General features: G+C 41.4%; 1 protein-coding gene across 3 annotated transcripts; it reads left to right on the forward strand.

Annotated features, from left to right (window-relative positions):
• Nucleotides 1-12409: 12409 nt before the first annotated feature.
• On the forward strand, nucleotides 12410-112410 carry LOC117416548 (sulfhydryl oxidase 1-like). 3 transcript variants are annotated; one of them, XM_059034678.1, is made up of 12 exons: nucleotides 12410-12793; nucleotides 23544-23644; nucleotides 51584-51632; nucleotides 52153-52255; nucleotides 70709-70799; nucleotides 80275-80420; nucleotides 86929-87063; nucleotides 87958-88087; nucleotides 99903-100025; nucleotides 103546-103693; nucleotides 104448-104624; nucleotides 111091-112410. In XM_059034678.1, exons 1-12 carry the CDS (start codon nucleotides 12661-12663, stop codon nucleotides 111939-111941), a joined length of 2187 nt encoding a protein of 728 aa, XP_058890661.1. In that variant the 5' UTR covers nucleotides 12410-12660; the 3' UTR covers nucleotides 111942-112410. The 3 variants fall into 3 exon arrangements, with proteins under 3 accessions (XP_058890661.1, XP_033883580.1, XP_033883581.1); XM_034027689.3 differs by lacking the exon at nucleotides 12410-12793 and adding an exon at nucleotides 13106-13480; XM_034027690.3 differs by lacking the exons at nucleotides 12410-12793; nucleotides 99903-100025 and adding an exon at nucleotides 13106-13480.
• Nucleotides 112411-144179: the final 31769 nt, after the last annotated feature.

Here is a 144179-nt window from a genome sequence, read left to right on the forward strand (position 1 = left end):
ACCGTGAGTGTTTTGTTGGTTTTGTCTGTCTGTCTGTCTGTCTGTCTAAAAAAACGTACTGTTTGTCTTGTTTGTTAGACTAGATGGCTAACAAGAGCAGGAGCTGTCACCCACGGCCAGCACTAAACCTGGACAACACAGCACTAAATGTTCACAATTGTAATTGTACTTTCACTACCAGCACTACAGCACTCACTGGGAGAGGTGACCGTGTTTGTGTTTGGATTATTGTTTATTGCTACGGGACTGCAACCCTTCATCATTCCCTGTGTAATACACATCGTTGTGTACTGCCAGTCCTCATACTTGTTTTGTGTTTGGTCATCAGACCCCTGGATTAAAATAAACAGAATGCATTTCACCTGTACTTTACTGCACCTGCTCTACACCTGCGCACTAATTACCACTTTGCCACAGCACTGCTCTAATACATTTTTATATACAGGTCAAAACATAAATAACACTGTGTAACAATTTTTTTTTTTTTGGTTCCTGGGTAGTAAGTGTTTTTTCCTAATTGCTTATGCCTCAAAAGTATAGAAAATGGCTATTATTCCCCACAAACTTTGCTTTTGTGACCAGGACAGTGATATTTTGAAATTTACCTATTTTCCAGACCATTCCAGATAGATTCAGTGCTGAGTAAACTTGGAGTAACTTCTAGAACTTTCTAGTAATATAAATAGTAGTATAAATACAGGGGCCTTAAGCCCACCAGTTCAGTTTAGTTCCAGCTGCTTAAGTGGATACATATCTGCATTTTTCTGAGATGGCATCAAGGTCATAGGAGACTTCAAAATGGTGGCATTCCTGATGGGTCTCCAAGGCGGTTTTACCAAGTTTCCCTGCTATCTTTGCCTTTGGGACAGCAGGGACACCAAGGCGCACTACCACAGGCGGGACTGGCCACAGCGGACCGAGTTCTCTGTGGGGAGGAACAACGTCAAGTGGGAGCCACTGGTGGACCCCCGGAAGGTGCTGATGCCACCACTGCACATCAAATTGGGCCTTATGAAACAATTTGTCAGAGCTCTAGATAAGGAGTCGTCAGCCTTCAAGTACCTTCAAGACTTCTTCCCTAAGCTGTCTGAGGCAAAGGTCAAAGCCGGTGTCTTCGTCGGACTACAGATAAAGAAGATCCTGGAGTGCAATGAATTCCCCAAGAAGCTCACTAGTAAGGAGAAAGCAGCTTGGAACAGCTTTGTCGCAGTGGTTCGGGGCTTCCTGGGCAATCACAAGGCCGAAACCTATGTGGAGCTGGTTGAGACTCTGGTGAAGAACTAAGGCACAATGGGCTGTAGGATGTCCCTCAAAGTCCATATCCTTGATGCTCATCTTGATAAATTCAAGGAGAACATGGGAGCGTACTCGGAGGAGCAAGTCGAGCGCTTCCACCAGGATATACTGGACTTTGAACGCCACTACCAAGGACAGTATAACGAGAACATGATGGGAGACTACATTTGGGGGCTGATTCGTGAAAGTGATTTACAGTATAATCGTAAATCTCGAAAAACTACTCACTTCTAAATCTTTTGTAGTCATTTTTGTATTACTTTAGTATAAATACATGTTAATTTGGATTCATATGTTTTTTTCTGACTTTATGTGAACGAAAAGACACACATTCGCCCGTTTTCTCATTGGAAATAGGTAAATTTCAAAATATCACTGTCCTGGTCACAAAAGCAAAGTTTGTGGGGAATAATAGCCATTTTCTATACTTTTGAGGCATAAGCAATTAGGAAATAACACTTACTACCCAGGAACAATAATTGTGTTACATAGTGTAATCTGTGTGCTATAACAAATATTAACAACTGGTCTTGAAAATTTTATCTAACACGAGATACACATTTTTTAATTAAGTAGTATCATTGCCCTGTCGCCCTTTTATAACTGCTCCTTCTGGAGTTTGCCCGGAAAATCTTATTCATATTTCAGCTTTACCCTTAACTAGTTATGCACCTAGCTCCAAATGGACTTATCTGCATTTGGGCTTGCTTAATGTTAGGTCCTTAGCAAATAAATCTATAATTCTAAATGATGTTATAATGGAGTGAAATCTTGACGTTTTAGCCATGGTAGAAACCTGGCTTACACAGAATGACAGCGTCCCCTTGGTTGAGGATCTCCTTCAGGCTTCACTCTTACGTGACGATGAGCCAGAGCCTGGGCCTAGTACCACCTACCACGCGGACATAAACACGTTGGAATCTGACACTGCTCAATCAATAAACACGTTGGAATCTGACACTGCTCAATCAATAAACACGTTGGAATCTGACACTGCTCAATCAATGGCACCGCAAGAAAAAGAGAAAAGACCAGCAACAGACGATCCTCAGGATGCCATGAGTAGTAGTATCACCTGTGTGGACATAAACACTCAGTTGGAATCTGACACTGCTCAATCACCCGCAATGCAAGAAAAAGAAAAATACTCATCCCCAGACCATCCCCATAGAACAGCGACTGACCTGTTTTACACAGATGACCCAGGTATGTGGCCAGAGAGAATAACTGATATTGTTGAATTGCTTTGGCAAAACTCAATTCCATTTTGTCATGCCAATAAAGCATTTTTTGAATTTGAATTTGAATTTGAATTTGAATTTGAGAGGTAAAATATCGTCAGGTGTTGTCAAACAAGCCAGGCTGACCTTATGGAATTAGCTAAATATATGCCATTAGATTCTGATGGTCGGTCATTCCCCGAGTATCTTCTGTATTCAAAATCACCAAATGGCCGGGAGAAGGTAAAGAGAGATTGGTTAGGGTTGAGCAAGATTAAAGGAGCCATATTTTGCATCCCTTATTTGCTGTTTTCTAATGAGCTGGAAAGAAAATCGTCTACCGCACTGTGCAGAAAAGAAGGGTTCAATGCAGCAACTGGAAAGTGGCACAAATTATACGACAAACTTCTCGAGCATGAGAGGAGTGGGCAGCACCAGCATTGTTACTGGAAATGGAGAAACCTGCAGCAGGCTTTGCAAGGTAGAGGGATCGATAGCCAGCTTTAGAAGAAAATACAACCACAGGTAGAAAAGAACAGAGCTTTACTAGAGAGACTTTTGGATGTAACGTTGTTTCTAGCATCTAGAAATTTGTCATTTCGAGGAAGCAGTTCCACAATTAACGATGTTCACAATGGCAATTTCTTGGTTGTACTTGAACTAATATCGCACTATGACCCCGTTATGCATGATCACTTACAAAGGGTAAAACAAAGTCAAGAAAGGGGAGAGAAAATGCAAGCTCGTTGCAGTGTGGAGTAGTGGTTAGGGCACTGGACTCTTGACCGGAGGGTTGTGGGTTCAATCCCCAGTGGGGGACACTGCTGTTGTACCCTTGAGCAAGGTACTTTACCTAGATTGCTCCAGTAAAAACCCAACTGTATAAATGGGCAATTGTATGTAAAAATAATGTGATAACTGTATAATAATGTATAATGTGATATCTTGTAACAATTGTAAGTCGCCCTGGATAAGGGCGTCTGCTAAGGAATGAATAATAATAATAATAATAATAATAATAATAATCTATCCTGGGAAAGTCAGAACGAATTTATTGAATTATGTGGTCAGCATGTTTTGAACACGATTCTGACAGAGAGGAGTGAATCTATTTATTTTTCTGCGATATGTGACGCTACTCCAGACATCTCCCATACAGAACAAAATGTACTTATCCTAAGATATGTGCATAATGATAAAGAAGCCGCAGAATGGAAAATTAATGAACGTTTTATTGAGTTTATTGATTATGCAAAAAAGAGTGGGCAGGAAATTGCAGAAATGCTGCTACAAGTATTGCAAAAACATGACATTGACATGGCTGATTGCAGAGGACAAGGTTTTGACAACGGAGCCAATATGTCCGGAAAAGTAAGGGGTGTACAAGCTCGTATCAGTGAAAAAACCCCACTTGCTACATACTCTCCTTGTGCTTCTCATTCACTGAATCTGGCTGGCGTGCATGCTGTTGAAACGTGCCCTGAAATAGCTACTTTTTTGGCTGTATGAATCGTCTATACGTTCTTTTCAGTAGCAGTCCAGGAAGATGGGCTGTTTTAAAAGAAAAAACAAGTTGTTCTCTACATCGTTTGAGCGAAACCAGGTGGAGTGCTCGAAACGAAGCAATTCGCCCTGTTGCAAAACACCTTCCCAGCATTATTGCAAGTCTAGATAGCATCATTGAATCTAGCAAACTGTCTAATGAAGCTATGTCCGAAGCAAAATGTCTGAAAAGCTACTTCAAGTCTTTCACTGCAATTGTGCTTGCCACATTCTGGGTTAAAGTTCTACAGTTTTGAAGAGAGACACTTGCTTCTTCAATCTGCGGGGATTTCGTTAGACACAGAAACAGCCAACATAAACGATCTACAAAAGGAGATGATGTTTTTGAGAAACGAGTGGAATGCTATTCTTTCTGAGGCTAAAATAGTGGCAAGTCAAATGGACATAACCCCTGTATTTAATTACGAATTAAACCGGCAAAGAAAGCGCAAGCGATTTCATGACAAAACTGCAAACGATGTTACAAGTGAAAGTGCAGAGACTACGTCTCGCAATACAGTGTATTATGTGGCAATGGACAACATCATCAGTCAGTTAGGCAGTCGATTTCAGTGCGTTAGGGCTATCTGTGACGACTTTGCGGCAATTCTGAAGTTTAGGAGCGTGAGTGCTGAAGACATCAATAAGTCATGTGCAAAACTAGTCAGTAAGTATTCACAGGATCTGACAAACGGTTTGATTAGTGAAGTTCACCATCTGAATAAAATCTACTGCGCCACATTTGAAAACAATTTAAGGCCTTTGGACCTTCTGAATGCAATATACCAAATGAAACTGCAAAGTATTTTGGGGGAAATTTGAAATCGCCATAAGGATTTTCTGCACACTACCCGTGACGGTTGCTGAGGGAGAAAGAGCAATCAGCAAACTCAAAATTATCAAAAATTATCTCCGATCAACTATGTGTCAGGACCGATTAAACAACTTGGCCATTCTGTCAATCGAATGCAAACTTGTTGGCAAAATTTACTTCAAAGACATCATTCAGGACTTTGCGAATAAGAAGGCACGGCAGTGTGTTCTGTAATTGACAAGGCAGGAGACAGGATAAATATACAGGTAGGAATAGTTCATTATTGTTATTCATGCATGAGACTATTACTTTTTGTGCCATTGCAACATAGGTTATAAAATAAATGAAAATAAATGCTTCAGAAGTTAAATTACAATTAAATGAAATGAAATTAAATTAAATGATGTCCACGCGCGCACGGTGCACTAGCTGAATTGAGAGGGAGGTCCTCTCATAGGACTTGTCCCGGGTCCCATAATTCCTGACTGCGGCCCTGCGGACTGCACTTAAACAGAAAGGGAACCAATCTACTCGGAGGAAGGATCCTTGAGGAGGTCCAGAAGCATTTAAACTAGAAAGGAAGGGGGGAGAAAACAAAAAAACAGAAGGGAGACCACATCAAAACAAGGGCAACAACTCAGGTAAGACCACTATTAAATGTATTTATCTTAATGCTAGAAGTCTCAGAAACAAAATGTTAGAACTTGAAGCTACTGCACTAACAAGTAACTACGATGTGATAGGTGTCACAGAAACTTGGTTGTCTGAGAGTGATGGAGACGAATATAATATTAGTGGGTACACACTGTATAGGAAAGACAGGCAGGACAGAAGAGGCAGAGGGGTAGCGCTATACATAAGAAATAGTCTTGAAGCCCAGGTGTTAAATCTTGGAAAAAAAAACAACGCCGAATCAATATGGGTCAGAATAATGGACAAAACTTCAAAGGGCATAATAATAGGAGCATGCTATAGACCACCAAATTCAGATGCTGAGCAAAATAATGTCTTATACATGACATTAGAAATGCGTGTAGCAAAGGAGAAGCCATACTAATGGGGGATTTCAACTTCCCCCATATAAAATGGGAAAACCCGATGGGGAGCACGACGGCCGAAATTGAAATGGTGGAAATGACAAATGACTGCTTTGTAACGCAATTTGTCAAGGCACCGACTAGAGGGGAGGCATGCCTTGATTTAGTCTTTTCAAATAACGAAGACAGAACAACTAAAACAGAGGTCAGAGAGCCATTGGCAAACTCAGACCACAACATGGTCTCATTTGAAGTATTTTTTAAAACCCCAAAAGTAATGACTAAAGCTAAGGTTTACAATTTTAGAAAAGCAAACTATGAAACAGAGACTAACAGAAGTAGATTGGAGTAAAATAGAGAAAACATCCACAGAAAAAGGATGGCTGTTTTTTAAAAATGTAGTACTAGAGGCACAAAACAATTACATCCCAAAAGTAGACAAATCAAAATCTAAAACAAAATGGCCAAAATGGTTTAATAGATCAATTGAAAAAAAATATTCAGCGAAAAAAGGCACTTTACAAAGTGTTTAAAAGGGACCAAAAACAAAGCACACAGAAAGAGTACTTGGAACTGCAAACACAAGTCAAAAAAGAAGTTAGAAAGGCCAAGAGAGAGATAGAAATCAATATTGCTAAGGGGGCTAAAACCAATTCCAAAATGTTTTTCCAATATTATAACAGCAAGAGAACATTCAAAGAGGAGGTTAAATGTCTAAGAGATACAAATGGCAAAATCATAGATGAAGAAAAATAAATAGCAAATATATTAAATGATTACTTTTCAAAGGTTTTTACAAAGGAGGACACGGACAACATGCCCCACATGTCGACCTGTTCCTTTCCAATTTTAAATAACTTTAGCATAACAGAGGCAGAAGTGTTAAAGGGACTAGGAGCTCTTAAAATAAACAAATCCCCTGGGCCAGATGAGATCCTCCCAATAGTACTCAAAGAAATGAAAGATGTTATTTACAAACCGCTAACCAAGATCATGCAACAGTCTCTTGACACAGGGGTTGTACCAACAGACTGGAAAATTGCAAACGTAATACCGATCCACAGAAAGGGAGACAAAACCGAACCAGGTAACTACAGACCAATTAGCCTGACTTCTATTATATGTAAACTTATGGAAACTATAATAAGATCTAAAATGGAAAATTACCTATATGGTAACAATATCCTGGGAGATAGTCAGCATGGTTTTAGGAAAGGGAGATCGTGTCTAACTAACCTGCTTGACTTTTTTGAGGATGGAACATTGACAATGGATAATTGCAAAGCATACGACATGGTTTATTTAGATTTCCAGAAAGCTTTTGACAAAGTCCCGCATAAAAGATTAATTCTCAAACTGAACGCAGTAGGGATTCAAGGAAATGCATGCACATGGATTAGGGAATGGTTAACAGGTAGAAAACAGAAAGTACTGATTAGAGGAGAAACCTCAAAATGGAGCGAGGTAACCAGTGGTGTACCACAGGGATCAGTTTTAGGTCCTCTGCTATTCCTAATCTACATTAATGATTTAGATTCTGGTATAGTAAGCAAACTTGTTAAATTTGCAGACGACACAAAAATAGGAGGAGTGGCAAACACTGTTGCAGCAGCAAAGGTCATTCAAAATGATCTAGACAGCATTCAGAACTGGGCAGACACATGACAAATGACATTTAATAGAGAAAAGTGTAAAGTATTGCGTGCAGGCAATAAAAATGTGCATTATAAATATCATATGGGAGATACTGAAATTGAAGAAGGGAACTATGAAAAAGACCTAGGAGTTTATGTTGACTCAGAAATGTCTTCATCTAGACAATGTGGGGAAGCTATAAAAAAGGCCAACAAGATGGTCGGATATATTACTATTATTTATTTCTTAGCAGACACCCTTATCCAGGGCGACTTACAATTGTTACAAGATATCACATTATTTTTACATACAATTACATTCTTTTTTACATACAATTCCCCATTTTTACAGTTGGGTTTTTACTGGAGCAATCTAGGTAAAGTACCTTGCTCAAGGGTACAGCAGCAGTGTTACCCACCAGGGATTGAACCCACAACCCTCCGGTCAAGAGTCCAGAGCCCTAACCACTACTCCACACTACCCTATTGTGAGAAGTGTTGAATTTAAATCAAGGGAAGTAATGTTAAAACTTTACAATGCATTAGTAAGACCACCTAGAATATTGTGTTCAGTTCTGGTCACCCTTTTACAAAAAGGATATTGCTGCTGTAGAAAGAGTGCAAAGAAGAGGAACCAGAATTATCCCAGGTTTAAAAGGCATGTCGTATGCAGACAGGCTAAAAGAATTGAATCTATTCAGTCTTGAACAAAGAAGACTACGCGGCGATCTGATTCAAACATTCAAAATCCTAAAAGGTATAGACAATGTCGACCCAGGGGACTTTTTTGACCTGAAAAAAGAAACAAGGACCATGGGTCACAAATGGAGATTAGATAAAGGGGCATTCAGAACAGAAAATAGGAGGCACTTTTTTACATAGAGAATTGTGAGGGTCTGGAACCAACTCCCCAGTAATGTTGTTGAAGCTGACACCCTGGGATCCTTCAAGAAGCTGCTTGATGAGATTCTAGGATCAATAAGCTACAAACAACCAAACGAGCAAGCATCGGGTCTCACAGTACTGCCGACTGGGAGTTTTTGTGTGCTACATTGAACTTGTGGTTTGACCAGGACTATTACTTTTCCCGTAAATAATTGTATTTCTGTGTATTGCTGTACAGTGTGTGTGTGTGCTGTCCTGTCTTCCCAACCATTTGTGTGTGTCACCCTGTGTGAGTCACCCTGCGTGAGTCTGTAAGTGGAAGCGTGTTTCATGTCTCGGCAGTGCTGCCTAGGGTGTCACGTGCACAGTGCAGCTGTATGAGAGAGAGGTCTGTGTTGGCTGCACAGGCTGTGTGGTCCAGTGGTTAAAGAAAAGGGCTTATAACCAGAAGGTCCCTGGTTCAAATCCCCTCTCAACCACTCACTCATTGTGTGACCCTGAGCAAGTCACTTAACCCCCTTGTGCTCCGTCTTTCGGGTGAGATGTAGTTGTAAGTGACTCTGCAGCTAATGCATAGTTCACACACCCTAGTCTCTGTAAGTCGCCTTGGATGAAGGCGTCTAATAAATAAACAAATAATAATGTAAATGTGCCCTTGTGTGTGTTAGCCAATAGGGCTTGAGGGGAATCCCTATTTAGGAGCTGCTTGCGCACAGCTTTGGGTTGTGGCGTTGCCTATCTGAGCTTTATCCTTTTGCCTGCCGTTCAAGTTAAATAAAAATAGCTGTTTTAACTGCTTTGAACTACAACCTGTTGTCTTCATTTATTCCTGCTGCGGACCAGATATGCCTCTGCTACAGTATATTACTTTTATAGCGCTTTGAGATGACTCATCATGAAAGGCACTATATAAAAAATAAAGATTCATTGGTTGATTGATTTCTATGTATTATAGAAATAATTGAGATGGCTGTATTGCAACAATATCAGGGTCTGCTATAGATTATAAAATAATTTCAGATGGCTGTATTGCATACATTTCAGTGTCTATATACGAAATAAGATTAATACATTTCAGATGGTTGTATCTGCTATCAGGGTCGACTATACCAGCGGTTCTCAAACTGGGGGGTGCGGACTGTATCCTGGGGCGTTATAAGATTCCGTTTTTTTTTTTTTTAAATTACAGCGCACATCTTAACTTAGGCTATACCATATAATGGGCGGATTCTTTATTTGGGCTTGACTATTTTGATTGGATCACCAATAATACATCCATCTTCTCACCCTCTGTCACACTGGTATACAGAACAGATTAAAGAAACGCTGGACAAGAGAAATAATGTGTCAGATGTCAAAGTGGATATGAGAATGGCAGTGATGAAGCCAATTTGCTTGAAAACATTAAAAGTAGACTGGACATTTCCATCAATGGATTTAAAAAATCTGGAATTGATGATGCAATCAGAAACCCAGAGGCAGTGTCAACTGCCTGCTGCTGTAGTAAGGCTGTTCTTTTTATGTTAAGCATTTTTGTGTTGTTTTTTTAGAAGGGTTTAATTAACAGCCAAAATTGTTTGTGTTAGACTTGTTGAAAGTCTGTAAGAAAACGGTTGATTGTTGTTGTCGATACGTTGTAGATATGACTATTAATTCAGGCATCGTGCAGGTATCGAAACAAAACATTAAAATGTTTTCCACTGTATAAAACTGAGCTGATTTTGCCAGTCTATTATTATTATTTATTTCTAAGCAGACGCCCTTATCCAGGGCGACTTACAATTGTTACAAGATATCACATTATTTTTACAAACAATTACCCATTTATACAGTTGGTTTTTTTTTTACTGGAGCAATTTAGGTAAAGTACCTTGCTCAAGGGTACAGCAGCAGTGTTACCCACCAGGGATTGAACCCACAACCCTCTGGTCAAGAGTCCAGAGCCCTAACCACTATTCCACACTGCTGCCCAGTTTGAAATGATTTCGAAGCAAATAAAAGCATTTACGGCTTTATTGTTAAGGATTTCACACGTGGCAATACTGCCCTACAATTACTGCATGGTAGTACTGTGATTGTTCCACTGTGTTATATTGAGAACCATAAGACAGCAAATGCTTATAAAAGTTTACTGGTTCTTAAAATGAAGGGCCATATAAGAACGATAAATACTTCTTTGTTGTTCTCCAAGTTGCTGCAGTTACATTGTAGATGCTGTAAAGTGTTACTGTAAATGAGATACTGTTTTAGCAGACATATTTAATAAAGTAAACATTTATTTAAATGTTTCTAAAATTAAACGTACAGTGGCTCTCAAAAGTATTCACCCCCCTTGGACTTTTCCACATTTTATTGTGTTACAACATGGAATCAAAATGGATTTAATTAGGAGTTTTTGCCACTGATCAACACAAAAAAAGTCCATAATGTCAAAGTGAAAAATAAAATCTACAAATTGTTCTAAATTAATTACAAATACAAAACAGAAAATAATTGATTGCATAAGTATTCACCCCTTTGAGTCAATATTTGGTAGAGGCACCTTTGGCAGCAATTACAGCCATGAGTCTATTTGGATAAGTCTCTACCAGCTTTGCACATCTGGACACTGCAACTTTTGCCCATTCTTCTTTGCAAAATTGCTCAAGCTCTGTCAAGTTGGATGGAGACCTTTGGTGAACAGCAATTTTCAACTCTTTCCACATATTTTCAATTGGATGGAGGTCCGGGCTTTGACTGAGCCACTCCAGGACATTGACCTTTTTGTTTTTAAGCCTCTCCAGTGTGGCTTTGACTGTACGTTTGGGGTCATTGCCTGCTGGAAGATGAATCTTCTCCCAAGTCCCAGGTCTCTTGCAGACTTCAACAGGTTTTCCTCCAGGATTTCTCTGTACTTTGCTGCATCCATTTTGCCCTCTATCTTCACAAGCTTTTCAGGCCCTGACGTAGAGAAGCATCCCCATAGCATGATGCTGCCACCACCATGCTTCACGGTAGGGATGGTGTTCTCAGGATGATGTGCGGTGTTAGGCTTGCGCCAAACATAGCGCTTAGCGCTGAGGTCAAAAAGCTCTATTTTGGTCTCATCAGACCATAGAATCTTCTTTCACTTCGTCTCAGAGTCTCCCACATGCCTTCTGGCAAACTCTAGCCGAGATTTGATGTGAGTTTTTTTCAACAATGGCTTTCTTTTTGCCACTCTCCCATAAAGGCCAGCTTTGTGAAGCACCCGGGCTATTGTTGCCATATGCACAGTATCTCCCAGCTCAACCGTGGAAGACTGTAACTCCTTTAGAGTTGCCATAGGCCTCTTGGTGGCCTCCCTGACTAGTGCCCTTCTCGCCTGGATACTCAGTTTTTGAGGACAGCCTGTTCTAGACAGATTCACAGTTGTGCCATATTCTCTCCATTTTTTAATAATGGACTTTACTGTGCTCCGGGGGATATTCAATAGGATATATGTTCTTATATCCTACCCGATTGGTGCTTTTGAAGAACCTTATTCCGGATTTGCTTTGAATGTTTCTTCGTCTTCATGATGTAGTTTTTGTTAGGAAATCTACTAACCAACTGTGGGACCTCCCAGGAACAGGTGTATTTAACCTGAAATCATGTGAAACACCTTAATTGCACACAGGTGGACTCCATTCAACTAATTATGTGACTTCTAAAGACAATTGGTTGCACCAGAGCTTATTTAGGTGTGTCATAGCAAAGGGGGTGAATACTTATGCAATCAATTATTTTCTGTTTTATATTTTTAATTAATTTAGAACAATTTGTAGATTTTATTTTTCACTTTGACATTATGGACTTTTTTGTGTTGATCAGTGGCAAAAACTCCTAATTAAATCCATTTTGATTCCATGTTGTAACACAATAAAATGTGGAAAAGTCCAAGGGGGGTGAATACTTTTGAGAGCCACTGTATAAATGCAAAACTGTGACTTTTTTTGTGAACGTGCTGTGAAAAAAATCCCCCAAAGTATAAATCCGCTGAATTTAATACCTGCCAAAATTTCCAGTTATACAGTATATGTTAACTGAAAACAAATCTTATGCTGACACCTCCCGTCATGTCAAAGTTTGTAGATGGCGCTATGCATCTGACTGGTGACTTTTAAGCGTGCATATTTTTGGATGTTTGTTCTTATTACAATGGATCGGTGGTTGGTTAGTGCATAAATAAATAAATAAATAAATAAGCAGTGACATACCGAGTAGCCGCAGGCATGTTGGATTTTTTTTATTTTTATTTTTTTTTAACCAGTATATATATGTGTGTGTGTGTGTGTGTGTTGCAGAGGGGGAGCGTCGCCGTAGTTAAGTACCACAGACAAGAGGAATGGGGGCGCGGCTCTCAAGGTTTGAGAACCGCTGGACTGTACTAAACAGAATTGTTGCCATCTCACCACCGGTATAGCCTACGTGTTTCATGTCCTGTAGTCAAATGTTTGGCTCTGTCACGTGACTGCTGATTAAAATGTATGTTTAAAGATTAATCCGTTCCTCTTTCGTACCAGCACAGTGGCACAGAAACTAAACATGAGTCGTTGGCGCTGTAAACAGTGAAAGCAGTCTCCACTCCTCTGTAGGTCTGTGCTGTGTTTACACAGCACCTTGTGTGTGTACACTGGTGTAGCCCGTTGGTGGACCCCTCCTTCGTGGTGAGTTGAGTGGAAAAAAAAGTTTGTATCACTTTGAGAGCACTCGTTCCAATCTCTTGTTCGCAGTGAAGGAAACACACGAAAATGGCGCAGTACAATTGCTCTGCCACGTCTCTCGGTCTCAGCAACAAAAAAAGCTATGCACTCCTCACAGCACCCGGACTGTGTTTCTTGACTATAAGCAGTTTTTTGTTGCTCTCCTTCCCGGTCGCCGAAGCAAGTCTCTACTCGCAGACCGACCAGGTCGTGGTCTTGAGCTCTGACGGTATCGACTCCCAGCTCTTTAACTCTTCCAACGCCTGGCTGGTGGAGTTCTATGCGTCTTGGTGCGGGCACTGCCAGCGGTTCGCCCCTGTGTGGAAAGCTTTGGCTAGCGATATAACAGGTGTGTTGGTTTGTTGTTGTTAATATTATTATTATTAGTGGGGCTTGCTAAGCAAGAGTCCCCACTTCAAATCTTCGACATACTACTACTTCTTCTTTGGCACGCTACTTCGCTAAAAACGACGTTCAAACTTTAAAACGTGTAGACCGGTCTGGAATAGTGTGTTTTTTTGATATATTTGATACGTTTTTAAACCTTTAAGCTTTTGTCCTTTTTTGTCAATTCACTTTAATGGGACTTTTTTCAACATTCTGAAGCTCCCCATTGTTTAAAAACTCCCAGACTTACAACATTCTATTTACTGTAAACGATGTAACTTTTGACACAAATCAGCTACTTTGACCACTTTCCCAACAAGTAAGACAAAAAGTTAGAGAAATGAAATATTCCTCTACTTCTAAGCTATTAAAATATGAAATCAAAAGAGGAATGGCGTCTACCAATCAAGAGGTACAGCTGTTTAGTAACCGCATCAACTTCTTTCAGTAGGCTACTTCCCACTGTTGAATTAACTGTCATAGAACTTTGAGAAATGTCAAATTATAGCACATTCTAAGCATGAGACAATTAGTAAACAATGTGACTTTTGACACAAATCAGCTGCTTTGACCACTTTCCAATAAAGCAAGCCCCGCAATTTTACTTGTAAAGTTACCATCTAGTTGTTGTTGTTATTATTATTATTATTATTATTATTATTATTATTATTATTATTATTATTATATTCCAAGTTTTTAACATCGCCTTATTGAAACCGCTTGTGTTAAAAAAAAAAAAGAATCACATACTAATATGTCGCTTTATATTAGTATAAAACAAATAAGTGGCGTGAGTGACTCCTGTCGTTTTAATTCTGAAGTGTTCTTGCAGTAATGCTTGCATCACAGTTATTCTGCACAGTAACCATAGCATTGCTTGCTGCTGCTGCTGCATGTACTAATGCTGCAGCCGTAAAGTTACGCTGATAATCGTTTCAGTGCAGCCAGTTGTTACAAAACACGAGATGAGCTCATATTATCAACCCAGACATCCATGCAACAAAAGTTCAGCCGAGTTAAGTGTGGGCAGCGGTGTCACGTAAATGACGTTAACAAGTTAAGTTAACAAGCGGTTCGCAGTTCGCTATTCCAGCACACATTAATCCAGCTCGCTATGCCAGTTTGCTATTCGCTATTCGTTTGCTATTCGCTACTCCAGCTTGCTATTCATTTTTACAGCTTGCTATTTTTCTTACCACGAATGTGGAGTTTTACCGCGGTTTGATGTTTGTTTTTTTTCTTCAGTTTTCGAACTGTAGATGATAATAATTATTAGTAATAATAATAATTATTAATGGGGGGGGGGGATGTAATGAGCTGATATAAGAACATATGAAAGTTTACAAACGAGAGGAGGCCATTCAGCCCATCTTGTTGGTTTGGTTGTTAGTAGCTTATTGATCCCAGATTCTCATCAAGCAGCTTCTTGAAGGATCCCAGGGTGTCGGCTTCAACAACATTACTGAGGAGTTGGTTCCAGACCCTCACAATTCTCTGTGTAAAAAAGTGCCTCCCATTTTCTGTTCTGAATGCCCCTTTATCTAATCTCCAATTTTTCAGGTCAAAAAAGTCCCCTGGGTTGACTTTGGCTATACCTTTTAGGATTTTGAATGTTTGAATCAGACCGCCGCGTAGTCTTCTTTGTCAAGACTGAATAGATTCAGTTCTTTTAGCCTGTCTGCATACGACATGCCTTTTAAACCCGGGATAATTCTGGTTGCTCTTCTTTGCACTCATTCTAGAGCAGCAATATCCTTTTTGTAACAAGGTGACCAGAACTGAACACAATATTCTAGGTGAGGTCTTACTAATGCATTGTAAAGTTTTAACATTACTTCCCTTGATTTAAATTCAACACCTCTCACAATATATCCGAGCATCTTGTTGGTCTTTTTTATAGCTTCCCCACATTGTCTAGATGAAGACATTGTGGAAATGATGAGTGGTTCACCTCTTACTAACTCCAGTCTATCTCATCTGGTAACTTGCCTGTCACCGAGGCTACAGACCGCGCAGCCCCCCTTGCAGCTTGTACCGCTGTTTCCATACCAGACAGCCAATCTGAAGGCTCCCTGTCTGCTTGCAGGAATCACAAGTTTTCCTATTGGCTGAATGCACAGTATTTGAGGGCACCAATAAACTACTCGCTATCTGCAGCACCCAATCACAAAAAAGTAGAGACACATCTAGGATAATAATATAAAAACACATGTCGGTGCTTTCAGAAAATTGGGACTTTTTGGCTTTTTTTTCATTTTTTTTTTCAATGCAGTGTCTAATGTTTGGTCCAAAAATGCTTTAATACCTCTAGAGTACATGGAACTGAAGTTGCGAAGCTCCCACCAAATTTGTGTTGCTATGGCAACAAGATAAACATTGTGGTCCCTCAAGAAATGTCAACTTGGTCACGCAAAAACATTAAAAAAAATGTAAATAGAAATTAGTATCAAACCATTTTTATAATGTTTGTGAAGACTTTACCATCTGATATTGTTAATGATGCAAAAAAATATTATATTTATATTTTCTGCCTAGAAATGTACACAGTTAAGTGGAGACAAGTACAATACATTGGTATTTTTTGCTTGATTTTACAAAAATAAGATATTTTTCAAGATATTTTTTTTAAACTATGCTACTGATGATCTTTAGTATAGTGGATAAACAACATTGAACAATTTTAAAAAATGTTGAGCAGTTTTATTTTTATTTTGCAATTTAATCTTGTGGAAATACCGTGACCAAGTTGACAAGAATATGAATTGACTAGTATTCTTTGAAATTGTTTAATGATTTTTAAATAAACAATATAGAATTAAAAAACATAAAAATATATATTTATCAAATAGAATATTTAAAATGTAACGGTATGAACAAGTGCAATATGTCAACATGAAAAATATAAAACAGTCTAATACATATAGATTTTTTATCAAACACAAAACTGTTAACAATAATTACACAATGCAAAAAAGAATTTAACTTTTCAAGTATTATTTAAAATTAACATTAAAATATTATTGGGTATAACTTTCATAATAAAACTGATTAATGTGGACTCCTGAGTGGCGCATCCAGTAAAGGCAATCTGTGTGGAGTGCAGGATGTGCCCTATAGTCTGTGATGTCGCGAGATTGAGTCCAGACTATTACTTTGCCGACCGAGGATGGGAGCTTCCAGGGGGCGGCGCTCAATTGGCCGAGCACCGCCTAGGGGGAGAGAGGGAGGGTTAGGTTGGCCCGGGTGTCCTCGGCTCACCGCGCACCAGCGATCCCTGTAGTCTGGCCGGAGGCTGCAGCTTCTTGAAGGATCCCAGGGTGTCCGCTTCAACAACATTACTGGGGAGTTGGTTCCAGACCCTCACAATTCTCTGTGTAAAAAAGTGCCTCCTATTTTCTGTTCTGAATGCCCCTTTATCTAATCTCCATTTGTGACCCCCGGTCTTTGTTTCTTTTTTCAGGTCAAAGAAGTCCCCTAGGTTGACATTGTCTATACCTTTTAGGATTCGGAATGTTTGAATCAGATTGCCGCGTAGTCTTCTTTGTTCAAGACTGAATAGATTCAATTATTTTAGCCTGTCTGCATATGACATGCCTTTTAAACCCAGGATAATTCTGGTTGCACTCTTTGCACTCTTTCTAGAGCAGCAATATCATTTTTGTAACGAGGTGACCAGAACTGAACACAATATTCTAGGTGAGGTCTTACTAATGCATTGTAGAGTTTTAACATTACTTCCCTTGATTTAAATTCAACACTTCTCACAATATATCCGAGCATCTTGTTGGCCTTTTTTATAGCTTCCCCACATTGTCTAGGTGAAAACATTTCTGAGTCAACATAAACTCCTAGGTCTTTTTCATAGTTCCCTTCTTCAATTTCGCTATCTCCCATATGATATTTATAATGCACATTTTTATTGCCTGCATGCAATACTTTACACTTTTCTCTATTAAATTTCATTTGCCATGTGTCTGCCCAATTCTGAATGCTGTCTAGATCATTTAGAATGACCTTTGCTGCTTCAACAGTGTCTGCCACTCCACTTATTTTTGTGTCGTCTGCAAATTTAACGATTTTGCTTACTATACCAGAATCTAATTAATGTAGATTAGGAATAGCAGAGGACCTAATACTGATCCCTGTGGTACACCACTGGTTACCGCACTCCATTTTGAGGTTTCTCCTCTAATCAGTACTTTCTGTTTTCTACCTGTTAACCACACCCTAATCCATTTGCATGCATTTCCTTGAATCCCTACTGCGTACAGTTTGAGAATTAATCTTTTATGCAGGACTTTGTCAAAAGCTTTCTGGAAATCTAAATAAACCATGTCGTATGCTTTGCAGTTATCCATTTTCAATGTTGCATCCTCAAAAAAGTCAAATAGGTTAGTCAGACACGATCTCCCTTTCCTAAAACCATGTTGGCTGTCTCCCAGGATATTGTTACCATATAGGTAATTTTCCATTTTAGATCTTATTATAGTTTCCATAAGTTTACATATAATAGAAGTCAGGCTTATTGGTCTGTAGTTACCTGGTTTGGTTTTGTCTCCCTTTTTGTGGATTGGTATTACGTTTGCTATTTTCCAGTCTGTTGGTACAACCCCTGTGTCAAGAGACTGTTGCATGATCTTGGTTAGCGGTTTGTAAATAACTTCTTTCATTTCTTTGAGAACTATTGGGAGGATCTCAACTGGCCCAGGGGATTTGTTATTTTAAGAGCTTCTAGTCACTTTAACACTTCTGCCTCTGTTATGCTAAAGTTATTTAAAATTGGAAAGGAACAGGTCGACATGTCGGGCATGTTGTCCTTGTCCTCCTTTGTAAAAACCTGTGAAAAGTAATCATTTAATATATTTGCTATTTTTTTTTCTTCATCTATGATTTTTCCATTTGTATCTCTTAGACATTTAACCTCCTCTTTGAATGTTCTCTTGCTGTTATAATATTGGAAAAACATTTTGGAATTGGTTTTAGCCCCTTAGCAATATTGATTTCTATCTCTCTCTTGGCCTTTCTAACTTCTTTTTTGACTTGTGTTTGCAGTTCCAAGTACTCTTTCTGTGTGCTTTGTTTTTGGTCCCTTTTAAATGCTCTGTAAAGTGCCTTTTTTCGCTGAATATTTTTTTTAATTGATCTATTAAACCATTTTGGACGTTTTGTTTTAGATTTAGATTTGTCTACTTTTAGGATGTAATTGTTTTGTGCCTCTAGTACTACATTTTTAAAAAACAGCCATCCTTTTTCTGTGGATGTTTTCTCTATTTTACTCCAATCTACTTCTGTTAGTCTCCGTTTCATACCTTCATAGTTTGCTTTTCTAAAATTGTAAACCTTAGCTTTAGTCATTACTTTTGTGGTTTTAAAAAATATTTCAAATGAGACCATGTTGTGGTCTGAGTTTGCCAATGGCTTTCTGACCTCTGTTTTAGTTATTCTGTCTTCATTATTTGAAAAGCCTAAATCAAGGCATGCCTCCTCTCTAGTCGGTGCCTTGACAAATTGCGTTAGGAAGCAGTCATTTGTCATTTCTACCATTTCAATTTTGTCTGTCGTGCCCCCCTTGGGTTTTCCCATTTTATATGGTGAAATTGAAATCCTCCTTAGCATGGCTTCTCCTTTTCTACACGCATTTCGAATGTCATTGTATAACAGATTATTTTGCTCAGCGTCTGAATTTGGCGGCCTATAGCATGCTCCTATTATTATGCCCTTTGAATTTGTGTCCATTATTCTGACCCATATTGATTCTGCATTGTTTTCTTTGTCCTGATTTAACACCTGGGCTTCAAGGCTATTTCTTATGTATAGCGCTACCCCTCTGCCTCTTCTGTCCTGCCTGTCTTTCCTATACAGTGTGTACCCACTAATATTATATTCGTCTCCATCACTCTCAGACAACCAAGTTTCTGTAACACCTATCACATCGTAGTTACTTGTTAGTGCAGTAGCTTCAAGTTCTAACATTTTGTTTCTGAGACTTGTAGCATTAAGATAAATACATTTAATAGTTGTCTTACCTGAGTTGTTGCCCTTGTTTTGATGTGGTCTCCCTTCTGTTTTTTTTTTGTTTTCTCCCCCCTTCCTTTCTAGTTTAATATATGAAGTGTAATGCAGGGTATTGTATGAAATGTAATGCAGGAGGGTTTTGTATGCAGTGTAATGCAGGAGGATATTGTATGAAGCGTAATGCTGGGTATTGTATGAAGTGTAATGCAGGGTATTGTGTGAATTGTAATGCAGAGTATTGTATGAAATGTCATGCAGGATAGTATTGTATGAAATGTAATGCAGGAGGGTATTGTATGCAGTGTAATGCAGGAGGGTAATATATGAAGTGTAATGCTGGGTATTGTATGAAGTGTAATGCAGGAGGGTATTTAATGCAGGAGGGTAATATATGAAGTGTAATGCTGGGTATTGTATGAAGTGTAATGCAGGAGGGTATTGTATGGAGTGTAATGCAGGGTATTGTATGAAGTGTAATGCAGGAGGGTAATATATGAAGTGTAATGCTGGGTATTGTATGAAGTGTAATGCAGGAGGGTATTGTATGCAGTGTAATGCAGGAGGGTAATATATGAAGTGTAATGCTGGGTATTGTATGAAGTGTAATGCAGGAGGGTATTGTATGGAGTGTAATGCAGGGTATTGTATGAAGTGTAATGCAGGAGGGTAATATATGAAGTGTAATGCTGGGTATTGTGTGAAGTGTAATGCAGGGTGTTGTGTGAAGTGTAATGTAGGAGGGTATTGTATGGAGTGTAATGCAGGGTGTTGTGTGAAGTGTAATGTAGGAGGGTATTGTATGGAGTGTAATGCAGGGTATTGTATGAAGTGTAATGCAGGAGGGTAATATATGAAGTGTAATGCTGGGTATTGTATGAAGTGTAATGTAGGAGGGTATTGTATGCAGTGTAATGCTGGGTATTGTATGAAGTGTAATGCAGGAGGGTATTTAATGCAGGAGGGTAATATATGAAGTGTAATGCTGGGTATTGTATGAAGTGTAATGCAGGAGGGTATTGTATGGAGTGTAATGCAGGGTATTGTATGAAGTGTAATGCAGGAGGGTAATATATGAAGTGTAATGCTGGGTATTGTATGAAGTGTAATGCAGGAGGGTATTGTATGCAGTGTAATGCAGGAGGGTAATATATGAAGTGTAATGCTGGGTATTGTATGAAGTGTAATGCAGGAGGGTATTGTATGGAGTGTAATGCAGGGTATTGTATGAAGTGTAATGCAGGAGGGTAATATATGAAGTGTAATGCTGGGTATTGTGTGAAGTGTAATGCAGGGTGTTGTGTGAAGTGTAATGTAGGAGGGTATTGTATGGAGTGTAATGCAGGGTGTTGTGTGAAGTGTAATGTAGGAGGGTATTGTATGGAGTGTAATGCAGGGTATTGTATGAAGTGTAATGCAGGAGGGTAATATATGAAGTGTAATGCTGGGTATTGTATGAAGTGTAATGTAGGAGGGTATTGTATGCAGTGTAATGCAGGGTATTGTATGAAGTGTAATGCAGGAGGGTACTGTGTGAAGTGTAATGCAGGGTATTGTATGAAGTATAATGCAGGAGGTTATTGTATGATATTCAGGCTGTGTGAAGGCAGGGAGCAGTAAGCAGGTAACACTCTGAAGTTCAGTCACTGAGCTAATGGTTGCTGGCTTTGTACCACCAATGCCAGTCTCAGAACATCAGAATCACAAGCTCATCGCCTGAAGAAAACTTTGCAATTTATAATTCTTTTTTAAATTCCACGTGTGTAAATCCTCCCTATCTAACTGCTAGCTTTAAATCTCACAAATGTTTAAATCCTCCCTGTTTGCAGAGTCTCCAGTAGAAATGTAGAATTTTCTGCCACTCAGTAGTTGTGGTTGGTTTAAAGTATTAAGAACCAATCAATGCGAGATACAAGTCACTTCAGTCAAACATAAACTCCTAGGTCTTTTTCATAGATTCCTTCTTCAATTTCAGTATCTCCCATATGATATTTATAATGCCCATTTTTATTCCCTGCATGCAGTATTTTACACTTTTCTGCATTAAATGTAATTTGCCATGTGTCTGCCCAGTTCTGAATGCTGTCTAGATCATTTTGAATGACCTTTGCTGCTGCAACAGTGTTTGCAACTCCTCCTATTTTTGTGTCGTCTGCAAATTTAACATTGCATAACTCGCTGCACTCGGAAAGGGGTCAAGTCCATGTGAATTGGGTAACCATTTCGAGTTTTTTTCCATTGTTTATTGTATGTACACTGATTTACATTTTCGTATCAGGAGTGTTTTATCTGTGTTTATTGGTTAAAACCGAAAATCAGAAGCCCTAGTTCTAGGTCATTATAGATATTAAAACAAAGAAAAAAATAAAAAATATTTTCTTATTCTAAAACATCCTAAACATATTTACCTAGAATTATTCAGGAACAAAAAATCATAAAAGGTACACAAATAGCAGCATCAAAAAAACAAGGTTATTGTTATTGTAAAACTTGGGTCAGTCTTTCTAATTCCTCAGCAGTACAGATGGACCACAATACTGTTCCCCTCTCAGTGGAATTAGAGTGGAATGCAGTTTATAAAGCACTGAGAAAATAGAAGGAAATACTTCAAAACACAAAGAACTGCAGTGTGAGTTGTTCACAAATGCAATCAAACTTTTACTATTGCACATGGCAGGATGTATTTAAAGCGTGGCTAGTAAAGCGTGTTACATAAGATCATACACCATGAACTTAGATCAAGCTGATCCGAGTCATCCATTCGCCTGGTCATTTCATCTCTGGATTTGAATGCAAGATTCAAAGTGAGATCTGGGAAACGAATTGTGCAAATTAATATGCACTCTAAAACATAAATACACATTATGACGCTGAAGACATTTAATAAATAAAGACTACTTACAATGGAAAAGTTGCACTTGATTAGCAGATTCCCTGATACTGTATACTCTTGTTTTTGTGTTCTTTACATGGAGAGATGCAGATATCTCAAACACAGCAATGAAGATGAAAGGGTGCTGCTGCATTCTGGTTCGAATCAGTTCTGCTCTTGCTGTTGCCATAGTAGAGGTTTTGCATTTCTGAGTGGAGCTGCCTATACTATTTGAACGGTCTGCAGTTTGTACAGAGGTCCGCAGTCTTGACGGAGTTAAATCCACAGGTAGCATTTCTTTAATCACAAACATGTGTGCTACATCTGACAGGTGTTTTCAATTTGTCATCCAACCAACAGACTTGCTACAGGGGCTCAAATCACAGAATCAGTCCTGGACTGACACTTGTTTCACACCATAAGAACATAAGAAGAACATAAGGAAGTTTACAAATGAGAGGAGGCCATTCAGTCCATTTTGCTTGTTTGGTTGTTAGTAGCTTATTGATCCCAGAATCTCATCAAGCAGCTTCTTGAAGGATCCCAGGGTGTCAGTTTCAACAACATTACTGGGGATTTGGTTCCAGTCCCTCACAATTCTCTGTGTAAAAAAGTGCCTCCTATTTTCTGTTCTGAATGCCCCTTTATCTAATCTCCATTTGTGACCCCTGGTCATTGTTTCTTTTTCAGGTCAAAAAAGTCCCCTGGGTCGACATTGTCTATACCTTTTAGGATTTTGAATGTTTGAATCAGATCGCCGCGTAGTCTTCTTTGTTCAAGACTGAATAGATTCAGTTCTTTTAGCCTGTCTGCATACGACATGCCTTTTAAACCTGGGATAATTCTGGTTGCTCTTCTTTGCACTCTTTCTAGAGCAGCAATATCCTTTTTGTAACAAGGTGACCAGAACTGAACACAATATTCTAGGTGAGGTCTTACTAATGCATTGTAAAGTTTTAACATTACTTCCCTTGATTTAAATTCAACACTTCTCACAATATATCCGAGTATCTTGTTGGCCTTTTTTATAGCTTCCCCACATTGTCTAGATGAAGACATTTCTGTGTCAAGTGCTGATGAGATGACAGCAGAGTGCTTAGTGGTCAATAGTAACTCGCATTCTTCTCATGTTTGCTTTCAGAATGGAAGCCAGCCATCAGTCTAGCAGCCATTGACTGTGCAGACAAGAAGAACCGGATATCCTGCGCCCACTTTGAAGTCAACAGATATCCCACTTTGAAGGTACAGTGTTGGCATTTCTGTCAATCTGGGTTTTAATGCTGATAACTACTGTAAAACAGACCTATGGAAAGGCAAACATCATGGTCTCTACTCCCCTTTAAGGTGTAATTATAGAGACAACTGGTTCCTAAAGTGATTGTAGCCAACAAACTAGCACTTCCATTAGCTATATAGGTCTCAATGTGCAGTTTTGAAAGAAACACATGTTATAGCAAACAGGTATTTTCATTTGATCTGGTACTACTTTAGCTAAAAATTCTTCAGTTTCTATGTATTATTTTCATGTTCCCTTTCAAGTAGGGAATATTAATCATTACAAAATAGGTGTTTCCCTTTGACACACGAACTGGAAAACTGTGTACCAAAGATTCTCGTTAGAGCAGAGTGGCGCTGCTGAGGCTCCGCCCCGCAGCCATAAACAGCAGTGCAATCTACCAGCATCACCATTTTCTTTTTTCCGTGCTGATTACTCCTGAAACAGATAAGTGTATCTTTCTTCTCTATATACCTATGTTAGCGCTCTTTAGCTTGCTTTTAAGTCTATATATATATATATATATATATATATATATATATATATATATATTTTTTTTTTTACAGAATCACTGAAGTTAAATATTATTTTGAGCTGTTTTTCTGTTATTAGTCTGTGCCGGTTATGTCCCTCCGCGGCCTTGTGTGCCATGGGAAGCCTGCGGCTCGATTAGCCGTTCCTTCCTGGGATCCTAGTACATTAGACTGACTTGCTCCAGTTGGAGTATATATAAAAAATAAAAAAAATTCTGTAAATATTATCGTGTATTTATTGTGTGATATTAAAAGAGTTTCGAAGGGGTTAGAAATAGCAGGTACAGGGAGTAACCCCGAAGAAGATGCAGCTTACGGTCCTCTGGGTAGTCAGGCTCAGGCAGGACGGAAGTAAAATACACAGACCAACCAGGAACTACATTTCCCAACAACAACGGGGAAAACCCACATTGCATGACGGGTAACAGCGGCAGCTTTAAAAAGCTGCTGGAATCAGATAGCGGGGAGGGAGAGTGAGATCAGGTACACAAACCCAGCAGTAGGACGGTGGAGATACCAATACTAGACGAGAGTGGACAGCTGCATTCGGCGCAAGTGTGTTACATTAACCAGTGGTAAAACAGAGGAATACAAATAAAGCCCTTGTTTCTAAAAGCAGTACAGTGTATTGTGGTACTACATTGAAGCAACACTGCGGACTACAATCTTCACAAGACGGATAAAGCCTTTGTTTCTAAAGCGGTATAGTGTATTGTGGTTCTACATTGAAGCAACACTGCAGACTACAATCTTCACAAGACGGGTCCACTGCATCGGCAACGCAGAGAACATGGATCCCTGTATAGTGAGTACTCTGTGTTTTTCCCTTTATTCTCTGAATTATTGAAGTACGGGGACGTGTGTGTTTTAAAAGTAGAACAAAGGAACTGGTTCTAGCCAGGGTGCTTAATGACTGTACAAAAGCCCACGGACAGGGCATTTTATTAAACCAGGTGAACTGTGTGCATCTGAAAGTAATCAACAGCGTAATAAAACGCAGGGACACCAATAGGGTTATTTAAAAAGAAACACAACTTTATTTTATGTCCAGGGAATAGTGGAACCGGCAAAAGAAGACAGGTGAGAGTTAGAGAAAGCCCATTGCTCACTGTTTGAACACCTTTACTAATTCTAATCTACACAGCAGTATTGTTGTTTACCTTCACGAAAGGTTGTCTGGGTGTTGGGGCCGTACACTTCCGCAACGGACCTCCGGGGGCAGTCGGGAGTACAAACCTGTTAGTAGAGGACGTAGACGAACCAGACCTCACAAAGCCATCTGGTGGAAGCTCGTGACAACCTAGATAAAGAGAAAGAAACCACAATACCAAGCCAACACCGAAGGAACTTGGATGCAACAATCAACTACTTACCTGAGGGACTCTATCCACAAAGGAAGTCCTGGACTGCGTTTATTTGATTCTGATTATTATTTGTCTTTATAACTGGAACTTCTCTGTGTTAGTTTTATTGAAGAAAAAGAGAAATAGGAAAACCATTAAAACAGAAATTGCTCTTGACCTGGGTCTCTGTCACGTCCTTCTGCACCAAAACAGACACTGCTTGCACATCTCATAATTACGTGGACTATACTGGTTCACAATTACATGTAAATAAATATAAGAATATTTTGTGGACTGTGTGGTTTTGCTTTCGTTTCCACCGGTGTGTGTATATGTTTTTCTGTTTTTCATTCTTACAGAGGGTAAGTATTGAAAAATTCAAAGCAGCTATTGTAAGCGTTCCTACCAACAGCTCGATGCTGTTTTAGTCCTGCTTCTGCAGTACTATTACAAAGGCTTTTTGAAGCAGGCTTTTTCTATTTTTGTGCGCGAATTTAGAATAGCGAGTGGTTGACTCGCAGGTGGGCACCCCTCTTGATTCACCACATACAGTAATATAGAATTCCATTGTGTGCTGGGCTGTGTTGAATTGGGAGGCTGATTAAAAACGTGTCTTAAGTATACGGCTCCAGGTCTACAGGATAGTATAAATTGTTCTTATGTTCTTATATAATAGAAGTCAGGCTTATTGGTCTGTAGTTACCTGGTTCGGTTTTGTCTCCCTTTTTGTGGATCGGTATTACGTTTGCAATTTTCCAGTCTGTCGGTACAACCCCTGTGTCAAGAGACTGTGTTTCATGATCTTGGTTAGCGGTTTGTAAATAACTTCTTTCATTTCTTTGAGTACTATTGGGAGGATCTCATCTGGCCCAGGGGATTTGTTTATTTTAAGAGCTCCTAGTCCCTTTAACACTTCTGTCTCTGTTATTTAAAACTGGATAGGAACAGGTCGACATGTGGGGCATGTTGTCTGTGTCCTCCTTTGTAAAAACCTGTGAAAAGTAATCATTTAACATATTTGCTATTGTTTTTTCTTCGTCTATGATTTTGCCATTTGTGTCTCTTAGACATTTAACCTCCTCTTTGAATGTTCTCTTGCTGTTATAATATTGGAAAAACATTTTGGAATTGGTTTTAGCCCCCTTAGCAATGCTCATTTCTATCTCTCTCTTGGCCTTTCTAACTTCCTTTTTGACTTGTGTTTGCAGTTCCAAGTACTCTTTCTGTGTACTTTGTTTTTGTTCCTGTGAGAGGGGAGAGATTTGGACTGACCATCAGGTGCATGCGGGAGCTTGTAGGGGGTTCATATTCTCAGTGTATTCCCACGCTGTCAGGCAATGTTTTGTTGACAGGACTCAGCTGTGAGGAAATCGGCTGACGTTCTGTCATTGGCTGGGGGGTGGGACTACTCGGGGTGAATTAATTAATAAAAAGGCGCTGTTTTGTATCCTCTCTGGCTCATACAGGAAACGTAGTGGAACGTGACTTCACGGACGAATCCTGAAAAGTCAGAGGCTCTGGAGCAGCGACTCTGAGAGACGGAGTGGCAATTAAGCGCGAGGCTTACAGACCCGGGGTGCAAGCAAGCCACATGGGTTATTTACTGTGACACTGTTTTTAGTTAGCGAGTTTAGCGGGACTGAGCCGTCCCAAAGAGTATGAGAGGGTCCAGAACAGTGCCTGTTGCTCGGGCCTCCCACCACTAGAGGGAGCAATGAGCCGCAGGAAAAATCTGCACACTTTATTTTGTAGTTTTTCCTTAAAGTACTTTGTTTTCCTTTTTTCTTTTGCCTTTTCACTTATTGTTACTTTGGATTACACATCTGCGTATGTTGTATGAAGACAGGGCACAATACCATTGTTGGTAGAGTGCCCCGAACTAACAAGGAAACACCTGCCAACTAAGCTCCCAATAGTAAATCTGGGCACCTGTGCCGACGTTTCATAGTTGAACTTGGTGTCTGTCTCGTGTCTTCCCACACTCTACCATAGTTCCCTTTTAAACGCTCTGTAAAGTGCCTTTTTTCGCTGTATATTTTTTTTGATTGATCTATTAAACCATTTTGGCCATTTTGTTTTAGATTTAGATTTGTCTACCTTTGGGATGTAATTGTTTTGTGCCTCTAGTACCACATTTTTAAAAAACAGTCATCCTTTTTCTGTGGATGTTTTAGAGGCCTCATTCTTAGAAGGCCTCATTCCTAGAGGCCTCAGTACTAGAGGCCTCATTTCTACTTTGACACCCAACGTCTGGCTACCCTGGACAAAGCGGGTCCACTTGTTCTGGTAAGTACCTGCTGCACATACTATTACTAACTCCTTCTCCCCTTACACTGCCCGCTAGAAACTTGAAAATCTCCCTTTTCAATTGTCGCTCTTTGACTAACAAATCTCTGCTTCTCAACGAACTTATAACCGATACCAATCTTTATCTTCTCTGTCTAGCTGAAACCTGGCACTCCGTAAACAAGATGCACGAGCTACATCTAGTGACCCCAAAGGGCTATTCCCTCTTTGACAAACCTTACCTCAGTGGCCGAGGCGGGGGCACTGCTGTTATTGAGAATTCTGTGCTCGCTTCCTCATTTCTTTCTTTGCCTGCCTTTTCTTGATATGAGCATCTCACCATCAAGCTCCCCTCTCCCATGTTCCTCACTCTTGCTGTTATCTACCGTCCACCTAAGAGCAACTCTGCTTTTAATGCCGAGTTTTCAGAATTCCTCTCCCTCGTCTGCACTTCTACTGACAAAATCCTACTCCTAGGTGGCTTCAAAATTTGTGTTGACTTGCCTTCTTCCCACCCAATGGCCGACTTCAACACGCTTCTGGACTGTCTTGGACTCTCTCAATCTATCACCCACACCTGAGGACACACCCTGGATCTACTCATCACCAGGGGCCTTGAGATCTCCAATCTCTGTCTCAGATATCTGTCTCTCTGACCATTTCTTAATCACTGCTAATATTAATCTCCCTGCACCCTCCTCCGCTACTGATACTGTTCTCTCCTTCTGTCCCAAGAATCTGCTGAATCCTCTGAATCTCTCGGAATGTGTCTCTGCATCCCCTCTAACTGGTACTCTCCCGTCCTCTGTTGATGACGCGGTGACCCTCTACAACGCCACTCTTACTCATATCATTGACACTGTTGCCCCTCTTACAACCAGAACCATCAAGAAGGATCGTAACTGCCCATGGTACACGCTCAATCTTCTAGTGCTTAAGTCTTCCTGCCGCAAGCTTGAGCGCAAGTGGAGGTCGTCTGGACTAACAGTTCACAGAGAGATCTGGACCAACCATCTCGCAAGCTACAGGCGTGCGCTCGCCGCGGCCAGGATAAAGTACTTCTCTGAAATGATAACTATGGAACACGGTAAACCCAATGTTCTCTTTATTATTTGTTTATTTAGCAGACGCCTTTATCCAAGGCGACTTACAGAGACTGTGGTGTGTGAACTATACATCAGTTGCAGAGTCACTTACAACTACGTCTCACCCAAAAGACGGAGCACAAGGAGGTTAAGTGACTTGCTCAGGGTCACAAAATGAGTCAGTGGCTGAGGTGGGATTTGAACCAGGGACTCCTGGTTACAAGTCCTTTTCTTTAACCACTGGACCACACAGCATCCTCTCTTTAAGACCATTGACCAAATCCTACATCCAGCAACCGACAGATCCATCTCCCATTCATCCTCCTCTCTTATCTGTCATGATTTATCTTCTTTCGGAACAAAAGTGACATCTATTCTGCGCTCTCCCACCACAAACGCAGTCTACTACTTGAACACCTTGACGCTCCTCCGGTTGCTCCTCCTGCCCCCTCCTCCTGCCCCCTCCTCCTTCTCTCCTCTCTCCATTACTGATGTCTGTGGCTTACTGTTGAAATCAACTACTGCACGTGCCCACTGGATCCCTGGCAGACTAACCTTATCCGTCTCTGTGATTTTGATCTTGTCCTTCCATTATGCACTCTCAACCTGTCCCTGGCTCGGTTCCTGCTGCCCTGAAGCTTGCCCGAGTTACACCGGTACTCAAAAAACCCTCCTCAACCTTGCTGACTTACCTAATTTCCGTCCCATCTCCAATATCCCTTTTTTCTCCAAAACTCTTGAAGGGGCTGTAGCCAGTCAGCTGATGAAACATCTCACGGATAACAATCTCATTACTGAAACTGCTCTGCTCCGGATTGTGAATGATCGCCTGCTTAATGTTGATGCTGGTGCTCCCTCTTTGCTTGTCCTTCTTGACCTAAGAGCCACTTTTGACACTATAGATCATGGCACTATACTGGGACCTCTGGAATCTGTCTTCCTGGATGTCCTCTTACCTATCCGGACGCATGCAGCCTGTTTTCTATGCTGGATGCAATAGTGTCGCAAACCCAGTCACTTGTGGTGTCCCCCAAAGATCTGTTCTTGGGCCCCTTCTCTTCAACATCTACATGCTTCCCTAGGGTCACCTCATCCGACAACACAGCCTCATGTTTCACTGCTATGCTAATGGCACCCAGCTCTACTCAAAACTCGACCCTGGAAGTCCTTCTGCCATGGTCCGGCTCTCAGCTTGCATTCAAGGTCTGGATGCTGCCAATTTTCTTCAGCTGAACACTAGCAAATCTGATCGCCGCCTTGTAGGATCTAAAACTCAAATTAAGAATCTCAATATAGCTGCCCTGAACCTCGGAAACTGTCTGCTGCTCCCCCGCAGTACAAAGCCTTGGTGTACTTCTTGACGCACAGAGAATTGTGAGGGTCTGGAACCAACATCCTTCAAGAAGCTGCTTGATGAGATTCTGGGATCAATAAGCTATAACAACCAAACAAGCAAGATGGGCTGAATGGCCTTGTCTCGTTTGTAAACTTTCTTATGTTCTTAACCTCTCCTTTTGATGCCCACATCTCCTCTGTGGTCAAATCTTCCTTCTACCATCTTCGGAACATCTCCAAAGTCCGTCCCTACCTTTCCCTCCTGGATGCGGAGATACTTTGTCATGCAGTTGTCTTCTCTCGACTCGACTACTGCAACTCTCTATATGGTGGTCTCCCGGCACGCACCATAAACCGACTGCAGCTAGTTCAGAATGCCGCTGCCAGGATCCTTACCAGATGTAAAAAATGTGATCACATCAGCCCCTGTCTTGCCCAGCTGCACTAGCTACCTTTAAAGTTCAGGATTACTTTCAAAACTCTCCTGCTCACCTACAATGCGCTTCATCACACGGGTCCTGAGTACCTCCTCAACTTGCTGACCTGCTATGTCCCTGCCCGCAAGCTGAGGTCCTCCGACTCTGCTTGTTATCCCCAAGCAATAGTGCACCACACTTGGAGAACGCTCGTTTAGCTTCATAGCTCCGACTCTTTGGAACTTTCTCCCAGCTTTGGTGCGTGATGCTCCCATCGTCGCTCGCTTCAAATCAACTCTCAAGACCCACCTGTTCTCTCTTGCTTCCCATGCTCTTTAAGCTGCTGTGTTGCTGCTACTATTTCATGTGTTATGCTACTATCATGTATTATGCACTTTTTTTTTTATCTGTATAGCATGTATTATGCATTTCTCTGTATTTAAAGTATTATGGATTTTCTTGTTACTGCATCTTGTAAAGCACTTTATGATGGTGGTCCACTATGAAAGGCGCTATATAAAATAAAAAAAAAATGATTGATTGATTGAGTAACTGCGACTCGTCGCCCCCGATCCTTAGGGACCGAGGTTACTGTTTCGGTGCATTCTACTGCTGGTCTTGTGTTCGCATTGACTACGCAGTTTAGCCAGTGGCTGACTTGCCGAGTGCACTGCGTCGGTACCTAGCGCCGGTATGGAGTGCACCTGTGACAGTGTCATTGCAGCTATACTATCAGCCTGCATTGATAGCTGCGGGTACCCTATTAAAATAGGTTAAACAGTACCATCCCTGGTCCAGTACCAGCTGTAACATACTGGTTACAAGTACTGTATACCGCGCCAGCCCTGTTAAAGTAAATACTGCATACAGGAGCAGCAGCTCCCACCTGTTTTACACAGTGGTGTTGCTGCTTGAACAGACACGGTCAGCTTCGGCTGGGTCATGGTCTAGAATGGCAAGGGGAGCGTAGGGGAGGTGTAACCCCCATTGCGCACTAATGTTCCTACAGTACTGTCTTTAACTAAGCAGGCCTTGTTGATAGTCCACTTGCTGTTTTAACAAGCTGAGGCAGCATTGGTACATTTCTTCTGTACATTGCTTGCTGTTTGCAGGAATCCTGGATTTAACCCTGTGATACATGCAAGGCCAGCCTGTCTAACAACAAGCAGGCCTTATTGACAGTCTAGTTACTGTCTAGCACGCTGAGGCAGCAACTTACATGCTACTATAACACTGCTTGCTATTGCACTCTACCTGGATTTTTATCCCAGTGACACCTGCAAAGCCTGTCTATTTCCAAGCAAACCGCTTTCTTCGCTTCTCCAAGGCGCCCTGCGTTGCTAGGAGCTATAGTTCGCGTCTGAGGACATGGAGCCAGATAGCGCATCCCCTGTGGTTAAGCTTTCCCTGTACAGCAGAGCTTATACCGTTGATGAAAAGGGTCACTGTGGTCTTGGAGGGTCTGCCCTGTTGCATTACTGTACAGTGGCATTACTGCTTGGGGAGACGCCCCCTTGTGGGCAATGATACGCACAAAACCGTCTCCGACAGTCCCGGTTCTGACCTGCTACAGGGTTTTATAATGCCCAATCTGGGATGCCTGTCTAGCCTACCTATTTAGTACCAAGCAGGCCTTGTGACTGTTTGTTTGTTTTGCCCAGTTACTGTTTTTAGTAAGCTGAGGCAGCAGCTGTACGTTTTTACTGTACATTACTTGATATTTGCATAATCCTGGGTTTTATCCCTGTGACACATACAAGGTCAGTCTGTGGACAAGCAGATGCTCTTCCTCCCTGAGGCAACAGCACCCAAGTAAGCACTGGTAAACCGCTTCTGCGAGTTTGTGTGCATTCTCCAAGTGTATGTTGGAGAAACGTTCTCCTGCAGCTCTCCTGAGCGCTCTGCTTCTCTCCCTTGTACAGTGCTTTTCCTCATCATCCTCTTAGAGAGACGTGGCTCATCCTCATCCCATGGCTTTGTGCCAAGTGAGACCCATGCACCTGGGAAAAGAAAAGCTCTGGGCAGCAGTTTTTCCCACAGGCACGCGTGCCTTATGGTGACAAAGTTGATTCGTTACTTTTGGTTCCGGCCCGCTACCGACCGGTGTTCCTTTCCCAGTATGGTACAAAGCAGGCCTTATTGACAGTCCTGTTACCGTCTTTAGCATCTGAGATAGCAACTGTACATTCTTCTGTGCTTTGCTTGCTATTGCATATGCCTGGGTTTTATCCCTGTGCCAGCAGCTTCAGGGACCAGCACAGCCAACTGCGCCTCCAGCCAGACCGCCTCCCGGTGCAGAGACAAGAGCCTCAAGCCAAGCCACAGGGTGATCAGCAACCCTAGGGGTTTGCTACCACAGGTCCAGGGCCCCTTCTCAGGGAGCCATCTGGAGTACTGGCGTCACTGCACCACAGACATCTTCACGGTCACGGACCCACAGGACAACCACTGTGGTGTCTGAGGAGGTAGCAGCTCTGCTGCAAAATGGGCTATTCATATTGTACACCCACTGTAATAGGAGGATGGGTTCTACTCCTTGCCGAAGTGGGATGGTGGCCTCAGACTAATCCTCGACCTCAGGCAGGTCAACCTGTTCTGAGCCGAAGGAGGTTAGGCCAGGCAATTGGTCCACAAAGTAGACCACTAAGATGCCTACTGCCATATCCCCATAGAAACCGGCGCACGAGTACCTGCGGTTCGCTTTTATTGAACAGCGTACAAGTTCAAGTTTTGCCGTTTGGCCTCTCTCTTGCTCCCCATGCCTTTCGAGGCACAGTGTAGCTATGCTGGCCCCTTTGAGACTCAATGGTATCACGGTTCGGGAGAGCAGAGATAGATATTGCTTCCCAGGAACTGATCCATTGTCCCCACTGGTTCTCCATAACAGGAAACAGGGACCCACTGGCGATAGATGCCTTAGCACACCAGTGGCCGAGGCAGCTGCTGTATGCATTCCCATCGCTCGCCATGCTCCCGCTGTGTCTGGAGAAATCTCACAGGACCGGGCAAGGGTGCTATTAGTAGCTCCTTACTGGCCAGAAGTGTGGTTTTCCAGTTCTGATGTAGCTACTGAGCCGCCAGCCATGGAGCCTGCCCAAATGTGGCGATTTGCTCAGTCAGGCGCAGGGCACCTTGTGGCACCCCAACCCATCGAGCCTGCAGCTCTGGGTCTGGCCCCTGAACGGCTGCATTTGAGCCGTCTGGGGTTATTAAACAGGGTAATTGACACCCTACAAAAAGCCAGGGCAGCCTCTACTCGTTGCCAGTATGGTTACAAGTGGGGTGTGTTTCAGACGTGGTGTTTGACTTGTGGGTTCAAACCCACGACATGCCCTATGGTAGTTATACTGCAATTTTTACAGGACCTTTTTGATGAGGAGAAATCCCCCTCCACTCTAAAGGTCTATTTGGCAGCCATTTCGGTATACCATGTAAAAATCAATTGTCTCCCCAGGAGCTCATTTCCTGGAGGGGCATTTTTTAAAAAAGGCACCCGATGGCATAGAACATAAGAAAGTTTACAAACGAGAGGAGGCCATTCAGCCCATCTTGCTCGTTTGGTTGTTAGTGGCTTATTGATCCCAGAATCTCATCAGCAGCTTCTTGAAGGATTCCAGGGTGTTAGTTTCAACAACATTACTGAGGAGTTGGTTCCAGACCCTCACAATTCTCTGTGTAAAAAAGTGCCTCCTATTTTCTGTTCTGAATGTCCCTTTATCTAATCTCCATTTGTGACCCCTGGTCCTTGTTTCTTTTTTCAGGTCAAAAAAGTCCCCTGGGTCGACATTGTCTATACCTTTTAGGATTTTGAATGTTTGAATCAGATCGCCACGTAGTCTTTGTTCAAGACTGAATAGATTCAATTCTTTTAGCCTGTCTGCATACGACATGCCTTTTAATCCCGGGATAATTCTGGTTGCTCTTCTTTGCACTCTTTCTAGAGCAGCAATATCCTTTTTGTAACGAGGTGACCAGAACTGAACACAATATTCTAGGTGAGGTCTTACTAATGCATTGTAGAGTTTTAACATTACTTTCTTTTGATTTAAATTCAACACTTCTCACAATATATCCGAGCATCTTGTTGACCTTTTTTATAGCTTCCCCACATTGTCTAGATGAAGACATTTCTGAGTCAACATAAACTCCTAGGTCTTTTTCATAGTTCCCTTCTTCAATTTCAGTATCTCCCATATGATATTTATAATGCACATTTTTATTGCCTGCATGCAATACTTTACACATTTCTCTATTAAATGTCATTTGCCATGTGTTTGCCCAGTTCTGAATGCTGTCTAGATCATTTTGAATGACCTTTGCTGCTTCAACAGTGTTTGCCACTTCTCCTATTTTTGTGTCATCTGCAAATTTACGAGTTTGCTTACTATACCAGAATCTAAATCATTAATGTAGATTAGGAATAGCAGGGGACCTAATACTGATCCCTGTGGTACTCCACTGGTTACCTCGCTCCATTTTGAGGTTTCTCCTCTAATTAGTACTTTCTGTTTTCTACATGTTAACCTAATCCATGTGCATGCATTTCCTTGAATCCCTACTGCGTTCAGTTTGAGAATTAATCTTTTATGCGGGACTTTGTCAAAAGCTTTTTGGAAATCTAAATAAACCATGCTGTATGCTTTGCAATTATCCATTTTCAATGTTGCATCCTCAAAAAAGTCAAGTAGGTTAGTTAGACACGATCTCCCTTTCCTAAAACCATGCTGACTGTCTCCCAGGATATTATTACCACATAGGTAATTTTCCATTTTAGATGTTATTATAGTTTCCATAAGTTTACATATACTAGAAGTCAGGCTTATTGGTCTGTAGTTACCTGGTTCGGTTTTGTCTCCCTTTTTGTGGATCGGTATTACGTTTGCAATTTTCCAGTCTGTCGGTACAACCCCTGTGTCAAGAGACTGTTGCATGATCTTGGTTAGCGGTTTGTAAATAACTTCTTTCATTTCTTTGAGCATGTGACAGGTTGGCTGAGTGTGTGATGGGAAACAAAACAACTAACAGTCCGTTCCTCCTTAATCCCGGAAGGGAAAACAGGGCGTAACCGGTCCAGCACTTCCGGGTTCGCGCTCCTCCCTCGTAACTCCGGAGCGTCCCGTTAGTGCTCTAACAACAGATAACACAAAAATACAAAGGGTTAGCAAGTTTTATCCGCGCCACACAACCTCCTCTTATTCCCCTTCCCCTGAATATGGTTTGTCTTTCTCTCTCTCTCTCTCTCACTCGCCGTCTCTCTCACTGTACCTTGCCAGAAGGAACAGAACCCTGGGCCACGCCCCCTTTTGTACGCTCCATCCTGTCCCCATTTGTCAGCGAGGGCAACCGCCGTCGACCAATGCGCGATTGCCACAGCGCTTCCCATCTGGGTTGATGACGTTGCGCACCATGGTCCCGCCCCCCTTTCCAGGTGGCCGACTTCCACCTTTCCTGGGGGTGTCTGCTCCTCCTCCCTAGCGCCCTCACCGGTCGGGAGGGAGATCTAAAACAAGAGTTAATTCTCTCTTTGTCACAGAGTACTATTGGGAGGATCTCATCCGACCCAGGGGATTTGTTTATTTTAAGATCTCCTAGTCCCTTTAACACTTCTGCCTCTGTTATGCTAAAGTTATTTAAAATTGGATAAACAGGTCGACATGTGGGGCATGTTGTCTGTGTCCCCCTTTGTAAAAACCTGTGAAAAGTAATCATTTAATATATTTGCTATTTTTTTTTTCTTCATCTATGATTTTGCCATTTGTGTCTCTTAGACATTTAACCTCCTCTTTGAATGTTCTCTTGCTGTTATAATATTGGAAAAACATTTTGGAATTGGTTTTAGCCCCCTTAGCAATATTGATTTCTATCTCTCTCTAGGCCTTTCTAACTTCCTTTTTGACTTGTGTTTACAGTTCCAAGTACTCTTTCTGTGTACTTTGTTTTTGGTCCCTTTTTAAACGCTCTGAAAAGTGCCTTTTTTCACGGAGAATTTTTTCAATTGATCTATTAAACCATTTTGGCCATTTTGTTTTAGATTTAAAATTGTCTACTTTTGTGATGTAATTGTTTTGTGCCTCTAGTACTACATTTTCAAAAAACAGCCATCCTTTTTCTGTGGATGTTTTCTCTATTTTACTCCAATCTACTTCTGTCAGTCTCTGTTTCATACCTTCATGGTTTGCTTTTCTAAAATTGTAAACCTTAGCTTTAGTCATTACTTTTGGGGTTTTAAAAACCACTTCAAATGAGACCATGTTGTGGTCTGAGTTTGCCAATGGCTCTCTGACCTCTGTTTTAGTTATTCTGTCTTCATTATTTGAAAAGACTAAATCAAGGCATGCCTCCCCTCTAGTCGGTGCCTTGACAAATTGCGGTAGGAAGCAGTCATTTGTCATTTCAATTTCGTCTGTCGTACTCCCCACCGGGTTCTCCCATTTTATACGGGGGAAGTTGAAATCCCCCATTAGTACAGTGCCTTGCGAAAGTATTCGGCCCCCTTGAACTTTGCGACCTTTTGCCACATTTCAGGCTTCAAACATAAAGATATGAAACTGTATTTTTTTGTAAAGAATCAACAACAAGTGGGACACAATCATGAAGTGGAACGAAATTTATTGGATATTTCAAACTTTTTTAACAAATAAAAAACTGAAAAATTGGGCGTGCAAAATTATTCAGCCCCCTTAAGTTAATACTTTGTAGCGCCACCTTTTGCTGCGATTACAGCTGTAAGTCGCTTGGGGTATGTCTCTATCAGTTTTGCACATCGAGAGACTGAAATTTTTGCCCATTCCTCCTTGCAAAACAGCTCGAGCTCAGTGAGGTTGGATGGAGAGCATTTGTGAACAGCAGTTTTCAGTTCTTTCCACAGATTCTCGATTGGATTCAGGTCTGGACTTTGACTTGGCCATTCTAACACCTGGATAAGTTTATTTGTGAACCATTCCATTGTAGATTTTGCTTTATGTTTTGGATCATTGTCTTGTTGGAAGACAAATCTCCGTCCCAGTCTCAGGTCTTTTGCAGACTCCATCAGGTTTTCTTCCAGAATGGTCCTGTATTTGGCTCCATCCATCTTCCCATCAATTTTAACCATCTTCCCTGTCCCTGCTGAAGAAAAGCAGGCCCAAACCATGATGCTGCCACCACCATGTTTGACAGTGGGGATGGTGTGTTCAGGGTGATGAGCTGTGTTGCTTTTACGCCAAACATAACGTTTTGCATTGTTGCCAAAAAGTTCGATTTTGGTTTCATCTGACCAGAGCACCTTCTTCCACATGTTTGGTGTGTCTCCCAGGTGGCTTGTGGCAAACTGTAAACAACACTTTTTATGGATATCTTTAAGAAATGGCTTTCTTCTTGCCACTCTTCCATAAAGGCCAGATTTGTGCAGTATACGACTGATTGTTGTCGTATGGACAGTCTCCTACCTCAGCTGTAGATCTCTGCAGTTCATCCAGAGTGATCATGGGCCTCTTGGCTGCATCTCTGATCAGTCTTCTCCTTGTATGAGCTGAAAGTTTAGAAGGACGGCCAGGTCTTGGTAGATTTGCAGTGGTCTGATACTCCTTCCATTTCAATATTATCGCTTGCACAGTGCTCCTTGGGATGTTTAAAGCTTGGGAAATCTTTTTGTATCCAAATCCGGCTTTAAACTTCTCCACAACAGTATCTCGGACCTGCCTGGTGTGTTCCTTGTTCTTCATGATGCTCTCTGCGCTTTAAACGGACCTCTGAGACTATCACAGTGCAGGTGCATTTATACGGAGACTTGATTACACACAGGTGGATTCTATTTATCATCATTAGTCATTTAGGTCAACATTGGATCATTCAGAGATCCTCACTGAACTTCTGGAGAGAGTTTGCTGCACTGAAAGTAAAGGGGCTGAATAATTTTGCATGCCCAATTTTTCAGTTTTTTATTTGTTAAAGTTTGAAATATCCAATAAATTTCGTTACACTTCATGATTGTGTCCCACTTGTTGTTGATTCTTCACAAAAAATTACAGTTTCATATCTTTATGTTTGAAGCCCGAAATGTGGCAAAAGGTCGCAAAGTTCAAGGGGGCCGAATACTTTCGCAAGGCACTGTATGGCTTCTCCTTTTCTACACACATTTCGAATGTCATTGTATAACAGATTATTTTGCTCTGCGTCTGAATTTGGCGGTCTATAGCATGCTCCTATTACTATATCTTTTGAATTTTTGTCCATTATTCTGACCCATATTGATTCAACATTGTTTTCTTTGTCCAGATTTAACACCTGGGCTTCAAGACTATTTCTTATGTATAGTGCTACCCCTCCGCCTCTTCTGTCCTGCCTGTCTTTCCTATATATTAGTCTTATCGAACTGCGTAACTGTTAATTTGCTAAACAAAAAGATTATTATTATTATTTTTTTTTTATTTATTTCTTAGCAGACGCCCTTATCCAGGGCGACTTACAATTGTTACAAGATATCACATTATACATTATTTCACATTATACAGTTATCACATTATTATTATGCGTTCAATAATCACAAATATGCGTTAATGTATCAGTTAAGCAGTGGAACAAATATATTAAAAACAACTCATGATGTGTTGGTTTCAAACCCAGGTACTTAGGTGTTGAAATATTAAAATTAATTATGCAGAAAATGTGGAAACTTACACAAACGCTGTTAATATAATAAATACATAATTTGTGTGTATTTGCTAATTAGGGGTATTGCTCTGTACAAACTTGCGTCGGCCGCAGAGTACAGAGTTGACGGGAATGTATTTGGAGTCCACAAATCCAGTGTCCATCGCTACCTGAACATTTTCTGCCGTTCTCTTGTTCGCAGACATATGTCTACCTATATTGTCATGCCTGACGAGAGAGAGAGTCAGGTGATAGCTCGCCGTGTGTATGATACATACGGTCTGCCTCAGGTAATGGGGGCGATAGATACTACCCATATTCCAATTACTGCCCCACACCGCCACCGCCGCGATTACATTAATCGTAAATTCTGGGCATCCTTAATTCTCCAGGCTGTAGTGGATGACCATGGATGGTGAGATAACAATCACTTTGATCTATATGATTATATAGGCTACATATCATGCATTTATATTACATCCCTTTTTTTCCAAACATATTTCTTTAATATAGCTTCCGGGAAATATCTTTTGGTCATCCATGACGCCTATGTCCTGAAGAGTTCTGCACTCTATTTATTGCCACACATTTACAGTAAGAAACCATAGTTCGAGGTATGCATCATTTTGTATCACTTATAGCCTATTCCTTGGCTTGTTTTTAAGGGGACACAGACAGTCGAAGACAGTGAAGTTCCATTCTATATAGTTGGAGTCTCTGCCTACCCGCTCCTCTGCTGGCACATGAAACCCTACCCTGCAAATAACATCACGCCTGAAAAGGAGGCCTTTAATTACACCATGGGTAGGGTAAGGGTTGTCGTTGAGCAGTCTTTTGGAAGGTTGAAGGGGAGATGGCGCATCCTCCTTAAAAGAACGGAACAAAATCCACAGAATACCACCAACATTGCCGGAGCTTGCTGTATCCTCCATAACATCTGCGAGGCAAGAAATGTAGCATACGACAAGCAATGGACAGCCGATGTGGAACGAAGTGAGCTGGCGTTACCACAACCACCGACTTCCATCTGTAGGCAGGGAGATCGTGAGTCATCCAAGATGCCCTCTATACTTTATTCTGATCACCACATCATCAACCCCCCTTAAAAAAAATACTAATGGTAAAAAAGCATAATACAAACAATGCGACTTTGTGCTTTTTTATTGTTGTTATTTTTTATTTAACTGAAATGTTATAGTCTTCCTCCTCTTGTGCGTGCATGGCAGGCACGTGACCCGACTCGACCTCGCCCTTTAGCTGAACTGGCGTGTCCCCTCGAAGAACTCCCTCTGCTCGATGGTCCTGTGATTCGCCCCAGCTGCTCAACTTCTCGGATCACTGATTCCTCAGCAGGAGCTGGGGTAGGCACCTGCAGTTCTCTTGTTATTGTGCGCAGAAATTCGGCGTGCAACGCAACCACCTCTTGGTGCTGTTGATCAGCGTGGTCCAGCCTTTCCAAAAGGTGGCTGTATTGCCAATCCTGCCTGGCAGCGGTGTGTGCAATCAGACGGTACATCCTTCTGTACTCCAGGCGCATCAGGCGATGCTCCTGGATCAGATGCTGTCTGAATTGTCGCTCTGTCAAGCCTCCCCTTTGACGTCAAGTAGCTTGAGCAGCCCCTGAAACAACATATAAAACTTAAATTGCCACCAGAATTGACCATTTGTTTAATACCATCTACCCACTTTAAAATAAGAGAATTTATACATTAATTTTATTAATAACATTTATAAAGTGCATTTCACATAGGCTACTCAAAGCACTGTACAAAACAGTAAAATAACTACAAATGGAAAGTATATACATACTCTATCACAAACGGCAAAAGCCATCTCGAGTGAGTTTTTAAGCTACATTACAAACAAAAAAAATAACACACACACACTCATAAACTCGTATGTGTGGGGAACATCTTTCATAATCTGTTTTAACCTACGGATACGCTACAGGTAAAGTTATTCAATTGTGCACAATACAATATTTCACTTTCCGAACATTATGAGCTGGTAGTTCGGGAGGAGGAGGAACAGGCAGCGGAGCTTGACCCCTCTGGCTATCACCTTCCTCCTCTTCCTCCCGCTACCCCACATGTTGTTGATTGTCAGTCACCGGAACCTGCTCGTCAACCAAGTTGTCTTGTATGGACCTAGGTGACACAGCTGGTCCCGGACATGAGGCAGCAGTAGAACTACCTGGCTGGTCTTCACCTGTAGAGTTAACATGCATAATTAAAATATCAGTAACTAACAGCTGGTCTGTTTTTAAGCTGTGTAAACATATTCTTAGAATGCCCCCCCCATAGATATTTTACCATTGCAGCATATTTTAGCTTAGAAAAGTAAATGATGGCTGGCGCAATTACCATATTATATTGATGGGGCTGGTATTTCACAGGACGTCTAGGAGGATGAGGATTCCAGCAAATGGTCCGATGCCACTGGCCGGTCACCCATTAGCCAGTGCATTTCCTCCCAGAACCAAAATTGGGACCTCGAGCTTTGACCGGAGGACTGCAGGCGTTGTCTCTCCTGCAGGTACAGATATTTCAGTTTCTTGAATTTATATCGTACCTGCAGGAGCATTCTATTCATACCAAGTTCAGCCAGAGCACTGGTAATACTGGTGAAAATGATGGCATTTCTTTGGCAAGGTCGATCCAGTTCATCCATAACCCCCAGGTCCGCAATAATGTGGAGGAGGGAACGAGTTTCCTCATCCGTCCAGCGGACCTGGTGTTCCGTGCTGTCAGAAGGGGTGGAAGCTTGAAACATCCTGCGGGAAAAGAGCTACATTATTCGTAGTATTATTATTATGATAATAATGCTGGTAATAATGATCTAGTAGTTCCCATGCATCGTTCATAATACACTGAAATGAAAAAATAATGTTATAAACTGCTGACATCATTGTAGTGGTATAAATCAACATCTTTATATACAATTTATATATCATTTAGCCGCGACCCTCACCAGGAGAAGCGGATTGATAATAATGGATGGATGGATGGATATTTAACTGATTTGTATTAGTAAGATTGGGATAAGGAAAATCTTACTTACGCTACAGAGGAGGGCAACAGGGTGGAAAGAGAAGAGCGTTCTTTTATATAGGGGAAGTGGAGGAGGTATAGTGTTATATCATGAAAGTTTATTGTGAAGTATTTTGTACGGCTGTCGAGTTTGTTGCTATGGGACTAATTAGGTCAATTAGCACGCACTTTACCGTGCTTTACCAAAGTGTAATGACACTTAAGTCGCACCTTTTTTACAGTGCACTTTTGGAATGAGCACAATCATACGTCATTTGTGTGTGACACGTCATGAATGCACGATAGTAGCGCGATTAAAACTTGCATGTAAACCCCACCAATGACCCATCATATTGATTCACTATGCGATTGATACATTCAAGCAGGCTGAGCATCTCATTGAACACAGCTGCAGTATTCGTAGACAGTCCGCTTCTACAAATCCCTGAAACTTTGTACAATTGCATTCACAACTGTGTGCAAAATGGTTGTGAATGTCTCTGCAAAGCTGTTCAATCAGTTTTGAAATGTCTTGCATGCATCAGCAGTACACAGAGCAGCAACCAATAGTACTCAAAGAAATGAAAAGTTATTTACAAACCGCTAACCAAGATCATGCAGCAGTCTCTTGACACAGGGGTTGTATCGACAGACTGGAGAATTGCAACATCGACAATTATTAGGCTTCCAAGCCGTAGGCTGGGGAAACCTATTGTTTTTGTTAGGATTATTATATATATATATATATATATATATATATATAAAAAATTCCGCCAAAACATGCTCAAAAACTCACGAAATTTGGTACACTGGTAGATGCCTGTGGATGATAGTCAGTGATATTCAGCAAAATTTGTGCAAGTCACATGGTTCGGCAGCCATATTGGATTTTGCTGAATTTGTTAAAACGCCTATGTATCGGAAACCGCTTACTGCAGAGTTCTGAAAATTGCTATACATGTTGAGGGATAGTCCATGATTAACTGTTGTTAATATGAAGCTGATTGGTTCTGTGGTTTGGCAACCACATTGATTAATGACATAAAATTACCATAAAAATATAAAATCATCAAAATTCAAACATCATCTTCTCTGAAACCGCTTATCCGATTGAAACAAAAATTGGAATAAAACATCTCAGTATGGTAATCTGTTACGCTTGTTCAAGGGAAGTTGCTACTGTGAAAATCATGGCGTCCACACTGCATGACATCATCAACATACGCAACTGGCTATAAAACTGCGTATAACTTCTTATCGGCTGCACCAAAATGCACAAAATTTGACACGGATGTTGAGGACTATGTGATGTTGTATCGTGGTCAATATGGCGGCCTTTGGTCACATGGTGTGGCAGCCATCTTGAATTTAATTAAAAGTTTGGACAATATTCAAAAGTCTTCTTCTCATGAACAGTAAATAGTACGGCTATGAAAAATTTTGTACATAGTGCACTCATGTCCACAGTTGATTCTACTTAAGGAAAAATGGATCAGTCACATGGTTTGGCAGCTTTTTTGGATTTTGCATAAATCGCTTAAACAACTCCTCCTCATGAACCCTTTGGCCGATTGATGTGAATCTTGGTTATACGTAATCTTTGTACTGTCCTCTAAAAAAATTAGTCAGGAAAAGTTCCTACATCAACAAACATGACCACCATGAGCCAATCAATATGGGTGACATGCCAGTTTTACAAATTTCTTTACCCTGAAATGACACATTCCCACCACTAGGGGCAGCTGTTAACATGGAAACGTGAGTACAGTCTTGGAAAAAATATTTTTCAAAGCAGCCATTTTTCCCTGGTGTCTAGCCGATCATTTTCGCTAACTGGTGTAACTTAAAACACAGTAATTACAGTGGAAATGATTATATTAATTTAGACGTACACACAGTACATTATACAAAGATACATACTGTAAACTAAGAAAACATTTTTTTAAATCTGTTGCAGCTGCATGCACGCGAAAAAAAAACAAAAAAAACTGCACTAATCTTTTTAAACCAACACTATCGAAACAATCAAATGCATAATATACATCAGCTTTACAAGTCACACGAATATAGTTTGCTTCAAAATCGTTATATCAGTATTTTCACGACTGAACTGTGGTCAAACACAGTCACAAATACTGAATCTGTTGAAACGAAACCGCGTGTGTAATCCAAAGAGGTATGTGAGTTTTGGGGCCGTATCTTTCATTGAAATAGTTTATCTTTGGTAATGAAATGTATACACAGAACTGTTCAGAATCGCTTGCTCTATGAAATAGCATTGTAACTGTAAAGATCGCATAGTTATTCATGGAGAATAAAAAGCGGACATGTATTTTTTATTTTTTTTAAAGGGAGGTAGGCTGACAGTCTTCACATATCAATATATAAATTATGGTTAATAGTAATACGGTTATTTTTTTAAAGCAGCCATTTTTTCCAGGTGTCTAGCAGGTTACAGTAATTACAGTGGAAAGGATTATGTTAATTTAGACGTACACACAGTACATTATACAAAGATACATACTGTAAACTAAGAAAACATTTTTTTTTTAAACTGAATCAATCGTGGACATGAGCGCACTATGTACAAAACTTTTCACAGCTGTGCTATTTACCGACCACAGTTAAGTCGTAAAAATAATTATATAACGATTTTAAGCAAACTATACTGTGTATAATTATTTAATCGCTGTTTAGCAGCTCAACGTGAACCGCAGATGAAAACATACACATTTCACATCCACATTTTCCACCTGTACGCTTGAGCGATTTCAATTGACTGACTTTTATAATTCATAATATAGGTCAATATATGGCAGATGTCAGTTACGTTCTACCGTTTATTGTAATTATATTAAGTTGTATTTTGGGCTGTGTTTAGAGAAATCAGGTCCGATTCAGTTACAATTCAAAAGTACCCACTGGAAAAAAAAAAAAAAAAATCTGCGTAATGTTGTTTGTTTAATTAAAATATCCTCGTGGATATGCTGGCTTCACACAACTGCACACATGCTCACACACAGTAAGTAATCGCTTGCTCTATCAAATTGAATTGTATAGAAGACCGCACGGCTATTCACAGCGAATCCTCCCAAAAACGGACATTTTACTATAAATATTCTCTAAAACACTTTGTATAATTATTTAATCGCTGTTTAGCAGCTCAACGTGAATCGCAGATGAAAACATACACAACATGCCTGTGGCAGGCTGGCTCGCAGTGGTGAGGTTGATGACGTCACGGACCAGGAAGTAACTCAAACCAAAACAGTGGATGGACGGATGATTTAATAAACAAACAAATGATTTTAACAAAACACAAAACAAAAGGGCACGAGGGCCAAACGAATAAACAAACAAACAAGTAAGTGTCATTCTGGATAATCCAGCATGTTTTAGCAATTGTTTTTAAATGTTGTTCTTTCTCTCTGCTCCCCGTACTCTCCTCTCTACACTCAACCACGAGTGCAGAGAGCGGTTTATATACTCTGGCCGAGGGATTAACTAGTTGTTAATTATCTTATTATCCCTCGGCCAGAGTCTGCACGCGTTTGGTAAGGATGTTTTTAAATATATAATAAAAGACGCAGCGCTTTTATCCGCGCCGCAAACAAAAATACAAATAATAATAAATAGGGGCGGGACACTCCGCCACAATGCCCCACATGTCAACCTGTTCCTATCCAGTTTTAAATAACTTTTGCATAACAGAGGCAGAAGTGTTATTATTATTATTATTATTTATTTCTTAGCAGACGCCCTTATCCAGGGCGACTTACAATCGTAGGCAAAAACATTTCAAGCGTTACAATACAAGTAATACAATAAGAGCAAGAAATACAATAACATTAGGATATGATTAAATAGTGATAGTTAATTCAGAATGTGATTAAATACAAAGTACTACAGGTTAAAAACTTGGCAGATTACAGTATTCTGAAGTACAGGATTAAATGCAGTAAAATAGGGGCTGATAAGAGCAAAATAAAGCACATTTACATGAAGGGTGATAGTGTCCCAGGATACAAACAGAGGAGTTCTACAGGTGCTCTTTGAAGAGGTGAGTCTTAAGGAGGCGCCGGAATGTGGTCAGGGACTGGGCAGTCCTGACATCTGTAGGAAGGTCATTCCACCACTGCGGAGCAAGGGTGGAGAAGGAGCGGGCTCGGGAGGCAGGGGAGCGTCGCGGAGGTAGAGCCAGTCTTCTAGTGCAGGCGGAGCGGAGAGGTCGAGTGGGGGTGTAGGGAGAGATGAGGGTCTGGAGGTAGCTGGGTGCAGACTGGTCAAGGCATCTGTAGGCTAGTACAAGAGTCTTGAACTGGATGCGAGCGGTGATCGGGAGCCAGTGGAGCGAGCGGAGTAGTGGAGTAGCGTGGGCGAAGCGAGGCAGAGAGAACACCAGGCGGGCAGCAGAGTTCTGGATGAGCTGGAGCGGACGGGTGGCGGACACAGGGAGGCCAGCCAGGAGGGAGTTGCAGTAGTCTAGGCGGGAGAGTACCAGGGCCTGGACCAGGAGCTGGGTAGCATAGTTGGTGAGGAAGGGTCGGATTCTTCGGATGTTGCTCAGGAAGAATCGGCAAGTGCGTGCCAGAGTGGAGATGTGCTGGGAATAAGAGAGGCAGGGGTCCAGGGTGACTCCAAGGTTCTTAGCTGAGGAAGAGGGAGAGAGTGTGGTAGATTCCAGAGGAACAGAGATGGAGAGATCAGAGGAGGGGGAGGAGGAGGGAAAGAAAAGGAGGTCGGAGTTAGAGAGGTTGAGTTTGAGGTGATGCGAGTGCATCCAGGAGGAAATAGCAGACAGACAGGTAGAGATACGGGAGGAGAGGAAAATCTGAGCATCATCAGCATAGAAATGGTATGAGAAACCATAGGATGCGATGAGGGGGCCCAGGGAGCGGGTGTAGAGAGAGAACAGGAGAGGACCCAAGACTGACCCTTGGGGGACTCCAGTTAAGAGAGGGTGAGGTGTGGAGGTTGCTCCACGCCAGGTTACCTGGTAAGTGCGGTTGGAGAGGTAGGAGGAGAACCAGGCCAGAGCAGTGCCAGAGATCCCCAGGTCAGCAAGATATGATAGTAGAATAGAGTGATCAACAGTGTCAAAGGCAGCAGAGAGGTCGAGGAGAATTAGGACAGAGGAGAGAGAGGCAGCTCGGGCACATTTAAGTGAGTTGGTGACAGACAGGAGGGCGGTTTCAGTAGAGTGAGCAGAGCGGAAGCCAGATTGGAGAGGGTCAAGCAGAGAGTGGTTGGACAGGAAAGCAGAGAGCTGGCGGTGCACAGTCCGCTCGAGGGTTTTGGAGAGGAAGGGTAGGAGGGAGACAGGACGGTAGCTCTGGAGGGAGGTTTTTTGAGGAGGGGAGTGATAGAAGGCAGAGGGGAAGATACCAGAAAGTAGAGAGGTGTTGAGGAGGGAGGAGATGAAGGGGAGTAGAGCAGGAGCAGCAGCTTAAAAGAGGTGAGTGGGGAGGGGGTCCAAGGCACACGTGGTGGGTTTGTGACCCTGGAGCAGGGAGGAGAGGTCAGAGTCTGAGAGGGGCAAGAAGGTGGAGAAGGAGGGTGAGTTAGTAGGGGTTGCAGTGGGTGTAGGAGTTGGAGCGGGAGGGGGTGCGGGGGAGGGAGAGGTGTTAAAGGGACTAGGAGCTCTTAAAATAAACAAATCCCCTGGGCCGGATGAGATCCTCCAATAGTACTCAAAGAAATGAAAGAAGTTATTTACAAACCGCTAACCAAGATCATGCAACAGTCTCTCGACACAGGGGTTGTACCAACAGACTGGAAAATAGCAAATGTAATACCAATCCACAAAAAGGGAGACAAAACCGAACCAGGTAACTACAGACCAATAAGCCTGACTTCTAGTATATGTAAACTTATGGAAACTATAATAAAATGGAAAATTACCTATATGGTAATAATATCCTGGGAGACAGTCAGCATGGTTTTAGGAAAGGGAGATCGTGTCTAACTAACCTGCTTGACTTTTTTGAAGATGCAACATTGAAAATGGATAATTGCAAAGCATACAGCATGGTTTGACAAAGTCCCGCATAAAAGATTAATTCTCAAACTGAATGCAGTAGGGATTCAAGGAAATGCATGCACATGGATTAGGGAGTGGTTAACATGTAGAAAACAGAAAGTACTGATTAGAGGAGAAACCTCAAAATGGAGCGAGGTAACCAGTGGTGTACCACAGGGATCAGTATCAGGTTCTCTGCTATTCCTAATCTACATTAATGATTTAGATTCTGGTATAGTAAGCAAACTCGTTAAATTTGCAGACGACACAAAAATAGGAGGAGTGGCTGTTAGGGAAGTTTCATCAGCCTTCCTTGAACCCAAGTAATGGTAGAAAGCTTATCTTCCGATTGTTGTAGAAGTTTTCAAAGTACTTCAACGTGACCCAGAAGAGACTTCAATGAGGAGACGATGTAAAATAATCCGAGTTTTCTTTAATAAGTTTGCAAACTGGAGCGTTCAACAGAGCGACACAGACTGTTAGCAATCTCAGAATCGCACACCCAGCTATTTTTTTATGCAGCTTATATAGTTTTCTGAATCAGCATACAAAAGAGGAAATTAAACCGTGTAACCATATAAGGATTGGTTATCTAGCTTAAAGAGAAGTGGGGACCATATAGGGTCACAGTCAGGTTATAGAACAGGAAAATATCTCCATGTTTGGAGAATCATAAAACAGTCACAAGACAGCTGTCTATCAAAACATGTTTATGCTAACATGACAGCTACAACTAGTTTAAACTGGTTGCTCCTTGTTACCCACAAAGTTGTTTACTTTTAGAACCTCATTGGTTCGTCCGGATGGGGCGATTAATGGTAAGTCCCTGATTGGTTGTTGCTACCCCTGTCGGTGGGGGATGGTCCCCCCCCCCCCGCGAGTTCCAAGGAACAGCCAGTTCAGTATAATGCAAATTATACTTTTTATACTTATTACACATAAAGTTATTATTTCTCTTATTACATGTCCTGCTAGTCCTATTGACTTGGGACAGGCTTCAACTTAAACTTAACGTTATAACCTATATTGTTATCTTAAAACCTATTTGTTTGCTATTGAGCAAGCTAAGCAAGTGTGATGTTATAAAAATTCCATTACAGTGGCAAACACTGTTGCAGCAGCAAAGGTCATTCAAAATGATCTAGACAGCATTCAGAACTGGGCAGATACATGGCAAATGACATTTAATAGAGAAAAGTGTAAAGTACTGCACGCAGGCAATAAAAATGTGCACTATAAATATCATATGGGAGATACTGAAATTGAAGAGGGAATCTATGAAAGACCTAGGAGTTTATGTTGACTCAGAAATGTCTTCATCTAGACAATGTGGGGAAGCTATAAAAAAGGCCAACAAGATGCTCGGATATATTGTGAGAAGTGTTGAATTTAAATCAAGGGAAGTAATGTTAAAACTTTACAATGCATTAGTAAGACCTCACCTAGAATATTGTGTTCAGTTCTGGTCACCTCGTTACAAAAAGGATATTGCTGCTGTAGAAAGAGTGCAAAGAAGAGCAACCAGAATTATCCCGGGTTTAAAAGGCATGTCGTATGCAGACAGGCTAAAATAATTGAATCTATTCAGTCTTGAACAAAGAAGACTACGCTGTGATGTGATTCAAGCATTCAAAATCCTAAAAGGTACAGACAATGTTGACCCAGGGGAGGCACTTTTTTACACAGAGAATTGTGAGGGTCTGGAACCAACTCCCCAGTAATGTTGTTGAAGATGACACCCTGGGATCCTTCAAGAAGCTGCTTGATGAGATTCTGGGATCATTAATCTACTAACAACCAAACGAGCAAGATGGGCTGAATGGCCTCTTCTCGTTTGTAAACTTTCTTATGTTCTTATGTTCTAATATCTAATACTGGGCCCTTCTCTTATCAAACAAAATACGATATTGCCTTTAAAACAGTGTGCTGATTCACTATACAGGTGTGCATCATACAGTCCTGAGTTGGTTTACTTTCAATTTCTGATGTCAAAAATGATCTTGTGGATATCAAGAATTCTGTTTTTGATATCAAGAATTCTATTTGTGTGCAACTCAAGATCTGCAACAAGGTGTGTTACTCCAGGGTTGTAGCTGTGGCTGGACCAAGGGGACAATGGTCAGGGGTCTGAAGAATCATCAAGGGAGAGAGAGGCTTCTATTTGAAATCATGCTGTCAGATTGTTAGTGATTGGTACTTAATAATTGTGTAGGCAAGGGCAACCGAGGGAAAGTGTTTTGTGTTAGATTTACACATTTGTATTCCATTTTAACAATTACCTAACAAATTAAAACATGTCAAAAGGAAATGACTCAGATCTACACAGCCCTAGTAAACATTTACCCTTGAATGGGATGGCAGTGCCGAGTTGAACAGGATTCTGAGACGGTATCTCTTGTGCTGTGTGGAGGGATGCTAAGCCGAAGAGACTGCGCTCCAGTAATCACCTTGATGCACTGGCCAGTGTGCAGGGGCTGCATGCTTAATTGCAGATTAGTTGGAGGATTCCAGAGTCAAGGTATTTGTGTAAGCAGGTTAAATATGGCATTAGGAGTAATCAGGGAGAGCTGTATCCTCCACTGCATACTGCTTAGGCTGGCAAAGCATTTTCACCACCACAATCGGTTCAGTAAACATGTTGTAGTTTTATATCCATGATATTTGCACTTCCAATGCTGCATTTCTTTAAATTTTATTGCACCTGTCACTTATAGTGGCTTTTTAAAATTTTCCCTATACATGTACTTAGTGCAGTTTCATTGGTGATCCAATGTAATGATTTCCTACACTGGGACTGTATTTGTCTGTCATGTATGTTGAGTGGTGTATCATCCATAACTTTTAAGCTTTCAGTTGTGCTGAATTTAGAAATACTAAAATAAACTAAAATTAACTTTTAGTCTTTTTCAATGTCTTCAGAAAATACTATTATATAATCACATAGCAGTTAAAAGCCACGGTTAATCCAGCTTGTATTAATCCAGCCCCCAATTGTATTAATTTATAATAATGTGAAGTTACACATTATTATACTAGTGACAATCCTGCGGTCTCAGGGAGTTCCGTTAGTATCTTGTAATGTGCCACAGCATTGCGGTTATCCCTTAAATTAAAAAGCACAGTATCGGAGTCATTTCAATAAGTACTGTACCGCTCAAAATGAACTACTAAGGATGAACTAAGAAGATGACATTTGAATGTGTTTGTTTTTCTTCTCCTCTCTTCCAGTTCTTCCAGGCTTACTCAGAGAGCGGGTCTAAAGGAGAGGTGCTTCAAGGTAAAACCCCTGTTCAGAAATTCAATCTCTTCAGACTAGGGAGTTTATAAAATACTGAATAGTTTAGCTAAAGGTTACTGTGTCAAACTTAATAGATAGTCATTTCCATTCCAGATGCATGCAAAAAACACAAGTGCAATAGTAACCCAAATATCCATTTACTGCAAATGCACACAGGGTATTTGTTGCCCAGTTTTGCCCACAACTCAGACCCCTTACTTCCTTGCTCACAAAATGTTGTTATATTAAACAATTTTAAGTTTAAAAGGCAGATTTATAAATTGCATGTGTTTATAAAATGCAGCTTTTCTAAGTGTAGTGCAACATCTGACTTAGGTTTTAAGGCAGGAATCCTATGAAACCAGTTTAATGAAACTGAAATAGCTTCTTTGTAAATCACATGTCTCCAATAACTCTTGTACATCCCTGTAGACCATGTAGTGTCATGTACTGTAGTGATGGAGCATTGTGATGGTTACTAGGCACTGTGTTCTAACCCCTCCCCACCTCCCGTCTGCAGACACGTCCAGCAGTGCTCCAAAGCTGCGTCAACTAATCATTGATCTGCTGGAGAGCCATGTGGAGGCGTGGCCCCCAGCGTGCCCACCCCTCGAACCGGCCAGGTGAGACACACTGTCTAGACTAGAGAGAGAGCTGAGGGGTTTAGTTACACAACATACCCTAAGTCACTCCCATTTGAGAGGAATAGATTGGTTTTGAACCGACTCCAATCCTGAACCCTGTTAAATACACAGCAAGGTGCAGAGGCTTTGCTACTTAGGTGTGATTTCTGTCCAGGTTCACTTTTAAAAACGTGTAGCTCTAACAGATGTCATAATGTTTCAATGGACAACAAAATATATATACAAGTTCAACCTCTAAGTTTATAATAGTATCAGGAGACAAGTATGTTAATATTCAGACTAATGACTACATTAATATTCGAGAAATGTAATGTATACTGTGACAGGCTGGCTTTAGTGGTGACGTCAGACCAGGAAGGAGTACAAGACAGGCAGTAGTGATGAGTGAAACTGAAAACGCAATGGCTGCACTCAGTAGGTTTAATGAAACAAATCAAAGTTTTAAACAGAAAACAGGACATGGCACTTGAGGCCAAATAAAACCAGACCATCAAAACGGATTAACACTAAACAAACAGTGGACGGACAGACAAACAAACACGCTGAGTCTATACACTTATTATTATTTTAGTTTATTTTACCTCCTCTCCACACCCGTTCTCCACTCATCGAACACACAACCCTGAGTGAGTAAAACGTGCATCTATATATACTGTTGTGCCGGGATTCAATTACTAATTAATTATTCACTTGAATCCCAGCACGTGAATTAATTATGTGCAACCCCGTGCTCACATATTAAATACTTTAAATGCACGTGAAATGATCCCTGTGCCTAAATACAATTATACATTTTAAACAGTCGTGCTCATTACCACATTATATCCCGTGTACCAACTACAATACACCAACATTTACACACTACATGCAACATATAAGAACATAAGAACATAAGAAAGTTTACAAACGAGAGGAGGCCATTCAGCCCATCTTGCTTGTTTGGTTGTAGTAGCTTATTGATCCCAGAATCTCATCAAGCAGCTTCTTGAAGGATCCCAGGGTGTCAGCTTCAACAACATTACTTGGGAGTTGGTTCCAGACCCTCACAATTCTCTGTGTAAAAAAGTGCCTCCTATTTTCTGTTCTGAATGCCCCTTTATCTAATCTCCATTTGTGACCCCTGGTCATTGTTTCTTTTTTCAGGTCAAAAAAGTCCCCTGGGTCGACATTGTCTATACCTTTTAGGATTTTGAATGTTTGAATCAGATCACAGCGTAGTCTTCTTTGTTGAAGACTGAATAGATTCAATTATTTTAGCCTGTCTGCATACGACATGCCTTTTAAACCCGGGATAATTCTTGTTGCTCTTTGCACTCTTTCTAGAGCAGCAATATCCTTTTTGTAACAAGGTGACCAGAACTGAACACAATATTCTAGGTGAGGTCTTACTAATGCATTGTAAAGTTTTAACATTACTTCCCTTGATTTAAATTCAACATTTCTCACAATATATCCAAGCATCTTGTTGACCTTTTTTATAGCTTCCCCACATTGTCTAGATGAAGACATTTCTGAGTCAACATAAACTCCTAGGTCTTTTTCATAGTTCCCTTCTACAATTCCAGTATCTCCCTGTCACAAAGACGGCCGGAGTGGGTGGTGTCAGACCAGATGCAGGAAATAAACAGACAGAGATTTGGGGTTTGGTGAAGCTGAGCGAATGCTTTCGCTCAGCATTTAATAACAGAACAGAAAATAAAAGGTTTGAACAGACAAAAACACAGGGCACGGCACTTTCGCCAAAATAAACAGACAAACAAAACGGACTACACAGACAAACAAACACGGTGAGCAGATACTCTAACTATTTACTTTTACAATTTACAATTACCTCCGTCTCCAATCCCGTTCTCCACTCACCGAACACCCAACCCCGAGTGACAGAAATGTGCATCTATATATACTGTTGTGCTGGGATTCAATTACTAATTAATTATTCACTTGAATCCCAGCACGTGAATTAATTCTGTGCAACCCCGTGCTCACATATTACATTTAACCAGCACGTGAAGTGATTTGTGCCCTCCTCGTGCCTAAATATAAATCTACATTTTTAAATACACGTGAAACACAGACTCGTTTATATCCCGTGTACCAATCTCTATACACCAACATTAACCCTTTGCGGTCCATTTATTAATCGCGCGTCAGGCACGCCAGGAATAATTAATTTTCACACGCGCAGTTAATTTTATACGCGCTGTTTAAAAGTATTTTTTTTCACAGTCAAACGGGTTTAAATGGCCCTGCATATCAACAAAGCACACACTAGGCATCTCCAGCCCCTCCCCAGCCTTTTGTTTGCTATAGCGTTCAGCTGTGTAAGAAATAAATAATAATAATAATAATAATAGTCGTACATACCGATCGATCATCTCCAGATCACTCGTTTTATCACCAAACTCCTCAATAATGCGATCAAAGTCATTATTTTATTACTATAACATCTGAAAAAAGCTCTGCAAATGTCCATGATAGTCTCAGTGCGCTGACGCACTTAGCCAGCTTGTTTATTATGGACGCCCATTATCTGATACCTGATACCATGTATGACTATTCATGAAATACGCCTTTTTTTTTTTTTTTTTTTTTTTTCCGACTTGTCTCGGCTCCTGTCGCTACCACTCGGCAATTGAATGGTTTTCTCGGCTTTTTCCGGAGAAAAAACGACTAAACACCCGTTTATTGCGTTGCTATAATGATGTCGGACCCAGTCCGACAAAGGACCTGTGAGGAATAATTGCAATGTCGGACCCAGTCCGACAATGGACCGCAAAGGGTTAACACACGCAACATACAACACACAAATGCACACAGGGGCGGGGCACATTGCCACATATACCCCCCCTTGTGCGCAGCACACATGGCTTCAACGGCCACCTCCCCCCTTAAAAATCCAGCAGTCCAGGACAATGTCTCGGGCTGGGAAGGGAGGCTTCAGTGGGCCCATGGCTGGCCATGCTGTCAGCACCCCTGCCGGTAGTGGCACGGCTGACAGCATGCTGGTCCATTCCTGCAACGAAACTGCTGCTGGGGAAAGTGGTCTCCTGACCTCTCCCCCTGTCTTTGTAGCCGGTAGCTCCCTTTGGTGGGGCTCCGACCACAGTACTTCCGGCAGCGAAGAAGCTGCAGTGGGAGCAGGTCTCCGGACCTCCCCCACGATCTCCGGCAGCGAAACTGCTGCTGGGGTTGGTGGTCTCCAGACCTCCTCCCCCTTCTTCGTGGCCGACAGCTCCCCTTTCTGGGGCTCCGGCCACCGTACTCCCTGTGGTGGAGGTACGGAACGCAGAGACAGCTCCTGCTGTTCTGCTTCTGGCGGTGGTGGAGGCAGAGGCAGCTCCTGCTCCTCTGCTCCTGGAAGTGGCGGAGGCAGAGGCAGCTCCTGCTCCTCTGCTCCTAGTGGAGGAAGCGGTGGAGGTGGCAGAGGCAGAGGCAGCTCCTGCTGCTCTGCTCCCTGCGGTGGTGGAGGCAGAGGCAGCTCCTGCTCCTCTGCTCCTAGTGGAGTAAGCGGAGGCAGAGGCAGCTCCTGCTGCTCTGCTCCTTGCGGTGGAGGCAGAGGCCATGGGGCTGATGCCGGCCACTCAGAGGGAGGCTGTGGCGGTGCTGGCTCCCTCTGCTGTGGCGGCTGGGCTGGTGTGCGCCGTGCTCCCTTCAGCAGCATAAATAGAGGCTGCTGGGGGACACCAGCATCCTGCCCTTCTCCCCCCCAGAAAAATTCAGGGGGTTGAGCCTGTAATTCCTCCCCTTCTGGCTCTTGGGACGGCAGCGATGGGGACAGCAGGCATTGTTCTTCTGCTGGTGGAGGTGGAACCAGCAGGTATTCTCCCTCTGCTGGCAGCTTGGGTCCTAGGGCTGTGGAAGCCCCGACTTCCCTCTCTTCGGGCTGTGGACGCCCCGACTCCTCCCTTTTGGGCTGTGGACGCCCCGACTCCTCCCTGTTGGGCTGTGGACGCACCGACTCCTCCCTTTTGGGCTGTGGACGCACCGACTCCTCCCTTTTGAGCTGTGGACGCACCGACTCCTCCCTTTTGGGCTGTGGACGTTCGGGCTCCCCCCACTCAGGCGTAGGATGTTCGGGCTCCTCCCACTCAGGCGTAGGACGTTCGGGCTCCTCCCACTCAGGCGTAGGACGTTCGGGCTCCTCCCGTTTGGGCTGTGGACGCTCGGGCTCCTCCTGCTTGGGCTGTGGATGCTCAGGCTCCTCCCGCTTGGGCTGTGGAGGCAAAACCAGCAGGCATTCTTCCTCTGCTGGTGGAGACGGGGACAGCAGACATTCTTCCTCTGCTGGTGGAGACGGGGACAGCAGACATTCTTCCTCTGCTGGTGGACCTGCTACCTGGGCTGCTGTTCCACATATAACTGCCTCCAGGTAGCTGAGGACCAACCCCACACCTTCCTCCCAGGTGCTTAGGGTCTGTTATCCCTCGCATATGCCTCCCATCGCTCTCTGTCCATAAACCGCAGGAACCGGACGGCTACTGGGATAGACTGGGCCTCCAGCCCAGCATTCTCCAGAATCCAGTCCCGCAGTTTGATGGTGTCTTCTGCCATTTTTTTTTTTTTTTGTTTGTTTTGTGTTTTTTTTTTTTTTTTTTTTTTTTTTTTAATCCAAATATGCGGTTCCTGCTCTGGCCTGAGTCCTGGAGGCGCTGTAGATCCCACGCAGGGCACCACGTGTCACAAAGACGGCCGGAGTGGGTGGTGTCAGACCAGATGCAGGAAATAAACAGACAGAGATTTGGGGTTTGGTGAAGCTGAGCGAATGCTTTCGCTCAGCATTTAATAACAGAACAGAAAATAAAAGGTTTGAACAGACAAAAACACAGGGCACGGCACTTTCGCCAAAATAAACAGACAAACAAAACGGACTACACAGACAAACAAACACGGTGAGCAGATACTCTAACTATTTACTTTTACAATTTACAATTACCTCCGTCTCCAATCCCGTTCTCCACTCACCGAACACCCAACCCTGAGTGACAGAAATGTGCATCTATATATACTGTTGTGCTGGGATTCAATTACTAATTAATTATTCACTTGAATCCCAGCACGTGAATTAATTCTGTGCAACCCCGTGCTCACATATTACATTTAACCAGCACGTGAAGTGATTTGTGCCCTCCTCGTGCCTAAATATAAATCTACATTTTTAAATACACGTGAAACACAGACCCGTTTATATCCCGTGTACCAATCTCTATACACCAACATTAACACACGCAACATACAACACAGAAATGCACACAGGGGCGGGGCACATTGCCACACTCCCATATGATATTTATAGTGCACATTCTTTTTGCCTGCATGCAATGCTTTACACTTCTCTATTAAATGTCATTTGCCATGTATCTGCCCAGTTCTGAATGCTGTCTAGATCATTTTGAATGATTTTTTTTTTCTTTGCTTCTGCAACAGTGTTTGCCACTCCTCCTATTTTTGTGTCGTCTGCAAATTTAACAAGTTTGCTTACTATACCAGAATCTAAATCATTAATGTAGATTAGAAATAGCAGAGGACCTAATACTGATCCCTGTGGTACACCACTGGTTACCTCGCTCCATTTTGAGGTTTCTCCTCTAATCAGTACTTTCTGTTTTCTAAATGTTAACCACTCCCTATTCCATGTGCATGCATTTCCTTGAATCCCTACTGCGTTCAGTTTGAGAATTAATCTTTTATGCGGGACTAAGTAAACCATGTTGTATACTTTGCAATTATGCAGTCAATGTTGCATCCTCAAAAAAGTCAAGCAGGTTAGTTAGACACGATCTCCCTTTCCTAAAACCATGCTGACTGTCTCCCAGGATATTGTTACCATATAGGTAATTTTCCATTTTAGATCTTATTATAGTTTCCATAAGTTTTTACATATAATAGAAGTCAGGCTTATTGGTCTGTTACTGGTTCGGTTTTGTCTCCCTTTTTGTGGATCGGTATTACATTTGCTATTTTCCAGTCTGTCGGTACAACCCCTGTGTCAAGAGACTGTTGCATGATTTTGGTTAGCGGTTTGTAAATAACTTCTTTCATTTCGTTGAGTACTATTGGGAGGATCTCATCCGGCCCAGGGGATTTGTTTATTTTAAGAGCTCCTAGTCCCTTTAACACTTCTGCCCCTGTTATGCTAAAGTTATTTAAAACTGGATAGGAACAGGTCGACATGTGGGGCATATTGTCCGTATCCTCCTTTGTAAAAACTTAAAAGTAATCATTTAATATATTTGCTATTTTTTTTCTTCATCTATGATTTTTCCATTTGTATCTCTTAGACATTTAGCCTCCTCTTTGAATGTTCTCTTGCTGTTATAATATTGGAAAAACATTTTGGAATTGGTTTTAGCCCCCTTAGCAATATTGATTTCTATCTCTCTTGGCCTTTCTAACTTCCTTTTGACTTGTGTTTGCAGTTCCAAGTACTCTTTCTGTGTACTTTGTTTTTGGTCCCTTTTAAACGCTCTGTAAAGTGCCTTTTATCACTGAATATTTTTTTTTATTGATCTATTAAACCATTTTGGCCATTTTGTTTTAGATTTAGATTTGTCTACTTTAGGGATGTAATTGTTTTGCACCTCTAGTACTACATTTTTAAAATACAGCCATCCTTTTTCTGTGGATGTTTTCTCTATTTTACTCCAATCTACTTATGTTAGTTTCTGTTTCATAACTTCGTAGTTTGCTATTCTAAAATTGTAAACCTTAGCTTTATTCATTAATTTGGGGGGTTTAAAAAACACTTCAAATGAGACCATGTTGTGGTCTGAGTTTGCCAATGGCTCTTATTCTGTCTTCGTTATTTGAAAAGACTAAATCAAGGCATGCCTCCCCTCTAGTCGGTGCCTTGACAGATTGCGTTAGGAAGCAGTCATTTTTCATTTCCACCATTTCAATTTCGTCCCCACCGGGTTTTCCCATTTGATATGGGGGAATTTGAAATCCCCCTTTAGTATGTGGGATATCCAGGACACCCCTTAAATAGCCAGGCAAACTGTACTAACTCAGAACATGGGGTGGATTTAGTTTACAGAGCATGTTTAAAAGCTGTTAAAAGTTCAAACATGATTTCATTATGATTATTGTGGTAATTTTTATCCGATAATTAATTGAAAATCCCTCCAATATAAAATATACATTCCAGACAACGTGTGCGTGATATGCTTACAGTGCACAATGGGTCAAAAAAGTCCCCACAAGGTAGGGAAACCCGCCAGAACCACACAATCTAGAAGTGGTGAGTGAGGATAGAACCCTGGGGGTCCAAGAGAATGTGAGCCCCCTCCCTTCTCTTCTTCTTGAAGGGCAGCTACCTCCCTCTAGTCTGGCAGATCTGCTTGTGCAGCAGCAGGAACAGTAAACTGTCAGGAATGTATGAAGCGCTCTCAGCTTTGTGAAATATTCCAAAAATTTTCCTGGTGTCTCTCCCAACCTGGAACGCTGAACAGCTCACTCCTGTTGTATTTCAAAAGACCGATTTAAAACTGTCTTTCCGAGTGGCGCATCCAGTAAAGGTGCTCCGCGTGGAGAGCAGGATGTGCCCTATAGCCTAGAGATCTCAGGTTCGAATCCAGGCTATGTCATTGTCGAACGTGACAGGGGGTTCCTAGGGGGCGGTGCACAATTGGCCGAGTGCCACCCGGGTAGGGAGGGATTAGGTCAGCATGGTTCACCGCACACCAGCGACCCCTGTGGCTGATCGGGCGCCTGCGGGTCTGCAGTGGAGCCATTCAGATCTGTGTTGTCCTCCTGGTGGCTTTGCTGTGGATCCACAGTGTGAGAAATGACGGATTGACAGGAACACGTTTCGGAGGATGTGTGTTCCAGCCTCCATTTCCCGAGTCACTGGGGGGTTGCAGCGGTGAACCGGGATAAAAAAAATAATAATTGGGCATTCCAAATTGGGTAGAAACCCTGGGTAAAAACCATTGACGACGACTAAATGTCTGTGAGCCCCCCCCCCATTGATGTTTCAATATCTTATGTTACTTGCAAGTCAAACCTTTTTTTTTCTTATGCACAATTAAAATAATGAATTATTATTGTGTGTTTTGTTCAGTGTTTATTTGTGATAAAATAACGTGCGTTACCAAAATAGTTTTCTATTCAGTTATCTCTGTTATTCCCCCACTTCCACTTCATTTGCAGCTCACAGACACGTTTCCGGCAGCGTCCTTCATTTTAACATTATGACAGTGTTTCATTTTAACAATGCAATGAAATACCAAATGTATCTAAAAGTCTATTTAAATAACTGACTTATCTGAATGAAAGCAAGGAGTGAGTCCCCTCTCTTGTCTTCATAGTTTAGCTAGAATCCCACAGTTTTTTTTCAGTGAAATGTACTGACAAGTTGCATTACTTGAGAAAAAAGTAGACTGAACAGCAGATAGGTGACTCCCTAAGCTCATTCTATGTATCCCTGTTCTGGTCAGTTACCATATTTTAAATCTGTATTTATAGCCTATTTAAAATGAAACATTCACAGCATTTGATGGTATTGAGATCAAATGCGAAACCTGCAACTGAGGTTTGGCTGAGCTGTTGGACAAAGCGTTTCACTTTAGGAATTACAATACTGTATCCCTATAGTGTAGGCTGCCCAATTAGCGCCTACTCTCAGACAGACACTGTTATCTAAATAACTGCCCAGGTAAAGAGAAGATTGAGAAAATAATAAGCGCCTGGGCACAATATCAAGCAAATACAGTATCATAGAAAGGGAAGGGAAAGGAAGTCTATTTCTTACTGACTTTGTATTAAATTCAGTTTTGCCTTTGCAAAACATGGTGCAAATTGCATTTAAGACCTTGTGTGACAGGGGTGTTCTGTTACTGTGTGGGTATCCGCTGATAGACAAGAGACACAGAGGTTGAGGTTGAAAACACCACTGAGGTTACAGGCGTTGCAGTGGTACGTGGCCGTCACTAGGGTACCAGCAATGGTAGCCCTAGTGCAGGAAGACATGCACACAAGTGTACATAAAAATGATAAAAATACAAAAACAAAACACTAAACTTTTGCCTAACAATGGCTCAGTGCTGCTCTCACTATAAGGGAGATCCTGCTCCAGAAACATTCTCTCTGACACACTGAATAAACTGGGGTGGGATTACAATCCCCTAAATGAATCCCTTTTCTAAATACCAAGGAACCCGGTTAAACACTCGGTGGTCCTTGGTTGCGGTCTTGACCCCGGTTAAACAAATGCTTATTGTGTATTTGGTTCAGTCATGCTGGATCTACACAGTCATGAGGCTTTCAGCTGAAAGACAAAGCACAGAACAAGTGACTGGCTTTTCAGCCACTTTTGAAAGGCATGTGGCCAGTGTTAATTGATAATCTATTAGTCAATCACACCTGCCTGAGGTACATGGATTTCAATTAGGTACAGAGGGAATTCTAACCACCCAGCCCTGCCATATTTAACACAAACTTTATTTTCAAATCACACACATTGTATTTTACAAACCCAACAAAACATATTATTATTAAATGTGAAGGGCCTGAACCCTGCCACACCTTGATATTAAAAATAAGGCTTGGTTTAATATGAGTCCTGGTGCTTTCAGCTTTAATTTTAGCCATTGATTCCACTCTGCCACAAATTCTTTAGAAGATAGTTATGTCTGACCCACATTTTCTAACCTCTCTCATTATATCCAGATCCATTTTCTTTTTCCTTTTTACAAATTATGACCCGTAATGCCAGCAGTTATTTTACCTTACCAGCTAGATAGTCCTATGTAGCAGTGTCTCCAGTCTAATGCATGCTGTTTTCATCACTCCTGGATAGTGGCACAGTAACAGCCAGGGGTCATAAAAGTGATTGCGTCAAGCTCTTGGCTTTTGTTTGCAGACTCCAGCTTTCAGCAGCCTGAGGACCTGCTCGAACTGCATGTTCAGAAGGGACACCAGCGGGCCACGTGACAGTGCTCTGTGTGAATGCTTTAGTAGATTTGCAGTAAAGTACTACATAGATTTGAACCTGGTGGTATCCTTGTCACTTATTGTGTCAGTCTCACTGCCATGCAGCACAGTGCCTGACTGCATCCAGTGCTGCTGTTCCTCCGCTTTCATTGGCACTGAATTGAAGTGTAACCAGGGTGGAGGCAGATCCTTACTGTAGATAATGGCTCTCAGGTCTTTATCTGATAATTACAGGCTGTCACAGAGGTCAGTAACTATTATAAACTGTGTTGTTTCCATATTTAGTCAAAATGTTGTTTTAAAGGAAGCCCTACACTGTAATCCTCTGCACTTGAAAAGGCAGACAGAGTGTTAAGGTATATAGCGAAAAGTGTAGTGTACAGATCAAAGGAGGTTATGATGAGGTTGTATAATGCTCTGAGATTTATTCTGGTCACCACACCAAATGGACATTGTAGCCCTGAAGAGAGTCCAATGAAGAGCAACCAGACTAATCCCACGGCAAAAAAACAGGGAGTTTGGCTCGCTGTAGCCAAGGTGGCTACAAAGAAAGTGTCTCATCACGTAGCCAGGAGTTCTTTAAGCTCTTTGTTTATTGCATGATGAAACATGTAATGTTGTAATGTTGTTGAAGCTGATACCCTGGGATCCTTCAAGAAGTTGCTTGATGAGATTCTGGGATCAATAAACTACTAACAACCAAACGAGCAAGATGGGCTGAATGGCCTCCTCTCGTTTGTAAACTTTCTTATGTGGAACATGAGGACACAGATGGAAATGAAACAAAGATAGACATAGGACAGAGGGAAGGAGTCACTTCTTCACAGAGAGAGCGGTGTAGAATGGCCTACCTAGTCATGCTGTTGAGGCAGAATCGCTTGGATCCTTTAAGACCCAACTTGAAAAAGTTCTGAGATCAATTGGCTACTAAGAATTGGACGAGTGCTGACGAGCTGAATGGCCTCATAAATGTTCTTTTGTTCACATGAATGACATCACTTCAACTTTAAAAGCTGAATGAAGTTACAGATTGATTATTGCTATATAAATGTTTGACACAAATCATCACATTTGCTTTCACTTCTACATTATATATATATATATATATATATATATATATATATATATATATATATATATATATATATAGTACTGTGCAAAAGTTTTAGGCAGGTGTGAAAAAATGCTGTAAAGTAAGAATGCTTTCAAAAATAGACATGTTAATAGTTTATATTTATCAATTAACAAATTGCAAAGTGAGTGACAGAAGAAAAATCTAAATCAAATTTGGTGTGACCACCCTTTGCCTTCAAAACAGCATCAATTCTTCTAGGTACACTTGCACACAGTTTTTGAAGGAACTCAGCAGGTAGGTTGGCCCAAACATCTTGGAGAACTAACCACAGTTCTTCTGTGGATTTAGGCAGCCTCAGTTGCTTCTCTCTCTTCATGTAATCCCAGACAGACTCGATGATGTTGAGATCAGGGCTCTATGGGGGCCATACCATCACTTGCAGGACTCCTTGTTCTTCTTTACGCTGAAGATAGTTCTTAATGACTTTCGCTGTATGTTTGGGGTCGTTGTCATGCTGCAGAATAAATTTGGGGCCAATCAGATGCCTCCCTGATGGTATTGCATGATGGATAAGTATCTGCCTGTACTTCTCAGCATTGAGGAGACCATTAATTCTGACCAAATCCCCAACTCCATTTGCAGAAATGCAGCCCCAAACTTGCAAGGAACCTCCACCATGCTTCACTGTTGCCTGCAGACACTCATTCGTGTACCGCTCTCCAGCCCTTCGGCAAACAAACTGCCTTCTGCTACAGCCAAATGTTTCAAATTTTGACTCATCAGTCCAGAGCACCTGCTGCCATTTTTCTGCACCCCAGTTCCTGTGTTTTCGTGCATAGTTGAGTTGCTTGGCCTTGTTTCCACGTTGGAGGTATGGCTTTTTGGCCGCAAGTCTTCCATGAAGGCCACTTCTGACCAGACTTCTCCGGACAGTAGATGGGTGTACCAGGGTCCCACTGTTTTCTGCCAATTCTGAGCTGATGGCACTGCTGGACATCTTCCAATTGCAAAGGGAAGTAAGCATGATGTGTCTTTCATCTGCTGCAGTAAGTTTCCTTGGCCGACCACTGCGTCTATGGTCCTCAACGTTGCCCGTTTCTTTGTGCTTCTTCAAAAGAGCTTGGACAGCACATCTGGAAACCCCGTCTGCCTTGAAATTTCTGCCTGGGAGAGACCTTGCTGATGCAGTATAACTACAGTGCCTTGCGAAAGTATTCGGCCCCCTTGAACTTTGCGACCTTTTGCCACATTTCAGGCTTCAAACATAAAGATATGAAACTGTAATTTTTTGTGAAGAATCAACAACAAGTGGGACACAATCATGAAGTGGAACGAAATTTATTGGATATTTCAAACTTTTTTAACAAATAAAAAACTGAAAAATTGGGCGTGCAAAATTATTCAGCCCCCTTAAGTTAATACTTTGTAGCGCCACCTTTTGCTGCAATTACAGCTGTAAGTCGCTTGGGGTATGTCTCTATCAGTTTTGCACATCGAGAGACTGAAATTTTTGCCCATTCCTCCTTGCAAAACAGCTCGAGCTCAGTGAGGTTGGATGGAGAGCATTTGTGAACAGCAGTTTTCAGTTCTTTCCACAGATTCTCGATTGGATTCAGGTCTGGACTTTGACTTGGCCATTCTAACACCTGGATATGTTTATTTGTGAACCATTCCATTGTAGATTTTGCTTTATGTTTTGGATCATTGTCTTGTTGGAAGACAAATCTCTGTCCCAGTCTCAGGTCTTTTGCAGACTCCATCAGGTTTTCTTCCAGAATGGTCCTGTATTTGGCTCCATCCATCTTCCCATCAATTTTAACCATCTTCCCTGTCCCTGCTGAAGAAAAGCAGGCCCAAACCATGATGCTGCCACCACCATGTTTGACAGTGGGGATGGTGTGTTCAGGGTGATGAGCTGTGTTGCTTTTACGCCAAACATAACGTTTTGCATTGTTGCCAAAAAGTTTGATTTTGGTTTCATCTGACCAGAGCACCTTCTTCCACATGTTTGGTGTGTCTCCCAGGTGGCTTGTGGCAAACTGTAAACGACACTTTTTATGGATATCTTTAAGAAATGGCTTTCTTCTTGCCACTCTTCCATAAAGGCCAGATTTGTGCAGTATACGACTGATTGTTGTCCTATGGACAGAGTCTCCCACCTCAGCTGTAGATCTCTGCAGTTCATCCAGAGTGATCATGGGCCTCTTGGCTGCATCTCTGATCAGTCTTCTCCTTGTATGAGCTGAAAGTTTAGAGGGACGGCCAGGTCTTGGTAGATTTGCAGTGGTCTGATACTCCTTCCATTTCAATATTATCGCTTGCACAGTGCTCCTTGGGATGTTTAAAGCTTGGGAAATCTTTTTGTATCCAAATCCGGCTTTAAACTTCTCCACAACAGTATCTCGGACCTGCCTGGTGTGTTCCTTGTTCTTCATGATGCTCTCTGCGCTTTAAACGGACCTCTGAGACTATCACAGTGCAGGTGCATTTATACGGAGACTTGATTACACACAGGTGGATTCTATTTATCATCATTAGTCATTTAGGTCAACATTGGATCATTCAGAGATCCTCACTGAACTTCTGGAGAGAGTTTGCTGCACTGAAAGTAAAGGGGCTGAATAATTTTGCACGCCCAATTTTTCCGTTTTTTATTTGTTAAAAAAGTTTGAAATATCCAATAAATTTCGTTCCACTTCATGATTGTGTCCCACTTGTTGTTGATTCTTCACAAAAAATTACAGTTTCATATCTTTATGTTTGAAGCCTAAATGTGGCAAAAGGTCGCAAAGTTCAAGGGGGCCGAATACTTTCGCAAGGCACTGTACCTTGTGTCTTGTTGCTGTGCTCAGTCTTGCCATGGTGTATGACTTTTGACAGTAAACTGTCTTCAGCAACCTCACCTTGTTCGCTGAGTTTGGCTGTTCCTTACCCAGTTTTATTCCTCCTACACAGCTGTTTCTGTTTCAGTTAATGATTGTGTTTCAATCTACATATTGAATTGATGATCATTAGCACCTGTTTGGTATAATTGTTTAATCATACACCTGACTATATGCCTACAAAATCCCTGACTTTGTGCAAGTGTACCTAGAAGAATTGATGCTGTTTTGAAGGCAAATGGTGGTCACACCAAATATGGATTTGATTTAGATTTTTCTTCTGTTCACTCACTTTGCATTTAGTTAATTGATAAATATAGTCTATTAACATGTCTATTTTTGAAAGCATTCTTACTTTACAGCATTTTTTCACACCTGCCTAAAACTTTTGCACAGTACTATATATATATATATATATATATATATATATATGTATATGTATAGTATATACAGTGCCTTGCGAAAGTATTCAGCCCCCTTGAACTTTGCGACCTTTTGCCACATTTCAGGCTTCAAACATAAAGATATGAAACTGTAATTTTTTGTGAAGAATCAACAACAAGTGGGACACAATCATGAAGTGTAACGAAATTTATTGGATATTTCAAACTTTTTTAACAAATAAAAAACTGAAAAATTGGGCGTGCAAAATTATTCAGCCCCTTTACTTTCAGTGCAGCAAACTCTCTCCAGAAGTTCAGTGAGGATCTCTGAATGATCCAATGTTGACCTAAATGACTAATGATGATAAATAGAATCCACCTGTGTGTAATCAAGTCTCCGTATAAATGCACCTGCACTGTGATAGTCTCAGAGGTCCGTTTAAAGCGCAGAGAGTATCATGAAGAACAAGGAACACACCAGGCAGGTCCGAGATACTGTTGTGGTGAAGTTTAAAGCCGGATTTGGATACAAAAAGATTTCCCAAGCTTGAAACATCCCAAGGAGCACTGTGCAAGCGATAATATTGAAATGGAAGGAGTATCAGACCACTGCAAATCTACCAAGACCTGGCCGTCCCTCTAAACTTTCAGCTCATACAAGGAGAAGACTGATCAGAGATGCAGCCAAGAGGCCCATGATCACTCTGGATGAACTGCAGAGATCTACAGCTGAGGTGGGAGACTCTGTCCATAGGACAACAATCAGTCGTATACTGCACAAATCTGGCCTTTATGGAAGAGTGGCAAGAAGAAAGCCATTTCTTAAAGATATCCATAAAAAGTGTCGTTTACAGTTTGCCACAAGCCACCTGGGAGACACACCAAACATGTGGAAGAAGGTGCTCTGGTCAGATGAAACCAAAATCGAACTTTTTGGCAACAATGCAAAACGTTATGTTTGGCGTAAAAGCAACACAGCTCATCACCCTGAACACACCATCCCCACTGTCAAACATGGTGGTGGCAGCATCATGGTTTGGGCCTGCTTTTCTTCAGCAGGGACAGGGAAGATGGTTAAAATTGATGGGAAGATGGATGGAGCCAAATACAGGACCATTCTGGAAGAAAACCTGATGGAGTCTGCAAAAGACCTGAGACTGGGACAGAGATTTGTCTTCCAACAAGACAATGATCCAAAACATAAAGCAAAATCTACAATGGAATGGTTCACAAATAAACATATCCAGGTGTTAGAATGGCCAAGTCAAAGTCCAGACCTGAATCCAATCGAGAATCTGTGGAAAGAACTGAAAACTGCTGTTCACAAATGCTCTCCATCCAACCTCACTGAGCTCGAGCTGTTTTGCAAGGAGGAATGGGCAAAAATTTCAGTCTCTCGATGTGCAAAACTGATAGAGACATACCCCAAGCGACTTACAGCTGTAATTGCAGCAAAAGGTGGCGCTACAAAGTATTAACTTAAGGGGGCTGAATAATTTTGCACGCCCAATTTTTCAGTTTTTTATTTGTTAAAAAAGTTTGAAATATCCAATAAATTTCGTTCCACTTCATGATTGTGTCCCACTTGTTGTTGATTCTTCACAAAAAATTACAGTTTCATATCTTTATGTTTGAAGCCTGAAATGTGGCAAAAGGTCGCAAAGTTCAAGGGGTCTGAATACTTTCGCAAGGCACTGTATATATATATATATATATATATATATATATATAATATATATATATATATATATATATATAATATACACACACAGTGCCTTGCAAAAGTATTCAGACCCCTGACCAATTCTCTCATATTACTGAATTACAAATGGTACATTGAAATTTCGTTCTGTTTGATATTTTATTTTAAAACACTGAAACTCAAAATCAATTATTGTAAGGTGACATTGGTTTTATGTTAGGAAATATTTTTATTTGGTAGAGCCACCTTTTGCTGCAATAACAGCTTTAAGTCTTTTGGTGTAAGTATGTACCAGCTTTGCACACAGAGTCGGAGTGATTTTGGCCCATTCTTCTTGGCAGATTTGCTCCAGGTTGTTCAGGTTGGTTGGACGACGCTTGTGGACCGCAATTTTCAAATAGTGCCACAGATTCTCAATGGGATTGAGATCAGGACTTTGACTGGGCCACTGTAGGACATTCACCTTTTTTTTCTTGAGCCACTCCAATGTTGCTTTGGCCTTGTGCTTGGGATCATTGTCCTGCTGAAAGGTGAATTTCCTCCCAAGCTTCAGTTTTTTAGCAGACTGAAGCAGGTTCTCTTGCAGTATTTCCCTGTATTTTGCTCCATCCATTCTTCCTTCAATTTTAACAAGATGCACAGTCCCTGCTGATGAAAAGCATCCCCACAGCATGATGCTACCACCACCATACTTCACTGTAGGGATGGTGTGTCTTGAGGCATGGGCAGTGTTAGGTTTGCGCCACACATAGCGCTTTGAGTTTTGGCCAAAAAGCTCTATCTTGGTCTCATCTGACCACAAAACCTTTTCCCACATCGCAGCTGGGTAACTCTCATGCTTTCTGGCAAACTCCAGACGTGCTTTCAGATGGTACTTTTTGAGTAATGGCTTCTTTCTTGCCACCCTCCCATACAGGCCAGTGTTATGCAGAGCTCTTGATATGGTTGACTGGTGCACCATTACTCCACTCCCAGCCACTGAACTCTGTAGCTCCTTCAAAGTGATTGTTGGCCTCTCTGTGGCTTCTCTCACAATTCTTCTTGTTTGAAGTTTGGAGGGACGGCCTTTTCTAGGCAGTGCCTGGGTGGTGTGGTGCTGCTTCCACTTCCTGATTATTGATTCAACTGTGCTCACTGGGATATCCAAACACTAATATTATTTTGTACCCTTTCCCTAATCTATGCATTTGTATTACTTTATCTCTAACTTTTGTAGAATGCTCTTTAGTCTTCATTTTCCTTCAGATTCACAGCCTGATCAATGATCCTTCAACAGTGGGGTTTTTATCCAGAAAATGTGACAGCAACTTTAATGGTTCACAGGTGGAGGCCAATAGTAAGGTAATTGTGTCCTCGTTAGGGCAATTTCTTTCATCGGTGTAAACTGGGAACTTCCACAGCACAGGGGTTGAATACTTATGCAAGCAAGATATTTCAGTTTTTTTATTTTTCTTAAAAATATTTCCCAACATAAAACCAATGTCACCTTACAGTAATTGATTTTGAGTTTCAGTGTTTTAAAATAAAATATCAAACAGAACGAAATTTCAATTTACCATTTGTAATTCAGTAATATGAGAGAATTGGTCAGGGGTCTGAATACTTTTGCAAGGCACTGTGTATGTGTGTATATATATATATATATATACAAACCACAATACATTTGTGTAGCATGTCACACGTACAACTGCCACAGTCAGACCATTTAAATAACAGTATATACATAATACTACAAAACCAGTTATTTAAAGTTACATTAAAACTCACTAAGATAAGAAAGCCATTTTATAAAAGTGTGTTTTTAGTCTTGACTTGAAAACTGTAACAGTCCCAGCTTCCCTGACAAATGAAGGCAGAACATTCCATAATCTGTGATCTCAGAGTGTGGTTTGGAAGATACAGGGTCAGTAACTCCTACAAATAACTAGGTGCTAATCCATTCAGGGCCTTGCAGGTTAACAGCAAAATCTTAAAATCAATTCTATACTGCACATGGAGCCAATGGAAATAATTGGTCTAAGTTTGGCTATATTTCTCAAATGGTAAAAAGATACTTCAGTAACTTTCCTAAATTGAGTCTCAAATAGAAATGCCATTATCTATCGTATTATACCGGTAGATTTATTGTGATCGTCGACCCCTGTGTGGTCAACCAAGTTATCTTAGAAAGAATATTTCTTTGCCCATTTTGTAGTACTTTGCCATACTTCAACTTTCAGGAAGGAAAGGAGGGACGCATTGCATTGTGGCAAATCCTCTCTCTCTCTCTCTCTCCATTATTAACCCTAAGTGATGAGATTGTTTGACTACACGAGCAGGCCTTTACTGGTGGATTATGACCTGGAATTCTGTGGCAGTGTTCAATGGTGTCTTGGGTTTCTGATAATAATGAATAAACGCAGTACAATGTGTAATAAATTAATGAATGTGTGTCTTTGTGTTTGTGTGTTTCCTCTGCAGTGCAGCGGAGCTGAGTGACTTTTTCAAGACGAGCAGCGAGCAGTACCTGGCTCTTGTTTTTGAGGAAGCTTCCTCTTATGTCGGCCGAGAGGTCAGTTTAAATTAATTTCTACTGTAGATACCGTGGATCAAAGGTTCCTAACCTATGGCTTGGACCTAACTAAACTACGATACTGCCACACTGCGCACAAAAATGAAGCAGTGGGTGCTCTGTTCACAAAGCTAATTATATGCACAAATAAAGCAAGCTAAATGATAACATTTGCAAGTTGTCACATTGCGTGGAAAAGGCCACTTTTATATTATGGCGAGCATCTGTCTCTCCGGGATAATAGATCTACTTCCCGGTGCGTTTTCAACAGGGCATTCAATACCAGCTGTAAACACCAATATCCCACCAATTGCTGCACAGCTGTCTGATGCTAAATAATGTAGTGTGCACAATAATTTAATAAAAAACTAGCTCCATGGGCTATAAAGTTAAACAAATACTTTGTAGACAGCTGTTTAATATTCTTTATCAATATATTCTTTATCAATGTAAATGCTGTACATGGTCATTTTCTTTTTTTTGTTTGTTTTACAAAACAAACATTTAATTTATTTTGAAGTAAATTAAACGATGTTTGTGGGATACCACTCCCTACCCAACATTCAGATAACAAGCTCATTATTATTAGTAGTCGTAGTCATCGTAGTAGTGTAGCAGTATTGTTGTTGCAAACTTTAAATAACCAGTAGACTATAAATATATAACCTGCTTCAATATTTGACATAGTTGTTAAATTGGATTAATTTATTATTATTATTATTATTATTATTATTATTATTATTATTATTATTATTATTATTATTATTTATTTCTTAGCAGATGCCCTTATCCAGGGCGACTTACAATTGTTACAAGATATGACATTATTTCACATTATACATTCTTTCACATTATACAGATATCACATTATTATTTATCTATTGAAATACTTCATACCACCACCCCCGGATCATGGCCCACCCACTTTTAGAAAGAACATAAGAACATAAAAAATGTTTACAAACAAAAGGAGGCCATTCAGCCCATCTTGCTCGTTTGGTTGTTAGTAGCTTATTGATCCCAGAATCTCATCAAGCAGCTTCTTGAAGGATCCCAGGCTGTCAGCTTGAACAACATTACTGGGGAGTTGGTTCCAGACCCTCACAATTCTCTGTGTAAAAAAGTGTCTCCTATTTCTGTTCTGAATGCCCCTTTATCGAATCTCCATTTGTGACCCCTGGTCCTTGTTTCTTTTTTCAGGTCAAAAAAGTCCCCTGGATCGACATTGTCAATACCTTTTAGAATTTTGAATGCTTGAATCAGATCACCGCGTAGTCTTCTTTGTTCAAGACTGAACAGGTTCAATTATTTTAGCCTGTCTGCATACAACATGCCTTTTAAACCCGGGATAATTCTGGTTGCTCTTCTTTGCACTCTTTCTAGAGCAGCAATATCCTATTGTTTAGATGAAGACATTTCTGAGTCAACATAAACTCCTAGGTCTTTTTCATAGATTCCTTCTTCAATTTCAGTATCTCCCATATGATATTTATAATGCACATTTGTATTGCCTGCGTGCGGTACCTTACACTTTTCTCTATTAAATGTCATTTGCCATGTGTCTGCCCAGTTCTGAATGCTGTCTAGATCATTTTGAATGACCTTTGCTGCTGCAACAGTGTTTGCCGCGCCTCCTATTTTTGTGTCTGCAAATTTAACAAGTTTGCTTACTATACCAGAATCTAAATCATTAATGTAGATTAGGAATAGCAGAGGACCTAATACTGATCCCTGTGGTACACCACTGGTTACCTCACTCCATTTTGAGGTTTCTCCTCTAATCAGTACTTTCTGTTTTCTACCTGTTAACCACTCCCTAATCCATGTGCATGCATTTCCTTGAATCCCTACTGCGTTCAGTTTGAGAATTAATCTTTTATGCGGGACTAAGTAAACCATGTTGTATACTTTGCAATTATCCATTGTCAATGTTGCATCATCAAAAAGTCAAGCAGGTTAGTTAGACACGATCTCCTTTTCCTAAAACCATGCTGACTGTCTCCCAGGATATTGTTACCATATAGGTAATTTTCCATTTTAGATCTTATTATAGTTTCCATAAGTTTACATATAATAGAAGTCAGGCTTACTGGTCTGTAGTTACCTGGTTCGGTTTTGTCTCCCTTTTTGTGGATCGGTATTACATTTGCTATTTTCCAGTCTGTCGGTACAACCCCTGTGTCAAGAGACTGTTGCATGATCTTGGTTAGCGTTTTGTAAATAACTTCTTTCATTTCTTTGAGTACTATTGGGAGGATCTCATCTGGCCCAGGGGATTTGTTTATTTTAAGAGCTCCTAGTCCCTTTAACACTTCTGTCTCTGTTATTTAAAACTGGATAGGAACAGGTCGACATGTGGGGCATGTTGTCTGTGTCCTCCTTTGTAAAAACCTGTGAAAAGTAATCATTTAACATATTTGCTATTGTTTTTTCTTCGTCTATGATTTTGCCATTTGTGTCTTAGACATTTAACCTCCTCTTTGAATGTTCTCTTGCTCTTATAATATTGGAAAAACAATTTAGAATTGGTTTTAGCCCCCTTAGCAATGCTCATTTCTATCTCTCTCTTGGCCTTTCTAACTTCCTTTTTGACTTGTGTTTGCAGTTCCAAGTACTCTTTCTGTGTACTTTGTTTTTGGTCCCTTTTAAACGTTCTGTAAAGTGCATTTTTTTCGTTGAATATTTTTTTTAATTGATCTATTAAACCATTTTGGCCATTTTGTTTTAGATTTAGATTTGTCTACTTTTGGGATGTAATTGTTTTGCGCCTCTAGTACTACATTTTTGAAAAACAGCCATCCTTTTTCGGTGGATGTTTTCTCTATTTTACTCCAATCTACTTCTGTTAGTCTCTGTTTCATACCTTCATAGTTTGCTTTTCTAAAATTGTAAACCTTAGCTTTAGTCATTACTTTTTGGGTTTTAAAAATCACTTCAAATGAGACCATGTTGTGGTCTGAGTTTGCCAATGGCTCTCTGACCTCTGTTTTAGTTATTCTGTCTTCGTTATTTGAAAAGACTAAATCAAGGCATGCCTCCTCTCTAGTTGGTGCCTTGACAAATTGCGTTAGAAAGCAGTCATTGGTCATTTCCACCATTTCAATTTCGTCTGTCGTGCTCCCCACCGGGTTTTCCCATTTAATATGGGGGAAGTTGAAATTCCCCATTAGTATGGCTTCTCCTTTTCTACACGCATTTCTAATGTCATTTATAACAGATTATTTTGCTTGGCGTCTGAATTTGGCTGTCTATAGCATGCTCTTATTATTATGCCCAACAGGGCGGTAGAAAGCCCTACTGTGTAAATGTAATTATTTATTTTTAGAACGGGTTTTCCCCCTCCGCCCATGTGTTATTTTGTATTTGTTTTGTATTATTATTATTATCGTTATGGATCTATGTATTTATATGGCGGCGTAGCCGTGCATTTTCTTTTGTTTATTTTAAAACGTGTTCTGGCAGAGGCGAGGTTGGTGCTCGTCCTCTGCCTGGAATAATTGATAAACTCGTGCAGATTGTGCTGAGGCTGACCTATTTTAGTGTTGTTGATTTTGTTTTGTTACATGTTTTATTTTGCTCTACGTGTTTTCTTTTTGTAAAAACCTTTTATTTATTTTTTTGATTTAAGAAACGGCACACAGCGCCAGCAATAACAGCGCCAGCAATAACATCTGCCTGTGTGTTTTCCCTGCATCTCTGACCTGACGTCAGACGACTCAGCCAGCCTGCCACACGTGGTGTCCATAGTGGGATACAGCGCCTTCAGAAGACTCAGGCCATACAGGGTACCACAGTTTTTGTTTTTTTATTGTGATTGTTTTTGGAGGAGGAAGAAAATGGGAAGGAGGCAGCTGCAACAACAACAGCAGCAGCTGAGCAAGAGGTGGTGGTCCCGGGTGCCAACTCGGTTTGGGCTCCCGGACTGGGCAGCCGAACAGGAGCAGTGGAGGATGGAAGGGGCTCCCAAGTGTGGCGCCTGTGGCGAGGACTGCCCTTACGGGGACCCCCAGTATGAAGAGGCATGGAACCAGGGTCTGGTGGGGGACGCTGCAGAGTGGTTCTGGGTAGTGGACCAGACCCGGCCACGTCCTGTGCCTGAGAGGGAGGAGTCCGAACGTCCTGCGCCTGAGAGGGAGGAGCCCGAACGCCCTGCGCCTGAGAGGGAGGAGCCCGAACGCCCTGCGCCTGAGAGGGAGGAGCCCGAACGCCCTGCGCCTGAGTGGGAGGAGCCCGAACGTCCTGCGCCTGAGGGGGAGGAGCCCGAATGTCCTGCGCCTGAGAGGGAGGAGCCCGAACGTCCTGCGCCTGAGAGGGAGGAGCCCGAACGTCCTGCGCCTGAGAGGGAGGAGCCCGAACGTCCTGCGCCTGAGGGGGAGGAGCCCGAATGTCCTGCGCCTGAGAGGGAGGAGCCCGAACGTCCTGCGCCTGAGAGGGAGGAGCCCGAACGTCCTGCGCCTGAGAGGGAGGAGCCCGAACGTCCTGCGCCTGAGAGGGAGGAGCCCGAACGTCCTGCGCCTGAGAGGGAGGAGCCCGAACGTCCTGCGCCTGAGAGGGAGGAGCCCGAACGTCCTGCGCCTGAGAGGGAGGACTCCGAACGTCCTGCGCCTGAGAGGGAGGAGCTTGAACGTCCTGCGCCTGAGAGGGGGGAGTCGGTGCGTCCACAGCCCAAGAGGGGGGAGTCAGTGCGTCCACAGCCCAAGCTTTTGACAAAGTCCTGCATAAAAGATTAATCCTCAAACTGAACGCAGTAGGGATTCAAGGAAATGCATGCACATGGATTAGGGAGTGGTTAACAGGTAGAAAACAGAAAGTACTGATTAGAGGAGAAACCTCAAAATGGAGTGAGGTAACCAGTGGTGTACCACAGGGATCAGTATTAGGTCCTCTGCTATTCCTAATCTACATTAATGATTTAGATTCTGGTATAGTAAGCAAACTTGTTAAATTTGCAGATGACACAAAAATAGGAGGAGTGGCAAACACTGTTGCAGCAGCAAAGGTCATTCAAAATTATCTAGACAGTATTCAGAACTGGGCACACACATGGCAAATGACTGTGTGTCGTTCCCATCTCCACTCTCTGTAGGGGAGTTGCCAGCCACGAAGAAGGGGGGAGAGGTCAGGAGACCAGCTCCCCCAGCTGCACTTTTGCTGCCGGAGATCGAGTGGCCGGAGCCCCAAAAAGGACAAGAAGGACCTAGATTGTGGCTGAGGCTGACCTATTTTAGTGTTCGTGATTTTGTTTTGTTTACATGTTTTATTTTTAATAAACGGCGCACAGCGCCAGCAATAACATCTGCCTGCGTGTTTTCCCTGCATCTCTGGCCTGACGTCATACGACTCAGCCTGCCTGCCACATGCCCTTTGAATTTTTGTACATTATTCTGACCCATATTGATTCGGCATTGTTTTCTTTGTCCAGAATTAACACCTGGGCTTCAAGACTGTTTCTTATGTATAGCGCTACCCCTCCGCCTCTTCTGTCCTGCCTGTCTTTCCTATACAGTGTGTACCCACTAATATTATATTCGTCTCCATCAGACAACCAAGTTTCTGTAACATTGTAGTTCCTTGTTAGTGCAGTAGCTTCAAGTTCTAACATTTTGTTTCTGAGACTTCTAGCATTTAGATAAATACATTTAATAGCTGTCGTTCCTGAGTTGTTGCCTTTGTTTTTGATGTGGTCTCCCTTCTGTTTTTTTGTTTTCTCCCCCCTGTTTTTTGTTTTCTCCCCCCTTCCTTTCTAGTAGAAATGCTTCTGGACCGCCTCAAGGATCCTTTCTCCGAGTAGATTGGTTCCCTTTTTGTTTAAGTGCAGTCTGTCCCACCTATATAGATAGTCAATAAAATTACCTTTTTATCAACTTCAAACCAAACATCCATCTATCTATCTATCATGTTTTTTTCCAGGGGTTAATTTGTAAACAAAAAGGTTTCGGATCTTATCATTATGGAGGAGGGATAGCATTTTTGTTTCTAGATGTAATCACTGATGTTGATTTGCAGTAACTTCCATATGTGCTTCAAATTTTCATCTGCTTGAAGGTTTTGTGCTTTATTATTGGTTTTGGCAGCCACACACTCACTTTTTAATATAATTTTTAGGGTTGAGTGATACCAGTAGTGGGCCATCTTATCTGATTAACAGGAACAAGCAGCACTAGTTTTTTGACTGTTTTTGCCATTCTGGTTGTGAAAAACACATGTAATTGTCTTACTCTTGTAAAACTAGTAGTTTTTATATTGTATATATTCTTTTTTGCAACAAAAAACAAGTTTTATTGTGTTTTTTTTGTACAGTTCATTAGCAAACTATAATTGTAAACTGTCAGACAAGATAGTACGTAAAAAGATATTGTCCAGCACAAATTAACCTCTGCACTTATCTATCTATAATATGTTACTTTCTATCTAAAAGGGATGGAAAAAATTGTGTCAAAAGGGCAAGCAGCCAGGGGTGCTCTGATTTATATTGTCACGTGATGTGACATGTGATCCACTTGACCACTAAAGATCTGTGACAGTTGTCATTTAATCAGTATATGCTGTGTGAGTTGTGTAACTATTTGCGTGCTACTTATTAGCAACTACGATGGGGAAAGCAGTAGGATTTCAGTGACTTCACAAGGGGCTTGATAGTGGGTGCCACAGCAACTGGCTCACTCCTGATCGCAGTGCCTCACTCCTGATCTCAGTGGATCAATCCTGATCGATGTTCCTCACTTCTGATCGCATTGCCTCAGTCCTGATCGCTTTGCCTCAGTCCTGATCGCACTGGCTCACTCCTGATCTCAATGAATCAATCCTGATCAATGTGCCTCACTCCTGATCGACGTGCCTCACTCCTGATCGCATTGCCTCAGTCCTGATTGCACTGGCTCACTCCTGATCGCACTGCCTCCTCACTCCTGATTAGTGTGCCTCAATCGTACTGCAGGCTGCATGTGATACCATTGACACCAAGACCAGGGCTGTGGGGAATGCTGCCACTGTGAGGAGGTGCTTTCAAATCAAGGGATCTACGCTCACAGCAGACACACAATCCAAGTTGCTGGAGTTACCTTTTCAAGGTGATCTCCTCTTGGCTGGTCTGAAGGACTCCCCGTCCCATATAAAGGAGGCGAGCTGTTCGGCAGCTGGGAGAGGTGCACCCCTCAGTTGGGGGTTTTACAGCAGGCACATGGATATCTTTCTATCTAATTTCTTTTCATACCTCTGCAGAGGATATTAATGCTATGTGTGTGTAGCAGGTAATCCCCACTGTAGAGGATGTTAATGCTATACGTGTTGTGACAAGGTCACTGCTGTACCTTGCAATAACCAGACTAAAAAGTAGTGTTTTGTAAGCCACATGGCGTGTTTATTATTTACACAGTGCAAAAACCCAGCTTCCCCAATATGCACCCTGGATATTGAGCTGCTGTCTCTTTAAATGAATGTCCCAGGAAACTCAAGAACTTTAGTATTTGGGTTACCAGGCCCCCTTGTGGTAACGGATGATATAATGTTCCTAGTGACTGTATTTAACTTGCATGCCTCCCAGTGGGCCATCCAGGAACACTGACTTCTTTCAGTCCCTCCACGCAAGTAATTCACATTTATAGTCACTGGTTTAATGTTCCTCATAGTTTGTGATGGAGCAGATTCCATTGTCCATCACTACCGTGAAACACTGACTGTTTTAAACCTGCCACGCAGTTTACTATGTATACTGTCCCTTTAAAATGCGTATTCATAACATCGACAATTTGAAAAGGTTTGCTGTTGATTGCCAAAAAAAACAAAACAAAACAACATTCTGTATAAAATAAATGTGAATAATAATGTCTGTTATTTACTTACCTGGGCGTCCGGAAAGTCGGGATGCTGACGACCTGTGAAAAGAAATAAAACAATATTAGTAACACAACTGTTGTATTTATTTATTTATTTACTTGAAAGCTGTTCTAGACAAAAAGCAGCATTCGTGTGGCACTCAGCACTTCTCAAGTTTGCAAGTTTGCACTTTAACCTTGTCTCCTGATGCCTTTCTGCTCGAAACACCAGCCGCCCGATCACACAACCTTTTTGCAGAAGTTGCAGAAGTTAATTGTATCTTTCCTTCTTTCCACAGCTTCTTGTGCAATAAAACAGACCAATAAAACTCCTCTAAACAGTCTAATCCTTGTCCTGTGATTTTTTTAAATGTATTTTTCTTCTTGCGCACTGACACACAAACCAAACTTGCATTAAAAATACAAACTGTATAAATGTGAGGTTCAGCGTGGTACTCACACTGTGTTGATAACCTGACTGGTTCTGTGTCCCTTCTGTGGCGCTGCAGCTCCTGGTCGCCTCCAGGAGACTGGACAAGAGTCTTCACTTGTCCAGTCTCCTGGCTGAACACGATCCACATGCTGTCCTTTGGGCTTGTTTAAAACTGCCCCCGCAGTTAGAATTCTTATTTTTATTTTTCAGCTGCTACAAGAATTAATTTGCCCTTCTATTTCTTTAACAAACAAAACAATGTACTTTTGGTTTTGAATTTACTTTCTGTTTCCAATTCTCACGTCGGCTAAAGTAAAACAATAAAATGTTCTATTAAATTCTATATTCCTTTATGAAGATTTCTCACTGGTATGTTTTACTGTAACACATGCAATCATTCCAGCACTTCCTGGTTCGCCCCCATTGTGGCTTGTCCAGCTTTCTTATATTTCCCTAGGTGGCTGGACTTCCTGCCCCATAGCCCAATCGCTGTCTGGCTGTCACAAGAGCTCAATCACTCACCACTGCCTTTTTCCACACAGTGGCCATTAGTGGTGAAAACAAATATTGACAGACATAAAATAAAACAAAACAAACCTGACCTAGCATCCCATAAATTACACTAGATCTGAGGTTTCAAAACCTAACCTTATCATTTTGTAGTGTCCTTCAACGGCTTTGCCACAGTGTGTAGCAGGTAATCCCCACTGCAAAGGATATTAATGCTGTGTGTGTGTGTGTGTAGCAGGAAATCCCCACTGCAGAGGATATTAATGCTGTGTGTTTGTGTGTGATGTATTTTTAGGTTGTATTTTGTCTTGAATTGCTTAGGCTACTTGATATTTTAATGGATGTTCAAAGTGAGTTTCAGGACTTGAAAGCCCCATTCGATTTAGACGGCATCTAGCATAGGATTGAGTGCTGTACTTGTGGAGTACATAATTACATAGAAAACTGCGTACCCCACTTCTTCACAGTCTTTTTCAATGCAGATCGCATTGGTATTAAAGTGTCATTTTAGATAAGTAGTGGAAACACGTACATCAATTTTCTTACAAAATAAAAATCGATGAGGGTATACCATTATCCTTGATGGTTTTAAATACTAATTTGTAATGAATTTTAGCAAACAAAGAATTCTGTCACTACCGTTTACAAGAAATCCCATAAAGTTGTGGCTTCCTGTGTTTAGCTCTTGTTAATGTGTGGTATTCCTGTCTGTCTCCAGGTGACCATGGACCTGCTTCAGTATGAGAAGATCGCTGTGCGCAGGGTCCTGCGCTCTGAAGAGGCTCTGGTCTCCAAGCTGGGAGTCACACACTTTCCATCCTGCTACCTCCACTTCCCCAATGGGACTTTCTCCCGGCTCAGCGTGTAAGTGACGTAGCGGGGTAGAACATGAGGTAGAAACAGTTCCAAAGCACTGCTCCCTAGCAACACCACATTGGCACTATATCTTCTGCAAAGGCAAAGGCAAAGACAATCTGTCCAAAATTAATACTTAACTGTATTAAACCAGAAAAGGCAGCTTAGTTTCCTGCTAATTTTATACTGTTAATATATTCTCTCAGAAAATGTGCTTAACTAATAAAAAAAAAACATATACTCAATTTAACCCTGGCTGACAACAAATAAAAACTGGCTTGTGGTGCAGGAGGGCAGGGCTTTTCTTGCCTGTTTAACCCCAATGACTTCTCACTTTATATTAAAATGTACAGCTATCCGTTAATAGATAATGATTCCCTCTTAAAAGTATCTACCACTATAGAAAGACAGGTGGAATACTTGTTCAGCATTTTACCTCCAAAAATAAGGTTCTCTAACAGTAACTGTCGAGACTAATCTGATGGACATTAACCCTTTGCGGTCCATTTATTAATTGCGTGTCAGGCACGCCAGGTCTAATTAATTTTCACACGCGCAGTTAATTTTAGACGCGCTGTTTAAAAGTATTTTTTTTCACAGTCAAACGGGTTTAAATGGCCCTGCATACCAACAAAGCACTCACTAGGCATCTCCAGCCCCGCCCCACCCTTTCGTTTGCTATAGTGTTCACCTATGTAAGAAATAAATAATAATAATAATAATAGTCGTACATACCGATCGATCATCTCCGGATCACTCGTTTTATCAACAAACTCCTCAATAATACAATCCCAGTCATTATTTTATTACTATAACATCTCAAAAAAGCTCTGCAAATGTCTGTGTTTTCTGTGCGCTGATTCAGTCAGCCAACTTGTTTACTTCAGACCGCCCCCGTTATCTGATACCTGATACCATGTATGACTAATCATGAGATACGCCTTTTATTTAAAAAAAAAAAAAAAATTTCGACTTGTCTCGGCTCCTGTCGCTCCCACTCGGCAATTGAATGGTTTTCTCGGCGTTTTCCGGTGAAAAAACGACTAGACACCCGTTTATTGCGTTGCTATAATGATGTCGGACCCAGTCTGACAAAGGACCTGTGAGGAATAATTGCAATGTCGGACCCAGTCCGACAATGGACCGCAAAGGGTTAAGTGTGATACTAAGATATTAAAATAATTATAGTTAATGAAATAGCTGCATACCGCAATGCACATCCATGCATTATATAGATCTCAAATGTGCAGTTAAAAAAAAACAAAACATGTTTTACTAAACATGTATTTTCATTTTAAAACATGATACCTGGTATTACACTAGGTTAAAGAAATCTCTGTTTGCAAGACATGCTTTTAGACTGTCTTGCACTTCCTAGGTCATTTCACCTAGAAATTGAAATTGTCCCCACCCCTTCGCTAGCTTCTTTCCTGTCAATAACCAATCAACTTCTCCCCCTCTTTACTGACATGCTTTCAGACAGTATATTGCTTCGACCCAGAAGACACTGCTGGGGTTGTATGACCAAGGAAGTGAAGCAGTAACAACTTCCTGGAAGGCAAAGCAAGCAAACTAGGAACTTTAAAATATAAATACGTTTGCTATAACGTGTATAAAAATACATGTTTGCTATAACACATGTACAAAAATGTATGTTTGCTATAACACGTATACAAAAATACATGTCTGCTATAACACGTGTATAAAAATACATGTTTGCTATAACACGTGTATAAAAATACATGTTTGCTATAACACGTGTATAAAAATACATGTTTGCTATAACATGTATACAAAAATGCATGTTAGCTATAACACGTGTATAAAAATACATGTCCTATAACGTGTATAAAAATACATGCTTGCTATAACACGTGTTTCACATTTGAGACCCATGTAGCTAATGGAAGTGCAAAGTGGGTTTGATTAATGGAATTATTTTGCTAGCAACAATTAATAAAAAAGGCAGCAATGTCCCACCCCAGAGTACCACAACCCAGGTTTTCATTTTTTGTTATTCCTATATATATCCAGTTTTTTTTTTCTTCACATGTTGGCATCATTATGAGTAAAACAATTATTGTGCTAGCAACAATTAATAAAAAAGGCAGCAATGTTTTTCTATTTTCCATACTTCTATATCTTCTACAAAGGTAAAGGCAAAGACAATCTGTCCAAAAGGGGTAGCGGAGGGGTAGCGCTATACATAAGAAATAGTCTTGAAGCCCAGGTGTTAAATCTGGACAAAGAAAACAATGCCGAATCAATATGGGTCAGAATAATGGACAAAAATTCAAAGGGCATAATAACCGGAGCATGCTATAGACAGCCAAATTCAGCCGCCAAGCAAAATAATCTGTTATACAATGACATTAGAAATGCGTGTAGCAAAGGAGAAGCCATACTAATGGGGGATTTCAACTTCCCCCATATAAAATGGGAGAACCCGGTGGGGAGCACGACGGACAAAATTGAAATGGTGGAAATGACAAATGACTGCTTCCTAACGCAATTTGTAAAGGCACCGACTGAGGGGAGGCATGCCTTGATTTAGTTTTTTCAAATAACAAAGACAGAATAACTAAAACAGAGGTCAGAGAGCCATTGGCAAACTCAGAGCACAACATGGTCTCATTTGAAGTGTTTTTTTAAAACCCCAAAAGTAATGACTAAAGCTAAGGTTTACAATTTTAGAAAAGCAAACTATATATGAAACAGACTAAAAGAAGTAGATTGGAGTAAAATAGAGAAAACATCCACAGAAAAAGGATGGCTGAATTTTAAAAATGTAGTACTAGAGGCGCAAAACAATTACATCCCAAAAGTAGACAAATCTAAATCTAAAACAAAATAAGAACATAAAGTTTACAAACGAGAGGAGGCCATTCAGCCCATCTTGCTCGTTTGGTTGTTATTAGTTTATTGATCCCAGAATCTCATCAAGCAGCTTCTTGAAGGATCCCAGGGTGTCAGCTTCAACAACATTGGCCAAAATGGTTTAATAGATCAATTTAAAAAAATATTCAGCGAAAAAAAGCACTTTACAGAGCATTTAAAAGGGACCAAAAACAAAGTACACAGAAAGAGTACTTGCAAGAGAGAGATATAAATCAATACTGCTAAGGGGGCTAAAACCAATTCCAAAATGTTTTTCCAATATTATAACAGCAAGAGAACATTCAAAGAGGAGGTTAAATGTCTAAGACACAAATGGCAAAATCATAGACGAAGAGAAAACAATAGCAAATATGTTAAATGATTACTTTTCACAGGTTTTTACAAAGGAGGAAACAGACAACATGCCCCACATGTCGACCTGTTCCTATCCAGTTTTAAATAACAGAGGCAGAAGTGTTAAAGGGACTAGGAGCTCTTAAAATAAACAAATCCCCTGGGCCGGATAAGATCCTCCCAATAGTACTCAACGAAATGAAAGTTATTTACAAAACGCTAACCAAGATCATGCAACAGTCTCTTGACACAGGGGTTGTACCGACAGACTGGAAAATAGCAAATGTAATACCGATCCACAAAAAGGGAGACAAAACCGAACCAGGTAACTACAGACCAATAAGCCTGACTTCTATTATATGTAAACTTATGGAAACTATAATAAGATCTAAAATGGAAAATTACCTATATGGTAACAATATCCTGGGAGACAGTCAGCATGGTTTTAGGAAAAGGAGATCGTGTCTAACTAACCTGCTTGACTTTTTTGAAGATGCAACATTGAAAATGGATAATTGCAAAGCATACAGCATGGTTTATTTAGATTTCCAGAAAGCTTTTGACAAAGTCCCGCATAAAAGATTAATTCTCAAACTGAACGCAGTAGGGATTCAAGGAAATGCATGCACATGGATTAGGGAGTGGTTAACAGGTAGAAAACAGAAAGTACTGATTAGAGGAGAAACCTCAACATGGAGAGAGGTAACCAGTGGTGTACCACAGGGATCAGTATTAGGTCCTCTGCTATTCCTAATCTATATTAATGATTTAGATTCTAGTATAGTAAGCAAACTTGTTAAATTTGCAGACGACACAAAAATAGGAGGAGTGGCAAACACTGTTGCAGCAGCAGCAAAGGTCATTCAAAATGATCCAGACAGCATTCAGAACTGGGCAGACACATGGCAAATGACATTTAATAGAGAAAAGTGTAAAGTATTGCACGCAGGCAATAAAAATGTGCATTATAAATATCATATGGGAGATACTGAAATTGAAGAAGGGAACTATGAAAAAGACCTAGGATTTCATGTTGACTCAGAAATGTCTTCATCTAGACAATGTGGGGAAGCTATAAAAAAGGCCAATAAGATGCTCAGATATATTGTGAGAAGTGTTGTATTTAAATCAAGGGAAGTAATGTTAAAACTTTATAATGCATTAGTAAGACCTCACCTAGAATATTGTGTTCAGTTCTGGTCACCTCGTTACAAAAAGGATATTGCTGCTCTAGAAAGAGTGCAAAGAAGAGCAACCAGAATTATCCCGGGTTTAAAAGGCATGTCGTATGCAGACTGGCTAAAAGAATTGAATCTATTCGGTCTTGAACAAAGAAGACTACGCGGTGATCTGATTCAAGCATTCAAAATCCTAAAAGGTATAGACAGTGTCGACCCAGGGGACTTTTTTGACCTGAAAAAAGAAAGAAGGACCAGGGGTCACAAATGGAGATTAGATAAAGGGGCATTCAGAACTGAAAATAGGAGGCACTTTTTTACACAGAGAATTGTGAGGGTATGGAACCAACTCCCCAGTAATGTTGTTGAAGCTGACACCCTGGGATCCTTCATGAAGCTGCTTGATGAGATTCTGAGATGAATAAGCTACTAACAACCAAACGAGCAAGACTAACAAGCAACATGGAACCCGAGGGGAGGGGGAGTACCACCGACTTGTGGTCTGAAATTGGGTTAGAGCAGGTTTTTAACTTTAGAATGTCCAGAATTGAGTTTGAAAACCTCCTGAACATCGTGGGACAGAGAAATACTTGGTAACGGAAATCCATCGAGCATGAACAAAGGGTAGCAATGTGCCTAGGGTACAGGTATATGGCAATATAAATGATCCATTACAGAAAACTACTTTTTTATTGAGATGGTGCCAGTGGAATATAAAAAAATGTATGTACATTTGTATGGTTAATTTGTAAAATCTGTAAATTTCTAGACCGGTAAATGTACACATTTACTAAATTTATAAAATAACCACAGAACTGCGGTAAATGTATTTACCAGCACATTGATCAATATTTTACACAAGCTAAGAAATATTAGCATTTAGAGTGCAGCCATTTTTTTAGGTGGATTTATAAATAAAGTAACGTCAGGAATGGAAAAAATATGTTTATGCATGTGTGATTTCTATGACTGTTTATAGGGACATATTAACTAATTTATTTTTCTTAAGCATTAGCTGCCGCCGCCTTCTTTATAAAATATACCCTGCAACATTCAAACATCTTAATATGTGTGCTTTATTTCTTGTATTTCTTGTGCTGTTTATCATGCAGTACTGGGTGGTCTTGCACTGCTAGCATGAGACGCTCGCCCATCTTGCCTGTGATCACAGCAATTTATGGCATGATAATGGGCATGAAGATGGGGCTGCATAAGGAGATTGACGTTATAGTGTGAATACAAAAATCACTGCAAAAAACTGGGCAAAAACAATGCAACGAATAAACACTGGAGTGTGAATGTCTCTTTAAAGAGCTTCCATCTGAGTTCAGGAGCCTGCCAGAGCCATTTGTAATGTAGGCTAGCAGTACACATCAGTGGTGTAGATGGCACTGGCAGTGAAACATTGACTGATCTAACCTACATTACATACATCTGGAACTAGAACTGGAGAAAAGCGCCTGAATTCGTAGTCAAAGCACCTCAACCCAGAAAACAACTCTTAATTATTGTAAATAACATGAGAAGATAAGGGGACAGCAAAAAAAGGCAAAACACACAAACATTACATTGAATAAGTCCTTCATTGAATTCAATTGAAATGTGTTTGAAGCTATATAAAGTATCCCATTACCCATGATAAAAAAGTAAGTTATATTGTTCTGGTAAATCTTTGTTAAGTATTACAAGAAAAAACAAGCAACAGTGAAATGTTGATATAAGATTAAGCACAGTAAAATGTTTTCTATATTTCAGGAAGCTGCAGCAGTTTGGACTGTCTTTGTTGTATCTGTAATTTAATAAACAGTGCTGTCAAATCCTGATTGCTTCATAGGAGAAGATAACAAATGACATTATATGAATTCTATTGTAAACTGTATTGTGAGAGAGGGCAGTTATAAGGATTATACTCATCATTGCTTTCTGAAGCAGACCGTTGAATAAACATCCTGAGGTACTCACTGCAGTTCCCGTCTGTATCTGTATTTTAAACTAGGTTTGCTTTGAAATCTCACAAGCCAAACAAGATCAAAACAGGGCCCCACATTACCAGAAGTGTGTGTATTTGATTCTCATGATGTATTAATAGAAGTGTTTTCCTTTCCCAGACATGTGGAGGCACGCTCGTTTTACATATACTCTCTGCGGATGCTGCCGGGGGTGGAGCGGGGAGGATACAAGCCAGTCATGTCTCTGGCACCTGAGAGGAACACCACGGCTGATGAATGGAGACAGTTTGACAGGTACACCAGGATCCAGATTCATCATCTAAACCATTCATCCAGCTTGAGTTTTACCCCTTATTATCACCCAGGTAGAGATACAACAATTAATCAATTTGATTGGCTTTTATTTTGCAAGTCTCTATTAAACATTCAAAGATCAATTAATTGTTCTTTACATGATATATCACATAGTAATAAATGTATGTATTGTTTGTATAGTGATACAAGACCACAATATAGCTCATTGTAGTTCACCAAGTGGTCCTTGAATGAAGAATAAGTGTTCTTTATAGTTGGTATGAATACATACTCTCCCTAGCAAATTTTTGTGCCTTTTTTAACAAATAGTCCATTATCAAATGGTCATTGGATCTTATTATGCACCATTCAAGTAGCCTATCAGGACCATCACATCACATGCATACCATCACATGCATATCACGATACATATTGCATCATGACACTAGTGTATCATTGCACCCTGTACAATATATCATTATACAGATATGCATGTTTTCAATTGTATTGAAAGGCTCTTGTGAAGACTCTTTTGTTTCCTGCTGTTAAATATTGAAGTGTTCTTCCTGCACTGATTATTGCTCATGTTTACGTGCCCGCTATTCCATTAGAACAGGGGGTTTCTGATTGCACCTGTGACTTTCCTATTCAGGAAGTTGAGTGGGGAAAACAAATCTTCCAGCACAGGTATTGAGTGCTCTGATAGGGCAGAGTATATTTGACAGTGATAAATATGGAAATTGGCTTCAGCAATGTACTAATATAGCCTGCTTGTAACAGCATCAGTGCCCCTTGCTTGTACACCTGTTGTCCAATCTATTGGAATCTGATTCCATAGGGCAGAATTATATTGGTTTTGTTTCAAGACCCATGAGTTCCTGTTTGACACTGCAGGTCGCGAGTGTACATGGCAGATCTGGAGTCCTCTTTGTATTACTCCCTGCGTGTGGAGGTGGGGACTCACAGCACCATCTCAGGGGAGCCACTCAGCGCACTCAAAGCTTACATCACTGTGTTGGTCAAGGTGAGTCAATACTGGAACAACCACACTCATCCCAGGGCTTACACCAGTGAGCCATGATAGGCTGAGGCTAACTGGAATAAAGAACAATTAGGAGAATATGATTGAAGTCTTTAAAATCTTAAAAGGAGTTGACAAAGTTAACCCAAAGTGTAGCCCTGAAACTAGGACTGGAAGTTGGAAATGAAGTGGAGGTAGACTTAGACTTAGATACTTGTTTACACAGTGAGTGGTGAGAAGATGGAACGGGTAGCCATGCTGTTGGTGCTGAATTATTGGGATCCTTTAATACCTGACATAAGAACATAAGAAAGTTTACAAACGAGAGGAGGCCATTCGGCCCATCTTGCTCGTTTGGTTGTTAGTAGCTTATTGATCCCAGAATCTCGTCAAGCAGCTTCTTGAAGGATCCCAGGGTGTCAGCTTCAACAACATTACTGAAGAGTTGGTTCCAGACCCTCACAATTCTCTGTGTAAAAAGTGCCGCCTATTTTCTGTTCTGAATGCCCCTTTTATCTAATCTCCATTTGTGACCTCTGGTCCTTGTTTATTTTTTCAGGTCGAAAAAGTCCCCTGGATCGACATTGTCAATACCTTTTAGAATTTTGAATCCTTGAATCAGATCACCGCGTAGTCTTCTTTGTTCAAGACTGAACAGATTCAATTCTTTTAGCCTGTCTGCATACGACATGCTTTTTAAACCCGGGATGATTCTGGTTGCTCTTCTTTGCACTCTTTCTAGAGCAGCAATATCCTTTTTGTAATGAGGTGACCAGAACTGAACACAATATTCTAGATGAGGTCTTACTAATGCATTGTAAAGTTTTAACATTACTTCCCTTGATTTAAATTCAACACTTTTCACAATATATCCAAGCATCTTGTTGGCATTTTTGATAGCTTCCACACTTTGTCTAGATGAAGACATTTCTGAGTCAACATAAACTCTTAGGTCTTTTTCATAGATTCCTTCTTCAATTTCAGGATAGTGTCCCGCCCCTAATATAAGTGCGCTCTTTTATTACTATTTGTCTTAGTGTTTGCGGCACGGATGTAAAGCCATCGCCATTATTTATTATTGTTTTGTATTTTTTATTTTAAAACCTTAACTAGCTGACAGTCACGCATCCTTACTAAACTTGTGCAGACTATGGCCGAGGGGTAATAAGATAATTAACAGCTAATTAACCCCTCGGCCAGAATATAAAAGCCTGCAGCTGTCTTTGTTCAGGGAAGGGTGCAGAGTAGAGAATGTGTGTGGAGAGGAGGTAGTAAACACAGCGAAATAACAATTGCTAAACGTGCTGGTTAATAAACTAGCACGATACTTGTTATTGTTTATTGTTTGTTTGTTTGGCCAATGTGCCTTTTTGTTTGGTGTTTTGTGTTTGTTAAAATCTTTTATTTTCTATTATTTAATAAACAGGCTGAGCGCCGTTGCGCTTCATTTTTGCCCTGTCATTCCTTGTGCTGAGTCTATGTTTCTAGTCTGACGTCACCACTGCAAGCCATCCTGTTCGCAGTTCCCAACATATTTTTTCTTGTACTGTGTCTGCATGTGCTCTCTGGCTAAGCCTACGGAAATTGACAAGTGGCATCAGGAACTGAAATTGACGTGGCAACTGGTTTTTAAAGGGCGATTGCATTTTAATTTTTTAAAAGAATTTTATCACATAACCAGGGGGCTTAGCACACAGGCCTACCCAAATCTGCGCCTATGTGAATGCCAAGATTAAGTAAATGTATAATTTATTTATTCTTATTTTTATTTTTTTCAAACTGTGCACCCTGAAGGTGAGAGCTCAAGTTTAGGACAAATAATCTATAGAGGAAATGTCGCAGGCTTTAGCCAATCAAAGCAAAGTAGTCATTGTGATGCAATATTTGGGTGGGATCTTCGAATCATGTGCAAGCTGACTAACATCTTGTGAGATGTTTTCATATTCCAACTTTATTTAAAATATGCATGTGACGGGGTACTGCCCGTCTTTATGATCAATGTTGGGACTGGCAGGGAGGGGGTTAAAATTCCTCCCTGCCAGAAAAACATGTGAGAATGTGGCTGGAGCCCTAATTGACTAATCAGTAATTATTGAATAATTGGGCTCCAGCCACAGGGGATAAAAGCCAGGGGAGAGGCCCTGGCTAGGAGAGAGTTGGAGAGTTGTAGAGAGAGTTTTGGAAGGAGAAGGAGTGTTTTGTTTGTGCTGTGTTTTTTTTGTTCCAGTGAAGGCAACGCCCAGCCTGGAAACCTTTATTTTTGTAAGTTTTTGTTTTGTGTGTTTATTTTATGTTTAAATCTTTTTGTTTGGCCCTCGTGCTGATTTATTTTGTATTTTTGTTTATTAAAAACTTTATTTTTGAACTTAGAACTGTCTCTGAGTCTCAAACCTCGGTCCATCCTGTCACAATGCAGTATTTCTATTTTTTTTTAAAAGACAATGGACAGATAATGAAGCCACAAAAGCAACTCGCATATCATCCTCTTCCTCTTCCTCTGAATCTGCAAATTATTAATTTACATCTGCTTCAGCAGTGGAAAAAACATGTCAAAATAAATGTCTGAAGAGAAAATGACCAAATTGACTGGATGATTCATTTTTTGCTTCATATTTGGGAAAGTCAACCAGGGAGCACTTTAATGAAGATTTGAGAGCAATATGGAATCATATTTTACTAGATTGTCAACTTTGCAAATTGAACAGCCGCTTTCAAAATGACACATATAATATGATATGGCCTCATGAAAGCCACGTCTGCATGCTTGCCAACATCGGACACATTCAGCAATAGAGAAAGTCTACTGGCATGTACTTAATGTGGATGAAGCTGAAGTTTTTAGTTTTTGTTCAGCAAGTAAAGCGCAAATCAACTGGGGAAAAATGATCCAACCCTATTTAAGTTTGAGATGACTGGCATTTGATTATCTTTCCAAATATGCACACACTTGAAGGCACTATGAACAGGATTAAGACAGCTGTGCGAGCCTCAATGCTGACAAGTCGCTTGAACATGCTGTCTCTCTTGTCGTTTGAAAGAGACCTGTGCGATTCTCGGTAGTATGAATCTATATTTGCAATATTCAGCAGCAAGCCTCAACGTCTTACCCTGTTACTAACTAGGCAATGGTAAGTCATTTAATAGCTACTAGTTTTATTTAATAATTGCTTGATGTAACATGACTGTGTTCTCGCTGGTTTAGTGACACTGACTGTTTGGCTTTTTAAAGCACATTCACTGTCAATATATGTAATGTATTTTTGTGTCTACTTCAAATATTTTAAATGGATTTACAGTAGAAATATTTGATGTATTCAGGGTTTTAATGGATTTAATTCATTTTTGTAAACTATTTCCTCTGACGTCAGACCTTTGGTCATTGCCCGTCCACCCTAAGTTGGGGCCCATCCAAATTTCCAAGCCTAACTACGCCACTGCACATAACGTGTTGATTCAGTTATGACATTTCTAAAATAAACTAAGCAAAATGTTAGTACAATAGCTGACCTTGTTTTTTTCCCTTCCAAAACTGACAAACAACACACAACAGGCACTGCCTCCCTCATCGATCATGCTTTAGGCCCTGTGAAAATTGCCGTAATTTTCTTTAAAAGGATCGTATTTTGTAAAATGTGCACTGAACTATTTTATACATTGTGTACAGGTTATTTTTATTTTTTAAAACATCAAATATAGAGAGAAATGCACTGACATATTCAAAATTATCCAAATCAACATCAAAGTTATTCAAGCACTTAACAATAGCTTGTGAAACGGTGTTGTAATTAACGCCTTTCTCTTTCGGTGAATACTTGAATCTAAATGCCTGTCAACAGCCGATTATCGGTAGTGATCTACAGTAACGTTGCAGGACGTTCAGAAGAGCTTACCTGCATCGCTGTGTAAAACTGCTGGATACTGCTTTACGTGATCTGCTGCAGACACATTTTTAACCTTTTCTTGTTACAGTGTGTAGTATTTTAATTACCCACCTAGATTGCATATAGTTACCTGACATAATCACTGCACAGCACTATGTGCATGGCAAATAGTACACACAGGCACACAGCAGAGCTGTACAGTTTCGTTAATGTGATTTTTTTTTTTTTGTATTAAATACAAATAATTATGAAATGTATTTTTATAGTTAAGAATATTGTAAAAATCACAGTATTGGGCTAATTTCACGATTTCCACACAGCCCTTGAAATCACGATTTACACAGGGCCTTAATCATGTGTTCCTAGCAAGATCTCTCGATTTGCTGTAAATAATTGTGAAAGCTTATAATACAAAGTTGTTTAATATCATATCAATGTTTACAAATACACAACACACCTGTTTTTATTAGGCTATAATATAAAGCCTATGTTATTGCACACATTTTGTCGTGTTCATTTTTTATTTGTGACCTGCTATTTTGTCTGATTTTAATCTCGTTTTTTAAATGTATGCATTTTATTGCTTGTTTCTTATTTCTGTGATGTCTGTATGGTCTTTATATGTTTTATTGTAAAAGAGCTTTGGGATACTGTATTTTTACTTAAAAGGGCTCATATTGTCCGTTTTTTTATGCTTTCATTTTTATTTCTGCCCTGCAGTTTCATGGTGTTTTTATTACGGCTTAGCATGCAGCAATCATATGTATTCGATTGGACGTATGATATTAGTGTGTATGCTATATTGTGGTCACTTTGAGGACTTGTCTTATTTGAAAGAACTGAAAGAGCTCCTTTGCTAAGACTGCTGTGTCAAAAGATAGTGTGAGAGATGACCTGCAGTGTTCATACCAAGCTTTTTCTATTTTGTGGGCGGAATATCCTCCAGTTTTAAATAACACTGTGTAACAATTTTTTTTTTTTTTTTTTTTGGTTCCTGGGTAGTAAGTGTTATTTCCTAATTGCTTATGCCACAAAAATATAGCTTTTGTGACTATTTTCCAGACCATTCCAGATAGATTCAGTGCTGAATAAACTTGGAGTAACTTCTAGAACTTTCTAGAACTTTCCAGTAATATAAATAGTAGTATAAATACAGGGGCCTTAAGCCCACCAGTTCAGTTTAGTTCCAGCTGCCTAAGTGGATACATATCTGCATTTTTCTGAGATGGCATCAAGGTCATAGGAGACTTCAAAATGGTGGCATTGCTGATGGGTCTCCAAGGCGGTTTTACCAAGTTTCCCTGCTATCTTTGCCTTTGGGACAGCAGGGACACCAAGGCGCACTACCACAGGCGGGACTGGCCACAGCGGAATGAGCTCTGTGGGGGAGGAACAACGTCAAGTGGGAGCCACTGGTGGACCTCCGGAAGGTACTGATGCCACCACTGCACATCAAATTGGGCCTTATGAAACAATTTGTCAGCGCTCTAGATAAGGAATCAGCAGCCTTCCAGTACCTTCAAGACTTCTTCCCTAAGCTGTCTGAGGCAAAGGTCAAAGCCGGTGTCTTCGTCGGACCACCGATATAAAGAAGATCCTGGAGTGCAATGAATTCCCCAAGAAGCTCACTAGTAAGGAGAAAGCGGCTTGGAACAGCTTTGTCGCAGTGGTTCGGTGCTTCCTGGGCAATCACAAGGCCGAAAACTATGTGGAGCTGGTTGAGACTCTGGTGAAGAACTAAGGCACAATGGGCTGTAGGATGTCCCTCAAAGTCCATATCCTTGATGCTCATCTTGATAAATTCAAGGAGAACATGGGAGCGTACTCGGAGGAGCAAGGCGAGCGCTTCCACCAGGATATACTGGACTTTGAACGCCGCTACCAAGGACAGTATAACGAGAACATGATGGGAGACTACATTTGGGGGCTGATTCGTGAAAGTGATTTACAGTATAATCGTAAATCTCGAAAAACTACTCACTTCTAAATCTTTTGTAGTCATTTTTGTATTACTTTAGTATAAATACATGTTAATTTGGATTCATATGTTGTTTTTTTCTGACTTTATGTGAACGAAAAGACACAAATTCGTCCGTTTTCTCATTGGAAATAGGTAAATTTCAAAATATCACTGTCTGGTCACAAAAGCAAAATTTTTGGGGAATAATAGCCATTTTCTATACTTTTGAGGCATAAGCAATTATGAAATAACACTTACTACCCAGGAACAAAAATTGTGTTACATAGTGTAATCATTGTCTAATCCTAAACATTTTTAAACCAGACATTTAGTGTATGTAAAATAGTTTTTTTTTTTTTTTTTGGGGGGGGGGGGGGGGGGCGGGGGGGGACCAGTTAGGAGTGAATAGTCAGATTGTTTTCCACATGGTTTCATGTGGGTACATCCACATCCCACATTAACATTTTTGAAAATCCAGTATTGCATCGATAGCCTTGCAGCCAAATAATATTTCTCAAGAACAGACAAGGATAGTCCGTTGGATTTATATCTTGCACAGGGATAGAGCCCCGTATTTTTCGCAAATATGAAATAAAAAGAAATGTACTGTAACATATAAAACAAAATAAAACTAAATGCAAATTTAAAAATAAATAAAATGAAAAATCATTATAAAGCAAACATAGAAACATAGACATTTTTAAATTGGGAGGTTTATACAAAAAAATACTTTAAATAAATACTGGCAATCGTAGTTGTCAAGGCTTAGCCGTTACCACAGACACGGTCTGATGGGAAATAAAAGCTCTGATTTGCACTTGCGCAGATGTATAATTTGGAGCGAGTTGTTTGAGAATAAAAATTGTGATGGAAGAGAAGACACGTTTGTTTATAAAATGCCTAAACCGCGCATAACAATTAAACAACACTGCAATTAATTTGAGCATCAGTGGATGTATGCAGCTTACGGTGACAAAATGGTAGTTGAAAGATACAGTTGTTAAGCATCCCTTTTGGGAAAATATGGCTTGTTTGCTTGTACAGATGAACCCGCTTTATATCACGATAAGGATTTAAGGATATGATTTTGTCACGGAGGCCTAGGTCACGGAAATCGTGAAAATCGTTAAATTGAACAAAAGTCAGTGAAATCTTGGAAATGAATGTAAAAACAAATTTGGTTAGGCACTTACTGCATTTTTAAAGAAAATAAAGTATGTCACTGAAAATACAAATACGAGTATCTGTAAATTGGTTGTATATGCATGCAGCATTTACGTGTAGCTATGTAGCGTAGGTCAGCAAATGAGATTTGTATTTTGTAGCTGAGCAAGCATGTAAATGAACACAGATCGTATTGTTACTGTTAATGTATTTTTTTAACAAAAAAGTGGGCTTGCATCTTTAAAAAACATTAATTAATACTTACATTTTATTTCTTAACTTTTTTCACACAATGTAGTGTACCCAAGTAGTCTGTTAAAAATAAATACTCACTTTCTCTAAAACTAAACATTGCTAAACAAAATACTTTTTTTCTGCTTGGTGATATTAAAAATGTTTGTGAACGAGGTGAACCAAAAGACAGCGCAGGGTTTATATCATGTAGTACATAATAGTTCAAGAAGTGTGGAATTATTTTGGAATCATAGCGAATGAAAATAACAAACATGTGACTGGATTTGTTGCTTGTAAAATTATGTTTTTGTGAACATTATGTTTTAAGAAGACACAGCATTTGACAGGCTGCACAATTGTGGGGAAGCTATAAAAAAGGCCAACAAGATGCTCGGCTATATTGTGAGAAGTGTTTAATTTAAATCAAGGGAAGTAATGTTAAAACTTTACAATGCATTAGTAAGACCTCACCTAGAATATTGTGTTCAGTTCAGGTCACCTCGTTACAAAAAGGATATTGCTGCTCTAGAAAGAGTGCAAAGAAGAGCAACCAGAATTATCCCGGGTTTAAAAGGCATGTCATATGCATACAGGCTAAAAGAATTGAATCTATTCAGTCTTGAACAAAGAAGACTACGCGGCGATCTGATTCAAGCATTCAAAATCCTAAAAGGTATAGACAATGTCGACCCAGGGGACCTTTTTGACCTGAAAAAAGAAACAAGTACCAGGGGTCACAAATGGAGATTAGATAAAGGGACATTGTGACAGGGTAGCGTCGTGGGCCCAGATGGTATTGGGCAGGCAGAGAGACTCAGAGACAAGGAATTGCAGTTAACGCGCTTCTGCGCCGTTTAATAAACAAAAATAAATCAAAAGGTTGCACAAAACAATAAACAAGAACAAAATAACCAGCGCAAGGGCCAAAACAAAAGGTTTAAACAAAACACAAAAATGTAGGCTGGGCATTAGCCTTCACTACACCTTTTTCAAAAATCTACAGAGAGCACAAACAAACACTCACCCAACACCTCTCTCAAACAAAGGATTTTTCCCCTTTTTTATAGCATGTGGCTGGAGCCTAATTATCAATAATTCAGTTAGCTCCAGCCACATTCTCACATGTATTTTGGCAGGGACAGGAAATTAACCCCATCACTGCCAACCACCACCAAATCACCACACAACAATATTATTTACAGGCAGGGCGCTGCCCTGCTACATTTTCCCCCCCCTTGTGCGCTGCACACATGGCCCCACGCCCACCTCCCCCCCCCCTTTGAAAGCCATCCACCCTCCCTCAAGTCCCCTATTGTCCTTCCTCTCCCATCTTTGAGGGAGGGTTAGTCCATAGTCCGGCGCCTTCCTGGCGGGACCGAGACCCGGCGACAGGGGACCCAGGTGTAGTGGATGGGGCGTCAGGAGCGCAGGCAGGCGAGCAGTCGGCTGCAGCCCCAGGCAGAGGTGCGAGCCCAGGCGACTGTGGAGCGACGTCTGGGCAACCAGGGGGAGCGGAGCAGGAGACCAGGCGACCTCCTGTGCCTGGTGGTGCTGCGACCTGGGAGTCAGGCCCAGCGACCAGAGGTCCAGACATGCAGCCTGGGTGTCTGGGAGCCCAGGTTGAGGGAACCAACCCCCAGGTGCCGGGCTATGGCACAGGGGTGGTGGTCAGGGCTGTGGTGGAGGTGGTCTCCTCATCTCCCCCCCCTTCTTCGTAGCCGGTAGCTCCCCTTTGTGCGGCTCCGGCCACAGTATTTCCTGCTGCCATGAAGGGCTGGCAGCGACCCCAAGCAAAGCTAAGCCTGTAGTGACCACAGGCAACGGCGGCAGCGGACCCTCGGGAGGCGACGGCGGCAGCGGACCCTCGGGAGGCGACGGCGGCAGCAGCGGACCCTCGGGAGGCGACGGCGGCAGCAGCAGCGGACCCTCGGGAGGCGACGGCGGCAGCAGCAGCGGACCCTCGGGAGGCGACGGCGGCAGCAGCAGCGGACCCTCGGGAGGCGACGCAGGACCAGCAGCAACCCTAGGAGAAGCAAGGGAGACACAAGCAACCCCAGGCGATGCAGAGCAGCAGGCAGGCCCAGGCGATGGCGAACTGGCATCCCCAGGCGATGGCGACGGCGGGAGGGGAGCCCCTGGCCATGAAGGCAGCAGCAGGAGCTCCACTTCTCCCAATGGTGGTGTTTGTGGAGGTAGCTCCTGCTCCTCTCCTCTTGATGTCAAAGGCGGCAGGGGCTCCTCCCCTTCTGGCTGCGAAGGCGGCAGGGGCTCCTCCCCTTCTGGCTGCGAAGGCGGCAGGGGCTCCTCCCCTTCTGGCTGCAGCAGTGGGACCAGCAGGCATCCTCCCTCTGCTGGCGGAGGCGGGGCCAGCAGGCTCTCTCCCTCTGCTGGTGGCAGTGGTGGATGCAAAGGCAGCAGGCATTCTTCTGGTGGGAGGGGGCAGTTGAGTAGGGAATGCCCCCGCTCTCCGCAGATGGGGCACCAGCAGGACGCCTCTACAGTGCGGAGGATGGCCTCCCAGCTGATCTCCTCTGGTGATGGTGGTGGGATCAGCAGGCACTCTTCCTTTCCTGGTGCAGGCTTGAGCGGTGGGCGTTCGGGCTCCTCACTCCTGGGCATTGAGGACACCTGGGTATGGTCAACTGCCCAGAACCATTCGGCGGCGTCCCCAACCAGGCCCTGGTTCCAGACCTCCTCGTACTGGGGATCACCGTAGGGGCAGTCCTCCCGGTCATGCCCAAACTTGCCACAGGCCTCACACATGGGGGCCCCTTCAGCCCTCCATTGTTCCTGCTCAGCTGCCCAGTTTGGGGGTCCAAACTGAGTGGGCGCCCGGGACCACCATCTTTTCCTCTGCTGCGGTTGCTGCCGCTTCTGCTGTTTTTTGCAGCTCTTCCTTCCCATTTTTTTTTTTTTTTTTTTACTACAATCCCGCTCCAAGTCTCTAGGGGGCGCTATCCCACTTCTGACACCATATGTGACAGGGTAGCGTCGTGGGCCCAGATGGTATTGGGCAGGCAGAGAGACTCAGAGACAAGGAATTGCAGTTAACGCGCTTCTGCGCCGTTTAATAAACAAAAATAAATCAAAAGGTTGCACAAAACAATAAACAAGAACAAAATAACCAGCGCAAGGGCCAAAACAAAAGGTTTAAACAAAACACAAAAATGTAGGCTGGGCATTAGCCTTCACTACACCTTTTTCAAAAATCTACAGAGAGCACAATCAAACACTCACCCAACACCTCTCTCAAACAAAGGATTTTTCCCCTTTTTTATAGCATGTGGCTGGAGCCTAATTATCAATAATTCAATTAGCTCCAGCCACATTCTCACATGTATTTTGGCAGGGACAGGAAATTAACCCCATCCCTGCCAACCACCACCAAATCACCACACAACAATATTATTTACAGGCAGGGCGCTGCCCTGCTACAGACATTCTGAACAGAAAATAGGAGGCACTTTTTTACACAGAGAATTGTGAGGGTGTGGAACCAACTCCCCAGTAATATTGTTGAAGCAGACTCCATGGGATCCTTCAAGAAGCTGCTTGATGAGATCCTGGGATCAATAAACTACTAACAACCAAACGAGCAAGATGGGCCAAATGGCCTCCTCTCATTTGTAAACTTTCTTATGTTCTTATGGTCTTATGTTACTTAGTAAAGCCCGGCCAGGCAGCATTTGACTGGCTTCACAAAACGTGACAATAAGCAGGGTTGTGAGAATATTAAGAGAGGTGATTTCTCAAAGAACCTATGGTGCATAGCCAGTGGTTTTTCAAAAATCTTTTTAATAAATGGGGTATGTTATTAAGTGGTGCAAACTTTGCACTGAAGCAAATGCTGTTTTGAATGGATTTGAATGAATGAATCTGCTTTGCTTAGTGTTTAAATACTGAGAAACGCCAAACTTGTTGTATACTGCTTCAGTGCAATGGGATTGAAATACAAATTCTGTCGTTTTTTTTTTTTAATGAGTAGATTGCTGTATGTGCAATTATTATGACAGCCCCACAATAGTAGGGCAGTGTAAATATATATGCTTTTAATTGTATCTTGTTGTATTTTTATAGAGGGCATGGGCAGTATATACTATAAATAGGCATTTAATTAAAATGAGTGGGGGACTGTATGAGGTCTGTTTGTCAAAATGTTTTTTTTTTTTTAAAGCGGATCATGTTTAATTAAAAATATGTATGTAGTTAAAAGATAATGTATAATATAATTGTTTTATTAATGTGTATCTGTACTAATAAAACAACATTTGTGAAAAATACAAAGAAATAAAACGACATTTGTGAAAAATACAACAAAAAATAAAAATAGGAAGCATTGTAAAGACCAGAGAGGTATGGTAAAGCATTATAATAAACATAAGCTATGGTAAGTGCATATTATAACCCTAGGAAAAGCATGGTAAACTGCAAAAATACCATGGTAAACTTTTGTAAGGGTTACCTTGGTAGTTGACCTTGTCTGTATTATAGTAATGCCCTCTGGTCAGGGTTCTGTAGCTTAGGGAGGTCAGTGCTGGAGCTATGACAGGTCCCACCTGGTCTCCTCCTCTCCCTGCAGTACTTCCCTGGCCGGCCGGTGGTAATGAAGCTCCTGCACTCCCTGGAGTCCTGGCTGAAGAGCCGTGATGACCCTGAGCTCCAGTACACTGCTCTGGAGACAGTGCTGGACAATGAAGTGCAGGTCAGCCCCACCGCTTGCTTTACAGGGACGCCATGTACACAATATTTCATTTCGTACCTGTTCAGTATCCTGTGTGTGTGTGTTCACGTCACAGTATTTCATTTCTTACCTGTTCAGTATCCTGTGTGTGTGTGTTCACGTCACAGTATTTCATTTCTTACCTGTTCAGTATCCTGTGTGTGTGTGTGTGTGTGTGTGTGTGTGTGTGTTCACGTCACAGTATTTCATTTCACCTGTTCAGTATCCTCTGTGTGTGTGTGTGTTCACGTCACAGTATTTCATTTCACCTGTTCAGTATCCTCTGTGTGTGTGTGTGTGTTCACGTCACAGTATTTCATTTCACCTGTTCAGTATCCTCTGTGTGTGTGTGTGTTCACGTCACAGTATTTCATTTCACCTGTTCAGTATCCTCTGTGTGTGTTCACGTCACAGTATTTCATTTCACCTGTTCAGTATCCTGTGTGTGTGTGTGTGTGTGTGTGTGTGTTCACGTCACAGTATTTCATTTCACCTGTTCAGTATCCTGTGTGTGTGTGTGTGTGTGTGTGTGTTCACGTCACAGTATTTCATTTCACCTGTTCAGTATCCTGTGTGTGTGTGTGTGTGTGTGTGTGTGTGTGTGTTCACGTCACAGTATTTCATTTCACCTGTTCAGTATCCTGTGTGTGTGTGTGTGTGTGTTCACGTCACAGTATTTCATTTCACCTGTTCAGTATCCTGTGTGTGTGTGTGTGTGTGTGTGTGTTCACGTCACAGTATTTCATTTCACCTGTTCAGTATCCTGTGTGTGTGTGTGTGTGTGTGTGTGTTCACGTCACAGTATTTCATTTCACCTGTTCAGTATCCTGTGTGTGTGTGTGTGTGTGTGTTCACGTCACAGTATTTCATTTCACCTGTTCAGTATCCTGTGTGTGTGTGTGTGTGTGTGTGTGTGTGTGTGTTCACGTCACAATATTTCATTTCACCTGTTCAGTATACCTGTGTGTGTGTGTGTTGTAATAAGACTCGCACCACTCACGGTTCTTTGCCCCTTTAAGAATAGACCCAGACACAGGAAATTGATTTTTATCGCACTGACGAGCTATTTTTAATAAACACAAAATCAAATAAAACACAAAACACCTAGCTCTTAAATGAGCACTAACTAAACATACTGTGTTTTGTTGAATAGCCCACGACACCTCAGGAGGGCTCGACGGTGATTCTGGTGTCCCAACATCACCCCCCTCCGTCCCCCACTCAACTCAACCCAGCTTACTACTCGTACATCAGCGTTTCTTTCTTTCTATTGTGCTTGAGATCCCCAACCAGAATCTTTCCATCTCAACCACAGCCAGTTGCTGCTCCTCTCTGCTGCTTCAGACAAGTTCTTCACTGTGAGACGCAAGTCTTGGCCACTGAATCCGACGTCTCTGAGAAACTGCGTTGTAGAGTGTGCCACAAATCCTCGACAACCCACCTCCACTGGGTAAACCTGGAGTCTCCATCCTCGCTTTTCCGCTTCAGCGGCTAGTTGAGCATACCGCAGTTTCTTCCTCTCACATGCCTCATCTACACCATCCTCCCATGGCACTGTTAACTCTACCAGGTGAACAAGGCGTACTGATCCAGACCACAAGACAATATCAGGTCGAAGGTTAGTAGTAGCAATCTCAGGTGGAAAAATAAGCAGTTGAACAACATCTGCCAGCATTTTCCAGTATCTAGCAGTTTCCAGTTGTCCTGGGCGAGGCTTGGTTAACACCTTTTCTTGGCAGTTGCTCTCCTGGGTGGAATGTTGTCTTTTGTATGTAATGTTTTGATGGAACTGGTAGCTACTTATTGGTCATGTTACGCTTGTCTTCCAATGCTAAGGCTAAACATGCAGCACCTGGTCGTGGCGCCAAGTAAACCATCCTTGGCTAAGACCCACCTTACATCCTGTCAAAATGTGCCTTAATGTTGCAGGTGATGAACACAAAGGACATGAGGGATCCTCTCCTACCCAGAGGTTTAGGTTATGTGGTGATGGGAGAACATCATATGTTGACCTGATGAGGAAACTGATCCTGCTCTGTTCCATTGTCCATACGTCTTGCCAGCCGATCTTGCGTTGTTCCACATTGTCCCATCTCATCCATTCTCCCTGCTTGGCCTGGGAAACGGCCTTTACGCACCTCATCTTCTCCTCCTGCTTTTGCACCTCGTTGACTACCAGCTTCATCCATTGAGCTGGGGCTGCCTTGTGCTATGTAGGATGAGCTGAACTGAGATCAAGATCCCCTCTTCCATGCTGAACTTGCTCCATGATATCACCGATTCGAAGGGCAGCCTTTGCATATTCCACGGCTTTCTTTGCCGTCCACTTTCTTCCACAGGTGCTGCCTCCCTTACGCATTTGTCACTTGACTCTTCTAATGTCATTTCCAGTCGTACGTTAGCGCACTTAAACTCCTTGGTTAGAGCGAAGACTGGTAGCTGCAATATTCCTTTAGCATAAAGTCCCACTTTGCTGAGGGAGTGTGGAACTCCCAACCATTTCCTGACGTATGAACTGATTAAAGCTTCCAGCTTTTTTACTGTTGTCAAAAAAACCTTGTACACAGTCAGTGGCCACAGCAGCCTTGGCAGTAGACAAAACTGAAAGCACCAGAGTTTGTTTGCCAGGTAAAGTGCTGCTGTCTATGCTTTTCAACCCTTCCACTGCTTGTTGTCTAACTTCTCCCACACAAACTGTGTCCTTTAGATCCCGGTCGTACCATCTCCCAAGACTTATCAGTGGCTTCTCAATTTAAAAAGAAATCCATTAAAAAGAATCCATTAAGGCCACACTGTTGATTTTAGCACACTAACTTCGATCATTAACTGCGATGATAAACAATAACCTGCCTCCACTTAGCTCTCTGGCTCACTTCCAGTGGGCTTGACAAAAACATCCTTTACACACAGGGATGGAAAAGATGGGGTGAGGCTGCTTGAGTACTTACTAATAAGTTATATTCTCGGATTTTCAATATATATACTGAAACTAAATCTATTCATGAACATCACTGTTTGCAGTCTCACGTTTAACTTAAAAAATATAAATATGTATATCGCAGTGTACAGGGATTACTGTACCGATAACCATATCAAGAATAATATCACGTTTCACTGTGTGAATCGATGAATCGGCACACCCCTAATTGTACAGCTCTCGACCTACTATCACCTTCATTATGAAATCAACTTCAGTGCTATTACTAGTCGAAAGAATTGTGAACAACACCTTCTGTATGTCGCGATACAATTGAAAAACTGTTCCATCAGGATAAAAAACAATAAAAACCCTGAGCAACTGTTTGGTATCCCGTGGAGCATTGCATCAGGGAACTACTGTTATCTATCTAGAGAACCACTTCTCCTCAAGTGATGACATTCTCAGTGTAAAATCTGCAGGTATATGGGGGTGCCCTCTGTCTCTTTGTGTAGAGCGTATCCAAATCTGTGAGTGTATAAAAACTGTGTGTAATGCGTGTGCGGCTCTCCCTCCTTTCCGCAGACCCCGGATGCTGCTCTCCCTGATGCTTGGAGGTGGGTGTCCTGCCAGGGGAGCCAGCCTCAGTTCCGAGGATACCCCTGCTCGCTCTGGACCCTCTTCCACCTGCTCACAGTGCAGGCAGCCCACAGCACACACACCCCAGTCCCAGGTAGGTAAAATGGATGTCCATTGACTGTCTGTTTGCTCCCATCTTAATTCTTGAGTCTTGTCGTCGGGTCTACAGAATGACCAGGGCTCTCCTCAGCAGCATGGAACAGGTTAAACAATAAGATTACTTCTAGCTGCTCTGTGTTTGAGTGAAATCCTGTTTTTTTATACTGGAAAAGTAATTCATTTAGGGCAGGCAAAAGATTTGTTGCGATTAGTGAAATTTGAGCAGTTAATGAAGGGTGCAGCTCAGGTCCACATGGGGTTAATCTGAGGTTTAGGGGACCTCAAGTGACCCCCAGGTGGGCCCTGCCAAGGGTGTCCATCTGTCCACTAGAGGCCGGCAGCCTCTAGTGGACAGATTATCCTCTGGAAAACAACAATGATGACAACAGAACCACAACATCTAGGTGTGTGATTTGATTTGGATTATGCTACATCAGAGCTTCCTTCACCAGGCTTGTGTGTATGACTACCAGAAGAATACCAATATACTGTACTGCAAAGTACTGGTACTTTAGATACAGTTAAGACAACTATGATCAATACTGTCAGGGTGGTCAGGTCAGGGGGACCTGCAGTGAGCGTGGCTGCTGATTGCATGCCTCTGGTTCAGATCTTCCCTCTCCCCTCCTCGTTTTCCTCTCGCCTCCTCTCTCTCCTCTCCCCTCTCCCCCTCTTCTCTCCTCTCTCTCTCCTCTCGCCACTCCCCTCTGCCCTCCCCCTCTCCCCTCTTCTCTCTCATCTCCTCCCAGATCCCCTGGAGGTGCTGCAGGCCATGCATGGGTACATCCAGCACTTCTTCAGCTGCCGGGAGTGTGCTGCGCACTTCAAGAGCATGGCGGCCGAGACAATGAGCCGAGTGGACAGCCTGCCCAGATCAGTGCTGTGGCTCTGGTCCCGGCACAACATCGTCAACATCCGCCTTGCAGGTAAACCCACCTGCTGCACAGTGATTGCAGCTGACAAAATAATTCCAGGAATCTTACCTGTTGTGCACTTCCATTCGTTTTTTAGCTGTCCAGTTTTTTTTTATTATTATTTATTTATTTATTTATTTATTTATTTATTTATTTCTTAGCAGATGCCCTTGTCCAGGGCGACTTACAATTGTTACAGAATATGACAGTAAAAAATATCACATTACAAAATATCACATTGTAAAGTATCACATTTCAGAATATCACATTACAGATAAGAGTTGTAAAGTACAATAAAATCAGTAGCAAAAGATCAAATTCAAATAAGAGCACAAACAGAGAATACAGTAAATATTTACATGTAAGAGTGGGTTCGACTAAGAGCAGTTAACTTACAATAAAACTATTTGCTTGTATGACTAAAGTTCAGTATGAGTACGTAGTAAGTACGATGGATGGAGGATAATGATTTCAAATAAACATGATTATGGATAAGAACATAAGAACATAAGAAAGGTTACAAACGAGAGGAGGCCATTCAGCCCATCTTGCTCGTTTGGTTGTTAGTAACTTATTGATCCCAGAATCTCATCAAGCAGCTTCTTGAAGGACCCCAGGGTGTCAGCTTCAACAACATTACTGGGGAGTTGGTTCCAGACCCTCACAATTCTCTGTGTAAAAAAGTGCATTTATGACCCCTGGTCCTTGTTTCTTTTTTCAGGTCAAAAAAGTCCACTGGGTCGACATTGTCTATACCTTTAAAGATTTTGAATGCTTGAATCAGATCACCACGTAGTCTTCTTTGTTCAAGACTGAACAGATTCAATTATTTTGTCTGCATACGACATGCCTTTTAAACCCGGGATAATTCTGGTTGCTCTTCTTTGCACTCTTTCTAGAGCAGCGATATCCTTTTTGTAACGAGGTCACCAGAACTGAACACAATATTCTAGGTGAGGTCTTACTAATGCATTATAAAGTTTTAACATTACTTCCCTTGATTTAAACACTTCTCACAATATATCCGAGCATCTTGTTGGCCTTTTTTATAGCTTCCCCGCTTTGTCTAGATGAAGACATTTCTGAGTCAACATAAACTCCTAGGTCTTTTTCATAGTTCCCTTCTTCAATTTCAGTATCTCCCATATGATATTTATAATGCACATTTTTATTTCCTGCATGCAATACTTTACACTTTTCTCTATTAAATGTCATTTGTCATGTGTCTGCCCAGTTCTGAATGCTGTCCAGATCATTTTGAATGACCTTTGCTGCTGCAACAGTGTTTGCCACTCCTCCTATTTTTGTGTCGTCTGCAAATTTAACAAGTTTGCTTACTATACCAGAATCTAAATCATTAATGTAGATTAGGAATAGCAGAGGACCTAATACTGATCCCTGTGGTACACCACTGGTTACCTCGCTCCATTTTGGGGTTTCTCCTCTAATCAGTACTTTCTGTTTTCTACCTGTTAACCACTCCCTAATCCATGTGCATGCATTTCCTTGAATCCCTACTGCGTTCAGTTTGAGAATTAATCTTTTATGCGGGACTTTGTCAAAAGCTTTCTGGAAATCTAAATAAACCATGTTGTATGCTTTGCAGTTATCCATTTTCAATGTTGCATCCTCAAAAAAGTCAAGTAGGTTAGTTAGACACGATCTCCTTTTCCTAAAACCATGCTGACTGTCTCCCAGGATATTGTTACCATATAGGTAATTTTCCATTTTGGATCTTATTATAGTTTCCATAAGTTTACATATTATAGAAGTCAGGCTTATTGGTCTGTAGTTACCTGGTTCGGTTTTGTCTCCCTTTTTGTGGATCGGTATTACGTTTGCTATTTTCCAGTCTGTCGGTACAACCCCTGTGTCAAGAGACTGTTGCATGATCTTGGTTAGCGGTTTGTAAATAACTTCTTTCATTTCTTTGAGTAATATTGGGAGGATCTCATCCGGCCCAGGGGATTTGTTTATTTTAAGAGCTCCTAGTCCCTTTAACACTTCTGCCTCTGTTATGCTAAAGTTATTTAAAACTGGATAGGAACAGGTCGACATGTGGGGCATGTTGTCCCTGTCCTCCTTTGTAAAAACCTGTGAAAAGTAACACCGTGTAACAAATTATTATTTTTTTTTGGTTCCTGGGTAGTAAGTGTTATTTCCTAATTGCTTATGCCTCAAAAGTACAGAAAATGGCTATTATTCCCCACAAACTTTGCTTTTGTGACCAGGACAGTGATATTTTGAAATTTACCTATTTTCCAGACCATTCCAGATAGATTCAGTGCTGAGTAAACGTGGAGTAACTTCTAGAACTTTCTAGAACTTTCCAGTAATATAAATAGTAGTATAAATACAGGGGCCTTAAGCCCACCAGTTCAGTTTAGTTCCAGCTGCCTAAGTGGATACATATCTGCATTTTTCTGAGATGGCATCAAGGTCATAGGAGACTTCAAAATGGTGGCATTGCTGATGGGTCTCCAAGGCGGTTTTACCAAGTTTCCCTGCTATCTTTGCCTTTGGGAAAGCAGGGACACCAAGGCGCACTACCACAGGCGGGACTGGCCACAGCGGACGAGTTCTCTGTGGGGAGGAACAACGTCAAGTGGGAGCCACTGGTGGACCCCCGGAAGGTGCTGATGCCACCACTGCACATCAAATTGGGCCTTATGAAACAATTTGTCAGAGCTCTAGATAAGGAGTCGGCAGCCTTCAAGTACCTTCAAGACTTCTTCCCTAAGCTGTCTGAGGCAAAGGTCAAAGCCGGTGTCTTCGTCGGACCACAGATAAAGAAGATCCTGGAGTGCAATGAATTCCCCAAGAAGCTCACTAGTAAGGAGAAAGCAGCTTGGAACAGCTTTGTCACAGTGGTTCGGGGCTTCCTGGGCAATCACAAGGCCGAAACCTATGTGGAGCTGGTTGAGACTCTGGTGAAGAACTAAGGCACAATGGGCTGTAGGATGTCCCTCAAAGTCCATATCCTTGATGCTCATCTTGATAAATTCAAGGAGAACATGGGAGCGTACTCGGAGGAGCAAGTCGAGCGCTTCCACCAGGATATACTGGACTTTGAACGCCACTACCAAGGACAGTATAACGAGAACATGATGGGAGACTACATTTGGGGGCTGATTCGTGAAAGTGATTTACAGTATAATCGTAAATCTCGAAAAACTACTCACTTCTAAATCTTTTGTAGTCATTTTTGTATTACTTTAGTATAAATACATGTTAATTTGGATTCATATGTTTTTTTCTGACTTTATGTGAACGAAAAGACACACATTCGCCCGTTTTCTCATTGGAAATAGGTAAATTTCAAAATATCACTGTCCTGGTCACAAAAGCAAAGTTTGTGGGGAATAATAGCCATTTTCTATACTTTTGAGGCATAAGCAATTAGGAAATAACACTTACTACCCAGGAACAAAAATTGTGTTACATAGTGTAATCATTTAATATATTTGCTATTTATTTTTCTTCATCTATGATTTTGCCATTTGTGTCTCTTAGACATTTAACCTCCTCTTTGAATGTTCTCTTGCTGTTATAATATTGGAAAAACATTTTAGAATTGGTTTTAGCCCCCTAGCAATATTGATTTCTATCTCTCTCTTGGCCTTTCTAACTTCATTTTTGACTTGTGTTTGCAGTTCCAAGTACTCTTTCTGTGTACTTTGTTTTTGGTCCCTTTTAAACGCTCTGTAAAGTGCCTTTTTTCGCTGAATATTTTTTAAATTAATCTAGTAAACCATTTTGGCCATTTTGTTTTAGATTTAGATTTGTCTACTTTTGGGATGTAATTATTTTGCGCCTCTAGTACTACATTTTTAAAAAAACAGCCATCCTTTTTCTGTGGATGTTTTCTCTATTTTACTCCAATCTACTTCTGTTAGTCTCTGTTTCATACCTTCATAGTTTGCTTTTCTAAAATTGTAAACCTTAGCTTTAGTCATTACTTTTGGGGTTTTAAAAAATACTTCAAATGAGACCATGTTGTGGTCTGAGTTTGCCAATGGCTCTCTGACCTCTGTTTTAGTTATTCTGTCTTCATTATTTGAAAAGACTAAATCAAGGCATGCCTCCCCTCTAGTCGGTGCCTTGACAAATTGCGTTAGAAAGCAGTCATTTGTCATTTCCACCATTTCAATTTCGTCCGTCGTGCCCCCCATCGGGTTTTCCTATTTTATATGGGGGAAGTTGAAATCCCCCATTAGTATGGCTTCTCCTTTTCTACACTCATTTCGAATGTCATTGTATAACAGATTATTTTGCTCAGCGTCTGAATTTGGTGGTCTATAGCATGCTCCTATTATTATACCCTTTGTATTTGTGTCCATTATTCTGACCCATATTGATTCTGCATTGTTTTCTTTGTCCTGATTTAACACCTGGGCTTCAAGACTATTTCTTATGTATAGCACTACCCCTCCGCCTCTTCTGTCCTGCCTGTCTTTCCTATATAGTGTGTACCCACTAATATTATATTCATCTCCATCACTCTCAGACAACCAAGTTTCTGTAACACCTATCACATTGTAGTTACTTGTTAGTGCAGTAGCTTCGAGTTCTAACATTTTGTTTCTGAGACTTCTAGCATTAAGATAAATACATTTAATAGTTGTCTTACCTGAGTTGTTGCCCTTGTTTTGATGTGGTCTCCCTTATGTTTTTTTTTGTTTTCTCCCCCCTTCCTTTCTAGTTTAAATGCTTCTGTACCGCCTGAAGGATCCTTTCTCCGAGTAGATTGGTTCCCTTTCTGTTTAAGTGCAGTCCGTCCCACCTATATAGATAATCCTTGTTGTAGAATGTGCTCCAATGTTCAAGAAAGGCGAATCCTTCCTGTGTGCATCACAATTTCAGCCATGCATTTTGATATTGTATTTCCAGCTGTCAATATGGTCCTTTGCAAGGTGCCGGCAGTATCCCAGAAAATACCACAGTTTTGTCTTTTAATTTCCTTCCTAGCTCTCTGAATTTGTTTTGCAGGGATCTTGGTCTGTCTCTTCCAATGTTGTTTGTACCGATGTGGATGACTACTACCGGCTCGTCTCCTGTTCGTTCTAGGAGCCTGTCCACATTCTCAGTGATGTGCTTGACAGAGGCTGTTGTATGTTGTAGTAAGGGGGTCCAAACTGCGAACTGAACTTGCTGTGTTTCTCAATATGGAGTCCCCAACAATCATGACCTCCCTTCTTTTTGCTGCCTGGCCAGCACTGTTTATAGGGTCCTGGATGTAGTTTCTTTCATTCTCTTGATGTTGGTTTTGGATATCTAAATGTTGAAGTGAATCAAATTTGTTGGATGTCTGTATTTCTGGTGGTTGTGTTTGACGAAGTTTCTTTTTTTCCCTGCTTCTGCCTATCTGAACCCAGCTGTTTCGACTCTCTTCCATCTCCCTGGTGGCTTTCAATCTGCTAGGGGTGCAGACTTCCATGAATTGTGGGTGTGTCAGCTCCTCAAGCTCCTGTTGCTGTCTTATTTCCTCCAGCTCCTTTTCTAGCAGGCTTAATCGCTGAAGCAAATCCTGGATTGTGCAGCACTTTACACAAACTTGATTGAGCTCAGTTGGGTTTTCTCGGATTTCCCACATCATGCAGTTGTCACAGATTACTGGCTTGAAGACCAATAAGCCTAAACCGAAGTTTAGTTTAGCTTCTGCAGCTGTCAGTCTGCTTTCAACTGCTTCTAACTGCGTAGTCCACTCGTACTTCTCCCACGATGTCGCTTCCCTGTAAAGGTGGAAATGCAGTAAACATATTCTTTTTTGTCGAGTAGCCAAAAAAGTTTTTTGTCAGTGAAATCTGCTTTAGGCACAATGTGAAAGTACAGTTACCCATAAGAAAAGGGCAACCAATAAAATGTTAACAGAAGCTGACAAGAGGCGGTTTCCCTAGCAACCAGTAGCAGCACTCAGTTAGGGTCAGTTAAAATGTTTGCAGAATTGACACAAAGCTGGCAGTGGTTGGCCATTTAAAGTCTTGCGGCGGTTCCCGTATTTTATGACTTAACTTGGCCTTTACCAAATCCGGCTAACGACGACGGCTCCGGGGTCTATCCTTTGAATGCAAATAAATGTGTTGTTTTTATTGAAATACAAGGCTTGTTTTTTTAGCCATGCACAGGTTCCTCAGGCTAATCTTTTTCTTTCAATTTGGCCCATCTCTCCCTTAATCATTAAAATTTTCATTTCGATTTTTTGTATTATTCTTTTTTGTCATTTTTACTGTACTGCACAGAAACCCGTCCACTAACTCTGTCTGGTTGCAGGAATGAACCCGCAGTAAACAATGTAATGTACAACACAACCGTCAGTCAATGCACTTTGCAGAAGGCTTTACAGTAGAAAATCAACCAGCTTGTGTTATGGGAACAGTAACTGAATTTTCAGTAGCTAAAAAGACCTGGTTTGTCAATGGTTCAGTTAGTAACAAATGTTCATGACCACCTTTAATGACCACACTCTTTTTTTTTTTAGGTGCTCCAAGTGAGGACCCCAAATTCCCTAAAGTTCTGTGGCCGCCCCCTGAGCTGTGCCCTCAGTGTCATGGTGAGTTGAAAGGGGAGCATTTCTGGAAGATGGATCGCATCCTGGAATTCCTCGAAGATTATTTCTCCCCAGATCGCATACTACAAGACTATCTGGAGGGGGAAGAGGAGCTGCTAACTAGGCAGAGAGCGAAGCTAGCTGCCAGGAAGGAAGAGGCAGCCAGGGTGGTGGTGCGGAAAGCTAGAGGGGCACAAGAGGCGGCTGGAGGACAGGTGACAGACATGGGGAGAGGGGAACCAGAGGCCGATGAGGGAGAAGAGGAGGGTGAAGAGGAAGGAGGAGAGATGGGGAATCAGGAAGAGGGGGGAGTGCAAGAAGAGACAGCTAACCATGTACCATGGGAGAACCCTGAGCTCCCGAGGAATCACAAGCCCAGCATCATCAACATGAAGCAGAGAGAGATGGAGGAAGACATCGTGGATTTAGACTCTTTTGTTGACCAGCATTATAAAAGCAAAGCCCTCCGCGCTCACAAGAGATCCATCCAAAAAAGAGAAGACAAACGCAGGCCTCTGCAGATCCAGCCAGAGAATTCGGAGGCAGGGGATTATGGGGTGGTTCAAAGCCACCGGAAGAAACGCGGTCTGGGGTACGTGATGGCCAGGGAGGTGCCCCTCCAGAAGCAGCACTGGCTCTCCATGCTCAGTGTGGGCTTCTCCAGGTTGGACATCAGCTTGTGTGTCCTGCTGTACTTCCTGTCATCTATGTGCCTTCTGGGAATGTACCTGTTCTTGAAGATGAGGCTGCGTATGCCCAGAGGGAAGTTCACCCTACCATGAAAGCCACCCCTTTGATTGTCATTAATGGATTGTTCCAAGTGCCTTGGGGAGTGATGAGGGTCAAGTAAACTGCAAATGGGAAAGGGGTCCAATGGGCACAACGGACACCAAAATGTTTTGTTGATATTTGTTCTAAATAATACCCGATTTAATATCAAAATTATAATTGCCAAAATGTGAGACTACAATTAATTAAATAAAAAATACACGTCTTGATATAAAGATTGAGTAATTCAGTAAGTTGACTTTAAATGTAAAATACCAGTTAGGAAGGAATACATTTTTCACTGTCTTGGTATCAACAATTAAATTCCCCAACAATGTGATTTGTTATTATGAAAATTAAAATTGTTGACATCACTCTTGGATTCAAAGTTTGCCACCCAAGACGACGCTTTCCTGCAGATGGCTGCTAAAACTTGTTTCTTTCTCTAAGTTTAAGCAATAAAAGACATCTTGTTCAACCAAATGGCCAGATTAAGGATGGAAGCCTTTCCATTTTTTCAGACTTGCTTATTTTACACATTATGTTGTCGCCCTCGGTAGCGAAGCAGAGATCTGAATTCTCTCTTTTCATTTTAGAGCCCCAGGGTTAGATTCCCATAATGCCATGAACAACTGAAAATTGCCCGGCACTGTGCACTGTGACTTATACCTATTCTCCACTATCAAGTACAGACACGAGCCTGGATCAAGGTGCTATGAACAGCTGGGATTAAGGAGACGTCACATTCATTATCTAAGAGAAGCTCCAGGATAAAGTTGAACAGTTGCGGGTCTCCCAAGTGGCGCATCCGGCAAAGGCACTCTGCGTGGAGCACAGGATGTGCCTTATAGCCTGGAGATCGTCTTTTCAAGTCCAGGCTATTCCACTGCCAACTGTGGACGAGAGCTCCCAAGGGGCCGTGCACAATTGGCCTAGCATCGCCCGGGTGGGGAGGGCTTAGATTGGCCAGGGTGTCCTCGGCTCACCGTGCACCAGCGTTCGCTGTAGACTGGCCGGGCGCCTGCGGGCTTGCCTGTAAGCTGCCCAGAGCTGCGTTGTCCTCCGATGCTGTAGCTCTGAGATGGCTGCATGGTGGGTCTGCAGAGTGAAAAATTAACAGATTAATAACTCACTAAAATAAAAAAACAGTTCTGCCTTTTAAAGTCAGGCAAGCATATTGGACAGGAATTATAAATGAAGACCACCTAGACATTCCCTATGGGTGATTTGTCATAGTTTCAATACAACAAATATCCCCCGAGATCTATTGACAGTCAATAAAAGACAACTCTGTGGCCGGCTACCATGGACAGGCTTGTGTTGCTTGTTGCTTGTCGTGGTTCAATCTTTCTGATCCTCTGCTCTTTCTAGCTGACTTCTCTCAGGAACACCGCCAGTGGAGTCACAGTATTGAACCTGCTGTGTCTTGGAAGGTGTAACAATCACCCATGGGGAATTTGTTTTATTTTTATCTTGATTATAGTTGCCTGGCAGTCATTTTGCTTGGTTTCCTGTTGACACGATTACTTCAAAACTGCTGAATGAATGTCCTTGTAGTTTTAATGAGTGATTTCCCTTTATATAAAGGTGCGTTGAGTCGAGTTTGAAGAGGATCCTATATGGTTAACCATTTCTACAATACAACTCTGAATAACCATCTCTCAATCCAAGCCTATCAACAAGTGATCTTGCAGTACAGGCTGCATATTGATTAACTGAAATGTCCAGAGATGTACCCTACTTCGCTCAGTTCAGACGGTTGTCATGCTGATGCGCTGGGGATACTGCACTGTGGTTGATCCCTGGAGCCAGCATCGCAGCCGTTGTGTGTGCTGATGCACCAGGGAGGTAAATAAGCTGATCCCTGGAGCCAGCATTACACTTCAGCCATCAACACCAGACAGAAGGACATCTACATCATCATATGGAAGGAAGCGCAAATGGATGGAGACACAGATGGATCACATTAGTTTATTGTAAAGCTACATCTTGGTGCTTATCTTGGCGAGAGCCGAGTTCAAATCAGCATGAAGTTTTAACATCTACTCTCGTGTAATGGAAATCATAAATCCTACAGCTAAGCTTGAAGATGTTTAGTTCATGGGTTCATGTCACAATTTTACTGCTTCTCCAATTGTGATGCATCATGCTAGACATTCGTAGCACAAGTTAATGATAACATCATACAAATGTGCTTCATTTCACTTCTCACACATGTTCTTTCTTTCTTGATACTGACAGCTCTAGTGTTTTTACAGTTGCTGTGATTAGGGTATCTCGAGCTTATAGATTTGTAGTTTTGGTGTTGTGCTGCAGCCTTCACTTTGGCATTTTCCTTTGAAACCATTTCCTTCCTTCTCTTGAAATATGTTTATACTTTAATCCTGTAATGTCTCTTGTAGTGGAATGCTGTACTGTTCAGTCTTCCTGGATCTGTTTGCTACTGACTCATTTGATGGTCTTCAGCACAAAGGCAGTGGTAACCCCAAATATAATCCACCAGGCTAAACAGAGCCAGTCAGAGTTAGACTCCTAAACGTTTGTCATGTTTCCATCTGCATTTTGAACCTTGTGTTCGCATGTCCACAACTGTCTGTTTTTTTTGTTTGTTTGTTTTGTTTTGTTTCTCGTGGTAATGAAATCTCAAAACCTACGGAGAGGCATTTGAATCTGTATCTTGAAAAGCATTTGCCTAATTGTCATAAAATGGAACATTCTTTAGAAGTACTGAAGCATTAAATCACTGGTGTTTCTGTGCCCGTCAGTCAACACCATCACAAAATTAGTTGCGAATTTTAACTTTACAGGTACAATCCACTCCTTTGGGGGAGTGTCTCAAAGCCGATTTATTTTCAGAGGATAATCTTAGCTAGATCTCTTATATGTTGCAATTATAGCTGGGTTCCAGACAGAGAGCAGTGTAAAATATTGTATTACTGGGCAACAATTACTGAGTTTGACCCTGTACCTGAATTGGATGTTTACCATGAACCAACCGTTTCATATGTGTTTCATAGTGTCTCTTGCAATGTATTTTACAACATTTCCTGGGGCCAGGCACCCATCCTTTCTGTGCTATCAGACACTCATTAGATCACTTCCTCAATCCTAACGGGGGCTGACCGAGTCCCAGTTCAAACTGGTTCAATCTCGGGACTGTTTTGAGTTTGGATGGCAGATGGTAAACGTGGCATAGCATGTGGGATTGAGCGCCTTCTTTGTGCATGCCCCGACACGATAATAAACTTTACTAGAACGCAATCCGCTTTGTGGGCCTTTTCCTTTACTAACTTCAGACTGGCGGCCGGGAGAATTGAAGGCAGTGCTTGGCAGGCTCCTTTGAAGTCTGACAGCTTCATTTCAGGGAGTGTAGCTTGACCATGATGGCCCTCTCAACACACAGGTAGCACCTCTGTACTCAAAAGGTCACCAAACCTACTCAACAAGTATTCTGTGGCTTTTCTATGCATCGACAAGAGTGCTCCTCATTTTTAATATGACAGAAAACTGGAGTGCAATTCTACCAGTGGTAGCTTTCATTCTATTGTAGCTGCCATTGCCTCTTAGTGCCGAACTCTTGTCATTGTAGTTCATCTGTCTGTCTGCATTGCCATTGAAAACCATCACAAACCATCACAGGACTAGGAGCCTGCATTGATTAAAAAACTAATTGAAATCTTGGTTGACTGTTAACTACCATTCAATAAATTATTTTTGCTTAAAACCTGTTTCTGCCTCAGAGTCTGCCCCTGACAAAAAATCTCAACATAGTAAAAAATAAAGGTAACGCTACACGGTGTGTAATCAGCAAAGAGTATGGGCCACATTAGAGGCCCATACTGACTAAATGATTAGCAGCATCTCTTTCCTTTAGGAACTTGTATTTGCAGGTGGATATCTGCAGTGTCTGTTCTACAGAATCTGACTTCTAAAGATTGTTTGGAGGGCCATGTATTGCTCTGTAGAATATTTTGCCTCCCACTGAACAAACTTCATTACTCACACAGTAAAATGACACGAGAGAAGTAAAAAGGTGTATCTGAGGGATTGACTACATTTAAACAAAATGTTTAACAACAATGAGAAGTTTCATTAGGAACAATACGATCTGTTAACAACAGCTTCATTTGAGAGATTGCAGCCTGACCACGATGGCCCTCTCAACACACAGGTAGCACTCTACTCAAAAGGTCACCAAACCTACTCAACAAGTATCCTGTGGCTTTTCAATGCATCAGACAAGAGTGCTCCTCATTTTATAGACTGCTAGTGTACCAATGAAGGGAGACCTCCACATGCCTTATATTTATACAAATAAATGCGAGCACTAAACTGTCCTCATAAATTCTAAACTAAGTAGACAGATGTTTTGATTGGTTAAAGGCTGGCTTAGAGGTGCTGTAGACACCTTTTGAAAAACACTGTCATCAATGTTATGAAAACAGTATATATAGTTTACCTAGTTTACCTATAAGTGGAGTTCTTCTGTCTTGTTGTGCAAACTATTGAATGAAGTGGCCTGTACCATGCTACAAGCCAAAACATCCAATCAGTGTCCTGTCTACTCTTAACCGGAATCCATTATGTTTACACACTGCAGAGATTAAGACTGGACTAATCTTCAAGTTGGCCAAGGGACAAGGTCAGCTATAGGCCACTGCTGAGCTAACAAAGAAGTCTAAAGTCCACGTGGTAGCATCTTGGCTGCTTTCTGTGTGACAGACTCTTGGCTGTACTGTAAGTTCAGCATATGCACCTGATCACTTTACTTTGACCATGGCTAGAGAGAAAACGTGATGAACAAAATCAAGTGACTGGCATTCTGAAGTGGCAGTAATGCCCTGATAAACCAGCTTAAGATCCCATTGCTTAATCAAATAAACCAAGTACTCCCCTATAAGTATTTCCCATAGTAAAAGCCTAGCAAAGTGTAATAAAACATGGTAAAGCATACACAAGTATTTTAAAGCCTAGAGAGGTATGGTAAGTTGTATTTAAAAATATAGCAAACCTTGATAAATGTAAAGTATAACAGATGTACCACGGTAAACTTTATTAAGGGCTGGTACAACAGCAGTGCAATTACACCAATTGAGGCAAGTTCATATCTTCATCCTTAACTTATAAAATACTTAATCATACAGGGAGCCCCAGAAGTCAAGCATCAGAGGCATAATTGTTACTCTGTATCAGGTGTGAAATGTCTTTAAGCAAACAGGAACGACTTAAAATCCTTTAGATGCAGATGCAGTGTGATGCAGAATGCAGATAGTCAACAGCGTGTGGCCGCCCGCGTTAACAGAAAATCTTAATTGGCATAACATCTGTTATTGCCTGTGAGGTCTGTGTTATGGGACAAAAGTCATTGTATTTACCTTGCTCTTAATTGTATTATTACTTGTACTGTGATACTTGAAATGTATTTGACACCCTGGATAAGGGTGTCTGCTAAGAAATAAATAACACCGTGTAACAATTTTTTTTTTTTTTGGTTCCTGGGTAGTAAGTGTTATTTCCTAATTGCTTATGCCTCAAAAGTATAGAAAATGGCTATTATTCCCCACAGACTTTGCTTTTGTGACCATGACAGTGATATTTTGAAATTTACCTATTTTCCAGACCATTCCAGATAGATTCAGTGCTGAGTAAACTTGGAGTAACTTCTAGAACTTTCTAGAACTTTCCAGTAATATAAATAGAAATATAAATACAGGGGCCTTAAGCCCACCAGTTCAGTTTAGTTCCAGCTGCCTAAGTGGATACATATCTGCATTTTTCTGAGATGGCATCAAGGTCATAGGAGACTTCAAAATGGTGGCATTGCTGATGGGTCTCCAAGGCGGTTTTACCAAGTTTCCCTGCTATATTTGCCTTTGGGAAAGCAGGGACACCAAGGCACACTACCACAGGCGGGACTGGCCACGGACCGAGTTCTCTGTGGGGAGGAACAACGTCAAGTGGGAGCCACTGTTGGACCCCCGGAAGGTGCCGATGCCACCATTGCACATAAAATTGGGCCTTATGAAACAATTTGTCAGAGCTCTAGATAAGGAGTCGGCAGCCTTCAAGTACCTTCAAGACTTCTTCCCTAAGCTGTCTGAGGCAAAGGTCAAAGCCGGTGTCTTCGTTGGACCACAGATAAAGAAGATCCTGGAGTGCAATGAATTCCCCAAGAAGCTCACTAGAAGGAGAAAGCGGCTTGGAACAGCTTTGTCGCAGTGGTTCAGGGCTTCCTGGGCAATCACAAGGCTGAAAACTATATGGAGCTGGTTGAGACTCTGGTGAAGAACTACGGCACAATGGGTTTAGGATGTCCCTCAAAGTCCATATCCTTGATGCTCATCTTGATAAATTCAAGGAGAACATGGGAGCGTACTCGGAGGAGCAAAGCGAGCGCTTCCACCAGGATATACCGGACTTTGAACGCCGCTACCAAGGACAGTATAACGAGAACATGATGGGAGACTACATTTGGGGGCTGATTCGTGAAAGTGATTTACAGTATAATCGTAAATCGAAAAACTACTCACTTCTAAATCTTTTGTAGTCATTTTTGTATTACTTTAGTATAAATACATCTTAATTTGGATTCATATGTTGTTTTTTTCTGACTTTATGTGAACGAAAAGACACAAATTCGCCCGTTTTCTCATTGGAAATAGGTAAATTTCAAAATATCACTGTCCTGGTCACAAAAGCAAAGTTTGTGGGGAATAATAGCCATTTTCTATACTTTTGAGGCATAAGCAATTAAGAAATAATGCTTACTACCCAGGAACAAAAATTGTGTTACATAGTGTAAAAATAATCATGTCCATTGATAAAAAAAAGTTGAACACTGATATCTACTTCACTTAGTTTCTTACAAGTTTTCCCAAGTTCATATCTTGTTGAAAGCTGTGGCATCCTCCAATCGCACTGCCAAGACAGTTACCTGTTTACAACCAGGAGCTCCACAGCAGATGTGGGAAAGCTGGTGCAGGTGTCCGATTTGAGCTCACTGAGCACATGGCCAGTATTGGTTGCTGTAGAGTATGAGGTGACAGCCCCTGGTGATTTCTGTTGTCTTAATGCACAGAAGCACCAGAGTAAATGCGACACTGCCTCTAAATCCCCAACGAAGATCAGCAAGACCTGGGTGACTGTATGACTCACCCTGAACACTGCACAGTTGTGCCTTTACCAGGGAAACTATCATGAAATTACAGACATTTTTAATATCTTCGCTGCATCTCCACTGACTTTAATAATAGTATAAAGCTTCTGCATGTTCCATGGAAACAGAGTGGTGAATTCATTAAAAAGATGGAGAAAGTGTGAATGTATGATACTCCGAACACATTTGATCTCAGCTGCGACCCTGTTTTTACATTTACCCCAAAAGTTGGAGTCAAGCAGGGTCAAATTAATTTCATTTTATTGCTTCCCTGCCTTCTTTTCCCCTATTGTAATTCAGCTCATTTAAATTGCTACCCTTTATCATGCATCTCATTTCCAAAGTGCTGCATTCTAATAATAAATGTATTTTCTGCATGTATTATAATCAAGTGGAATACATCACATGACTTTGTTGTATTTTTGATATCCATTATTTCGTGCAATCTTTCTACATTCTACATTCTAGCTTACCTTTTTATGCATTACATACAGGGGCAAAATATTCACATGCTGAATGTAAGACATTTGCTCTTCATGGTATTTCTTACTCCAAGAGCACAATTTGTTTTTTTAAAACCATATGGAAAGAGGTTTGCATAGGAACAATGTAATGAGTGTTTAGACATGGATGAAACAACTGAAGTAGGCAGTGATACAAAGTGAATCTAAACAAGAACAAGAACAAGAACTCATCAGGCAAGATAACTCTTATTTCACACCTGTACCATATCAGAAAATCCATATCGCCTTGGAATGCATATAGTTGAGAACTGCATATCTAGTTGTGTTGAAATGCAAAAAGTACATTATTAAAAACTGATTAAATTGGGGGGGGGGGGGGGGTTATCCAGTAAGGAAAGGATGAGGACCCCTGATTTAAAAATGTTGTATGAAAAGCAAAAATGCAAAGTAACAGAGTGACCATGCCAGAAATATATACTCCATAGTAATAAAATCATTGAAAACCGTTTCAACCAAAAGTCTTTTTCAATGTCTTCAAAATGACACAGTCCATTGAATAATTTAAAATATGTGAGAAATGGGTTGGTTTCTAAAGCAGTGTCCAGCGCTCCTGCATGAGAAGCTATCTCAGAGCATTAGCATCTGGATGGCCTAACCTCTTCAGAGTTGATCGCTTTGAGACACAGGTTGGTAAATTTACTAAACAAAAGCTTTGCTTCAATATTAATCGTGTTTTCACACTGCCACTTCAGAGTGGTGCTGAGTGTGCACTGATGACAGACTCTCAACCTGTTTTGTTCACTTACCTGAATGTGCCTTTGAGTGCGACTGAATACTGGACTAATTAATCCACCTCCTGGAATCCCCAACATACTACCAGAGTAGTTTTATCCTGCATTAGCATGTGTAAACAAACTAAGCCACATTAAAAAATAATACAACATACTTTTTTTGATTACACATGCGTCAATGCAAAATGTGATTTACACATGTATGGTCAAAGAACTGCACTGCAGTCAACTCCAGCTTAAATGTCTACACTGAAGAAAAACTAAACTGCATCAAATCTGGGGACAGTTTCACCCTAAACCTAGTGTAAACAGAACAGGGAACAAAGCTGCATTAACTACTCCCGGATTTGACTGCCAGATTCAACTCCTGTGAAAACAGAATATATCAGCCTCAATCCAACTGTGACAAAAAATTGAGGTGTAATTGATTAACTGATCAATGGAAATAATTATTAGTTTGCCTTTCAAAGAAATTAAGGAAATAAGCTTCAAATAAGGTGCACTATCAGGCAAGGTAATGAATTCAGTTCTGGTCACCTCGTTACAAAAAGGATATTGCTGCTCTAGAAAGAGTGCAAAGAAGAGCAACCAGAATTATCCCGGGATTAAAAGGCATGTCGTATGCAGACAGGCTAAAAGAATTGAATCTATTCAGTCTTTAACAAAGAAGACTACGCGGCGATCTGATTCAAACATTCAAAATCCTAAAAGGTATAGACAATGTCAACCCGGGGGACTTCTTTGACTTGAAAAAAAAAAAAGGACCAGGGGATCATAAATGGAGATTAGATAAAGGGGCATTCAGAACAGAAAATAGGAGGCACTTTTTTACACAGAGAATTGTGAGGGTCTGGAACTGTTGTGTGAAATTTTAATTACTTTAAAATTAGAAGGAAGTTGATGTGGAGGTAAATAAGACAATTACTACACAGAGTAATTCCAAATAAGGTCCGCTTTATTTCACACCCTTGATACAATAACAGACAAACACACATACAAGAATATATTAATCAGAGATATAATATACTCATAGAGACGCAACTGAACTAATCCTTACCCTTGCAAGCAGATCGGGAGAGCCCCTCGACCCTGGTAAGAGAAAGCAGCTGTCTCCAAAAATACCGAGCAGGACTGCGCATGTCCCCACGGCTGACTCTCCTCAAACAAAGGTTATATTAATCACAGATCAATACAACCCATGAGACGCAACTGAACTAATCTTTACCCTTGCAAGCAGATCGGGAGAGCCCCTCGACCCTGGTAAGAGAAAGCAGCTGTCTCCAAAAATACCGAGCAGGACTGCGCATGTCCCCACGGCTGACTCTCCTCAAACAAAGGTTATATTAATCACAGATCAATACAACCCATGAGACGCAACTGAACTAATTCTTACCCTTGCAAGCAGATCGGGAGAGCCCCTCGACCCTGGTAAGAGAAAGCAGCTGTCTCCAAAAATACCGAGCAGGACTGCGCATGTCCCCACGGCTGACTCTCCTCAAACAAAGGTTATATTAATCACAGATCAATACAACCCATGAGACGCAACTGAACTAATTCTTACCCTTGCAAGCAGATCGGGAGAGCCCCTCGACCCTGGTAAGAGAAAGCAGCTGTCTCCAAAAATACCGAGCAGGACTGCGCAAATCCCCACGGCTGACTCTCACCAGAGCAGGGGAGGAACCCGTTCTCTTATAGCTTACCAAGTTAGGCTTCTGCGTGCGAGAGAGTAATTGGCCAGATCACTTTCTCGAGGCTCGCCCTGTGAATCATTTCTGTAAGCTATCCCTTTCCCATAACATTCTGAGAAAAACAAGATAAGCAGTACAAAAACAAGTTAGATTACAAAAACAAGTTAGATATGCGGTACAGAAACAAGTTATACAAGCAGTACAGGTTATTACAGGGCAAGGGCACAGATGAACTCGAACGCATTTCTAGAACATTCTAGAACATTTTTTTTTTATTTCAGGAACCAACTCCCCAGTAATGTTGTTGAAGCTGACACCCTCTGATCCTTCAAGAAGCTGCTTGATGAGATTCTGGGATCAATAAGCTACTAACAACCAAATGAGCAAGATGGGCTGAATGGCCTCCTCTCATTAGTAAACTTTCTTATGTTCTTATGTTCTTATGAATTAACACAATCAGCTTCATTCCTCATCACAATGTCCTTGATTGAGCCATTATGGAGTAGTGGACAGAGCTAGGAGGTGTTTTATGAAAGGAGCAGCTCACTGGGCCATTTCTAAATGACTTGCCTTCACAGTGGAGGGGCCAATGTCTCCCATATTTTAGAGAGAAATCAATATCGGGAGAAGAATAAAACTGCAGGGAAACCCCAGTGTGACATCACAACACATCAAGGGAATCACAGGACAGTAGACTGCCAAAGAAGACATGACAAAGATACCGCACACACATAACAAAGCCTTTAAAATCCATTTCCTTACACCCTATACCATTTCCTCACGTCCTATTACCTCTGCAGCCAGTGACATGCTTTGACCTGGAGACACTTCCCAGGTGAAATTGCCTAGGAAGTGAAACACCTGAAAGACTACCTGAAAGTAAGGCATGGTAGCTTTCTCCAAGTACCAGACATCATGTTAAATGTCTGCTATAAAATGTGTTACTAACTTCAGACTGGCAGCCGGGAGAATTGCACAAAACATTTATGGAATTGTTTAATAGCGAAATGCACAACACATTTCTGGAATTGTTTGACTGGCTTTATCATACTGTGGTTTGTATTAGTCCCACTGCCAAGCTTGTTAGACAGTCTGAGCCATGAATATATTGCCATTGATCCTTGCTGAAGAGTGGTTACTTAATCCCAACAGAGAGTAAGTATATCGGACAGGGCTGTTTTTTTACGAGGAGGGAAGAAAGGGGAAGGATCTTGCTAATAGCAGCTTAAAGAGTTAACCAGCCCTCAGTGCAAATGAGCCATCTGCTGCTGAGGCAGCTCAGACTGAGCTGGGCACAGAGAGATGGCTTCAGGGCTGTACCCCCAAAACAGGAGCTTCCGAGAGCAGGATCTGGTGCCTGAAGAGCTCCTGCTGGCCTTGCTGGAGCAGCACGGCCAGATCTGCAGGAGTAAGAGTAATGTTTGCTATCACTGGGCTCTGATAGAGGGAGCTACATGCCTAGGATATGTTAAAGGTAGATATTGTACATAATGACGAGGCCAAGACCAGGGATAAGAACATAAGAACATACAAAAGTTTACAAACGAGAGGAGGCCATTCAGCCCATCTTGCTCGTTTGGTTGTTAGTAGCTTATTGATCCCAGAATCTCATCAAGCAGCTTCTTGAAGGATCCCAGGGTATCAGCTTCAACAACATTACTGGGGAGTTGGTTCCATACCCTCACAATTCTCTGTGTAAAAAAGTGCCTCCTATTTTCTGTTCTGAATGCCCCTTTATCTAATCTCCATTTGTGACCCCTGGTCCTTGTTTCTTTTTTCAGGTCAAAGAAGTCCTCTGGGTTGACATTGTCTATACGTTTTAGGATTTTGAATCCTTGAATTAGATCACCGCGTAGTCTTCTTTAAGAACATAAGAAAGTTTACTAATGAGAGGAGGCCATTCAGCCCATCTTGCTCATTTGGTTGTTAGTAGCTTATTGATCCCAGAATCTCATCAAGCAGCTTCTGAAGGATCCCAGGGTGTCAGCTTCAACAATATTACTGGGAAGTTGGTTCCAGACCCTCACAATTCTCTGTGTAAAAAAGTGCCTCCTATTTTCTGTTCTGAATGCCGCTTTATCTAATCTCCATTTGTGACCCCTGGTCCTTGTTTCTTTTTTCAAGTCAAAAAAGTCTCCTGGGTCGACTATCAATGCCTTTTTAGAATTTGGAATGCTTGAATCACATCACCGCGTAGTTTTCTTTGTTAAAGACTGAACAGATTCAATTCTTTGAGCCTGTCAAGAGCAGCAATATCATTTCTGTAACGAGGTGACCAGAACTGAACACAATATTCTAGGTGAGGTCTTACTAATGCATTGTAAAGTTTTAACATTACTTCCCTTGATTTAAATTCAACACTTCTCACAATATATCTGAGCATCTTGTTGGCCTTTTTTATAGCTTCCCCACATTGTCTAGATGACGACATTTCTGAGTCAACTTAAACTCCTAGGTCTTTTCATAGATTCCTTCTTCAATTTTAGTATCTCCCATATGATATTTATAGTGCACATTTTTCTCTATTAAATGTCATTTGCCATGTGTCTGCCCAGTTCTGAATGCTGTCTAGATCATTTTGAATGGCCTTTGCTGCTGCAACAGTGTTTGCCACTCCTCCTATTTTTGTGTCGTCTGCAAATTTAACAAGTTTGCTTACTATACTAGAATCTAAATCATTAATGTAGATTAGGAATAGCAGAGGACCTAATACTGATCCCTGTGGTACACCACTGGTTACCTCGCTCCATTTTGGGGTTTCTCCTCTAATCAGTACTTTCTGTTTTCTACATGTTAACCACTCCCTAATCCATGTTCCTGCATTTCCTTGAATCCCTACTGCGTTCAGTTTGAGAATTCATCTTTTATGTGGGACTTTGTCAAAAGCTTTTTGGAAATCTAAATAAACCATGTCATATGCTTTGCAATTATCCATTGTCGATGTTGCATCCTCAAAAAAATCAAGCAGGTCAGTTACACACGATCTCGCTTTCCTAAAACCATGACTGTCTCCCAGGATATTGTTACCATATAGGTAATTTTCCATTTTTGATCTTATAGTTTCCATAAATTTACATATAATAGAAGTCAGGCTAATTGGTCTATAGTTACCTGGCTGATTTTGTCTCCCTTTTTGTGGATTGGTATTACATTTGCAATTTTCCAATCTGTCGGGACAAACCGTGTCAAGAGACTGTTGCATGATCTTGGTTAGCGGTTTGTAAATAACTTGCTAAAGTTATTTAAAACTGGATAGGAACAGGTCGACATGTGGGGCATGTTGTCCGTGTCCTCCTTTGTTAAAACCTGTGAAAAGTAATCATTTAATATATTTGCTATGTTTTTTTTCTTCGTCTATGATTTTGCCATTTGTGTCTCTTAGACATTTAACCTCCTCTTTGAATGTTCTCTTGCTGTTATAATATTGGAAAAACATTTTGGAATTGGTTTTGCCCCCTTAGAAATATTGATTTCTATCTCTCTCCTGGTAGTAGTAAACTTTCTAAGCCCCGCCCATTTTGATTGATGTATGACCCTAATCCCTGCCTCTTTCACACATTTTGTTTGATTTATGACCCCCAAGCCCCACCCCTATTGGTTGATTTATGACCCGAAGCCCCCCCCCTTTCCACCCCATGCTTTGAGTGATTTATGACCGTTAAGCCCCGCCCCCTTTCCCACACTTTGAGTGATTTATGACCCAAAGCCCCTACATTTACCAGGTTTCCAGGTCGTGGTAGGTATAGGTGTCTTCATAATACACATGGTTCTACATAATGGTTGATTTTAATATTACAACGTTCTATAAAACCTATTTAAAGTTATTTTTGAATCTAATAAATGTTAGTACAGGTTCGAATGGTTAAAGTTTAGGGTTTTTAGGAGCCTACCCACAGTGCACCTGGGTCTGCATAATGGATGCTATTAATATTACAGAGAACTCTAAAAACCTATTTAATGTTATTTTAGCAGCTAAAACATGTTAGCACTACATTCTTTGGACTAATAAGATTCTTTTAAGACCAAATGAGACGTAATTAGGAATAAGGGTTATGTTTTATGTTAAAACTGAATGTATTTTAGTAGTTAACATATTGGATAAACCGTTCCACATACGCCCGTCTATCGCTTGATTTTAATATTGCAGTGGTCACTAAGTTTAAAAATATATTCTAAAAAAAAAACTATTTAAAAGTTAATTTCAAAGCAAAAACCCCTAATTTTGTAATATAAATAAGTCTGTATCGATAGTTTCATTAGGGTGCTGCTACAGCCGCTGTCTGTAAAACGACCCATTGTATGCAACGATGTAATGTCTAGACCTGTTAGGGGTAATGAATTGTCCAGCGTACTCGAACTGATTTCAAAATAGAGTCTAAAAAAACTATGTAATGTTATTTTAGAAGCTAAAAAATGTTACCACTGCATTCTTTGGATTAATAGGATTATTTTAAAACCAAATAAAACGTGATTATGAATAAGGATAATCTTTTTCTGTTAAAACTGTATAAATGCTGTAGGTTCCATACAGGATAAGCCGTTCCGCATACGTCCAGTCTGTAGCTTAATTTTAATATAGCATCGGTCTCTAATTAGTTTCAAAATAGATTCTAAAAAACCTGTTTAAAGTTAATTTCAAAGCGAAATCCCCTAATTTTGTAATATAAATAAGAGTCTTTATCGATAGTTTCAATAGGATGCTGCTACAGCCGCTGTCTGTAAAATGACCCAGTGTATGTAACCAGGGCCGCAGCCAGGAATTATGGGGCCCGGGACAAGTCCTATGAGAGGACCTCCCTCTCAATTCAGCTAGTGCACCGTGCGCGCGTGGACATCATTTAATTTAATTTCATTTCATTTAATTGTAATTTAACTTCTGAAGCATTTATTTTCATTTATTTTATAACCTATGTTGCAATGGCACAAAAAGTAATAGTCTCATGCATGAATAACAATAATGAACTATTCCTACCTGTATATTTATCCTGTCTCCTGCCTTGTCAATTACAGAACACACTGCCGTGCCTTCTTATTCGCAAAGTCCTGAATGATGTCTTTGAAGTAAATTTTGCCAACAAGTTTGCATTCGATTGACAGAATGGCCAAGTTGTTTAATCGGTCCTGACACATAGTTGATCGGAGATAATTTTTGATAATTTTGAGTTTGCTGATTGCTCTTTCTCCCTCAGCAACCGTCACGGGTAGTGTGCAGAAAATCCTTATGGCGATTTCAAATTTCCCCCAAAATACTTTGCAGTTTCATTTGGTATATTGCATTCAGAAGGTCCAAAGGCCTTAAATTGTTTTCAAATGTGGCGCAGTAGATTTTATTCAGATGGTGAACTTCACTAATCAAACCGTTTGTCAGATCCTGTGAATACTTACTGACTAGTTTTGCACATGACTTATTGATGTCTTCAGCACTCACGCTCCTAAACTTCAGAATTGCCGCAAAGTCGTCACAGATAGCCCTAACGCACTGAAATCGACTGCTTAACTGACTGATGATGTTGTCCATTGCCACATAATACACTGTATTGCGAGACGTAGTCTCTGCACTTTCACTTGTAACATCGTTTGCAGTTTTGTCATGAAATCGCTTGCGCTTTCTTTGCCGGTTTAATTCGTAATTAAATACAGGGGTTATGTCCATTTGACTTGCCACTATTTTAGCCTCAGAAAGAATAGCATTCCACTCGTTTCTCAAAAACATCATCTCCTTTTGTAGATCGTTTATGTTGGCTGTTTCTGTGTCTAACGAAATCCCCGCAGATTGAAGAAGCAAGTGTCTCTCTTCAAAACTGTAGAACTTTAACCCAGAATGTGGCAAGCACAATTGCAGTGAAAGACTTGAAGTAGCTTTTCAGACATTTTGCTTCGGACATAGCTTCATTAGACAGTTTGCTAGATTCAATGATGCTATCTAGACTTGCAATAATGCTGGGAAGGTGTTTTGCAACAGGGCGAATTTATTATTATTATTATTATTATTTATTTCTTAGCTGACGCCCTTATCCAGGGCGACTTACAGTTGTTACAAGATATCACATTATTTTTACATTCAATTACCCATTTATACAGTTGGGTTTTTACTGGAGCAATCTAGGTAAAGTACCTTGCTCAAGGGTACAGCAGCAGTGTCCCCACCAGGATTTGAACCCACGACCCTCCGGTCAAGAGTCCAGAGCCCTAACCACTACTCCACACTGCTGCCCAATTGCTTCGTTTCGAGCACTCCACCTGGTTTCGCTCAAACGATGTAGAGAACAACTTGTTTTTTCTTTTAAAACAGCCCATCTTCCTGGACTGCTACTGAAAAGAACGTATAGACGATTCATACAGCCAAAAAAGTAGCTATTTCAGGGCACGTTTCAACAGCATGCACGCCAGCCAGATTCAGTGAATGAGAAGCACAAGGAGAGTATGTAGCAAGTGGGGTTTTTTCACTGATACGAGCTTGTACACCCCTTACTTTTCCGGACATATTGGCTCCGTTGTCAAAACCTTGTCCTCTGCAATCAGCCATGTCAATGTCATGTTTTTGCAATACTTGTAGCAGCATTTCTGCAATTTCCTGCCCACTCTTTTTTGCATAATCAATAAACTCAATAAAACGTTCATTAATTTTCCATTCTGCGGCTTCTTTATCATTATGCACATATCTTAGGATAAGTACATTTTGTTCTGTATGGGAGATGTCTGGAGTAGCGTCACATATCGCAGAAAAATAAATAGATTCACTCCTCTCTGTCAGAATCGTGTTCAAAACATGCTGACCACATAATTCAATAAATTCGTTCTGACTTTCCCAGGATAGATAACGAGATTGCATTTTCTCTCCCTTTTCTTGACTTTGTTTTACCCTTTGTAAGTGATCATGCATAACGGGGTCATAGTGCGATATTAGTTCAAGTACAACCAAGAAATTGCCATTGTGAACATCGTTAATTGTGGAACTGCTTCCTCGAAATGACAAATTTCTAGATGCTAGAACAACGTTACATCCAAAAGTCTCTCTAGTAAAGCTCTGTTCTTTTCTACCTGTGATTGTATTTTCTTCTAAAGCTGGCTATCGATCCCTCTACCTTGCAAAGCCTGCTGCAGGTTTCTCCATTTCCAGTAACAATGCTGGTGCTGCCCACTCCTCTCATGCTCGAGAAGTTTGTCGTATAATTTGTGCCACTTTCCAGTTGCTGCATTGAACCCTTCTTTTCTGCACAGTGCGGTAGACGATTTTCTTTCCAGCTCATTAGAAAACAGCAAATAAGGGATGCAAAATATGGCTCCTTTAATCTTGCTCAACGCTAACCAATCTCTCTTTACCTTCTCCCGGCCATTTGGTGATTTTGAATACAGAAGATACTCGGGGAATGACCGACCATCAGAATCTAATGGCATATATTTAGCTAATTCCATAAGGTCAGCCTGGCTTGTTTGACAACACCTGACGATATTTTACCTCTCAAATTCAAATTCAAATTCAAATTCAAATTCAAATTCAAAAAATGCTTTATTGGCATGACAAAATGGAATTGAGTTTTGCCAAAGCAATTCAACAATATCAGTTATTCTCTCTGGCCACATACCTGGGTCATCTGTGTAAAACAGGTCAGTCGCTGTTCTATGGGGATGGTCTGGGGATGAGTATTTTTCTTTTTCTTGCATTGCGGGTGATTGAGCAGTGTCAGATTCCAACTGAGTGTTTATGTCCACACAGGTGATACTACTACTCATGGCATCCTGAGGATCGTCTGTTGCTGGTCTTTTCTCTTTTTCTTGCGGTACCATTGATTGAGCAGTGTCAGATTCCAACGTGTTTATGTCCGCGTGGTAGGTGGTACTAGGCCCAGGCTCTGGCTCATCGTCACGTTCTCCTTCCTCTGAAAACACGTTGCCTTCCTTTTTATTTACGAAATACTTTGACATAGGGTACTTGCTTCTCAGCTCTGATTCTTTTTTTCTTTCTCCTTTTTCTCTTTTCTCTTTTGCGAGCCAGATTTATGGTGGTACATGTTTAAATATAATGTAATTGTTAAGCACTTAGGGAGCACGAGCATAACGTGTGCGTGATGACGGCACGTGATGGCTGTCGCGCACTCATGAGCTAAACTGTTTTGAGCAAACCTTATTTTCAAAAGGGGGGGGCAACGATGACAACGACAATATTTAAATCTAATGGTATTATTTAAAAGTAAAACATCTTGGCAGAGAAATTAATACAATATTTCTAGGATTTAAGGAAATGTGTTTTGGCAATACAGTTAAAAAAAAAAAATCCCGGGCCTGGCCAGCGGGCTCGGGCCCAGGACAACTGTCAGGGTTGTCCCCCCCCCGACGGCAGCCCTGTATGTAACGATGTAATGTCTAGACATGTTAGGGGTAATGAATCGTTCTGCGTACTGTATTCATACTGTATTCAAATTTGCTAGCTGTCTCTCTGAAAAAAAATATGTAAATATCTAAGGCTTTAATGTCTAGGCTGTTTATGGCTTATGACGCATTCAGTTAACTTCATTTAAACCTCGCTCGATGTCTCATTTGAGTAACTTCACTTTGGATAAAACTCTGCTGCCTACCTGAAACCCTGACTGTCTGATCTGCGCTGGAAAATATTGTTTCTCGTCTAGACCCTCGCTGTATTTTGTGTCTATGTGTGTTCCGAAGGACTCTGTTTGAATCTCTGGGCTGCTATATTTTATATATGGCAAATAATAATCTAAAAATGTTTATCTTTTTTATAAGGGTTATTTAAATGTGTTTAAATAGTGTTTATTGGTTCTCTTTATATGTCTCAGGTTTTATTTGATATACGTTGATATATTTGATAGACTCATTACATGCTTTTTTCTTTTTTTTTGTAACGGTGTGTGTGTGTGTGTGTGTGTGTGTGTGTGTGTGTGTGTGTGTGTGTGTGTGTGTGTGTGTGTGTGTGTGTGTGTGTGTGTGTGTGTGTGTGTGTGTGTGTGTGTGTGTGTGTGTGTGTGTGTGTGTGTGTGTGTGTGTGTGTGTGTGTGTGTGTGTGTGTGTGTGTGTGTGTGTGTGTGTGTGTTCTGAAGGACCCTGTTCGAAACTCTGGTCCGTCACTTTTTTTTTATATATATTATAATATTGGTAAATAAATATCTAAAAATGTTTATCTTTTTATAAAGGTTATTTAAATGTTTTAGTGGTTTTTAGATCTCTTTGTTTGGACAATGTTTTTTTTGGTATATGTTAAGACTCATTCCAAGTCGTCCACCGCGTTTTTTTTTTTTTTTCATATATTATAATATTGGTAAAGAAATATCTAAAAATGTTTATCTTTTTATAAGGGTTTAGTTTTAGTGTTTATTGGATCTCTTTGTTTTATTATGACACACCCAAAATGGCCGCTATTGTTAGTTTGCCACCATCCAAGATGGTCGCCGTGTTTTAGCGTGCTTTATTCAATTGAATTACATGTAACAGCATGGACTGGTCATTTGGAGTGTTTCAATTTACACTTCTTAAGCCCCATACATATGTCTCACGCTATAATATAGTGAACATTTTAAAGCCTATATACTTTCTTTCTTTCTTTTGTTTTTATTTTAGCGATTTTCTTATAACGCCAATCAGCCTCAGATTTCACAGCGAAGCTGTGTGATTTCCTGACCAGCTCTCTCTGTACAGCCTCCCAAGATTATGAAATATGTTCTGAAATCATCAGCGATATTGGTAAGACGTTTAATTTTTTTTTCTTTTATGACCCTTTCAACTTATTTTTTTATAGCTAAATATTCCTCTGCATCCGATGATTAATTCCATTTCCTGGCCGATAACATATGTACCACCAGTCAAGAACGTATTGTAGTGGATGAGTTAGAGGCTTTAGTAGATACTAATATTGGTATGTGTTTTTTTCAGGGTTTAAATCTCTCTCTCTCTCTCTCTCAGCATTGTGGGACTGTGGGAGGGGCTTGTGAGCTGAGAGCGGTGTGTTTGAATAGGTCTGTTTTTACAGTCTTGGTTTTACTATTGTTACACGCTTAATTTAAAAGGAATTTTTGTTTCTTTAAATATATATTTTCTGGATTTTCTGTCAATGGTGCTTTTATTACTGCTTTACCTCTTTCAACTCCTCTAAGGAAAGTGGTTTTATCAAATGTGCCCCCTTTTATTCCAAATATAGTGATTGAAAGAGAATTGGCAAGATACGGTAAAATCATGTCCCCTATTAGAATGATTCCGCTAGGCTGTAAGAACTCCGAGGTGAAACATGTGTTGTCTTTTTGTAGACAAGTGTTTGTATTGCCGCATAACCCGGGGCAGGATCTGAATGTAGCCTGGAGGTTTATTGTAGAGGGGAAAGAGTTTGTTATTTTTGCAACCTCAGACACAATGAAATGCTTTCATTGTAGCGAAGAAGGGCACATGAAGCAAGCCTGCCCTAAGCTCAGATCAGCGGCTGCGGCGGAGGGCAGCGCTGAAAGGCAGAGGGCTGGTCAGGCTGAGAGTGTTCGGGGAGCACAGGTGGAGGAGTCGGCGGAGACGCCCGTGCCTGCGCCCCGAGTTAAGAAGAGGATTGCTGCGGAGGAGCATTCTGCAGCAGCGGAGCAGCCTACAGAGTCAGCTGTTCAGGAACCCCCTGCTGATCCAGAGGGGAGCTCTACTGCTGTCATTAAAAAAAAGAAAATGCAGAAAAGAGCTGAAGCAGTGGTCATGGGGGAGTCTATCTGGGGCCCTGTGGCGGCTCACAAAGGTAGCGGTGAGTCTCAACTCGCTGCTACTGGGGAGCCGAACCGTGGCTCGCTGGTTGGTGGTGATGCGGGGTCTCAGCCCAGCCCTGCCACCGTCGGAGAGTCGGGGCCGGGGGAGAGCGGCGGCGACGGCAGTGATCAGGCCATGGCTACGGAGCTTCCCTGCACAAGGAAGGAGACTAGCGGCAGCGCTGGACTAGCATCCAGTGATGCCATAGCCTTGCCCTCAGCAGAGTCCTCACGGCCGGAGGAAGAAGATGAGTCGGGAGCCAGAGAGGAGGATTCGGCCGAGGAACGTGAGGCATTTGCGGGAGAAGACAAGGATGAGGAGGGAGAGCTCTTTGACACCTCGATGCTCTCCGACATCCAGATCAGTCAGCCCAAAAAAAAGAAACTGTATTCACTTGAACAGTTTATTAATTTTATGGATAGCACAAAGGGTAAAAGGGGAGTTGAAATTCCACTTTTTTTTCCTGACTTGAAATTGTTTTTAGTCTCTGCTAAAATGTACTGTTAAGAAAAGCGAGTTTAGAGGAATTTGACAGGAAAAAGAGGTTTTGTTTGAAAAAGTTTGTAAGCACTGCTAGAAAATTGGTTGAGCAATCAAAAGATTTTTAATGGATCAATTCCATTTTAAAGCTTTTATCCTTGTTTTTTGTATTTATTTATTGCCATTTTATTTTTCTTGTTTCATGGATAAGTTTTTATTGAGTTCTTTAAATATAAATGGTTGCCTTGATGATTTTAAGAGAGCCCAATTAATTAATTTTATTGAGTTTAAAAAAGCCAATTTTATTCTATTGCAGGAGACCCACTCTGACAGCAGCAAGAAGCGCACTGGCTGTCAGAGTGGAAGGGGAAGGCGATTTTAAGTCACGGCTCTAATGTTAGTGTGGGGCTGGCAGTTTTATTCTCTCCTGGGCTGGGAATAGACATGGTGTCTGTAGGAGGTTGTACAAGGGAGGCTTTTAAAAATTGAATTAAAATTAAATGGTGTTTTTATTGATCTTTTTAATATCTATGCTCCTAATTTGTATAATGACAGGATTTTATTTTTTAAAAAACTCAACCAGGTTTTAGAGAAGTGTGATCCAGAGCATTTTATTTTGGTGGGAGGGGATTTTAACTGTACGCTGGATTTTAATTATGACAGAAATCATGATGAACCCAATCCCCAATCTGCAAGAGAGCTGGCTGGCATGCTGACAAAATTTGATTTAGTTGACGTCTGGAGAAACCTACATAAATCGATCTAAACAATATGCTTGGATTAAATTAAATAATGGTCAATTGTCTGGAGCTTGGTTGGATAGATTTTACACCCAAAAGCACCACCTCCCACATCTCTATCTGATCATCACCTCATCACAGCTGTTTTGTGTTTACCCACTGCACAGCACTCCAAATCCTATTGGCACTTTAATATTAAATTATTAGAAGACACACAGTTTAAAGAAACATTCGAACTATTTTGGAATAACTGGAGAAAAGAAAAGAGATGTTTTTCTAATTTGAGACAGTGGTGGGATGTGGGGAAAATCCAAATTAAAATATTCTGCCAGCAATTCACCCAGAATGTCACTAGTGAGTTGAATGCAGTGGCCAGCCAGCTAGAGAAAGAAATTTTAGAGATTGAGAGAGAGCTGGGCGGTCAGAGCACGGAAGGGACTTATCGCAGCTTGAAGGAGAGGAAACAGCGCCTGGGCAGCCTGCTGGAGGAGAAGGTCAAGGGGTCCCTGGTAAGAGCAAGATTTGTGGAATTAAGAGACATGGACGCCCCCACGACCTTCTTCTTCAGCTTGGAGAAGAAAGATGCTGAAAGAAAACAAATGCTTACACTGAGGCTGCCCGGGGGAAGAGAGGTCTGCGGAGCTTCGTCAGGCCCCGGTGACTTTTTATTCAGATCTGTACCAGGCTGAGGGTTGCGACCAGCAGGAGACGGAGTGGCTGTTGGAAGGTCTCCCTCACCTGGGTGAGGAGGAAAGTCGCGGCCTGGACATGGTCATCACACTGGAGGAGCTCACAACTGCCGTCACACAGCTCTCCAATGGAACAGCACCTGGGCTAGATGGGCTGCCTGCTGAATTCTATAAACATTTCTGGAGTTGCATTGGAAATGATCTGTACCAGGTGCTGAATGAATGTGTGGCAGAGGGAGAGCTGCCTCTGAGCTGCTGCAGGGCAGTATGAACTTTACTACCCAAAAAAGGAGACCTCTGTGAGCTGAAGAACTGGCGTCCTGTGTTGTTACTGTGCTGCGATTATAAGGTCTTTTCCAAAGCTCTGGCCGGCCCGTGTATGGGTACTGTGGTGCACAGTGACCAGACATACTGTGTACCAAAACGCTCAATTTTTGATAATTTGTTTTTAATAAGAGATCTTTTTAAATGTATCTAAACTTTTTAACTTAGATTTCGGGCTGGTGTCGCTTGACCAGGAGAACGCTTTTTGGTTTTGGTCCTGTTTTTATTTCTTATATTAAACTTTTATATTCTAATATTTTTAGCTTTGTCAAGATTAATAATTGTCTGAGCCAGGCCTTCCCAGTGCAGAGAGGGATTAGACAGGGCTGCTGTCTGTCGGGGATGCTCTACGCCATCTCCATTGAACCGCTGCTACACCGGCTGAGGGAGCGTCTCACTGGCCTGGCCATACCTGCCCTCCCCTCCGCCCAGCCCGTCCGTCTCTCAGCATACGCTGATGACCTGAATGTGTTTGTAACCAGTGATGAAGACGTGGCGGTGCTGGAGTCATGCATGAGGGGCTTTGAAAGAGCCTCCTCAGTACAGGTGAATTGGGCCAAAAGTGGAGCGTTCCGGGCAGGGAGCTGGCTGAGAAAGCCTCCTGCTTCCCTGCCACAGATGCTGGAGTGGAACAGAACTGGATTAAAAGTGCTGGGGATGTACTTAGGAACTGAGGCATTCATGCAGTGAAACTGGGAGGGAGTGCTGGAGAAGGTAGCAGGAAGGCTACAGAGCTGGCAATGGCTGCTAAACCGCCTATCCTTCAGGGGGAGGGTCCTTGTGATTAACAACTTGGTAGCGTCCATGCTGTGGCACAGATTAATGTGTCTGGACCCTCCCCCAGGGCTGCTGGAGCAGGTCCAGAAAAAACTAGTTAATTTCTTTTGGGATGGAAACCACTGGCTGAAACCAGCAGTACTGTATCTGCCCCAAGATGAAGGGGGGCAGGGACTGATTGACATCCCCTCCCTGGTCGCTGCGTTCAGATTGCAGGTAGCCCAGAGACTGCTGTACACCCCTGAGCTGAGCTGGAGAGCCATGGTCTTTGTCCCTCCTCAAGAGGGTTGGGGGGCTTGGATTAGACAGGCAGCTGTTTTTAATGACCCCCAGTAAAGTTATTAGTACTGAGCTGGAAAGCTTTTACAGGAACATGTTAAATGCCTGGGGGTTAGTTAAGATTTTAAGGACAGATAAAAGCCTCTGTACATGTTTTATTTTTGAGGAGCCTTTGTTTTTTAATATAATTTTTAACATTGATACTTTTAATTCTAAACAGCTTTTTTTAGTGTTTTTACAGGCCGGAGTTACCAACCTGGGTCACCTGGTAGACTGGACTGAGTGGTGATGGAAGAGCGGGGCCGAGTTGACTGCAGTGTTGGGTCTGCTCTCTGTGCGCTTCTTGAGAGGGTGTTGGGAGAGATCCAAGCTTCCCTGAACCCAGCAGTGTTGGAGTTTGTGGCGCGGTGCTTCTCGGAGAGGCAGGCCCTGGAGCGTGAGCCTGATTTCCCCTCAGTGCTGCTCTCCCCTGTGCTGCCGGAGGAGGAGGGGGGGGGGGGGGGGGGGGGGGGAAGCGACCCGGGATGCTGTTATCCCTGAATGAAGAGACCAATTTACAGTTTCACTCTGCAGAGAAGAGGCAGCTGTACAGCACTGTGGTTAAGACCCGGCATTATCACAGACTTAACCCTTTGCGGTCCTATGTCGGACCCGAAAAAAAACCCCCAAAAAAACAAAGGGCGTATCTCATGAATAGTCATACTTGCCCCTGGCATCAGATAGGGGCGGTCATAAGGAAACAAGTTGGCTATGACTGCATCAGCGCTCAGAGAATATCACAGACATTTGCAGAGCTTTTTTCAGATGTTATAGTAATAAAATAATGACTTGGATCACATTATTGAGGCGTTTGGTGATAAAACGAGTGATCAGGAGATGATTGATTGGTATGTACGACTATTATTATTATTATTTATTTATTAGCATATGTGAAAGCTATAGCGAACTAAAGGGTGGGGCAGGGCTGGAGATGCCTAGTGAGTGCTTTGTTGATATGCAGGGCCTTTTAAACGCGTTTGAATGTGGAAAAAAATACTTTTAAACAGCGCGTCTAAAATTAACTGCGTGTGTGAAAATAAATTGGACCTGACGCGCCTGACGCGCACTTAATAAATTGTCTGCAAAGGGTTAAAGACCTGACTGACTCACCTGTGGAGGGCTCACCTGGAGATGGAGGAGTCTGTGAGGCTCTTGGAGGATGCTGTACAAGCTGCCTCTGCCCAAGCACTCCGGGGACCTGCAGTGGCGAGTGTTGCATGATATCGTCGTCACGAACCGCTTGCTGAGCCGAGTCGAACCAGGTGTGGGAGAGCAGTACCCCTTCTGCCCCGCCGTGGAAACTGTGTTCCACTTTTTCACAGACTGCCCATGACTCCTGCCTTTTTTATTTTTCTAGAAGGCCTGCTGATGAACCTCGGGTGCATTTTACTAAAGAGTTATTAATTTAAGTATTCTTAAATATTGTCATCGGTGTGCCCTGATTAATTTTCTCCTGGGTCAAGCAAAGCTGGCAATTTTAAAATCCCATAAGAACAGACTATCTAGCACTGGTATAGATGATGCCCTGTGTGTTTGAGTTCTGGTTGTAACCAGGGTAAAAGTAGATTTTTCTTATTACAGCATGATGAATGACATGGTTAATTTTATGATGAGGTGGTGTATTGAGGATAGGGTGTGTGCAGTGGCTGAAGATGGCATGCTGATTTTTAATTTTTAAAATTGTTTGTGTGTTTTTAGGATTTGTTGCTATTTTTAGAATGTTTTAGTTATTTATCTGTGTTTTATTCTTGTTCTATTATGACCAGTGCTGGAATTACTAGTTTTATTTATGTTACTTTAATGTCTTGTTGTTTTGCTTTTGTGTTGTTCAATAAAGGGATTTAGAATTCAAAATTCTCTCTCTCTCTCTCTCTCTCTCTCTCTCTCTCTCTCTCTGTATTTATATATATATAAACAATGATTTTCTCTAATACAATTTCTTTTTAAAACTATAGGTTCGGCACCCCTTTCAAAGCCTGTCAAAGGTGTACAATTAAAACCTTCAGATCCTGATAAAGTCTGGACTTTGGAAGACTTTGTTGTTAACAAACCAGGCCCTCGCATTAGGGGTATACCGAGTGCTAGGAAGACTTCAGTACGTCCTAAAAAAGACTCTCATGGATCAGTAGTAACTCCTAAAGATCAATTTATACTCCCCCCTGCAAAAGCTCTTGGTACGTATATTAATACTTATATATTTGTATTTGTTTTTAAAAAAGTGTACAGATGTTTTACCAGATCAATAAGCCTCTTTGTCTTTATCTTTTTTAGCCCCACAAAAGAAAAAGCCCTGTAGACTCAGAGCAGGCGGAGTAACCCCTATACCGCACAGTTCCTCCAACTTCTACAAAACCCCAGTGGCCTCTGGGGATGCAGGGGTCAAGAGAAAATTAATTACTGACAGTCCTAAGAAGACTCCAGCATGTACTAAAGAAGCCATACATGGTCCGGTAGAGTCACCTCTGTCGGTACGTATATTAATACCTCTATGTTTTTTAAAAAGTGTAGGAACTCAACCAGCCTCTTTGTTTTTATCTTATTTAGCCCCAAAAAAGAAGAGAGGGCATGCCCCCTGGAACTCTTGCGTCTCACCTGTTTTACCTGGAAGCTCTAAGATCTACAAAACCCCTGATTTCACGAGAGTAGATGTTAAAACATCATGCTGATCTGAACTCGGCTCTCACCAAGATAAGCACCAACTAAGACGTAGCTTTACAGTAAACTAATGTGATCCATCTGTGTCTCCTTCCATTTGCGCTTCCTTCCATATGATGATGTAGATATCCTTCTGTCTGGTGTTGATGGCTGAAGTGTAATGCTGGCTCCAGGGATCAGCTTATTACCTCCCTAGCACATCAGCACACACAACAGCTGCGATGCTGGCTCCGGGGATCAACCACAGTGTGGTCTCACCAGCGCATAAGCATGACAACCGTCTGGATTGAGTTAAGAAGGGTACATCTCTGGGGTCTTCAAGTGGGCACCTTCCATCCTCGGTGTTTCGTCGACTAGCCCACGACACCTCAAGAGGGCTCGACGGTGATTCTGGCGTCCCAGCATTACCCCCCTCCGTCCCCCACTCAACTCAGCCCAGCGTACGGGTACATCAGCGTTTCATTCTTTCTATTGTGCTTGAGATCCCCAACCAGAATCTTTCTGTCTCAAACACAGCCAGTTGCTGCTCCTCTCTGCTGCTGCAGATAAGTTCTTCACTGTGCGACGCAACTCTTGGCCACTGAATCCGACGTCTCTGAGAAACCAGAGTGTGCCACAAATCCTCGATAACCCACCTTCACTGGGTAAACCTGGACTCTTCATCCTCGCTGTTCCGCTTCAGTGGCTAGTTGAGCATACCGCAGTTTTTTCCTCTCATACACCTCATCTACAGCATCCTCCCATGGCACTGTTAACTCTACCAGATGAACAAGGCGTGCTGATCCAGACCACAAGACAATATCTGGTCAAAAGTTAGTGGTGGCAATCTCGGGTGGAAAAATAAGCTGTTGATCAACATCTGCCAGCATTTTCCAGTCTCTAGCAGCTTCCAGTTGTCCTGGGCGAGGATTGGTTTTAACACCTTTTCTTGGTGGTTGCTCTCCTGGGCGGAGGAATGTTTTCTTTTGTGTGTAATGTTTTGCACCTCGTTGACTACCAGCTTCCTCCGTTGAGCTGGGGCTGCCTTGTGTCATGTATGAGGAGCTGAACTGAGACCAAGACCCCCTCTTCCATGCTGAAGCCCCATGATATCACCAATTCGAAGGGCAGCCTTTGCATCCTCCACAGCTTTCTTTGCCGCCCACTTTCTTCCAGTTTTCAACACAGGTGCTGACTCCCTTACGCATTTGTCGAGTGACTCTACTAATGTCATTTCCAGTCTGACCTTGGCGCACTTAAACTCCTCGGTTAGAGCGGATGCTGGTAGCTGCAGTATTCCTTTACCATAAAGTCCCACTCTGCTGAGGCAGCGTGGAACTTCCAACCACTTCCATTTTCCAACCAGTTCATTTTATGAACTGATTAAAGCTTCCAGCTTCTCTACTGTTGTCAAAGAAACCTCGTACACAGTCAGTGGCCACAGCAAGCTCGGCATTAGACCAAAATGAAAGCACCAGAGTTTTAGGTTGTTTGGTAAAGAGCTGCTGTCTATGCTCTTCAACCCTTCCACTGCTTGTTTTCTAACTTCTCCAACACGAACTGTGTCCTTCAGATCCCCGTCGTACCATCTCCCAAGACTCTTCACTGGCTTCTCAGACACTGTTTGTATTAGAACATAAGAACATAAGAAACTTTACAAACGAGAGGAGGCCATTCAGCCCATCTTGCTCGTTTGGTTGTTAGTAGCTTATTAATCCCAGAATCTCATCAAGCAGCTTCTTGAATGATCCCAGGGTGTCACCTTCAACAACATTACTGGGGAGTTGGTTCCAGACCCTCACAATTCTCTGTGTAAAAAAGTGCCTCCTATTTTCTGATCTGAATGCCCCTTTATCTAATCTCAATTTGTGAACCCTGGTCCTTGATTTTTTTTTAGGTCAAAAAAGGCCCCTGGGTCGACATTGTCTATACCTTTTAGGATTTTGAATGCTTCAATCAGATAACCGCGTAGTCGTCTTTGTTCAAGACTGAATAGATTCAATTCTGCATACGACAGCCTTTAAACCCCGGGATAATTCTGGTTGCTCTTCTTTGTACTCTTTCTAGAGCAGCAATATCCTTTTTGTAATGAGGTGACCACAACTGAACACAATATTCTAGGTGAGGTCTTACGAATGCATAGTAAAGTTTTAACATTAATTCCCTTGATTTAAATTCAACACTTCTCACAATATATCCATATATCCGAGCATCTTATTGGCCTTTTTAATAGCTTCCCCACATTGTCTAGATGAAGACATTTCTGAGTCAACATAAACTCCTAGGTCTTTTTCATAGATTCCTCCTTCAATTTCAGTATCTCCCATATGATATTTATAATGCACATTTTTATTGCCTGTGTGCAGTACTTTACACTTTTCTCTATTAAATGTCATTTGCCATGGGTCTGCCCAGTTCTGAATGCTGTCTAGGTCATTTTGAATGGCCTTTGCTGCTGCAACAGTGTTTGCCACTCCTCCTATTTTTGTGTCGTCTGCAAATTTAACAAGTTTGCTTACTACACCAGAATCTAAATCATTAATGTAGATTAGGAATAGCAGAGGACCTAATACTGATCCCTGTGGTACACCACTGGTTACCTCGCTCCATTTTGAGGTTTCTCCTCCAAACAGTACTTTCTGTTTTCTACATGTTAACCACTCCCTAATCCATGTGCATGCATTTCCTTGAATCCCTACTGCATTCAGTTTGAGAATTAATCTTTTATGCGGGACTTTGTCAAAAGCTTGCTGGAAATCTAAATAAACCATGTTGTATGCTTTGCAATTATCCATTGTCGATGTTGCATCCTCAAAAAAATCAAGCAGGTTAGTTAGACATGACCTCCCTTTCCTAAAACCATGCTGACTGTCTCCCAGGATACTGTTCCCATATAGGTAATTTTCCATTTTGGATCTTTTTATACTTTCCATAAGTTTACATATAATAGAAGTCAGGCTTATTGGTCTGTAGTTACCTGGTTCGGTTTTGTCTCCCTTTGTGTGGATCGGTATTACGTTTGCAATTTTCCAGTCTGTCGGTACAACCCCTGTGTCAAGAGACTGTGTTTCATGATCTTGGTTAGCGGTTTGTAAATAACTTCTTTCATTTCTTTGAGTACTATTGGGAGGATCTCATCTGGCCCAGGGGATTTGTTTATTTTAAGAGCTCCTAGTCCCTTTAACACTTCTGTCTCTGTTATTTAAAACTGGATAGGAACAGGTCGACATGTGGGGCATGTTGTCTGTGTTCTTCTTTTTTAAAAACCTGTGAAAAGTAATCATTTAATATATTTGCTATTGTTTTTTCTTTGTCTATGATTTTGCCATTTGTGTCTCTTAGACATTTAACCTCCTCTTTGAATGTTCTCTTGCTCTTATAATATTGGAAAAACAATTTAGAATTGGTTTTAGCCCCCTTAGCAATATTGATTTATATCTCTCTCTTGGCCTTTCTGACTTCCTTTTTGACTTATGTTTGCAGTTCCAAGTACTCTTTGTGTGTACTTTGTTTTTGGTCCTTTTTAAACGCTTTGTAAAGTCCCTTTTTTCGCTGAATATTTTTTTAATTGATCTATTAAACAATTTTGGCCATTTTGTTTTAGATTTAGATTTGTCTACTTTTGGGATGTAATTGTTTTGCGCCTCTAGTACTACATTTTTAAAAACCAGCCATCCTTTTTCTGTGGATGTTTTCTCTATTTTACTCCAATCTACTTCTGTTAGTCTCTGTTTCATACCTTCATAGTTTGCTTTTCTAAAATTGTAAACCTTAGCTTTAGTCATTACTTTTGGGGTTTTAAAAAATACTTCAAATGAGACCATGTTGTGGTCTGAGTTTGCCAATGGCTCTCTGACCTCTGTTTTAGTTATTCTGTCTTCATTATTTGAAAAGACTAAATCAAGGCATGCCTCCCCTCTAGTCGGTGCCTTGACAAATTGTGTTAGGAAGCAGTCATTTGTCATTTCCACCATTTCAATTTCGTCCGTCGTGCCCCCATCGGGTTTTCCGGGTTTTGCTCAGCGTCTGAATTTGGTGCTCCTATTATTATGCCCTTTGAATTTGTGTCCATTATTCTGACCCATATTGATTCTGCATTGTTTTCTTTGTCCTGATTTAACACCTGGGCTTCAAGACTATTTCTTATGTATAGCGCTACCCCTCCACCTCTTCTGTCCGGCCTGTCTTTCCTATATAGTGTGTACCCACTAATATTATATTCGTCTCCATCACTCTCAGACAACCAAGTTTCTGTAACACCTATCACATTGTGGTTACTTGTTAGTGCAGTAGCTTCAAGTTCTAACATTTTGTTTCTGAGACTTCTAGCATTAAGATAAATACATTTAATAGTTGTCTTACCTGAGTTGTTGCCCTTGTTTTGATGTGGTCTCCCTTCTGTTTTTTTGTTTTCTCCCCCCTTCCTTTCTAGTTTAAATGCTTCTGAACCTTCTCAAGGATCCTTTCTCCTAGTAGATTGGTTCCCGTTTTGTTTAAATGCAGTCCGCCCCACGTATATAGATAGTCCTTCTTGTAGAATGTGCTCCAGTGTTCAAGAAAGATGAAACCTTCCTGTGTGCACCACGATTTCAGCCATGCATTTTGATTTTGTATTTCCAGCTGTCCATATGGTCCTTTGCAAGGTGCCGGCAGTATCCCAGAAAACACCACAGTTTTGGTCTTGTCTTTTAATTTCTTTCCTAGCTCTTTGAATTTGTTTTGCAGGGATCTTGGCCTGTCTCTTCCAATGGTGTTTGTACCGATGTGGACGACTACTACCGGGTCGTCTCCTGTTCGTCCTAGGGGCCTGTCCACGTTCTCAGTGATGTGCTTGACAGAGGCTCCTGGAAGGCAGCACACTGTTGCCTCACTATTAATGAAGAACGTTTTATCTATTACTTTACCTTTAATTATAGAGATGCTCCTTGATTTAGTGGGCTTATACGCCTCAATAATGTGAACCAAGTCATTATTTTATTACTATAACATCTGAAAAAAGCTCTGCAAATGTCTGTGATATTCTCTGAGCGCTGATGCAGTCATAGCCAGCTTGTTTCCTTATGACCACCCCTATCTGAAGCCAGGGGCAAGTATGACTACTCATGAGATACGCCCTTTGTTTTTTTTGGTTTTTTTTTCGGCTTGTCTCAGCTCCTGTTGCTCCCACTCGGCCATTGAATGGTTTTCTCAGCTTTCTCTGGAGAAAAAACGACTAGAAACCCGTTTTTTGCGTCTTTTTGATGATGTCGGACAGGGTCCGACATTGGACCGGATAGGAATAATTGCAATGTCGGACCAGGTCCGACATAGTTTTGCAAAGGGTTAATAGGGAAATAGGGCGAATCTAACTGATGCTTGTAGAATCTTTTTCTTTAGGTATAAAGGCTCTGCGCCATGCTCTTGGTACAACCTGTTTTTCCCATGCCACTTTCATCAATTTCCACAGGATTCGTAGAAATCCTG

This window comes from Acipenser ruthenus, chromosome 12 (assembly GCF_902713425.1).
Source record: "Acipenser ruthenus chromosome 12, fAciRut3.2 maternal haplotype, whole genome shotgun sequence".
Taxonomy (NCBI): domain Eukaryota; kingdom Metazoa; phylum Chordata; class Actinopteri; order Acipenseriformes; family Acipenseridae; genus Acipenser; species Acipenser ruthenus.

What these genes read in the sequence shown, in the direction of transcription:
- LOC117416548 (XM_034027689.3), top strand. Translation starts at nt 13,180, where the DNA reads ATGGCGCAGTACAATTGCTCTGCCACGTCTCTCGGTCTCAGCAACAAA. An exon ending in TAAAGGAGAGGTGCTTCAAG is followed by an intron (nt 51,633 to 52,152) that starts GTAAAACCCCTG and finishes TCCCGTCTGCAG; the next exon opens with ACACGTCCAGCAGTGCTCCA. An exon ending in CCACCCCTCGAACCGGCCAG is followed by an intron (nt 52,256 to 70,708) that starts GTGAGACACACT and finishes TTTCCTCTGCAG; the next exon opens with TGCAGCGGAGCTGAGTGACT.